The 141,587-nt window shown below is 48.2% G+C and overlaps 4 protein-coding genes and 3 non-coding genes across 7 annotated transcripts in view; 5 read left to right on the forward strand and 2 right to left on the reverse strand.

Annotated features, from left to right (window-relative positions):
- Positions 1-7,099: 7,099 nt before the first annotated feature.
- Positions 7,100-30,044, forward strand: SDR42E2 (short chain dehydrogenase/reductase family 42E, member 2). The gene is made up of 11 exons (XM_049788153.1): positions 7,100-7,783; positions 9,258-9,353; positions 12,236-12,293; positions 13,068-13,186; positions 13,765-13,840; positions 18,723-18,805; positions 19,302-19,439; positions 19,914-19,979; positions 23,140-23,203; positions 25,825-25,898; positions 29,805-30,044. Exons 1-11 carry the CDS (start codon positions 7,100-7,102, stop codon positions 30,042-30,044), a joined length of 1,698 nt encoding a protein of 565 aa, XP_049644110.1.
- A 5,434-nt stretch (positions 30,045-35,478) lies between these two features.
- On the reverse strand, positions 35,479-35,560 carry TRNAL-UAG (transfer RNA leucine (anticodon UAG)). The gene has a single exon. It is a non-coding gene; the product is annotated as a tRNA-Leu (tRNA).
- Positions 35,561-39,954: 4,394 nt separating this feature from the next.
- On the forward strand, positions 39,955-92,922 carry EEF2K (eukaryotic elongation factor 2 kinase). The gene is made up of 18 exons (XM_049789509.1): positions 39,955-40,160; positions 57,590-57,913; positions 72,475-72,575; positions 74,498-74,558; positions 75,692-75,729; positions 76,476-76,647; positions 77,646-77,795; positions 78,089-78,221; positions 78,579-78,706; positions 79,511-79,709; positions 82,212-82,279; positions 84,231-84,308; positions 84,871-84,933; positions 85,100-85,234; positions 85,347-85,535; positions 88,015-88,139; positions 91,111-91,289; positions 92,394-92,922. Exons 2-18 carry the CDS (start codon positions 57,668-57,670, stop codon positions 92,501-92,503), a joined length of 2,175 nt encoding a protein of 724 aa, XP_049645466.1. The 5' UTR covers positions 39,955-40,160; positions 57,590-57,667; the 3' UTR covers positions 92,504-92,922.
- Positions 92,923-105,942: 13,020 nt separating this feature from the next.
- Positions 105,943-106,024, forward strand: TRNAL-AAG (transfer RNA leucine (anticodon AAG)). The gene has a single exon. It is a non-coding gene; the product is annotated as a tRNA-Leu (tRNA).
- Positions 106,025-106,248: 224 nt separating this feature from the next.
- On the forward strand, positions 106,249-129,348 carry POLR3E (RNA polymerase III subunit E). Its single transcript, XM_049789510.1, has 21 exons — positions 106,249-106,361; positions 111,416-111,484; positions 112,906-112,956; positions 114,625-114,702; positions 115,594-115,709; positions 115,944-116,026; positions 116,516-116,623; positions 116,889-116,938; positions 117,716-117,835; positions 118,540-118,625; positions 118,746-118,790; positions 118,898-118,989; positions 119,745-119,865; positions 122,049-122,130; positions 122,384-122,443; positions 122,586-122,743; positions 122,961-123,022; positions 123,338-123,867; positions 124,811-124,888; positions 126,840-126,965; positions 128,554-129,348. Exons 2-21 carry the CDS (start codon positions 111,449-111,451, stop codon positions 128,608-128,610), a joined length of 2,139 nt encoding a protein of 712 aa, XP_049645467.1. The 5' UTR covers positions 106,249-106,361; positions 111,416-111,448; the 3' UTR covers positions 128,611-129,348.
- An 8,138-nt stretch (positions 129,349-137,486) lies between these two features.
- On the forward strand, positions 137,487-137,589 carry LOC126031842 (U6 spliceosomal RNA). The gene has a single exon (XR_007503659.1). It is a non-coding gene; the product is annotated as a U6 spliceosomal RNA (small nuclear RNA).
- Positions 137,590-138,133: 544 nt separating this feature from the next.
- CDR2 (cerebellar degeneration related protein 2) overlaps positions 138,134-141,587 on the reverse strand; it is a 21,127-nt gene continuing 17,673 nt past the window's right edge. Inside the window, exon 5 of the mRNA XM_049789528.1 lies at positions 138,134-139,662. Coding sequence (XP_049645485.1) covers positions 138,804-139,662 — 859 coding nt within the window. The 3' untranslated portion in view covers positions 138,134-138,803. The remainder of the gene's footprint in view (positions 139,663-141,587) is intronic.

Raw genomic sequence — 141,587 nt, forward strand, 5'->3', positions numbered from 1 at the left:
CGGTTCGATCCCCCGGTGCCCCATATTGTCCCCCCAAGCCAAGAGCGATTTCTGAGTGCATAGCCAGGAGTAACCCCTGAGCATCAAACGGGTGTGGCCCAAAAACCAAAAAAAAAAAAAAAAAAAAGAATTGTAATTCTTTGAAACTGAAAGATTCCTACCATGAGCATTGATTGGCCCTAAGGGACAGACATTCTGAACATCTTCAACCCACAGATCAGCCCCAGGATGCATGGGCCCAAGAATATGAGCTCCCTAGAATCCGAGGAAGAAAGAATTCTTTATCCCTAAGCCCCCTTCTCACATCTCTGGCCTGTCCCCCAATGGCCTTCCACTCTAGCCATTTTCTGGGAAGTTCTTCAATAGGCCCTGCCTGGAAGAGTCTTCTCTCTGACTGATGAGTTCTGCTCCTCCATCAGCATACTGCGCAGAGCATCACCTTGGTGAGACAAACCAGGCATCCACCAGCCCCAGTGCCCTCATGTCCCTCCCACACAACCCCCATGGTCAGGTTAGCTCTCAGCAGTCCTGCCATACTTCTGGCTGCCCTTGTCATGTAATGATGATTTATAAGTATCTTCAATTTTATCATTGACTTTTAGCTCTAAAGAGCTAATTTTGCAAGTGGATGGAATGTTTCAACAGATGCCCACCCTGTCTGCACTTAGGGTGAACTTCTCTGTTCCAACCTGAGAAAATGCTGATTTGAGAAAGCTCCCTGTAGCCATATATATATATATGTATGTAGTCTACGTGCATGTAGACATCATGAACTGCATGCAACCCCACATTGCTTGAGCATGAAGCAGAGACATGATGAGTGTGCAGTCATGCCCTATAAAAATAGACCCTGAACTTTGTCTAAGGGTTCTGGTGTGTGTTTAGCATTGACCCACCAGTCTGATGACCTATGTAAATAAAACATCCTTGTTGTTCTGCCATAGACTGTCTCAGTGTTTTTATTAAGCAAAATCCCATCACATCAGTGGAACTCTGATTTCTCCTTGACTGTGAGGTCCTAGACAGAGGCAAGGTTCACGCATCCCGGTGTCCCAGAACCTACTATTTAACCATTCAAAGTGAACCATGAATGTACAGCTTTCTAATGAGTCTGATCTAAAACCAGCCAGTTGGGCCCGGAGAGATAGCACAGCAGTGTTTGCCTTGAAAGCAGCTGATCCAGGACCTAAGGTGGTTGGTTCGAATCCCGGTGTCCCATATGGTCCCCCGTACCTGCCAGGAGCTATTTCTGAGCAGACAGCCAGGAGTAGCCCCTGAGCAACGCCAGGTGTGGCCAAAAACCAAAAATAAAATAAAATAAAAAAATAAAAACAGCCAGATATTCTTGCCAGAGCCAATGGTCCTAGATGAAGAAGCAACCAGTGAACCTGATCACACCATAGCCCTGCAACAACAACAACCCTAGTCTGCCCTGGGGCCCAGTCCAGGGGCACACTCAGCTCCATTTGGAGGGAATAAGGCTGGGTGCCTGGGTCTGCCCCTGGTGCATGTACATATGTGAAATGGACCACAACATCTGGACTCAGGTCCTAAGTAAAGAAAAATTATTTGTATTTAATGAATAGGATCAAAATACTTTGTAAATGGAAGTGATTATTGGATGTTTGTTGTGTGTATGTAAATTTTTGGTGAGATAAAACTATTAAAATACTTAGAAGATCAGAACAATAACAGCAGGTAGGGTGTTTGCCTTATAAGCAGCCTCCCAGGTTTAATACCCAGCATCAGATATGGTTCCTTGAGACTGCCAGGAGTAACACCTGAACACCACTGGGTGTAGTCCAAAAACAAATAAATAAAAAGACTTGGAGTGGGGAATGGGGGAACAGGGAGAAAACTCTATGGTCAGAGGAAAGTCACTTGCATGCATGTTGATGTATGGCAGTTGAACTTGGACACGCTCCTAAAATAACACCACTGAATGGAAGTTGAACCTAGATATGCCCCTGTCATGCCAGGTATAAAAAAAAATTTGGACAATTGGGCCAGAGCAGTGCCTGCTGGCCCACAGAGGAGCCAAAGATAAAGCATCAGAGAGATGCTACCTGCTTTGTATCTATTGTCCTTTCTTTCTTCTTTAAACTGGGACCCTCCTTGGCCACCTCTGGCCAGTGAACTTACATCAAAGTATACTTGGTTTTAGTTTCTCTCCTCTCTCTGTCTCAGGTAGATGTGCGGTAGCTACATGTTGGTGTCCCTGGGTTGGCACGAGGCCTTACCTGGCAACAGGGCCCCATGGACCCCTGTGAGCCTTGCAGAACTGGGCCCTGGCAGCCTGGGGCCTCTGCAGTATGCAGACCTGCAGCCTGGCAGCCTTTGTACATACACAGGACTTAACCCCAACACCATAGGGACCTAAACTCAATACCATAGGAATTTAACCCCAACACCAGGCATGTTAGGGTGGCTCAAGTGGCTCTGGCAGCTCAAAGCATCATTTGGAGATCTTACTATCCCTCAGCATAGTGTGAGCAGTGCTGCACCCCTGGGCCTGAGCATGAACTGTTCAGTACAGTTGCCTGACTATTGCCAAAAGTGGCCTCTGAGGCCTCTGAACACTGCCTGGGAGGCCCAAAACAAACATTAAAAACAAAACCAAAAATGGGGCCAGAAAGATAGTACAGTGAGTAGGGCATTTACCTTGCATGCAGCCAATCTGAGATCAATCCGCAGCATTTTATATGCTCCAAGTGTCACCAGGAATGATTCCTTAGTGCAGAGCCAGGACTAATCCTTGAACATTGCCAGTTGTGGTCCAAAAATAAACAAAATAAAGTTAAATTTAAAAGCCCATATCCGGGGGTCAGACCTGGTATGAGGCTGCAGGAGCCCGAGCCTGGTTTGAATTCCCATACACATACACAACATACACAACATCCCCTGCCAGTACTGCCTGGTACTACCTAAAACAGCCTGAGCCAAAATAAATAAACCCAAAATAAATAAAAATAACCCATCTAAAGGAGGCCAGAGAGGTAGAATAGTGGGTAGAGTGTCAAGCTCAATGACCTGTACCATATATAGTTTTGTTTATTTTCATCTCTTTTGTTCTTTATTTCTTGGGGGGGGCACATCCAGTAGTCCTCGGGAGCCACTCTTGAACTTGTGCTCAAGGCTCACTCCTAGCAGTGCTCTAGAGACCATAGGTGATGCTAGGGACCAAACTGAATTTGGCTTCTTGCAAGCAAAGAGCCTTAAGCCCTGTACTTCCTACCTCTCACTTCTTAGAAATGCCTTCACCATGGCATACAGCATCGCTATTGGTTTTTGGGCCACACCCCATGACACTCAGGGGTTGCTTTTGACTCTGTGCTCTGAAATTGCTCCTGGCAGGTTCAGAGGACCATATGGGATGCTGAGGATAGAACTCGGATATGTAGGCAAAGCCCTACTCACTGTGCCCTACCTATTGTGCATCACTCTGACCCCCATTCCCCTTTTAATCAGATGTCTTCATTTAGCTGCGGTCCCCTCTGGTATGACCCTAGGCTAAAACACTTCACAAAGACGTTCTGAGGTCCTGTGGTGTGGGTGGGAGGCCACAATTTAATCTGTAAGAGCTGTTACTCTGCTCTAGCCAGACAGGTCAGCCTCTAGTCCTGGGGGAGAGGAATAGGCTGGTCTAGGGGGCAGAAAGGGATGGACCAGAGCCAGGATGTGTGAGGGATAAAGCTCAGGATCTCAGCTGGAATCCCAGCCACTGTTCTGCAGCCACTGTTCTTTTTTTTTTTTTTAAATATATGTTTTATTTAAGTAACATGATCATAGTTGGGTTACAGTCATAACCAGAACACCCCCCTTCACCAGTGTAACATTACCCCCAATCCCCTTCCCATCCTCTGCCTGTATTTGAGACAGGTATTCTACTACAGTTATTTGTTTTTAAGTTCAGTAAGTTGTATTTTTTTCCTTAAAGGGTAAGAGTAAAAAAATATAGTAAAGATGTGTTAGTGGCAATAGCCATTGTTTGCATTGGTCCAGAATAACGGAGAAAATGGAAAAAAATCCTTGGCTTGATTACAAAAAGGCCTCACCCCAGAAGTTTATTGGCATAAGACCGACTCTGGGTTCCAGGCATACCAGTCCATCAAACCTGAGTCATTCTCCGTGGTCCCAGTGAAACTTTCTGTCGATGAGAATGACACAGGGGCAGTGACGGTGGGTGTCTGCTCACCCATACTTGCACGCTTCTTCGGTATTTTCATCTTGAAAACACTGAGTAATTAGTAGTAATGTAGGGGGGGAGGTACTTGCACACAGCTGACCCAGGTTGGATCTCTTATCACCAGGAGTGTAATTTCTGAGTACAGAGTCAAGAGTAACCCCTGAGCACTGCCGGGAATGATACCAAAACAAAAACAAACCGAAAAAAGAAAAGAAAACATTGAGTAATGAAGATGCTCAGAGTTAGAAATAGAAACTTAATGGAAACTATAAGGGAAAAAAAATTCCTAGCCATGGAGGAATTTAGTATGTTTTGTGGAGCGTTTCAAGAAAAACTGGCCTTTGTGATCTTATGAAAGTGTAAGAGGTTTCCTGTTTATTTCCCAGAAAAGTCCTCTGTGTTACAAAAATCAGATAAACAGGGGTCGGAGTAAGAGCACAGCAGGTAGGGCACTTGCCTTGCATGTGGTCATCCCGGATTCAAACTCCGGCATCCCACATGGTCCCCAGAGCACCGCCAGGAGTAACTCCTGAGCATCCAAGGGGAATGAGAACAAAATAGAAAACAGATTAAGGAAAGAAGAAAGGGCAGGAAGGAGAAGGAGGGAAGTGGGGGAGGGAAGTGGAGGGAGAGAAAGAGGAAAAATGGAAGGAAGGAGAGAAATGTGCATGTCGGTGAATGGAGAAACACTGTTTTCTGGATTCTGGGACAACTGTTGCAGACTAGAAAGGCAGGGCCAGGCCCATAGGACCTTGCTAACTTTTTCCGCCACCTCCCCACGACGCACCCCACTTCACCCTATCTCTGCTCCACCGGCCTCGGTTTCCCTCTGCGGGAGGCGGTGGCTGGGGCGGGCGCGGGGCGGGCCCTGGAGTCCAGCCGGCCCCGGGAGGCGGGAGGTTGCGCCCGCCCGGTCCAGATGAGATCCCGACCGGAGCTCGCAGCCTGCGGGAGCCCTGGCCAGGTGAGTGGGGCGCAGGGATGCGGCGCGGGAAGCCGCTGCTGGGCTGATCCCGGGAACATTCGCTCCAGTCCGCCTCCGGCAGGACCCCGTAATCCTAGGGGGTCCCTAGTGCCTTTCAGCGCGTCCTTTCAGCACACGCCGTTTCGGAGTCCACAGCCGCGGTTATTGAGACTGCGGCGAAGTTGAAGAAGGGTTCTGGGCCCCAGTTTCCATTTGCAGGAGACGGTGGCGTTTGGAGACCCCCGCCCCGACAGCCCCAGGAGTTGGTCCTCTTGAGCAGATCGTCCCTTCTCCAGCCACTTCCAATGCCCCGCGCGCCCGCCAGCTCCAGTCCAGCGCCTTCCCTACTTTGCCAAAAGCTTTGGCACCTGGGGGTGGGGTTACAAGGGGGCGCTGGGTCCATTGACAGCCTCAAAGAGAGGTTGGAGGAACTTGCCCAGGGGTCACCCAAGAAGCAGGCAGGGGCAGAGACCCTGACAGGCTGCCAAGGGTTCCAGTCTGGACTGCGCCCTCTCCCCGCTTCCTTGCCTCTGTGATGGCTCTGGTCTGGGGTGTCCCCATATCTAGTTCATGGCTCAACCCCTTCAAATAATTCGAGCCAGTACTTGTGCCAGACCGTCTCTCAGAATTCTGGAGAGGGAGACAATGATGGAGGGGAAGAGAGGGCAGCCCAGGTGGTCAACATCCTTGTCCCCCACTACACCCCCCAAACCGGCCTTGGGCCCTAGCATTCAGGCTTTGTTTTTGTTGATGGTTTTTATTTTTTGTTATTTTTTGGTTCTGTTTTTCATTTTGATTTTGCAGCAGAGGGGCTGACGGGCTGGTCCCAAAGCGTGGAGGCCAGTGGCAGGCAGGAAGGGGGGCCTGATCCTGACCTTGCTGGCCTGTGGCTTCAAAAGAGCAGAGGAGGGAGATAGTCCCACAGGAGGGGCTGACAGTATTGGGCAGAACATAGAGCACCAGCCACCTGCACTTCCGGAGTGGGGGGCTACTGGGAGAATCAGAGGCTGTGGAAGTCAGGATTTTGAGGGGGAACCACACAGGGAATGGTGAAATGTGAGCCTCTGAGGGTACAGAGCTCTGCTGGACAAGCCCCCTGTGCATTCCCCTTCATATTCCTCTCCTTACTCATGCTCCTCCTCTGCCTCCAGGAAGCCCTCCTACCTCCCCAAACCTTAACTCCCCAACCTTAACTCCCTAAACCTCAACTCCCCAGCTGTTTCTGGTGGGGAGGGGCTGCATAGAAATTGGTCAAGAAGTTGGGAATGTTTGTTGCAAATCTCAGCCAGACACTGTGATTTTGAGCCTTGGGTTCTTTCCCTAACTATAAAATTCAGGGCTCAGCTGTCTGGGGTCCAGATTTCCTTTTAATTCTTGAATTTTGGAGAAGGGAAGATTTTCTGGGAATTCAGTCCTAGAGTTCTAATCAGTCCTGAAAGGAAGTGGTCCCATTCGATTCTTTACATTCCATATGATCCCATTCAGGAGCGATCCCAGAAAACAAAGTCAGGAGTAAGTGCTGAGCACAGATGAGTGCAGCACCGTGCTTCCACCAAAATAACAGCAGTAATAGGGCCGGAGATATAGCACAACAGTAGGGAGTTTGCCAATAGAGCCAAGTTCAATTCTCAGCATCCCACATGGTCCCCCAGGCCTGCCAGGAGCGATTTCTGAGCACAGAGCCTGGAGTAACCCTTGAGCACCACCGAGTGTGGCCCCCAAAAAACAAACAAACAAAAAACCCCAATGATAGTAATAAACAAACCGAATTCAAAATCAGCTGCATTTGGGATCTGGATATATTTCTGGCAAGTTTCTGGCAGTGCTCTCATGGGGTTCCGTGTCTCGGGCAAAAAGGTGAGTAGAAAGAGTATTGAGGTGCTGCTGTGGATTCTCCTGTCCTCTCCTTTCCCACAGGTGGACGGACGGTCCGCATGGCTCCATAGAGGATGAAGCCATCTCCAGCTGGCCCCTCGGCGGAGGCCTGCAAAGCTGCAGGGCAGGACGAGAAGAGCTGTCCCATGTGTCAGGCCTGTGGAGACAGTGCGGGCCCGGGCCCCAAGCCAGCACCTGGGCCAGGGTCTGGGTTAGCTTCAGGTTCTGGATCAGGACCTGGGGCGGTGTCTGGTCCCAGGCCTGATTCTGGTGCTATGTCTGCACCTGGGCCAAAGCCTAGCACAGTTCCAGGGCCTGGGCCGAAGCAAGGTATTCTGGGACCCGAAGTCCGCTCTAGCACCGTGACTGGGTCTAGCCCCGTGACTGGGTCTAGCCCTGGGCCTGCTGCTATGTCTCCAAAACCTGCACCCAGTCAGGGACCTGCATCAGGAGCTGGGTCCACACCTGAGCCAAAAACTGCGCCAGTACCTGGGCCAGGGGTAGGGAGTGGACCTAGCCGGGACTCTGGGACTGGGCCCAAAACCAGCGAACCAACAGCAGCCTCAACACCAGCACCACAGCAGAAGGCTCAGACAGCGCCTACAAAAGCCCCTCGGCAAAAGGTTCTGGTGACTGGAGGAGGAGGCTACCTGGGCTTTAGCCTGGGCTCCACCCTGGCCAGGAGTGGCATTTATGTCATCCTGCTTGACCTCCGAAGACCCCAGTGGGAGCTGTGTCCAGGGACTGAGTTCATCCAGGTGATGTGAAAGGGTCTTCTATTCATCTAGGCTAGTGAAAGAGGCGGGAGGAAGTGTCTGGGGTTAACCAAGTTGCACAGTATTGAAGAATCAGATAGTTTTAAGTCCTCCTCTGGGCCTGTTGCCTCTGTCTGGGCATCTAAGACTTCCCTCTCTAAACCTTATCCATAGTGAGGGGACACTAGTAGCATGGACCCCACAATGGTCTCCGAGAGGGGTCAATGAGACCAGCCACAGAAAACCATGAATAGGGGCTGGAGAGATAGCACAGCGATAGGGCATTTACCTTGAATGCAGCCAATCCAGGATGGATGGTGGTTTGAATCCCGGCATCCCAAATGGTCCCCGAGCCTGCCAGGAGTGATTTCTGAGCACAGAGCCAGGAGTAACCCCTGAGCGCCATCAGGTGCGACCTCCCCACCCCCCAAAGAAAGAAAACCATGAACAGAGCCCTGACTTAGTCCTAGACAGGAGGCCAGGGATGATAATGATGATGACATTGGTGATGGTCATGGGAGGGATAAGTGAAGTGATGATGTTGGAAATAAAATGGTTATGATGGTGATGACATTCTATAGGTTATATACAGTTATTAGGTTAGGTTTAGAGAAATGTATTGATAGGCAGTTTTTGTGTGTGTAATCAATCATCATAAAGTATAATCATACAAACCACCTGTACTCTTTCACCCAGATTACTGGGAATACAGTCAACTATGCAGTCCAGGGGCCAGAGAGATAGCATGGAGGTAGGGCGTTTGCCTTGCATGTAGAAGGGTAGTGGTTCAAATCCCAGCATCCCATATGGTCCCCTAAACCTGCCAGGAGCAATTTCTGAGCGTAGAGTCAGGAATAACCCCTGAGCACTGCTGGGTGTGATCAAGAAAAAAAAAAAAAAAAAAAAAAAAAAAAACCTCTGCAGTTATCTGTGTTAACAGTCATGATTGGAGCTGGAGCAAAAGCACAGAGGGTAGGGCATTTGCCTTGGACACAGCTGACCTAAGTTCAATTCCTGACATTCCATATGGTCCCCCAAAAACTGTCAGGAGTAATTCCTTAGTGCAGAGCCAGGAATAAGCTCTGACTATCACTGGGTGTGGCCAAGAGAGAAATGAGAGAGGGAGAGAGGAAAAAGAAAGAGAATAATAGAGTCATGATGGAGCCGGAGAGACAGCATGGAGGTAAGGCATTTGCCTTGCATGCAGAAGGACGGAGGTTCGAATCCCAGCATCCCATATGGTACCCCAAGCCTGCCGGGGGCGATTTCTGAGTGTAGAGCCAGGAATAGCCCTGACCTCCCCCCCCAAAAAAAGAGAGAGTCATGAATTCAGTCAGTTCTACCCCATAACTTCTCTTCACTCTATGATGCTTCATGCATGTAGATCAGGAGCCAGTTTAGGGACCTAGCAAGGTACAGGCTTTTATCTCTGTCTGCAGAGGACTCTGACCTCATGAGCTGCCTCTGCCTGTTTCAGGCTGATGTGCGGGATGAAGCAGCCCTGTACCGTGTCCTGGAAGGGGTGGATTGTGTCTTTCATGTGGCGTCCTATGGCATGTCCGGTGCTGAGAAGGTAAGGCTTTTGATATAAGATCTGAGTCTATACTCCCCTGGGGTAAGGAGAGAGAGTGTCAGCTCCTGGCTCTGCCAACTACAGCACACCTTTATAAGTGCTTTTCATTGACTCCAGGAAGGAAAAGGTTTGTGTTTGTTCCACAAGCTCCTCAGAGAGGAAGTGGCAGGATCCCGCATATACCTAACTGGACTCAGAAGTCACACCTCTTTGTGTATTTACAGTAGTGTTTTAAATGGCAAAATCTCAAAAATAAGTGATTCCCTTCAAAATCAGGACTAAATAAATTATGATGAAGGTGCACAGAAAACTTAAAATGAATGAGCAATTACGGGATAATTTTTCTGGTGCAAGAGAAGTGTTTGGTATCCTGGGTTGTTATTGTCACTGTTGATTAATGGTAGGGCAGGACCCAGGAGTTAGACTGGGTATGTGACTAGATGTCCTGAGCTCAATCTCTGACACCAACCAGCCCTTCTTAGTACTGCTGGGTTGGGACCCTATTAAGGAAAAAAACAGTAGAAAGGAGCAGGGAGATAAAATAGTGGCTTAGTGTGTGCTCAACCAAGGTTCAGTCCTGGCACAACAGGGTCCCCTAAGCATCACTGTGCACAGCACTGGAGTCCCCAGTACCCCAGAGATGGCCAAAATGTCCTCAGCACTTCAGGCCCTTGCACTGAACCAGTGGCCCAGCTGACCAAGGATCAAAAGAATCACCCCAGACCTCCAGAGCACTGCTTGAGAAGGCTCCCTTTTTTAAAATAAGTGGAAATGGTACCAATATTTTCATGTACACATATGTGCTGACATAGATTACCTTAAAAAATATGTGAAATTGGTCATGAGTAGGGGTAAGGGGGACTAGGAAGACTTTGGATCAGGACCATTTGCTCTATTTCTCTTTTGGAATTGCTTTTAATTGACTCTAAACCTATTAGCACATTGCCAACAGGGACCAGAGAAATAGACAAGTGAGTAAAGCATTTTTTTTAGCAGTTTGGCATTTCAGATGGGTCCCCAAGCCCTGCTAGGAGCGACCCTTGAACACAGAGCCAGGAAGAAGCTCTGAGCACTGCCAGGTTTAGCCCAAAGATAATCCACATTGAACCAAGCACTACAATTTGACTTGAGTAAATCATATTCAAATGTGGGCCAGGAGTAATATACACCAGTATCAAAGTGTTAAAGACAAATGTGGGGCTAGAGCAATAGTACAGTAGGTACTGTCCTATTAGCCTTCCACATGGCTAACCCAGATTTAATCCCCAGCATCACACATGGGACCCAAACTCTCACTAGGAGTGATCCCTGAGCATAGAGCCAGGAAAAAGCCCTGAGCAGCACCAGTGTGCCCCCCCCCCAAAATAAGACAAAAAATAAAAATAAGGGGCTGGAGCGGTGGTGCAAGCTAGCCTAGAACAGACCGTGGTTTGATCCCCGGCATCCTATAAGGTCCCCCCAGCCAAGAGCCATTTCTGAGAGTATAGTCAGGAGTAACCCCTGAGCGTCACTGGGTGTGGCCCCCAAAACCATAAACTAACAAACAAACAAACAAACAAAGATAAATGCAATAAGAAAAAGTACAGTCGATCCAGGACCAAAGGTGGTTGGTTCAAATCCTGGTGTCCCATATGGTCCCCCGTGCCTACCAGGAGCTATTTCTGAGCAGACAGCCAGGAGTAACCCCTGAGCACCGCCAGGTGTGGCCCAAAAACCAAAACAAGAAAAAAAAAAAAGAAAAAGTACAGTCGGGGGCAGAGAGATAGTACAGGGTTTGGGACACTTACTTGCATGTAGCCAATCCTGGTTTGATCCCAACATCACAATGGTCCCTCAAGAGTCAGCAGCTGTAGCCTGAAGACCCCTGCACTTCTGAGATGACCCAGATAAACCTTGCCATTACCTAGCCTGAGCAGTACCACATCCCTGGACCCAGCTCTGAACTAGTCCCTAGCTGCTGAGAAACACCAGAAAAGGCCCACAGGGCTCCATTGCAATGCTTGGAATTCTTCCAAAAAATAGATAATAGAATAAATTACCTCAATAAATAGAATTGAAAATTCAGCATATAACCCTGAGGCTAGCCTGGATTCAATCCCATATGGTCTCTAAGCACTGCCAGGAGTGATTCTTCAGTGCAGAGCCTAGATAAGCCCTGAGCAATGCCAGGTGTAGTTCAGAAACAAAAACAATGAAATTACTTCAAGGGGAATATTCTGGGGCTGGGACCACTAGAAGCTACTAAGTTTATCTTTACCAGCTATATCAGCAACAAACAGGCCTAAATTACTATGGTTATTGTTACTGAGCCACTTTCTGTTTGGTGTTTGGTGAGAGACTGATTGAATCCAGGACTGATACCTGTTAAGTTTGCATCCAACTTGATGCTGTCAAGTGTGATAACTTGTTAATTAAAAAAACAAACAAACAAACAAACAAACAGCATCAAGGCTTAAAAGAGTTTTTTTTAAATAAACTAAATTGCCTGCTATGTGTGATACAAAGGTCACCTAGTTCCTGGCACTCTGTCTCTTTCCCTGTGGCTGTATTCATTTTCCACACCTCAATCTGCTTGTTAGGGGAATTGTTGGGTCCTGCCCTCAAATGAGGGCATTAGGCACTGTGCCATGGCCTCTAAGTGGGGGGGTCTCACTTCATCCAGCCAACCATCTGCAGGTTCTGCCCTCCATTTACAGACCAGGGAGCTAAATCAGTCAGATAGCTGTGGGGTTTCCCTGTTAGTGGCAGAGTTGGCACTGGTGTTTCAGGACCTGTGAACTAGCCATTCAGCACGCCCACCTCAAACTCAGCCTCAGCAACATGTATGAGGTGGTGCTGTGACCTTTGAACTGTGACCCCACCACCTTGCTCTTGTCTTCTAGTTGCAGAAAGAAAAGATTGAGTCTATAAATGTTGGTGGCACCAAACTAGTGATTGATGGTAGGGGCTCCAAGCCGGGTGTGACCTGCTGTGTGTTTCTGGTTTTCCCCCTTCTGCCACAGGCTGGACTGAATTGGGGAGACTGGGAGGGGATGTGTGGGTGAAAGCCCTGGATAGTGTCTCCTGTCTAGCCCCTGCATGGAGTGGCTCAGCGTGTCTGGGGACTCTTGAGAGCAGTGAGCATAGAGGTGGGGAATCTGAACAACTGTTGAAGACCCCAAGTGCCTTCTGAACACATCTTGGACCCTGTGTTTCTTGGATTCTGAGTGAGCATTGCTGGCAAACATTGAACAGCTGCTGAGAAGAATAATGAACCTTGTAACCACAGGAGATCCTTTTACCCATAGGGAACTGCGCTGCTTAGGGGTTCCGTGGTCAGATTGGGATGGAAGACTTAGTCAAGATCAGAGGATTCAGGGCAGAACAAGAGCACAGCGAGTAGAATGCTTGCTTTGCACACAGCCGAGTCAGGATTGTTTCCCAGAATCTCATGGTCCCCAAGCCTACTAGGAATGATTATTCCTGAGCACAGAGCCAGGAGTAACACCCCTTAGCAGCACCCAAACAAAACAAAACAAAACAAAACAAAAACAAGCAAACAAACAAGATCAGGGGATTCACCTGAACAGGCCGCAGCCAGCAGTCTGCTCACGGTGGTCCCATTAGTGTGTGTGCACATGTTCTCGTTTGTGGCGTGTTGTGTTGACATGTTGTATGTGCCTTGCATGACCTTGCATGCTATGTGGATGTGCAGATGTGTGCACTATCTTGCAGTGTGTGTCCGCCGCCAGGTTCCAAGGCTCGTATACACCAGCACAGTCAATGTGGCATTCGGCGGGAAGCCCATCGAGCAGGGCAATGAAGACTCGGTGCCATACTTCCCACTGGAGCAGGTAGTGGTGCCAGGAGAGGGACAGGGTGGACGCCCCAAGGACAACTCAGGAAGCTCCCGGGGCTTCCCCAGGACCAAAGGGCTGGAGCCTCTGCTGTTTTGAGGCAGCAACACTTTGCTTTGTTTGGTTTTGGGCCACACCTGGTATTGCCCAGGAGGTACTCCTAGCTCTGTACTCAGGGATCACTCCTGGTGGGGCTAAGGGGATCATATGGGTTACCAAGTCCCAAATCCAGGCTAGTCATGCAAAGCAAGCACACTCTATACTGTACTATCACTTGGACCCAGCAGGGCATTTTTTCACCCAGCCGGCTTCATCATCATGACCTGCCCACCATTCTGTGGGTGCAGTGGGCAGGAGAGGAAATGAATGTGGGCGCTGAAAGGCATTGTGCACCCCTGAGTCCTGGACTCCTGGGTGCTGCCTTTGCTCTTTTGCTCTGCCTAGAGGAATGGAGGCGATTGGGTGGAGGAGGCCTGCAGTCATGTAGTCCCTAGAATTCTGAAGCAAAGGGGCAGAGTGTGCGGGCAGGAGGACTCAAGCCCCTGATCCTGAGCAGACCCTCTCCCCAACCGCAGCACATGGACCACTACTCCCGCACCAAAGCCATCGCTGACCAATTAATCCTCATGGCCAACGGAACACCGCTTCCAGGTGAGTTGGCACACATGCATACCCTATGACATCCTGAAGTGTCAATCTCCCCATTAGCAGCAGGGCTGCCTTCAGAGGACACTTCCTGGCCACCCTCAAATTCTGGCCAATAGCCACAGGTCTTCACCCCTCTAGGGGCCTGGTCCAGGAGGGTGAGAGGCCTGGCCTGCCTTGCTCAAAGAGGGGAGGAAAAGAGGGTCTTCGAGTCTGCTCTTAGGTCTCTTTGTTGGGGGGCTCCATTTGCAGTGCCTAGGGTGTCCTCTTAACTTCATGCAGGGGTTGTTCCTGAATGTTCTCAAGACTATGCAGTGTTGGGGATGAACTGACACTTGCCACAGAAAGAAGCTACATCAAGGCTGGAGTGATAGCAAAGCGGGTAGAGAGTTTGCCTTGCATGCAACCGACTTGAATCTGATCCCTGGCATCCCATAGGGTCTGCTGAGCGCCACCAGGAGTGATTTCTGAGCCCAGAGCCAGGAGTAACCCCTGAGCACCACAATGTGTAATCCAAAAACAAAACAAAACCAAAAAAGTAAAAAACAAAAACAAAAACAAAAACCCTGCACTGAGCCTAGTGGACAACCCCTCCAGCCTCCACTCTTGCCCTTGGAGTGACTCTGGGGGTGCTTTTTCTTTTCTTTTCTTTTCTTTTTTTTTTTTTAATAAATTCTTTAATTGAACCACTGTGAGCTACACTGTTACAAAGCTGTTTATGATCTAGCTGTTTTCATGGAAGAACATGTAGAATCAGGAAAAATTAGAAAGGGCCAATCAGGGGAGAGACCCAAAAGCTTCCCTGCTAATAACTATCAGAAAAAGCAGTCTTGCTTGGGCCCCAGCAATAGCACAGTGAAGAGTGCATTTGTCTTGCATGCAGCCGACCTGAGTTCGATCCCCAGCATCCCATATGATTCTTTCAGCACTGTCAGAAGTGTCTGAGCACCACTAGGCGTGGCCCCAAAACAAACAAACAAACAAACAAAAAGTAGCTGTACTGTCTGGTTTGAAAGAAAATCCAACTATGTTCTAACCCTGTGAAATCTCAGAACTAAGTCCATGTGCAGGTGTCAGGGTGAACTGAGTTCCAATTCCAGCTCCATTTCAACCTACTCTTGAATGGGTCTTTTGGTTGTTTTTGGTTCATTTTGTACCACACTGGGTGGTACTCAGGTCGATCACAGACTCAATGCTCAAAGGTTATTTCCGGCAATGCTTGAGGATGATCCATGCTCCAGAGAGCAAACTAGAGCTCTGGCATGCAATTCATATGCTTAGCCCCGTGAACTGTCTCCATGACCCTTTTACCTGTGATCTGGAGTTATATCCTCTCACCTGCCCATCTTAGGTTTTTTTGTTTGTTTGTTTGGTTTTTTGTAAAGGCTTAGATTTTTTTAAATTTTTATTGTGGCCAAAGTGAGTTACAAATCTTTCACAGTAATATTTACTTAGCTTTTTTTCTTTCTTTTTATAAAGCTGGAGAAGATGTTGAACTCTATCCCAAAATTTGTATGGGAATTAAAAACGCCCTGTTGTGGGGGGCGCTGGAGCGATACTATATAGAGCATTTGCTTTACATACTGTCAACCGGGGTTTCATCATTCGTATTTTATATCATTCCCAGAGCACTGCTAGAAGTAAACCCTGAGCACTGCCAGGTGTGGCACTCTTCCCCAAATGCCCATTGTCTTCTAAAAGTGGGCAACTCGCTAGTATCAGCTATATGCCACCTATTATCTATCTGAAAGTCCCAGTGATTTAATAGCTTCCACAGGAAGCAAGAACTTTAGGTCTATCCTTCCTTCCAAATATAGAAGCTAACAAGTACCTAGAGAAATTCCATGCTATCTTGATTATCACCTTCTGCTTACTAAAATTCAGAAACTAGCCCCTCAAAACTTCAACATTTAGTTCCCCTCACTGTCTAAACTCAGAAGCCATGTGGATTTGGAGCAAGGTCTGCTGAAAATTCTAGACCCTTGGAGGTGGTCTAGGAATGTCCTTTGGGCAACAGAGCTTGTGTCCTGCATGCATAAAACCCTGGATTCTCTCCCTAGCACTGTGCTCCCTTCTACAATCCACAGTTCCCACCATAATGCTATCAATGACAATAATTACGAGGAAGAAATCACGGGGGCCAGGGTATATACAGGGTCCAGAACACAAACCTAGCATGCACCCAAACCATTTTCAGGTCCAGCCACCACATGGTCTCCTAGTATTGCCAGGTGCATCTCTGCAAAATCTGAACAACAGCACATCCCCGGGCTCTTGCATCAAATCCTCATCCCAGTTGGCCAAGAATGCCCAGAATTGCCCTCATACCTCCTGAGTGCCACCAGGAGTTAACTCCCCCAGGCTCTGAAAAATCCCCTTTCTAGAAAATAGACGAGACTGAAGGATTGGCTGCCTTGGCTCATGGCTATTATATGGCTTACTTGAACCTTGGGGACCTGAATGCCAGATCCTGGGCAACCTGGCCAGCCATGCGATAGACACAACTTAGGTTGCTGGGCCTGGCTCCCTCCTGCTTCATCTCTGGGGATTGTCAGGGCTCCACGCCTGATGTTAGTGGGACCCCAGGTGGTTAACCCCATGCAGTTGGACTCTTCTCTAGCTGGGCCTCACTCTGCTGGAGCAGCCACCTGCAGCCCAGACACCCAATCCTCTGGCCGAGGATTATTTATACAAGAACCCCCAGCTCACCATGCTCAACAGAGTCATGGATACCCCGGTCTGGCCCCTCCATGACGTAGCTGCCCAGTGCCCTGCCAGCTGCAACCTGAACCCCGCCCCCTGCACCATGCTCTGGTGACCCAGGTTTAAAATGACCTGTGGGCTGTTTACCTGATACTTGCCTTCCAAGAGTCCAGCTAGGGTGATTCTGCCCCTGCATGCAGAGCAGTTCTTGAGGTTCTGTCTGTAACAAGCAGGAAGTGGTTAGAGTCTGGGGTCCCCTTTCTTGCAGACCCAAGGGCAGTGTGCCCACCGCTGTAACCTCTTGGCTAGGGGTTGGAGGGTGGGATGAGTCACTCCCAGTTCAACTTAGGGCTTATTCCTGACTCTGTGCTCAGGAATCACTCATGGTAGAGATCTCTGGGGGCCTTATGCCATGTGTGGGTCTGAGTCTGGGTTGGCAGCATGAGATGCAAGTGCCCTGCTCACTGTGTTCACTCTCCTGCCTTTCGTGACTTTAATACTAAAGGCATATGCTTGTGGCTGCCCTTCAGCCTGGAACCACAAAAGCACCCAAACAGATCTGCTCACCTTTCTTACCAGTGGAGGCTCCTTTGCAGAGAATTTGGGAAGTCCTAAACCAGCTTTGCTATGATTACAAGGACACTTCTAGCACAGAGCAGTGAGAGTTTGGGGATCATCCCTGGCTCTTTACCCACAGTTTTCTCCTTCTTTCCCTTGCTGGCTTGAAAGTGTATCTGCTCCCATCACTTCCTGTTACCCAAATGCAGGCTTGTTTGACTGTCACAACAACATGTGCTCTGGGAAAAATCACATCTCTGGGGACTTCTAGCCATAAACAGGGGTGGAGCTGGAAAGATAGTGAAGCGCTTGCCTAAAATGTGTCCAACCCAGGTTCTATCCTCAGTATCAGGAAGGGTTCTCAGAGTCTCACCAAGAGTGATCCTAAAGTACGGAGCCAGGAATACGCCTCATGTACTTCTGAGTGTGGCTCCAAACCAAAACAAACAGGGAAGATCCAAGCCCCCATCTCCGAGGGTCATCTTGAATGGAAATGCAGGCTGAGGGGCCAGAGAGATAGTCCGGGGATTAGCTAGTCATGCCTGCTTCTGACCCTGGTTTAGATCCTGGCACATCACAGAGTTCTTCTGGAACCACTAGGAGTCGTCCCTGAGCACAGAGCCAGGAGTAAACCCTGAGCATCACTCACTGTGGCCCAACCTGCTCTCATAAAAGAAAAGAAAATGCAGCTTTCTAGAGCATTAGACACAGAAGGCCCTTGATGAGATCTCTTACTCCTTATCAACTAATCATGAGGGAAAGGAGAAGATAGGGGTTTGCCTATAAAATGGGCATGGCAGGCCTCTGGGGTGCAGGAGGAGGTCACATGAGCCTGGTCACTGTGGAAATGGGTTTATTCCTGGGTGTGTGAGTTCCTGAGTTTTATGGAAGATGTGTGCACATTGGAGAGATAGTGAACTGGAGAGAAGTACAGTGTTTGCCTTTCACAGAACCAGCCTGGATTTGATCCCTTACATCCCAAATGGTCCTCCAAGGCCAATAGTGTGCCTCACCCCAAAAAAGTGTTTGTATAACAACTCAGATGCTTAGAAAGTGAGTTCACTATACTCTTGTGCAAGAGGGTGATTTGAGACTTTTCCCAGTTGTTACTTGCTGCTTCTGACCCTTAGCTGCCAGCTCCCATGGAGTGAATATCAGCTTGGCCTGTCTCTTCACAGGCCCCGTTCAGTGTGCACTGGATGGGTCTAATAAATGATGCTCTTTTCCTGTGTGTGCCTGTGAGGGGGCAGAGAGGGACTGTGGCTGGGGGCTGACTCCATGGCAGCCCCATCAATGGCCTCCACTCCACTCGAATGAACCGCATGCCAACCAAATCCTCATGGCCCACATGGACCTGCTGTATTCCGGGGCCTTTTTACTAGGCTGTGAGCACCCCAAGGGCAGGACCCTTCTTGGGCAGCTTCCTTGGATTCTTCTTAGCCTCCTTTGCTGGGCCCAAAGGGGAAGTGGATAGTGGGGAGGACTCTGTCTTGTGTTTGTTGAATGAATAAAGGAGTCATTGAGAATAATGACCCAAATGAAGAAAGCCCAAAGCTCCTATGGAGCTGAGCATGTTGGGCCCAAAAGATGTGCGCCAGGCCCCTACCCATGTTCTCCTGTGTCCTAGGAGGAGGCATTCTGCGCACGTGTGTACTCCGACCCCCCGGAATTTACGGCCCTGAAGAGCAGAGACACCTGCCCCGGGTGGCGGTAAGCTCTCCAGACGTGGGCCCTTGTGACCATCTAGCCATGGTCACTGCTGTCTGGAGAAGTGACCTGAGCCTAGGGCCCTTTGTCTGGAACACCACTGCTGCCCCCACCTTGCCCACCCACAACAGATGTGAGTGGGCGCTGGGCTGGTGGTGAGAATTCGGGGAGCATAACCCCAGATCTGGATCTCTGACCCAAGCAAGCAAAAAGGCTCTTAAGCCCCTCATATAAGGCCTCGTGGGCGGGAAGAAGGAGCTGCAGATAAGTTCTCTCCAGGGGGCAGAGGAGAGAGTACAGCAGGTAGGGTGTTTGCCTTGCTGGGATCCCCAGCATCCCATATGGCTTCCCAAGCTCCACCAGGAGTGAATCCTGAGCCCAGAGCCAGTAGTAAGATATGCACACTGCCAGATGTGGCCCAGCAACCAAAAAATAAATAAAGCTGGGAGTTAAGGTCCCTGCAGGCTCAGCTCTGTATTCACACACCTGCCTCCCCCAGGGCCACATCAAGAAACGGCTGTTCCTGTTCCGATTTGGGGGGCACAAGACACGCATGAACTGGGTCCATGTACACAACCTGGTACAGGCACATGTACTGGCAGCTGAGGCGCTCACCGCCGCCAAGGCCTACGTGGCTGTAAGTCCCTGTGTGGTCCGCTGACTCCCTCTCTTGGAGCTGGGTAGGAAGGGAGGGGTTTTCTCACAATGACTCTATGGGGTTTGGGGGTCTGTCCCCTCCAGCATAGTCACCTAGTATTCAGGACTTTCCATGGGCCATGGTCTTGTTCTATTCTATACAAATACAGTCCAAGAGGGAAGGTCCTTTGCCCATAAGAAAACTGTGAAGTTATGTGTGCCCATCAGGGTCATACAACTAGCCATATAGTGGTTCTGGAAATGAAGGGATTGCCCAGGATGGAGACTCCCAGAGGTACAAGGGATTGCCCAGAGTGGTGACCCCGGAAGTAGAAGGGATTGCCCAGGGGACCTACTGGTGACTCCTCAGTGACTGCTCTGAAAAAATAAAGGGTTGAGCAGCTGCATAGGGCCATGAAAAAGGGGAGTCCCCCTCCTTGTTTGACTGCTTCCTTCCTTATTTTTCCCCCTCAAGAGTGGGCAAGCATACTACATCAATGATGGTGAAAGTGTCAACCTCTTCGAGTGGATGGCCCCGCTGGTAAGTGCCCAGATGCCTTCCCCACCCTGAATGAAAAATTTTCTACCTTTCATTCTTTCCTATTCCAGAAACCCACATGAAAAAGCAGCTCTGCAGGACCCAAGAGAGTAGGGTGTTTGCCTTGCATGTAACCTGCCTATTCAATCCCAAGCACCCCAGAAGGTCCCCCAGATCCTGCCAGAAGTGATCCCTGTACACAGAGCCAGGAGATTGCCCTTGGCACAGTCAAGTGTGATCCCAAAATAAAAATCAGCTTTAGGAGCAGGGTTATATGGTTATATGGATGCAGCCAACTCGGACTGGATTCTTAGGATCATATGATCCTGAACATCAACATATGGATCCTGGAGACTCCCTAAAGCACTGCCTTGGTGATCCCTGGTACCTCATGGGCCAAATACCACTGCCTTCTCAAGACTCAGACCTTCTTTTGTTTTGATTTGGTTTTGGGGCCACACCCAGTGTTACTCAGGGTTTACTCCTGCTTTGCACTCAGAAATCGCTCCTGGAAGGCTCAGGGAACCATATGGGATGCCAGGAATTTAACCTAGGTCTGTCCCAGGTCGACCGCGTGCAAGGCAAATGCCCTACGGCTGTGCTATCCCATGGTCCCCAAGACTCAGACCTTCTGAACACCACTGGGGAGTTTCCCGAAAAGTCATCTTTGGAGGCCAGGGAGATAGGGTCAAAGGGCTGGAGCGCATACTTTGCATGCAGGAGAACCAAGTCTGATCCTTAGTGCCGCATGGCTCCTTGAACACTGCCAGAAGAACCCTGAGTACCACTGGAGTGGCTCTATAAGCAAAACAGAACTTTAAAGAGTTTTTCCGAATAACAGAGAACACATTCTATGGTTTTTAGTATTGGGCTTGCATCCTCATAATAAATCAGAGAATATCTTATGCCTTAAAAACAAAAGAGCCCTCAGGGGGCTGGAGCTATAATAGCACAGCTGTAGGGCATTTGCCTTGCATTCAGCCAACCCAGGACTAATCCAGATTAGATTCCCAACATCCCATATGATCCCCTGATCCTGCCAGGAGCGATTCCTGAGTGCAGAGCCAGGAGGAACCCCTAAGTGCTGCTGAATATGCCCCCCAACAAAGAGCCCTCAAATAATAGTCTTACTTTGTCATCCACAAAAAGAGTACCCCCCCAAAAATACTGTTCACTTTAGAAACTATTGCTCTTAATCTCTACCTACTCTTTCTTTGAGCAACCACTTTTTCCATAGATTTGCCTCCTCTTGACATTCTCTATAAATGAAATTACATAATATGTCACATTTTATGACCAACATCTCCCATATGATATGGTTTCCAGCTTGACCTATTTTGTGATGTGTACCCTACCCTACCCTACACTGCATTTTTCATGGCCAAAAAATTACTCCACTCAATGCATATGTCACATTTTCTTTATTTTCTCAGTAGTGATAGAAATTGGGGGATTTCTACTTTAAGTCTCTTCCCAGCTGTGTTCTATCTGTGTAAGCCTTTGCATTAACATAGGCCTCCATTTCTCCTGGGCACATAGTAGGAGCAGAATTGCTAGCCCACCTGTGTCTTGTTTGCTGAATCTTTAAGGATCAGCCAAACTTTTCCAGAGCAGCTGCATCATTTGACTTTCCTACCAGCAGCTTAAGCAAACCCCAAGAACCCCCAGGTCTTTGAGCTAGGTATCTGCCTTTTGGACATGGAGAATTTCACACAAATGTCAATCTTAGTTTAACCTGTGCCATTCTTCATGCATTTTCACCTTCATAGGCAGGCTGTTGCTTTCACCCACTTTGTTGTTGTTGGTTTTGTTTTTGAAGGGCTGCATTTGGCAGGACTCAGAGCCTACTCCTGGCATAGTGGCTGGGTAACTGCTCTCAGTGAGTCCCGGGGGACCATGTAGTGTCAGGGATCGAAACCAGGCCTCTGGGCATGGAGTTTATGTGCTCAGTTGAATTATCTCTGTCTCTGTCTGTGTCTCTGTCTTCTCTCCTTTCTCTCTCTGTCTCCCTCCCTCCCTCTCCTCCAACCCCTCTCATCTCACTGTTGTTCTTTCTTTCCTTTTCTTACTTTCCCTTCCTGGATTCTTGGCCATTAGGGCTATTGGCATGCAGGTGTCACTAGAAATGAAGCCCAGGATCTCATGCTTGCCTTGAATTCTCCCTAAGCCACTGACTATCTGCTATCAGGTGATGTTTAGGACCCTTTTTTTTTTTCCTTTAAAAGTATAGAAATCCAGGGCCGGAGAGATAGCACAGTAATGTTTGCCTTGCAAGCAGCCAATCCAGGTCTTAAGGTGGTTGGTTCGAATGCCGGTGTCCTACATGGTCGAATCCTGGTGTCCTACATGGTTCCCAGTGCCTGCCAGGAGCTATTTCTGAGCAGGAAGCCAGGAGTAAGCCCTGAAAAAGAAAAAAAAGTAGAAAAAGTATAGAAATCCAGGGCTGGAGTGGTGGCGCAGCGGTAGGGCGTTTGCCTTGCATATGGCTGGCCTAGGACAGCAGCTATTACAGGTATTAGGATGCATGCTTTGCATGTGCCTGACCCAGGGTTCGATTCCTAGCACCTCATGGGTCATGGGTCCCTTAAACCTTATTACATGCAACCCTGGAGACCCTGAGCACTAGGTTCAGAAGCCCAGTGGTCCCCAGCAGTACAGAGCCCAAACAGCACAGCATCCCTGAGCCTTACCATTTAGCCATTAACCCAGTTTTGCTAAATATTATCTGGGCCTCTGAGCACTGCTTGGGAGGCCCCCAAAGAAACCACATGTAGAAAAGACAATTCTAGGGGCCGGCGTGATAGCACAGTGGTAGAGCATTTGCCTTGCATTCTGCCGACCTGGAACGGACCTGGGTTTGATCCCCGGTATCCCTGAGCCTGCCAGAAGCAATTTCTGAGCACAGACCCAGGAGTAACCCATGAGTGTTGCTGGGTGTATCCCCAAGACAAACAAATAAACAGACAATTCTAGAATCCAATTCTCCTCTTTGGGGTGTCTTTGGGTGGCAGCTGGGGTATGTGGATATGCCTCTGAGCACTCAGACCTGCAACTTCTGCCACAATTTTCTAGATCCAGCCTCTTTATGTTCACAAAGGTAGCAGATAGCAAGCCCAGGTCCATGAGGCAGGAGCTGTTCTCATCTCAGGCTATTTTCTTGCAGTTTGAGAAGTTGGGGTACAGCCAACCCTGGCTGCAGGTGCCTACTTCCTTGGTCTACCTGACAGGTAAGGAAAGGGGTATGTCTGTGAAACACCTGGGCAGGGAGACATTTTAGAGAACTAGAGCAGGGGCAGCCAGGAACTCCCAGGAGAAGCAGAGGCTCCCTAGCATTTGAGGGAGAGAGACCTCAAATACAAATTGGAGTCCACGCACTACACCATTTTACACCCGGGTCAGGAGGCTAAGGTGAGGATGTTGAGGTTTTCCTCACTCTCTAAGGATCTGACTGTTCCAAGCCCAGCCCTAAAGCAAGTTCACCCTCTCTCTCTCTCTCAAAATCATACCACCCCCATTTGAACCTCACCCCACTGGTTAGATGGCTTGAGAGTCCCATTTAAAGACAGGACCACTGGCCAGAGCGATAGGAAATTGGGTGCTGCTTTGCATGTTTGCATCCTACATGGTTCCCTGGGCCTTCCAGAAGTGATCACTTAGCCAGGAATCAGCCCCAACTACTGCCAGGTGTGGCTCAAAACAATTTTTTTTAAATGAGGCTATAGAGCCCTGAGGTTGTGGCCTGCAAGATGCCACTGTGAGAAGTGGAAAAAACAGAAATCATGCATGTGTGAGTTTAGCTGATTCCAGGGCCCATCCCAGCCCTTGGGGCCTGATCTGGAAGGCATCATGACATAGAGGATGCCAGGGAGGAGAGAGGGGCCTTTGGATACTTAGCACTGACTTCCAGATTCACAAAGATTTCTCTCCTGGATCTAATGTCCACTCCAGTTCCCCACCAGGAACCCTCCACTTCCAGCCCACAGTAAGTGGGCTTCTCTCAGTAGGAATACACACAGATGTGTGTGTCCAGGAGTCCTCAAGTTACAAATCACTGTGATAACCTGTCCTAGGCTTAAAGTGGTCGAATCTCCAACTTACTCGTCCCTAAATTAATGGCCTGGTTCAAACCCTCTGAAAGGTCACCAAATTACAGCAAGATGAAGCTTGCAGATTCTAGCCACTTAGCCACTTTTTTTTTTTTTTTTTTTGGCTTTTTGGGCCATACTCAGTGGCGCTAAGAGGTTACTCCTGACTCTGCATTCAGAAATCGCTCCTGGCAGGCTTGGGGGAATCATATGGGATGCCAGGAATCGAACCTAGGTCCCTCCCAGGTTGTCCACATGCAAGGCAATCGCCCTACTACTGTGCTATCTCTCCAGCCCTCTAGGCCACTTTAGACTAATGGTCCCAAGAAGAACTAAATGTACTGGGTATACGGTCCCCTATGGTGAAATGCCTCACATCTGAGATCCCAAGTCTTAAGACTCCTCAGAGTCCCTAGTACCTGGCCAGATCACTGACATATGAAACTCCAAACCCAGGAAATGTCTAAAATAATATGATCCCAAAAGGATCATAAGGAGTTTCTTCCCTCCCTCCTGCAAGCTCTGCTGCTGAGATTTCCTTTGACGAAATCCAATGTGCTCAGTCAGCCCTGTCCTTTCCAGATCTATCCATGTAGCACATTGCATGGTTTTATTTCTCCTTCAAGCCTCTGCCTCCACAAATCTTAACCCTGACATGATTTTTTGTTATTTTGGTCTTCGGGTCACACCTGGCAGTGCTCAGGGGTTATTTCTGGCTCTGCACTCAGAAATCACTCCTGGCAGGCTCGGGACCCTATGGGATGCCGGAGGTCGAACCTGGGTTGGCCCCAGTTGGCAGCATGCAAGGCAAATGCGCTACCATTGTGCTATCACCCTGGCCCCACTGACAAGATTTTTTTTAAGTATACAAAAGTTGGGGCAAAGGAGATAGCTCAGGGGTTGATTGGGGCCAGAGCATTAGTACAGCAGGGAGGGTGCTTGCCTTATATACGGATGACTTGGCTTCAATCCTCAGCCTCCCATGTAGTCCCCAGAGCACTTCCAGAAGTGACTTCTTCTTGTTTAGTTTGTTCTGTTTCTTGGGGGGCAGTGGTGGGCACATCTGGTAGCACTCAGGGGTTACTCTTGACTCTACACTCAGAAATTACTCCTGGCAGTGTCAGGGGATCATACAGGATGCTAGGAATCGAATCCAGATCGTTCGCATGCAAGGCAAACATTCTTTCTGCTCTGCTATTGCTCTGGCTCCACTAGGAATGATTTCTGAGTACAGATCCAGAAGTAACCCCTGAGCATTGCCAGATGCGATCCAGAAAGCAAATAAAGGGAACATGAAGCTAGGGATGGAGCTCAGATTTGCCTGGCATGCGTAAGACACTGGGTTGGATTCCCGGCTTGGATCCCTGGCTTAACCACAAGAAGAGATAGCACTAGAACACGCATGAGCATGGCATGCATCCCCTCAAGCATCAACCGGTTTAGCACTGGTGGTTCCCAGCACCTCGGAGTTTAAACACAGAATTAATAGACCTGAGTAGCCTGTATATCTCCAGAGCTCTGAGCATTGTTAGGGAGCCCCCACACCCCAAAGCAGATACAATATACAGATGCCTCAGCTACTCCCCAGACTAATTCCATAAACTTCCAAAGCAGCAAGGGGCTGGTCAAGTAAAGCACCTTTGCACAGGCTAATACTGCTACTGAAGGACCTGAGGGCCTGCCCCTACCCCATTCATCCCAGACTCCCCTGGCACACTTGCCTGAGCACAGCCCTCCAATCACTGGCCCTCTCTCACTCACAGCCATCATCATGGAGTATCTGCACCTGGCCCTGCGACCCCTCTTCAGCCTCCCTCCACTGCTCACCCGGAGTGAGGTAAGCTGGCTGCTGCTGTGGGCAGCTGTTCTCTGAGACCCCTCCCCTACGTTTCTATACTGCCACTGCCTCATACCCCAGATGCTAATGTGGGGTCTCAGAATCTTTTTCTAGAGGTAGAGCTTTTTCTGTTTGTTTTGGTTTGGGGACCATACTCCGCAGTGCTCAGGGCTTACTCCTGATGGAGTGTAGGGGACCAGATATGGTACCAGAGATTGAACCCCTAGTCAGCCACTTACAAAACAAGTGCCCTACCTCCTGTACTGTCACTCCAGCTTCTGGAGCCAAATCCTTAATAGTCATTCCAACCTCTGAGGCTCTGCTTACACTTCTCAAATGAGGCAGCTTCAAAACCATTCCTCCTGCCTCACAACCATCCTCCTCCTGCAAGATCATCCTCTCCTCTAACACTGTCCCTGCTTCTCTAATTCTGTCCCTTCTCCCTGAAGACTCCTCCCCATCATTTCATTCAAGGCAGCTGATCTTCCCAACTAGAGCTGCTGATTCTCTGGTATTCGTGGTTCTGGAAACCACGTTTCTCCACTGACTCTGCATAGGCTGGAGAAGAAACCCCGCTCCATCCTTCTCGGGCTGGACAAGTAGTCAGTGTTTCATCACATTAGTAGGAAAAAAGGACACACTGAAGTGGGCCAGAGTGATAGTATAGTGGGTAGAGCACTTGCCTTGCATGTGACAACAGGTTTGATTCCCCCAAACTCCCTGGTCCCCTGAGTCCATCTGGAATGATTCCTTAATGTCGAGTAACTCCTGAGCACCCCTGGTGTGACCCAAACCGGTGTGACCCAAACCCCCGCTCCAAAAATTGAATTGAATTGAAGCACATATCTATGTACTTCATGTAGGTGTAGATTCTAAAGCAATTGGGTGTAGATTGTGTGTGTTGAGAGAAATGGCAGGTGGACAGGTCTGGAGATGTGTTGCTTTGGCAGACAGATCATTTGCAGCTGAGGTCCATCCTAGACTACAGTTTTTGTATGGGAAACTTTCCCACTAAACTATAGAGAAGAATAACAGTTGGGCTATTATCTGGAAGGGGGAGTAGCTTTATGAGGGAGAAGCACACTCAGTTGGATTCTGGGGCAATTTCTGGTACAGAGCCGAGGGATTGCTCCTGGAGGTGTGGGACATGGAATCTGGGGCTCCTGCAGGCAAAATGTGGAATCCAACACTGTGGTCTCCACCCTTCTGGGCCATCTCTGGCCTCACAGAATCCAGATTCTTTTTTTCTTTTGTGGTTTTTGGGTCACACCCGGCAGTGCTTGGGTTACTCCTGGCTCCATGCTCAGAAATTGCTCCTGGCAGGCACGGGGGACCATATGGGATGCCGGGATTTGAATCGATGACCTTCTGCATGAAAGGCAAATGCCTTACCTCCATGCTATCTCTCCGGCCCCCAGAATCCAGATTCTTATCAGATATTTTGTCCATTGAAGAAAGTTATGTATAAGTCAAGGTAGATATCTAATTGCAGAGATCTTGTCTGCACCATCTGAGCTACCTTCCTGAAGGCCCAGAATGCCTAACCCATTTACACACACATACACACACACACATACACACACACACACACACACACACACACACACAATGTACATTTAAAGGAGAGGCTCATGATGCAGACTCTGTGCAGGAAAGCAACAGGTGGTGGCAAGGTATTTGCAGACTCCTCCTCCACTCTCTACTATGCTCCTAATGTGTGCTCAGTGGGGAAAAGCAAAATGACTAGACCAGGGGTCTCAAACTCAATTTACCTAGGGGCCGCAGGAAGCAAAGTCGGGGTGATCCTTGAGTCAAAGTCAGTAGTAAGCCTTGAACATTGGGGGGTGTGACCCAAACAACTAAAACAAAACAAAACAAAAAAAGTTTCCTCTAGGGCAGGGCCACAAAATGTTGCACGGAGGGCCGTTTGCGGCCTCGAGTTTGAGACCCCTGGACTAGACTCTTATTTTAAGATGAGAAACAGACGAGTTAGTGACTCGAGGCCACATGAGTCAAGGCTTGACTTCACATTTCAGGTTCAGTGCTCTCTAACTGGGGGGTGAAGTAGAGAGCAGTCACAGAGAGTGGCTGTGTCCTCTGCTTTTTCCTTCAAGTCATCGAGGCAGCCAAGGACTGAGAATGATGCAAGAGTGAGCATCTATTTAGTGGGGATCTGATGCCAGGCTCTGTGCATTCTTTCACTTCTCTTCCCTAAACATTGCCCCCATCCCATCATCTCCATTTACAGAGAAGTCACTCGAGTGAAACTTTAACCTGCCCCTAATCAGTCACTAAAGTAGCAGAGATATAACTGGAACCTAAACCAGGTAGAAATGATTTCAAGCCTACCCCCTAGCCTGTGAAATGCATCAGGAATCGCACCCATGTAAAATGACTTTCAGGGTGCTGCTGAATCATTATGATGCACCCCACATCTGTGTCCCTCTCCTTTCACGGAAGATTCTAGCTCCCCGACACCTACCCCCATCAGCAAAAGACTCCCTTGTTAGCTAGGGAAGTTTCTGGGTGCGATGTGCTCTGGCTCCTTCTGCTGGCCAGTCTGAGACATGCCAACCAGCTCTCTACTAAGACTGATGAAGACTTCGGTTTAGCAATTTGGAATTGTTCTTGTAACAAATGCCTATTCTGAGCCAGGCACTAAGCTGAGAAACACAGGCAGGACATAGGACATAGTCCTTACCCCCAGAGACGCTCACAATACGAAGAGGGAGACAATTCATAAAACCTCTACTCAACACATAAGCCAGTGCTGAGGAAGTTAGACTTGTCAGAGAAGGTGGCAACTAAGCCTGAAATCTGAAAGACAGTGCACCTGCTTACCCAATTTACAGCTGAATCCTCTGAAAGGGACCAGAACTGGCCTCCTTTTTTTCCATAAGCATACAAAACCAGAACTTCTATGGACCCCAGGATCTTCCTTGGTGCCCTGGGGTAGCGTCCCCCTGGCTAATCCAGCTAGTCCAGCTGAAAAGCTAGGTAGGGAAAAATAAGTCCAACACAGGGAGAGCAGTTCTGCTGTGTGACTCGGGGCAGTTCACATCTTTCTGATCTTCCAAACAACTAAAAAGAGATGGTGATAGCAGCAGTTCAGAGGATCTTGGAGGCTTAGACCTAGGAAAGATTAAGCCAAGCCAGTTTTTTTGTTTTTTTTTTTTTGTTTTTGGTTTTGGACCACACCCATTTGACGCTCAGGGGTTACTCCTGGCTATGCGCTCAGAAATCGGCCCTGGCTTGGGGGGACCATATGGGACGCCGGGGGATCGAACCGCGGTCCGTCCTACACTAGCACTTGCAAGGCAGACACCTTACCTCTAGCGCCACCTTCCCGGCCCCGCCAAGCCAGTTTTGGTGAGTCTGGAAAAGCATGTGCGCTCCGGGTCACCTCGGGCAACTTTGCAGAGCTATTAATTACTTCTGCAGAATCAATGGTTCTAATTACCAGCATGGGCTCAGCTCCACGCCCTGCGGTTTGCCTGGCCTGGCTGTATCTCAAGCTGCTTTTGAAAGCCTCGAGAGCTTTCTAAAGCCTTCTCCCATCTCAGAGTCGCACGAAGCATCTCAGGGCACGAAGCAGCTACCCAAAACTGCCTCACCCAAGTTGCACCCAAGTTCCAGCTGGGTGCTAGGCTCAGAAAGGGGACTGCAGAGGTGGGAACTGAGAGTTCGATAGGGGCTGCAGATGCAGGGAAGGGATCCTGGGGGAGAGCCCAGACAGAAATTGAAAAAGGGAGAAAGGTGGGCCAGTCGTTGGTGACAAGAGATGACAGGAGCAAGCTCAGCACCCGGGTTCTGGAAATTCTGGGTTCTGAGCTAGCGGGGAAAGAAAGGCCTGCGCAATCCTCCTGGGTGGGCCCCCATCCCTGGCTGCCCCGCGTCTCCCCGCAGGTGTGCAGCGTGGCCGTGACACACACCTTCCAGATCGCCAAGGCCCGGACGCAGCTGGGCTACGCGCCCGAAAAGTTCAGCTTCGCAGACGTGGTGGAGCACTATGTGCAGTCCACGCGCCGGCAGCATCGCAGCTCCACGGTGCGGACGCTCCTGCTGCCGTTGCTCTGGCTGCTGTTGCTCCTGGGCCTGCTCGCTCTGGCCCTCCACTTCCTCGACCTGCAGCCGTCAGTCTTCTGACCATCACCCCCGACCCCACTCCCACTCTCCAGGCTGATCCCTGAACCCACACCTCTCCTCCTAATTCGGACCCGCCCGGCCAGCATCCCTGGGTTAGACCCTGGCCCTGCCCGTCCTTGTTGGCCTTTGACAATGAGGGTCGTCGCCTCCCGAGCCTTCCCCCGACCCACCATTCCTCTTTGGTGGTGCCCTGGTAACCCCATTACCCCACTTCTGCAGCCCCATCTCCCCCCTTTCTCCCCCATCTTCTTCTTTCGGAACTGACCTAGTTCCTCCCTCTGATCTGGCCCTGACCCTCCCGGTTGGCTCCTCTCCCTCTACTCACTGGTCAGAGCTGTCACCAGTGTGGCCTGCTAGGGACTTGGCAGACTTGACTTGGACTGGTCTGGAGATGCTTTGAGACCTTGGCTTGGAGTAACTCATTTGCGAGTGGAGTAGTTCATCTCCCAGTGCATTGGTGCTTCAGTCAAGGTTGAGACTCAGCCTGGCTCTTTTCGGTTTCAGGTTTATGAGTCTTAGTATGACACAGCATAAGTAATCACAGTAGTAATCACAGGCCAGTACCAGTAAGTATATATTTTAAAAAAAAAAAAGATAAAGAATAATTTAATTTATTTTAAATAGCTTGTTTGTTATTTTGTTTGTTTTTGGTTTGGGGGCCAACATCTGGTGATGTTCAGGGCTTACTCCTGACTGTATTCAGGAATCACTCAGGGGACTAGGGATCTAGGGATCAAACACAAATCAGCCTTACCAGTTGTACTCTAATCCCAAAATAGTTGTTACTGAAATAAATTTACTCAGAAAGAGGTAAGGAGAGAAAGGAAAATGCACTCAAGGGAAAACATTGGCTTGAAAGAACAAGTCGGGCCCGGAGAGATAGCACAGCGGCGTTTGCCTTGCAAGCAGCCGATCCAGGACCAAAGGTGGTTGGTTCGAATCCCAGTGTCCCATATGGTCCCCCGTGCCTGCCAGGAGCTATTTCTGAGCAGACAGCCAGGAGTAACCTCTGAGCACCGCCGGGTGTGGCCCAAAAACCAAAAAAAAAAAAAAAAAAAAAAGAACAAGTCAAAAAAAGAAAAACGTTTATGGGCCCGGAGAGATAGCACAGCGTGTTTGCCTTGCAAACGGCCGATCCAGGACCAAAGGTGGTTGGTTCGAATCCCGGTGTCCCATATGGTCCCCCGTGCCTGCCAGGAGCTATTTCTGAGCAGACAGCAGGAGTAACCCCTGAGCAATGCCGGGTGTGACCCAAAAACCAAAAAAAAAAAGAAAAAAAAACATTTATAGGAATTGGACATTTTGAAAATGCATTGATATAATTATAACGGGGGAAAGATAAAACTTAGTTATCATAGAATAAACATACTTAAGACTTTGTAATGTTTCTCTATGTAATGAGGGAGAAGTAATCTCCCTAATCTTCCATGTTTAAATCCATAGACTTTCCTTACTCCAGCCCTGCTTGCCACACAAACATCACCTCCTTGTCATCTTGGATGTGGGTATACCATGATTTGTGTAAATGCATTCATGTATAGACATAATATGTACATGCAATCAAACTACAGATCCTAGCTGAGAAGTGGGAGGAAGCCGGTGGTGAAAGGAAAAGTGTTAGTTAACCAGAGCTAAAAGGGCCATTAATTCCCCCCTCCACCCTACTCTACCACTGTATCTAGTGACTAAATAAAAGGGAGCCTTTTATTGAAAACAGCTGAAAAGTATATTCCTCTGTACATGTATATAATTTTGTAAGGTAAATGATAATCCTTTGTGTCTGCTTAATGCTTGATAGTTTGAAAGTGTTATTTTTGCAGGTGTTGCTAGTGCTATGTGTTCTTATTTGATCCTTACAGCCATTGTTCTATTAGGGTTTTTTATTCTCAGTTTTTAAAGAGGAAACTGGGCTTGTGTCTACATCAAAGATTGGAAGAGAGTTGGGACTACTGCCTAATTAGGAGGCGCTGGTTAAGGCTTATGGCCAGAGCAGAACAGGGTTAGACCCTAGCCATGCAGGGCTGGTGAGAACAGCGGAGAGAATCTCCTGCTTCTCAGCCCTTGCTCCGAAATCCTGGGCCACTCAGGGCTGGCTGTCGGGCTGCCTTTCTTCCCAGTAACACCATATTTAAACTCACCTCTTTTTACATTCCTATCTCTGCCACACTTGAAAAATGTCTTCTGAGGACAGGAAAAACAGGTTCTTCTGTACATATTACCTCTTAGATAGTCTGCCTGCTGCCAAACCTCAACTTTTGAAATGCAAGAGTCATTAATTTGATTTCTAGATTTCTTTCATGCATTTCTCCCTAGAGTCACTGAAAGCAGAGTAGTTAAACCCTGTGCACAGGTCACTATGCCAGGAAACTCTCAGGTATATTCACCTAGTGAAAAAGGAGGTGGCAATTTTGCCAAAAGAAAATTTGAGTTCCCTGGAAAGTTATAAAGACCTACCAAGGGCCAATGAGATCATTTAATGGGCTACAGTCATGCCTTATATGAAGAAAGCCTGAGTTTGATTCTGGGCACCTCATGGTTCCCCCAAGCACTTATCAGGTGTGGTAGACATTGACTATTGTGGAATGTGACCCAAAAATCGAAAATAAGTAAGTAAATAATATGAAGGCTACTCAGATAACCAGACTTTCATGAAGTTCTGAGAAACAAATAGAAATTCTTGCTGAACTGGAGACACTAAGCAGAAACAACAGAAATGCATGAAACAGGCTTGGAAAAGTAGTAAAAGGTTAAGGCACTTGTCTAGCATGCAGCTGTGGCTGTTTTGGTTGGAATCCCAGGTTCAAATTCCAGCACGAATTCAAGCATTGCAAGGCTGGTCCCTGAGTGCAAAGTGACCTGTAACCCAGAATATTAACAAACAAATGAAAAAAGCACAAAATGGTGTGACTGTGGTCAGCCCAAGGCGACATAAACAACCAGATGGACATAAGATAAATTAGAAGATTTTCATAGCTGATCATAGCTGACTCTCAAGCAAATTCCATGATGAGTTTTCACATTTCCAATTCACCTTTGGAAATGGCTTTAATCAAGGTCAACACTACCTTATCCATAAACCAAAAATCCCACCACATGGATATTGAATGCTTTTTTATGTTTTAATGTTTATTTGGGGGGGGGTAGTCACACTTGGTGTGGTCCCAATGATTCAAACCAAGGTTGGTTACTGACCAAAGGCAAGCACTTTAGCTCCAGTACTAGCCCTATGCTTTAACTTTGCCACACTTCTTAGAAATATTTATTTATTTATTTATTGCTTTTTGGGCCACACCCAGTGATGCTCAGGATTACTCCTGGCTATGTGCTCAGAAACTGCTCCTGGCTTTGGGAACCATATGGGGATTAAACCAAGGCCTGCCCTATCATTTGCACCACTGCTCCGGCCCCTCTTAGAAATGTTTAAACAGCAGACTGCCACTTCCTTGAAATACTCTTCTTGGTCCCTGGGACATACCACACCTATTTGCACCATATACCTGGACAGTTCTTCCTTCTCCTTTCCTCTTTCTCTTCTACTGTCCTCCCTATAAGATGCAGTTCCTTAGGATTCAGTCTTGGTGAGGGTGGAACGAACAATTATATAGCAAGTTGGGCACTTTGCTTTCACACAGCTGATCTGGATTATATCCCTGACATTCCAGATGGTCTCCAAGGTTGCCAGGAATAATTCCTGAGCATGGCTGAGTGTGGCTCAGAAATCTAAAGTAATAATGATAATTATAGAATTTGTCTTGGCTTTTCTACGCCCTTGCATTCTTCCTAGATGACTTTCTCCCTCCGTTCCCAGGGTCTTAGTCTCCAAATCCCACCAAATTGCCTTTGTTCAAAGTGCTCTTTCTCTGGACTTCCAGACTTCTAGGTCAAACTTTACAGGCAGTTCAAACTCAGCCTGAATCCAATCATCTTCCCTCTCACTTTCCCTTTGCTCACAGGGATCGCACACGTGGCCATGGTATCCGTGCCCTTCACAAGAGGTCCCAGATGATGGAAAAACAGGAAGGAGGTGGGGGGAGTGTCACACTTAGCATGGCATGTGGTTCCAATCTCTTGGGCACGTAGTTCCAATCTTTCAGCCTCTTGCCTTCCAGAGGGCACTCAAGGCAGGCTCTGTTTTACTGAGCTCTCCCAGACCATGATCATCACTGACATCTTTGCCCTCTGTGTCTCTTCACCAATGAATTCTGTTCCATCCATCCCCAAATGCCTCCCTTCACCCATCCTTTCTGTCCTGTGCACTTGCCCGAGCTATGGAGCACCATGACACTTTCTTTTTGGCCACACTTAGCTAGCTCAGAAGCACTCAGGAATTACTCCCAGTGGTGCTCAGGGGACTTTTAGGGATGACAGGGTGGCAGAACCCTGATGAACCTCATGCAAGGCAAACCACCTACCCGCTGTACCCTCACACCCACTCCATCGTGGGGAACTTTAAACAAAACTTGCCAACACTGTGGATAGAGAGGAATTTTCTAAAAGCAATGTTGTAACATGTCACCCTTCAAATTAAAACAGCGCCCTCCATGGCTTTCAATTGTCCCCAGGATCAAGTTCAGAGGCTCAATTTGGCATTCCCAATCCTCCTGGCCTAACTCTTATCTTGCTCTTCGGTCCGCATCCTCGGTCCATCCAACTTTCCCTAATTGCCTTTCACAGCTTCCCGGATGCCCCCCACGCTTTTCTTTGACCTCTAGGATGCTCCGTGCTTCAGTCTTGCCTCTTTCTAGAATATCCTTGCCCTACTCTGGAGGGATCACTCCATGTCACACCCCAGCTAAATGCACTTTCAATTGCACCTGAGCTGCATCAGATCAGATGCGCTCAGGAAAGTTCCTCGCAGATGTAATAATAAAGGATTGAACAGAGTTTAAATATGAGCGTGAAGACAATCCGTCCCCACTGCAAGCACTTCATCAAGTTGCTTCATAAGCAAATAAATGAGCCCCAGCCCTTAAACAAATCTGGATTCCTGCTAACAAGTGGATCAATGGAAGCCGGGGGCTTACCGCTTCCCTGCAGTGGGTGACCCCACCGAGGTGTCAAGAAAAGGGAAGAATTAGTCAAAAGTCTCCGCAGGGCCCACCCAAAATCGGGATGGGATTAAAAACTACCCTTTAAAGACGCCTCCAAGATCCAAGCAAACGAAAGGAGCCGGTTCTTAAAAAAAAAAAAAGAAAAGAAAAGAAAGAAAAAAAAAGTCTATTTATACCTTTTCTAAGCAACTGGGGAAATGAGAGGTTTGGCAGTGGGACGGTTAAGTTTGCGTACTGGGGTTAGGAATGAGAGCGCTGCAGCTTCCTTCTGTCCCGGTTCCTCCTGGTTTCTTTTTTTTTTCTCCAAGAGTCGTCAGGGGAAAAAAGGGGGGGATCCCCGAAATGCAAGAGTTTACTTTAAAAAACAAGACCATACAACGGTGTGGCAGCGGTGGGATTCGAACCCACGCCATCGAAATGACTGGAGCCTAAATCCAGCGCCTTAGACCACTCGGCCACGCTACCTCCCGTCCACGACAGCTCTCACTTCCTCTCTATTAGTGTCATGACGCGACGGTGACGCGTGGAAGCCAAGCCCTGCCTACCAGGGTTTGCGCATGTCCCACGGCCCGGCCTTTCCCTGGCTTCCAACAGTTTCATAATTCTGTAACTCCCTCTGGAGTTCGGACTCCAGTGCTCCTAGGTGGAACAGAGCACCCGAAAGGAAAGGATTCCGAATTATTAAGTAGTGGAAGTGGGCATTTGATTTGCCAAGAGCCTGGTCTATACTGCATCCAGCCACATGGTGTCGCACTGCCTCTTCCTCGCCACCCGGCTCCGAGAAAGTCGGAATTTGGACAGGACTTGGCTGTGCGGGGTACCAGGTAGGCACATGGCAAAGGCCATTGCAGATCATTTGCGTGCATGGCGTCCACACTCAGAGTTACTGTGCATTTTTTTTTTACATACAGGGTGAAATATGCTCAGAGAAGCTAAGTCATTTCTCTCAGCTGCCCCAAGCAGAAACACAAGCCCCAACTACCCTAGATTACATATAAGATTACTTCCGGGGTGGGCTTTTATTTTTCTAAGCCCCCCTTTAATGCATCAAAACCAGAGCAAATATCTCGCATACAGAGAAAAGCCTCCATTTCCCCACCACACACAAATTACATTCTTTGTGCGTTTTCATAGAAACTCCAATGAATGTTATTGAGAGATTCACTTCTTTGATGTCCCCTCATTGTCTTTCCCGTCCTTCTGCAGAAGTTTTTGGTCCCATCCAAGTCCACATTCCCCCCTCCCCATTTAAATACATATAAAAATTCCCAGCTGAGCCTCTGTCAATCGCCTATAACCAAAGGCCTTTTGACAATGTGCTTAAGGAGAAAATTTTGAGATAGAAATCTAGTGTCTTGGATTATCCAGTTGGTGCCTAGAAGAAAGAGGCGGGTGTGGAAGGAGATGTAAGGAGGGGAACCAGGTCCAGAGATGCAGCCACAAGGCAAGAAATCAGCAGGCGTGGGCCACGGTAATAGCACAGCAGGTTGGGGGCATTTGCCTTGCACATGGCCATCCTGGGTTCCATCCCTGGTTTCCTATATGGTTCTCGAGCCAGCCCACCAGGAATGATTTATGAGTGCAGTCAGGAATAACCCCTGAACACTACTGGGTGTGACCCAAACTGGTCACTGTGTCACACCACTGGGTGTGACTCCCTACCTCCCAAAAAACAAAGAAACCTGCAGGCAACCCCTAGCATCTGAGAAGTTAAGAAAATTTTCCCAGAGCTTCTAAAACAGAACATGAAGTGCCTGATACCTTCATTTTCTTTATTCTATTTCTTAAATTTGGGGGCCACACCTGGCAATATTCAGCGGTGACTCCTGGCTATGCATTCAGTCACAGTTCAGTCACAGTTCGGGGGGGGGGGGGGGAGCATGAAAGGTGTCAGGGACTGAGTCTATGTCAGTAACATAGTAACATGCAAGGCAAACACGTTACCCACTGTACTATCTTTCCAACCCCAACAAACACATTCCTTTTAGAACTTCTAACCTCCACTGCTGTGAGGCCAATGTGTTGTTTTGAGTCCCTAAACTCTGGGTGATTTGCAACAGCAATGAAAGTAAACAAATTTCCGGGGCCTGTGGATCATGCAGCCTTAACATTTAGAAGCTGAGCCCTTAGTAAAGCTGTATCTCTGTGGGCCTGGCCACCCCTGGGACAGGCTGTGAAGAGCTGCATCTCCCAGGATGGGACAGGTGCTCTCCAATTGTCCTGAAAATCATTCTTCAACACTTGGAAAAATGCTCTGTGCTGTTCTGAGCACATGGCTATATCCCAGAACAAAACCAAAATGGAAAGAGAATGTGTGCTGTCCCATAAACAAATCTCTGCACACAGTTGGCTCACCCTGGAGTTCTCACATGGGCACCGATGCCTAGTACCAGAAACATGAGCCAGCCTCAAGGAGGTATTTCTAATGCTTTTCCAGGCTGATCCTGAACAACTTGGGCAACAGTTCATGGGCAGCCCTGCTTCCCACCTATAGAGCCGTGACCTTGGTTTTAACTAATACACTTTTTTTTGGGGGGGGGGGGTTGGGCCACACCCGGTAACGCTCAGGGGTTACTCCTGGCTATGCGCTCAGAAGTTGCTCCTGGCTTGGGTAGCGCAGGCAAGGCAGGCACCTTACCTCTAGCGCCACCGCCCGGCCCCATACACTTTTAATACACTTTCCCTGCCATATGCAAGGCCTTAACTCCTATACTGTCTCTCCAGCCCAAGGGCATACAATTTTTTTTACTGAATATAGCACAGGAAGCACAATTGAGAATTCTTATGGGGGGGTTGGGGTGCCACATCTGGTGATGCTCAGGGCTTGCTGAGTCCTGGCAGGCTTAAGGGACTTTTGGGGTACCAGGGATCGAACCTCAGTCAGTTAGTTGCATGCAAAGCGAATACCTTACCAGATGTCCTATCTCCCCAGTCCCCCAAACAGAAACTTTCTTAGGCAGTCCTGCCACAAGAACATTGTGCACCAGGCATTGGATTACTTGGTAGGAGCAATTCTTCACTTATCCATTTTGGTCCTTCGGTTTTGATTCCTACTGAGACAACTGAGGCTTTACAGCTCCACATTAACATTCCTTTCCAGGGTCCACCCTTAGACTGCTAAACTTTCGGGTGCCTTAGAAATCACACTAAGAGTTCGGTCTTTTTCTCAGAAGGAGCTCCAAGGTTCTCACAGTTTAGAGTGAGCTCACCTCACCAGGAAAAGGAAAGATAGGGGCTTTATGATGCAAATAAGTGATAAGAAAGCAGAAGGGAAGGGCTGAAAAGATAGTACAGCTGCTGGCTGGGCAGCAAAAAAATAAAGCAGTAGGGTGCTGTGGATCCTAGACTGTATGTGGCAAGTGGGGTTTCCAACTTCTTTTAGCCTGTGGAGGGGCACACCTGCCCCCTGACGCTGAGCAATCATGTTCCCGTGACTGAGCTGGTGTTTGTAGGAAATGGAGCTGATGACTATCTGGGCCACCTCTGGCGCTGCCACTGCCACACCCTGAAGCTGTGTGGGCTGGAACACCCCCCCCCCCAATTTGTGCATTTTCATTGCAATATCTTTCCCAGAGCTTACACCACACCTTTTTCAAGTATATCTTTCAGGATTTTGTGGGGAGGAGGGTAGGAGGGAGGGAAAGAGACAGACAGACAGACAGACAGACAGACAGACAGACAGACAGAAACAGAGAGAGTGAGAGAGAGAGAGAGACAGAGAGAGAGACAGAGAGAGAGAGAGAGAGAGAGAGAGAGAGAGAGAGCTTGCCTTGTATGCAGCTGACACTACTTCATTCCAGTACAGCTGGTGTGTTCCCCAAATTAAATGCCAGTTAAAAGAAAGCACAGGGGGCCTGGAGCTGTAACACAGCAGGTAAGGTGTTTGCCTTGCATGTGGCCAACCCAGGTTCACTCCCTGGCATCCTATATGGTCCCCGGAGCCTGCCAGGAGTGATTTCTGAGCACAGAGCCAGGAGTAACCTCTGAGCCCTGCCGGGTGTGGCCCAAAAAATAAAACAAAAAAGGAAGCATAGGACTCGGTGCTTTCTAAATAAGCTCAGTTACAGGAACATCACCACCGCCGAACCTGCACTTAATCTTTTCCCTTCTCCAAAAAACCACTTTCCAGCCACAGGCATCCAAAAACTTCTTCCTATGGATTTCATTCTTCTGGATCCTATATAAATGAATATGTAATATATGAAGGGTTTTTTTTTGGGGGGGGGTAGTATTCCTTTTACTTACCATAATTATTTTGGGATGGTAGTTCCCTGGCACTTATTAGGAAATTGAGGGGATCAGTCCCCAAGATACTAGAGACCTGGAGAAGCAAGGCGTAGTCACCAGTGCTAGAGGTGGCATTTGGGACGCAACTGGTTCTGGGCTAGAGTTGGGTCCACGACACTCTCTAGGGGGTATTATTAGTCCAGTTCATACCTCTCTGCAACCGTCGTAATTGCTTCTGCTTTTAGAAAGAAAGCAGAAATGAAGACTTCCTCCTAAAATGATCTCAAAGTTTTGGAGAGAGACTCACACTAGCTGGGAGATGGGGTGATTTGGGAAAGCATGAAATGCAGGCTCTAGGCAGCCCCAGATGGGAAGTAGGCGGGCAGGGGGAAAGGAGGGCCCGGGCCTTGTTTTCTCCTTCCAAGTGGGTCTCTGCCCGGTCTCTGCCCAACGGGGCCCCGTCCCGGGGCCGGTTAACGTCAGCGCGGACGTGGGGAGGAAGCTGCGGGGGACGTGACTGCAGGAGCGAGGGCGGCCAGCAGGGGGCGGTCACGGGAGCGCCACGCCGCGCGCCCGCCCCTGCCCGCGGGGACCCCACGCCCGGCCGAGCGTCCCACCACCCCGCGCCCCTCCGCGTGTCTTACGGCCACTCCCGGCGCCCCACGATCGAGCCATCGTCCGCCAGCAGCCTCCCGCGAGCACCGGCGCGTGCACTTCCCGCTCCCCTGCACGATCGGGCAGCCGCCCCTGCTGCAACACCCTGGGGCCCCGCGCCCCGAGCCTCTGCCGGCTTCTCCCGACGCTCCGCTCGCCTGTCCGTCCGCCCCGGGGAGGTTAGGTAGGTGTGGGCCGCGGGGTGCAGCGCCTGGGAAGTGGGGGGCCCGAGGCCACGCGGAGAAAAGTGTGCGTGGAGGGAGGCGGGCGCCCCTAACTCCTCCTGGCTGTGTGGTGTTTTGCTTCAGTGCAACGGAGGGACGGACGGACGGACAGACAGACAGACAGACAGACAGACAGACAGACAGACAGACAGACAGACAGACACACACACACACACATCGTGCAAAAAATCCACTGACACATGGTGCATGGTGCCCAGGATAGGTGTCCCGTGGCTTCCCTGAAGCCCTGCAAGGCTACCCCCCAGCCCCCTTGACAGCAGCAGAGTTAGGGTGTTTGCAGGCCTGTACCCACAGGGGTGGGGTGCAAGGGTAAGTCCCGGCCTAGATCAGCTTGCTAGCACCCTCGCTCGCTGAGGTCTGGGGAATTGCAGGGAATGAACCCACTGCGCCCACTGTAGGTGTGAGAGGGACACGAGCTGTGTGTCCCTTGCAAAGTCTGGCCTCAGGCCCTGGGCACTGCCCATCTGAGAGCCAGTGAACTAGGCCTTGGAGAAACACAAGCCACGCCTCTGGTTTTTACCAGAAGAGGTAACTGAGGCCTAATGTAGTCTCACAGTTAATGAGAAAGATGAGACATGAGAAAGTGTGGGTCCCTGAGCAAGTGGAAAGGAATTGTTAATGCACCCCTGTGGGGGACAGTGGGAGAAAGAGAGGGCTTGGGAAGGCTTCCTGGAGGCGATGGTATTTGAACAGAGCTGGGATCCCAGCCAGGATGCTTGCTGGTCAGTTTTAGACCTGCAGGCATGCAGTGGCCCTCGGGGTTCCAATATACCCGACAAGCTGTCTGGATTCGTGCTTGAACAGCATAGAGTCAACCCGCTTGGTAACTTGGTGTGAGGTGGTTGGAGTTCTCACCCCTCCTTCTCTGGCCCATGCTCAGAGGTGGGGCCTGGGCTAGCACCCCAAGTTCTTCTGCAGAAGGTGTTGGCAGGAAGTCCAGGCCCAGGGAACACTTGAAATAGTTTCCTTCATTTTGGGGGGGATGGGGAACTACACCCAACAATACTCATGGGTTACTCCTGGCTCTATACTCAGGAATCACTCCTGGTGCCTTACCCCTGCTGTACTATCTCTTCACCCCTGGTTTTCTATAGTTTACATATTCTTTTCTTTTTCTTTTTTTTTTTATAATTTTTTTTATTTTGAATTATGAGAACAAAAGATGCAAAGAAAGAGGACAAGGTAAAGTTACAGTGGAAGGACAATCACCCATAACATAATTCTCAGAAGAAGTCCCCTTGCTGATATCTTAACTTTGAACTTTCAGCCAAAGAACTTTAAGATAAAATAAAACAGAATCCATGTGCGATTATTTTGTCCCTCGAGTCCCTAGATTGTAGCACATTATATTTCTTAACAGCACACAAGGCAATCTAAAGCCATCAAACTTACGTAACTCCTTTAACATTAGAGGCATAGTATATTTTACATTTCCATGTACATGAATATTAGCTTAAGTTAACCTCAAATTTTAAGTGGGTGCGTTTTAAGGATTAGAGTCAAAGGAACACAGTAAAAACGTTGTTAGAGTGGCAATTGTTGTTTGCATAGGCCCACCAAAATATGAGAGGCATGGAAAGGAATAACCTTGGCCTAAATACAAAGAGATCCTACCCCTGAAGTTTCCTGGCATAAGACCAGCTCTAGGCTTCAGGCAAGTTATCGTCCAATCCAAGACATTGTCCGTAGTGCCAACACACTTTTCACACAGTCTCTGTTGTTGGTATCATGTTTCTGTATTAAAGATTCTGGAATCTGCATGTCCTACATTGAAGTCATAATGTGGAGTGTCTTCTCGTTTCACCTCACCATGAAAGGGCTCTGTTCTTTCTGTCATGTACAGTTTTTTTCTTTTCCTGTCTTTTTTTTTTTTCAAGCAATTAAAATAGGAGCCAGAGAGATAATATAGTGATGAGGTGCTTGCCTGGCATGCAGTAGACCTGGGTTCAAACCCTGGCATCCCACAGGTCCACCAAGCCCACCAAGGAGTAATTTTCTAAGTGCAGAGCCAGAAGTAAGCTCTGAGCATGGCCAAGTGTGACCCCAAAGCAAGATAAGTAAAATAAAATAAAACCACATGATTTCTTTTAAAAACTAAAAATAACTTTTGTGAGGCTTTAGTTTTGTTTTGGTTTGATCCATGCCTGGTAGTGCTCTGGGGTTAATCCTTTTTTTGGGGGGTGGGGAGGAACCTCGGTGGTGCTCAGAGGTTACTTCTGGCTCTGTGCTCAGAGATCGCTCCTGGAAAGGTTGGGAGACCATATGGGCTCCGGGACCTTATGGGAGCGAGTCTGTCATGGGTAGGCTGCATGCAAGGCAAATGCCCTACCGCTGTTCTATCACTCAGGCCCTGGGTTTAATCTTGGCTCTGCACTCAAGCATCACTCCTGACTGTGCAACTGGGAATAGAACCTGGGTCAGCCATGTGCAAGGTCACCTTACCCAGTGTACTATTGCTCTGGTCCTTATTTTTTGTTTGGTTTTTCTTTTCCTTGTGCATACTTTGTGTCTGATGAGGGTCATTGCCACTGATTTGATGGTACCCGTATGTGACAACTTTCTCAGAAACAGCGGGTGCCCTGCTCTCACACCCTCTTCTTCCTAGACGATCATCTGAACCAGTTTTCCCAGGCTTGTGGGCAATGTGGCTCAGACAGCTGAGTTTGACTCATGAAAGATGTACGTCCCTCAAATGTGACTCTGAAAAACCTCCCCTTCACTTTCCATTTATTAGTGCAGTAGAGAAGACCCCAAGTTGGGTAGAGCCCTGAGCCCTAAGAGCCCAAGATTGGGGGTCTGTTTACCAGAACCCTCTGTGTCTGCCCAACTCCTACTAGACCTGGGGCAAGGGTGTGCTGTGAAGGGGCTGCCTGTAGTGACCTCCATATGTGATCATATGTGATCTCCAGCATCACATATAGTCCCCCGGGTACTGCCAAAAATGATTTCTGATCAGGAGCACTGTTGGGTGAGGGAAAGTCCATTTCTGTCCACATCTTCCTTATGGAAGCTAGTCAGGACTAGATGGTCTGGGCTGTGGGGTAGGTGCTCACCTCTGCATGGGCAGGTGGGCACCACGGGATGGCGCTGTAACCATTACTAAGACCATTCCCAGGAAATGGTGTTGACCAGGGCATAGTAAAGTGAAAGCCAGGTGGGCCAGGTGAAGTGACCAGGCTGGGTAGCAATAAGGCCTCATGCTCAAGAGTGAAAGACCCAACCTGCTGATGATAAAGGAGAAAGTGACTAGTTCAGAGGCCAGAGGTACAGCTTAGGAGAATCTTTACCTTAGTTTGATTTATGTTTTTGTTTTTTAATTTGCATGTTTTATTTCAAGCGGGCATCTAGGGAGGGGGCACCAAGTCTTGAGCCTTCTTCCAGCAAGGGGGTGTTGCCATGGCATGCCGGGTTCTTGGGTCTGCCCCATTAGCAAATTGGTTTGCAGGCAGACTCTCCTGGGCACCAGGGCACACAATTCATGGTTCAATACTTAGATCACCTGTGACCCCAGAGCTTCGGGAGGAAAAGAACAGAAAAGAAAAGAAATTAAGGTGGGCAGGAAGATGAAAAAGGGAGCTGGGAGAATAATAGTTACTCATCTACAGCTTAGACTCAACAACACTGAAAACATTAGCTGTAAGCTGAAACCAGGGAACTTTATGTGCCTGCTAAGGTGGCAGGTGGAGTGGGAGCTGGCCTAGTATGGGAGCACTGGTGGTGGGAGTTGACACTGTGGTAGGATTGGTGTTACATATTATATGCCTAAAAAAAACAGAAAGAACATCAGCCTTATATGTGAAGCCCTGGGTTCAGTCCTAGAAACACACACACACACACACACACACACACACACACACACACACTGTGGTAGGATTGGTGTTACATATTATATGCCTAAAAAAACCCAGAAAGAACATCAGCCTTATATGTGAAGCCCTGTGTTCAGTCCTAGAAACACACACACACACAGTCCTAGAAACACACACACACACACAGTCCTAGAAACACACACACACACACACTCACTGTGGTAGGATTGGTGTTACATATTATATGCCTAAAAAAAACCAGAAAGAACATCAGCCTTATATGTGAAGCCCTGTGTTCAGTCCTAGAAACACACACACACACACACAGAAACACACACACACACACACACACACCACTGGTGGTGGGAGTTGACACTGTGGTAGGATTGGTGTTACATATTATATACCTAAAAAAAAAAACAGAAAGAACATCAGCCTTATATGTGAAGCCCTGGGTTCAGTCCTAGAAACACACACACACACACACACACACACACACACACACACACACGAAGAACGAGAAGACAGTGACAGGGCTGGAGTTACTGTACAGCAGGTGGGATGTTTGCCTTGCACACAGTCGACTCTGGTTGCTCCCCAACATCCCATGTGGTCCCCCTGAGCACCGCATGAGTAATTCCTGAGTATAGAGCCACGAGCAAGCCCTGTGCATTGCCAGGTATGACCCTAAAACACAGCAACAATAAAAGGAAAGACAAGCCTGCACCCCACCCCTGTCTTCAAAGTCCTAGGGCAGCACATGCAGGGCTGCACATGTTTCTCTGTACATGCAGAGAAGCAGAGAAACTTCACTAGAACATTCTTCAGCAGTGACACTTACAGATCTAGCCAAGACCTCACAGGAGCGCTGAAAACTGGTGACGCAACGACAGCACACATGGGAATGACCTAGAAAGCTTGTCTGAACACAGATCCTGGGCGTAGACCCCCACCTCCCATCCCATTCGCTGTGCTAAGTTAGCAGGACTGGAGCAGGGCCTGGGAACTTTCCCCTCTAACTGTTTGGAGATGAAGCCACTACCACTGCAGGCCCTGGGGCTTGCTGTTAGGACCAGTTTCAGAAGTGGTGTCTTAGCAAGAGCCCCAGCTTCCTACCCAGCCTCCCACTTTTTAGCCACAGGGACTTGGATGAGTTGCTTAACTTCTCCATTTCTCCTGTAATTCAGGTGAGGCTTTCTGGAGGAGTTGTCATTTTAGTTTTGGCTGCGGACTGAGTAGAGGCCAGAGTAGGGGGGTGACAAGTGGAGCTGTGTGGGGAGCTGGGGTAGGGAAGCCCGTTTGCTGGACACTGAGAGATGTTACTGAGCAAGATTTATGAAAGATACTAAAAGAGGGATAGGAGAGAGAGCACAGCTGGGAGGGATTTTGCCTTGCATGTGGTTGACCTGGGTTCAATCCCTGGCATCCCATATGGTCCCCCAAGCCTGCTAGGAGTGATTTCTGAGTATAGAGCTAGGAGTTAGTAACTCCTGAAAGCTGCCTGGTGTGAACCAAAAAAGAAACAAACAAAATGCTACAAGATATTATGAGGGGGCTCAGCAGACAGGGACATATATATGTCTGGCATGTGCAAGCACCAAGATTGATACACTACTCTGTGGCCTCCAGCACTACTGGGCACGACAGCCCCATATTGGGGCCTTGGCATTGACCAGGAGTGGCCTCTAGGCCTCTTGAGCATGGCTTGGGGGCCCTCCAGCCCCAGGTCATGAACCAACAAAACTAAATGTTCTGCCTCTGTCTGGTCTCCTGGCAGGCTGACTAGGCCATGGGGGATGACTGCCAGGATGGGCTCAGAGCTGAGGCCCACCCTTCTGCCCACATTTCTCCCTTGACTGCTGCCCCAGGGCCCAGTTAAGTACAGAAAGTGCTGGAAATGCAGTGCCTGGCAGGGCTGGAACACAAGCCCTTGGCAGAGAATTTACTGTGGCCTGTGGCTGTCTTTCATCTCTTCTGCACTTTGCTTATTCTATTCTGCTCTGTTGGAAGAAGGAAAGTTGTGGATGATGAAGTTATGAAGTTGTAGTTCAGAGGGGTTAAGCAATTTGCTGGTTACTCAGCAATTACTCAGCAACTAGTGGCTGAACCAAAACTTTTCACCTTTGAGAGCCTTGTTGGGGCAGATCCTGGTCTTGGGGGCCTTGTGAAGGTCTCCCCATAGATTTTCCCACTTGGGATATCAGCTGAGTCCTTGGCTTGTTTTAAGTGGGAGAGTCACCCAGTGGGGCTCAGGGCTTTTTCCTGGCTCTGAGCTCAGGGATTACTCTTAGCAGAGCCCATACAACCCTATGTGGTGCCAGGAATCAAACCTAGGTTGGCTGCATGCAAGGTAAGTGCTCTACCTACTGTACTATCTCTTTTTCTCCTTCACTAAAGTATAACTCAGTGGCTCTACTGCTTCTCATGCCTATTGTGCTCTGTGCAAAAAAGAAAAATCCCATCTTTCCTCCAGTTACTCTTCCTTGGTTCACCACATTCATGCAGTAGCTAGTGTGTGCCAGGCATTGTGCTCTGAGACAGAGCCCCTTTTGTTTCAGATACTCATGTATCCTGCCCCCCCCCACTCCTCCCCCAGAGACCATATAAACAGAGTCCCTGGGGAAAGGACACGTGCTGTTGCCCTGGTGAGACCCGCTAGTGGTACAGAGTGTCCTGGGTACATGAGAAGGTTGCTGGGCAAAGTATTCAAAAGGATTTTGAAATTGAAGCCCTTTTTACCATGTTGTCCCCCCAGAACTGCAGTTCTAGTATTTTGGGGTTTGCACTCTACAATGTACTTGACCCCCTTGTCTTTGAAATCATGAAACAGCCTTTTCCTTTTAACCGTTTCCTCAGGATTAAGCACAGATAGCTTGAGACATTGTTCGGAATGAGCTTGTGAGGACCAGAGAGTGACTTATCTCCCTGGGTGCATCTATGGTTACAGCTCCTGGCAGTAAGCAGACTAATTTCTCTTTTTTTTTTGTGGTATCATGGAGATTTGGTTTTTATAGTTGTTTATTTGTTCATTTATTTTTTGTGGTAGAGCAAAGTAAGTCCTGTAGCAGGGCAGGTGTTCACCACTGAGCCATATCCTTGGTCTTGAGGCTTTGTTGTTGTTGTTCTGTAGCCACACTTGGTAGATTCAGAGTTAACTGTGTTCAGGGGTCATTCCTGGCAGTGTTCAAGGAACCTTATATGGGATACTGGGGATGGAACCTAGGCCAGTTAGTTGCATGCCAGGCCAACACCCTACCTGCTGCTCTATCTCTCCAGCCCATAATCACATTTCCTTTATCCATTTGTGGTTATGGACACGCAGGTTGTTTCTATATCTTTTCTGCTATGACCAATGCTCCAGTGAGTGTGGGGGCCGATGTCTTTGTTGCTGCTCCCTGCTTTCCAGCTACAGCACCAGACAGGCTCAGAGGATTCAGGGATTCAGGGCTGCAAATGATGCCTGCAACCTCACTCCAGCAGCCTCTCCCTCTTCCACCTCTTCTCCCCCATTTCATCTCTCTCTCTCTCTCTCTCTCTCTCTCTATCTATCTCTCTCTCTCTCTCTCTATCTATCTATCTATCTATCTATCTATCTATCTATCTATCTATCTATCTATCTATCTATCTATCTATCTATCTATCTATCTCTGTTCCCTCCCTCATCTCTCCCTCTGCTTCTCTCTCCTCTCCTCCCTCTCTCTCTCCCTCACCTCTGCTGCTTTTCCCTGCACATCTGTGGCTTCACATTTTGTTCACAATCATATTTTGCAGGAAAGACTTGATGGTCTCTCCCAAGGCTCCCAAAGACACCCACCCAGAATTGGGGTCTTCTCCCTCATATCCCTAGGCAGAGACTTCATGTGATTAGGTGGTACATTTTTTTTCTCATTTGGGGGGTTTACTTAAAGGGGATCAGAGCCAGCAGTGCTCAGGGCTTTACACAAAGGAATTTTTTTCTTATTTGTTTGGTTTGGGGAGGGCACATCTGGCAGTACCCAGTCCTTCCTCCTGTCCTTACCCTTGGCTGGCTGGGCAATATGGGGTGCCGTGAATCAAATCCAGGTCAGTCACTGTAAGGATTCACCCTCTGTAATCCAACCCCAAGAGAACCAATATAGAGCAGGGTTGCTGCAGAAAACAATAAACCAGACACTCATATGATAGAAAGCATGAAGACAAGATGGCTTCACCCTTGTGCTCTTCTGCCCTGCCAAACCAATCTCCCTCTTTATTAAGCACCTCAGTTCACAGCTGGACAAGGAAAAGGTAAGAGAGTAACAGGCCAATAACCTATCTGAGCTATTCCAATCTAAGTAGGCCTTTTACAAGTAAAAGGGGGTGGGTAGCTGTGTTATGGGCTAAATAAGTTCCCTATTTTGGTATATGCAGGATGGAATCTAACAAGCCCTGACTAAGGCAAACGCCCTACCCCTCTACTATTTCTTAGGCTCCAGCGATCACTTCTGGCAGCGCTCAGGAGACCATCTGAAGTGCCAGCGATTTAACCTGTCCATCCACATGCGAGGCAAACACCTTATCTGAGGTACTATCTCTGGCCATGTCCTCTATATGCTTTTCCTATATATGAAGAAAGTGGATTTCAGGGTGCAGGGATTTGAGCACCATACTTATTACACTTGGGCTAGATTTAGTTTAATTTGTGTCCACCCTGAAGCCAATCACAGTAGTCAGGCATGCTAGCCCCTGTGATTGATTAGACCTGGGTCATGTGACATTCCTACTGGTGGGCAATGCCCAACCCTAACTTCTAGTCTTGAGAGTGTGGAGGGAGCTGAGACCTTATTGTTGGGTCCCTGCCCTGGATTATAGGAGTGGATGGTTTTGCCGTGTGGGAAAACAGTGGGATGTGCCTGGTTAGTGATGCTAGCTCCTGAGAATGGAGAATAGGAGATCCCCTTCACTTCCTTTTGTTTTTATTGTGGGGAGAGAAAGAAGGGTTGGAGTCCCCATTCACTAATGCTGGCCCAGTATCAGAGATTGAATCCTGGTCAGCCCATGCACAGCAAGTGCCCTATCTCTGCACTGTCTCTCCATCTCCAAATCCAATCCTCTTCTGGCAGGAGAGTCCCAAGGAAGCCCAGATTCATGTCTTAGCCCACAGGCCCTGCAGCCAGTGTTTCTCATTCTCAGCGTGCCAGAGCACCATCAGGGAGAGCAGTGGTTCTGAGGTTAGGCCTGAAAGTCAGTTCCCCTGGGGAGGCTGCAGAGCTTAACTTGTCTGCAAGCCCAAGAGGTCCAGGCCAGTCGCCTGTCTGGGACCCTAGGCGCAACCCTGTGTGTTTATTTTTAAAATGACGATGATAAATGTAGCTGTTCTGTTCCTGGCCTGGCTTGATGCTAACACACTCATGTTGCCGGCGTGTGCAACTTTGCTTCCCAGATGAGAGCGAGGAAGCAAGCTGAGGCCCCAGGGTGAGTCACACGAGGCTAGTCAGGGGCAGAGGGAGGACTCAAACTTGGTTCACTTCACCCAGGACCCTACTCGGCAGCCTCTGTCTAGAAATATTTGCATCTGTTATTTCTGGAACCCCCATAGGAAGCTGTGGGTGCCTGAGAGAAGGCAGAGAAAACTTCTAGAGAAGGCGAAGACTCTCTCAGGAGCTGGATCTTGTCCCACCTGTCCCAGGAGCAGAAAGATGCTGAGGTTATCCTGGATTCCTGGGATAGGGGGCTAGGGTGCCTTCCTGGTTTGTTTTTGTTTTTGTTTTTGTTTTTGGGTCACACCCAGTGACGCTCAGGGGTTACTCCTGGCTATGCTCTCAGAAGTCACTCCTGGCTTGGGGGACCATATGGGACGCCAGGGGATCGAACCGCGGTCCTTCCTAGGCTAGCGCTTACAAGGCAGACACCTTACCTCTAGCGCCACCTCCCCGGCCCAACCTTCCTGGTTTAAAGACATGTCTGTCAGCTGACTTAGGAGCCCCTTAACCCCCTGTGAGAACCCAGACCCTTCCGGTACCCAGGCATCATGGACTAATGGGGAAGCAATGACCAAGTTCCATGGTGTCCACGCTGCTCAGGCATCAGTGGGCCACAGATATGATATGACTCTGTGATGTGGCAAGAAAGAGCTCCTAGACCAGAGAGAAGCAAATGATCAAGAAAAATAATAATAACAGTCAATTAGATGTTTAGTTAGGAAAGCCTGAAGACAGTAAGTACAGAACTACTATGTTGCCCAGTGAAGTTACATTATACTGCCCTGGGCCTCTCTCTGTCTCCTGATTGTGCACATGGCTTTTACTTCATGGTTCAGCAGAGCTGATTGACTTCTGGCCTTTACACCTACATTGTAGCCAACTAAAAGGAGTACAGAAGGACTCCATTCCTTAAAGAGTTCTTCCCTGAAAGCCATAGCAATAGAGTGGGGAGGGTGCTTGCTTGCCTTGCACATAGCTGACCTAGGTTCAATCTTTGGCACCCCATTTGGTCTTCTGAGTCCCACCAGGGTGAGTCCTGAGCACAAAAGCAGGAGTAACCTGAGATTGCTAAGTGTAGCCCAAACTCCACCTTCCCCCAAAAAATCCTCCCCTAAGTGCCAAAGCAATAGTACAGCAGGAAGGGCAGTAGGGCAGTATTTGTCTTGCACTCACCCTACCCAGGTTCAATCCTGTCATATGCCCTTCATCTCATATGCACCCCCTCCCCGTCAGCCCTCTGGAAGTAATTTCAGACCTCACAAGTAAACCCTCAGTGCTGCTGCTCACCCCCAAAAAAGAACAAAAAAAAATCCCCCTGGGTGGGATTTACTATAAGATTTGATCACAGGCACCATATGGCCTCCTAAGCATTGTTGCTTATTGCCCTGAAGGTCCATAAGCACTGCCAGGAGATGGCCCTAGTGGACCCTAGTACCACAGGGTTTATACAGAGCAAAACTCCTCATGAGCTACCAACTGAGTATTATCAAAAGTGGCCCCTAAACCCCAGTACTGCTTGAGAGTCAGAGATAAAACAATCCTTCCCTAAAGTTGTGCACACCTCCTCTGCTTATGTCCCATTGGCCAGAACTTTACCATGTGATCATTCTCACTGTGGAAGACTTTGGAAAGTGTAGCCCTTGTTCTGGGAGCCTTAGCTAGAACTAAGTGGTTCAATGATTGAAGAGCAGCAGTCAGGACCGTCACCAAGCCTAGCCACCACCTTAAGAGCAGACACAGGATCTGAAAGCCATGAACCAGATCCCTCACTCTCACTCTGGACACATGTCAAGTTCTCACCATGTAGGAGGCACTGTGCCAGTCAGGATCCCAGCTCTCCAGCTCCTTTCATTTCTCAGGGCCAAGGAGAAATGTGGGTCTGTGGTGGGCCATGGTCTTTATTCCCTGTGAACTACCTCCGGATCTGTTTAGGCCACTTCTCTCAGCTCCCCTCACTGTCACAAGGGGAACTGAATGTCAAGGTCACCAGTAGCATAGCCAGGATTTGTGCATTTGGCAACCTAGCTTTAGAGGCCAGGTTCTTAACTACCCAGTCACACTGCCTGGAAGCTTGCAGACTTCGGCTTTTGGCCTGGCCCTTTCCTGGCACCATCCTGGCACTTGGGGGTCAACAACCTATCAGAATTTGCTGGTAGCATGGGTCACTATTCCAGGCCCCCAGATGAGCAGGGATACTGGCCCAATGGTCCACATAAATGGGAGGGCTATGGGCTTGGGAACTGCTGATAGCCATGAGATGTGGGCCCTGGACCTGGGAATTTGGTCTAATGTCACTGGGCCCAGGCCAGCAACTGTGTCCAGGTTAGAGGACAAACAATTCATTCAGCAGTTGGTCCTTCAACTGGAATTTCCAAACTGAGGTGGAAAATCAGGTAGATAGAAGAAAGAGAAAGAAAGGAAGGAAGGAAGGAAGGAAGGAAGGAAGGAAGGAAGGAAGGAAGGAAGGAAGGAAGGAAGGAAGGAAGGAAGGAAGGAAGGAAGGAAGGAAGGAAGGAGGGAGGGAGGGAGGGAGGGAGGGAGGGAGGGAGGAAGGGAGGAAGGAGAGAAGGAGGGAAGGAGAGAAAAGAAAGAAGAAAGAAAGAAAGAAAGAAAGAAAGAAAGAAAGAAAGAAAGAAAGAAAGAAAGAAAGAAAGAAAGAAAGAAAGAGAAAAAGAGAAAAAGAGAGAAAGAGAAAGAGAGAGCGAAGGAAGGAAGGAAGGAGGAAGAGAGAGGGGGAGGGAGGAACAAAAGAAAATAGCAAAGCTCATTGTATAAAGAAAGGCTGAGTTTTCTGAAGTGGTTTATTTTGGGGGGGGGGAGAGTGTGTGCCCAGGTCAGCAGAGCTCAGAATTTTTTTTGTTTGTTTGTTTTTTTGGGCCACACCCAGTGGTGCTCAGGGGTTACTCTTGGCTGTCTGCTCAGAAATAGCTCCTGGCAGGCACGGGGGACCACATGGGACACCGGGATTCGAACCAACCACCTTTGGTCCTGGATCGGCTGCTTGCAAGGCAAACGCTGCTGTGCTATCTCTCCGGGCTCAGAATTTAATGTTGGCTCTGCATCAGGAAACACTCCCGGTGGGCCACTGTGTGAGGCAAGTGCCCTATTCACTATAATATGTCTCTGGCCCCCATTTCTTCCTTCCTTCCTTCCTTCCTTCCTTCCTTCCTTCCTTCCTTCCTTCCTTCCTTCCTTCCTTCCTTCCTTCCTTCCTTCCTTCCTTCCTTCCTTCCTTCCTCCTTCCCTCCCTCCCTCCCTTCCTTCCTTCCTCCTTCCTTCCTTCCTTCCTTCCTTCCTTCCTTCCTTCCTTCCTTCCTTCCTTCCTTCCTTCCTTCCTTCCTTCCTTCCACTCCTCCCCCTCCACCTCCCTTTCCCCCTCCCATCCTCTTCCTTTCCCCTTCTCCTCCTCCTCCTCCTCCTCCTCCTTCTTCTTCTTCTTCTTTTCAGGGCCACACCCAGTGGTGCTCAGGGGTTACTACTGGCTCTGTGCTCAGAAATCACTCCTGACAGACTCAGGGGACCATATGGGATGCCAGGAATTGAAATCGGTTCTGTCCCTGTCAAGGCAAATGCCTTACCACTATTCTATCACTCTGGCCCCTGTGGCCCCCCCCCTTTTTCTTTTGACAATATACCTGGTAGTGCTTGGGGAAGTCCATGCAGTGCTGCAGATCAAAGGGCTGCCTGTAAGTAAAGCATCTGCTCGCATATTTGAGTGGTGTAACCAAGCCCCTCCTTTTGTGAATTTGACTGAAATAGCCTTCCCAAGTCTTCCAGTCTGCCCACCATGGAAAGTATATAGTTCAGAAACTCTTTCCACAAAGATGCATCTAAAAGCAGAGCAAGAGGGGCCAGAAGATAGCACAGGGTAAGGCATTTGCCTTGCCCTGGACAGACCCAAGTTTGATTCCCAGCATCCCATATGGTCTCCTGAGCCTACCAGGAGCAATTTCTGAGTGCAAAGCCAGGAGTAACCCCTGAGCACCTCCAGGTGTGACCCAAAAAGCCAAAAATAAAAAGAAAAAAGAAAAGAAAAGAAAAGAAAAATGAAACAAAAATAAATAAGAGGGGCCAGAGAGATATCATGGAGGTAGGGCATTTGCCTTGCATGCAGAAGGATGGTTCGAATCCCGGCATCCCATATGGTCCCCCAATCCTGCCAAGAGTGATTTCTTTTTTTTTTTTTTTTTTTGGTTTTTGGGTCACTCCCGGCGGTGCTCAGGGGTTACTCCTGGCTGTCTGCTCAGAAATAGCTCCTGGCAGGCACGGGGGACCATGTGGGACACCGGGATTCGAACCAATCACCTTTGGTCCTGTATCGGCTGCTTGCAAGGCAAACGCCGCTGTGCTATCTCTCCGGGCCACCAAGAGTGATTTCTAAGCGTAGATCCAGGATTAACCTCTGAGTGATGCCGGGTGTGACCCATAAAAAACAAAAATAAATAAAAGCAGAGCAAGAAGCCCCTGCCAAAGCTTGTATGTGTGTATGCTGTGGGAGTGAGGTGGGAGTTGGGCCACACCAGGCCATGGTCAGGGACTGTTCTGGCTGTGCTCAGAGAAGCCCTGTTCATCCTCAGGGACCAAATGTATGTGGTGCTGGGATTTGACTAGGATCAGCTGTGCCTTAACACCGGTTTTATCTCTCCAGATCCCAAAGGCAAAGCTTTAAAGGTGAAGAAAGCAGGGCTTAAAACACACACACACACACACACACACACACACACACACCTGGGGCCAGAATGATTGTACTGTAGGTAGGGCATTTGCCTTGCATACTGCTGTCCCAGGTTTGATCCCCAGCATCCCATATAGTCCCCTGAGACTGCCAGGAGTGGTTACTGAACACAAAACCTAGCCCTGAGAACTGCTGGGTATGCCTCACCCCCCCAAAAAATAAACAAAATAAGATACACATTCGTGCACATATGCATGCATGCATGCAAATACACATATGCAGTGAGCACACACAGGTATCACACACATGCACAAGGCACAGCTCTGAAGGCAGCCTAAGCACGCCCTTGTAAGGCACTCCCAGGAGGAACACTCGAGGCCATGACGCCATCAGCTGTTCTTCCTTGGTCGGAAGTCGTTGTGAAGACAGAACAAAGGAATGTCATGGGAATGTCCAGGCTGGCAAGCACCAGGTCACACAGGCCAGGAAGGGCTCTGTGACTTAGCCAGGCTGGGGTCAAGGTGCTGGGACCTGGAGGAGAGAAGGAGGCATGAGCTGGTCCTTCCACTCACTAGGGGATGGGGGGGTGTTGCCAACTAATCTGGGAATATCTAAACTGAGTCCTGCGGTATGATTCACAATGAATTGCTTTCATCATAAATGAAAAAACATCAAGTTCAGTTGTCTGTGGGACTAGAAGTCGCCTTGCCATAATTTTCATTTATGGGGGATTTTTTTTTTTATTTGGTTTCGGTGCCACACTGGACTGGATTCAGGGCAGTGGTCAGGCCACATGCCAGGTAAGCACCCTGCCCCTGCCTGCTGTGCTATATCCTCCAACCTGAGTTTTGGTATTGACTTTGTTCTATTGCAGTTCAAACATCCTGCGTCCAATAAACTATTTTGAGAGACCCCCACTGATTTTAGTACAGTATACCTTATTCTCCTATCTTATTATTATTGTTGTCCACCTCTTCTGCTAACCTTGCTTAGAAATCACATTTTTGTTTGGACCACACTGGACAGGAGTTAGCCCTGAGCATTACTGGCTGTGGCCCAACCACTCCCCCAAACAGAAAAATCATTGCCTGTCAGTAAACAGTTCCTGTTTCTGCTGGCTCTTTCCACCTTTCTAGACACCCACAAATAAACTCTACACAGAGAGCAGACACAGTCTCTGTCCATTTCATAGTAATAGAATGATGTGGTCCTTAGTGACGGTCTTTATTCTCATCTCAGGGGATGCTCTCAAGTAGTGCTCAGAGGGCCTGGCCAACAAGGTAGAACAGTTCAGTGCACGAGCATGGTTCAAGCCCAGGGAGACCAACAGGGCTACCCTTGGAAGTGCCTAGCTACCTCAAAGGCTATAGCTGGTATGTACCCCCTCAGCCTTGAGCTATCTGCCCAACCCTTAGCTTAATTTTTTCAGCAGTGTTCAGAGACAACTTCCAGCTCTGTGCTTGGGGATCACTCCTGATGATGCTCAGAGGACCACACAGTGTGGGGCTCAAACCTGGCTCTCCCACATATAAAGCTTGCTTTCCAGATTCTTGAGCCCAACATAATATTTTTATCCTGTATCAGTAGTTCTTTTTCTTTATTTTTTTCTTTTTGATTTTTGGGATGCATCTAGCTGTATTCAGTACTTAGTCCTAACTCTGTGTTCAGGAATCAATCCTGGCAGTGCTCAGGAAACTCTGGTGCATGGCATTGAACTGGGATTGGCTACATGCAAGGCAAGCATTATAACCTCTGTACTATTCTCCTGCGCAGGGGTTTGGACTTTTGTAAGAATGTGGCGAGGAGGGCAAGAATTATAGCACAGTGGGGAGCACATTTGCCTTGCATGTGACAGATCCAGGTTCAATCCCTGGCATCTGATATAGTCCCTCTTAAGCCCCATTAGGAGTAATTCCTGGTGCAGAGTCAGGAGTAAGCTATGAGCATTGCTAGATGTATAGATGTAACAAAAAAAAATTGTGGAGAGGATCTCAAATAGGGGAATGACTTGATTTCATTTATGTCCTAAAAAAGATCATTCTATGATCCCATTCATTTTGGGGACATAAGAGGACAAAAATAGTATGATAATAATATCAAAGACAACAGAGATAAGGATCAGGAAGACCAGTTTATGGCATAAAGCTTCCCACAATAGTGGGAGAGAACAATTAGGACAGAGAAAGGACTACTATGACAATGGCAGTTGGAAATGGTCACTCTGGACAAGAACTGGTGCTGAAAGGAGATAAAGTGATAGGCACGATACCCCTCCTAACAGTATTGCAAACTACAATGTTTAAAAGGGTGGGAGAGGGGCCCGGAGAGATAGCTCAGCGGCGTTTGCCTTGCAAGCAGCTGATCTAGGACCAAAGGTGGTTGGTTCAAATCCCGGTGTCCCATATGGTCCCCTGTGCCTGCCAGGAGCTATTTCTGAGCAGACAGCCAGGAGTAACCCCTGAGCACCGCCGGGTGTGGCCCAAAAACCAAAAAAAAATAAAAAATAAATAAATAAATAAAAGGGTGGGAGAAACATGGGGAAGAAAACTGTGTAGGCACGAGGGGGGAGCACAGGAGGGAAACTGGGGACATTGGTGATGAGATGTGTACTGGTGAAGGACATTGCATGACTGAAACTCAATCATGAACAACAATAATTTCATTATTCTGAAATCACCTGTATCACAATTATAATGTATTTTTCCTCTGCATAAATAGACAAAATGTAAAAAGAAAGATCATTCTAGTAGCTCCAGAAGTGCTTTTTTTTTGGGGGGGGGTCTGCACCCAGTGTCGCTCAGGGGTTATCCTGGCTCTATGCTCAGAAATCACACCTGGAAAATTCAAGAGACTATATGGGATGCCGGTGATCAAACCTGGGTTGGGGGCCGGCGAGGTGGTGCTAATGCAAGCGCTAGCCAAGGAAGGACCGAGGTTCGATCCCCTGGCATCCCATGTGGTTCCCCCCAAGTCAGGGGCAATTCCTGAGTGCTTAGCCAGGAGTAACCCCTGAGCATCAAACGGTTGTGGCCGGAAAAAAAAAAAAAAAAACAACCTGGGTTGGCAGCATGCAAGGCAAATGCTTTAACCTTTAACCCCTGTGCTATCACTGGGCCCCAGAATTGATTTTTGTTTTGTTTGTTTATTTTGTTTATTTGTTTATTTTGTTTTTGGCTGCCTATTGCAAGTGCTGAGTTGGTTCATCTGCTGTAGCTTAGCAAATCACTGCCTTGAATGGAGTCCAATCCCTGCTAATGCAGAAATAACAAGTAAATAAATGATAGGTAAACTATTTCTAGGGGCAGTTTACTGAGTGCTTCCCCAAAAGATAGCTGTAGTTTTCTCTCGGAGACTTGCCGGCTCTTGTGTCTGCACCTTTGGGGTGAATTGCCCAGTGATCTCTCACTTCTGAGCTCAGCACCCTTCTCTTATCTCCCCTACAGGCCTCCCTCACTACTCCATTTGCCCAATTACACTGGCTGGACCTCACTTCCCTTGGATAACACGGGTGCCCTGGGACCATGGCAGACGAAGACCTTATCTTCCGCCTGGAGGGCGTCGATAGCAGCCAGACCTCCCGGCCTAGCCATACTGGTGACTCAGAGGAAGACAGTGAGGACGAGGAAGGTTTCTTTATCTGCCCCATCACCGAGGACCCAAGAGGGCACCAGAATGCCAATGCCAAGGTGAATTACTACTGCAGCAACCTCATGAAACAGGAGGCCTATGGCTCCAGCGGTTCCCCTGGAAGCTCCTTCCACTTTAAGGTTAGTGGCCACCTACCCCTTCCAATTATTTATTGATCCCAGCGTTGTGGAGTTAAGGATTATGGAGGGTGATGTTCCCTGTGTTTCTTGTCAGTATAAGAAATTCTGGTGGTTGGCTTATTAGGGTTTGGGGGTCATACCTGCCGGTACTCAAGGACTCTTGCTGGCAGTACACAGGAAAACATGCCGTGCCAGGGGTTGAGCCTAGGCTTTCTGCATGTGGAGGCTGAGATCTAGACAATCGAGTTCTTTCTCTAGCTTGGGCTCATTTCTGATTTCCAAGCCTATTAACTGAGGGTGTGTTTTGTTTGTTTGTTTGTTTGTTTGTTTGTTTAAAACAAGTTGCAGGGGCTGGAGCAATAGAACTATTTGCCTTGCACACTGCTGACCCAGGTTCGATTCTCAGATCCCATATAGTTCCCTGAGCCTGCTGGGAGTGATTTCAGGAGTCATACCTGAGCGCCACTGGGTGTGGCCCCCAAACAAAAGAACAACAACAAAAACAAGTTCCAGGGGCTAGAGCAGTGGTACAGTAGGTAATGTGCCTTGCACGCAGCCAATCTGGATTCAATCTCTGCATTCCATTTGATACTCTGTGACACCAGAGTACACCAGGAGTTACCCCTGAGCATCACTAGGGCCCCTTTATTCCCCCCAAATAAAGTTCTGTTCTGTTTTGTTTTTCTTTTAAGCCTGGCTTAGGGTTACTCTGGGTCCTGTACTCAGGGAGCACTCCTGGAGGAGGGCCTTAGGGGAACCACATGTGATGGATTGAATTCACGTTAGCCATGCAAGGCACTTGCCCTACTTGCTGTGCTACTGCTCTGACCATGCAAGTTTAAGTTCCAGACTTTAGAATAGTGAATTTTACTTAAATCCTGTGAGGGATCCTGTTGGGTGAAAAAAGCTGTGAGTGCTTTATTTGTTTTGGGAACACACTCAGTGGTGCTGGGAACTATACCTGGTCGTGTGCTCAGGGATAGCTCCTGGCAATGCTTGGGATCCAACCCTGGCTTCCTGCATGCAAAGCTTATGCCCTAGCTCCTTGAGCCACCTCTCCAGCCCTACCATTGTGGATATTTAAATAAATGGAACTTAGAGCTGGAGTAATAGCATAGTGCGTAGAGCGTTTGCCATGCATGTGGCCAACCCGGGTTTGATCTCTGATATCCCATATTGTCCCCTGAGCCTACCAGGAGCAATTTCTGAGCTGAGAGCCAGAAAATAAGCTGCCATGTGTACCCTCCCTCCCCCCCAAAAAAAGAAAGAAATGGAACAGGAGAGCAGGAAACGTTTGAGAGTTACTTTTTTCTGTATGCTTTTATTTTTATTTATTTAAATAAAATGCATCACATATTTGACATAGTCGATTATAATACATTTATTCATAATAAGTAAAAATAAAAAAATAAAATGGAAGAGAAGAAAAAATATTAAAAAATGAAAAATTACAAAAGCAAGCACATTTGTGAAAATTATTGTATCTCCAATGAAGTCATTAATACAATGGCAGAAAGTTTAGTAAGCTCTTGTTAGCTGTCTATTACGTTAAATTGGTGTGTTTCTTTTCTTTTTTCTTTTCCTTTTTTTTTTTTTTGGTATTTTTTTGGTCACACCAGTTTGATGCTCAGGGGTTACTCCTGGCTAAGCGCTCAGAAATTGCCCCTGGCTTGGGGGGACCATATGGGACACCAGGGGATCGAACCGCGGTCCTTCCTTGGCTAGCGCTTGCAAGGCAGACACCTTACCTCTAGAGCCACCTCTCTGGCCCCAAATTGGTGTGTTTCTATAGGGATGACAGCAACAAACAAATGTTGTCCAGAAATTTAAATTATTATCACTGATACAATGACTTTTAGGGGCATATACTCAACTGCCAGGCCTAATGGAAGAAGGAAGATATGGCAGGGGAGGGTGCCTAAAACGTCCTGGTGATATGAGTCCAAATATTGGCATACCTGAAGTTTGGTTAGATCAGTGTCCCTGAAAGGAATCAGAGGGGTGGTGAGACAGGGCCATCAGGGAAATGGTGATTCTGGATGATGGAGGTAGAGGCATGGCTTCAGCAAGGCAGAAGCTTGGACTGCCCTCTCTTCTCCTCCCCATTAAGATGACCAGCTTTCTGCTGTGCGGCTTGTGTCACCATGATCTTTCAAGGCACAATTTACATGTCATTTGAGAAAAATGAGTCTATGAAGCTAACCTGGTTTAAACATGGTGACTGTGTTTGTGGGTGTGGCTACTGAGAGTGCTGAGAATTATTTGATTAGCACATACTGATGTTGATACACATCTGGGGGACTCTATGATAGGTGGTGACCAGCCTCTCCTGATGGGCCAGTTATTATATGTTTTTATTTCTTCCCCAGTATGGGTACACATAGGCCCTGGGTATGCTGTGAAGTGTCCTTTGTGTGGATTGAGTATACTTCCTCTGGATTGAAAGAAAGGCTCCTTATTTTGTTAGGGATGTGCGTTTTGTAGTTTTGGCAAAGCTGGTACACAGGAACGAGGAAAATGGTGAATGTTAAGTAACTGTGGAGTAGATGCCTCTTGCCCTGTGGGTTTTGAAGCTCATTCTTCTTGAGCTCCAGAATTCGTGTGTGTTGAGGGGAAGCTCTGGTCCTGGTTCTGGGCCCTTAGATAGAGTTATAGCTTACACCACTGCAGTTCTCAGAGTAGCACTGTCGCCCCTTACCTTTCCCTGTCTTGAGACGAAGATACCCCTGGCTTTACGGATTGTGCACTTTAGGTCAAGATGCTGGCCCAAGGCCCCTGTACCACATAGGAGGGGATCTGGGTGTCAGAGCAGGTTGGAGGGGTCAGAAACTAGCTCACATGGATGCAAGGGAAGTGGAGACTCAGTAACAATTGGGACTTTCACTTGAAGCCATGCCTGGTTTTCTAAGACAAAACCCAAGAGCTATCAGGACAAAGACCAGGAACCGAGACCTTTAGCTCCCATTAGTCCCACTGGTGACCTTTGTCAGCTCAGCAGTGCCCAGGGCTCCATCATAAGTTTCTTACAATAGAGCATTTGCAGAGAGAATCCACTGGTCCAGCTTGGGTCCTATCTCCTCCATCTTTAGCTCACAGTGGCTTGGGGGAGTGGGGGCTGTCCCAGAAGACTGAGCCTAGGACTTATAGACCTCCTACACTGCCAGACAATGAGTGCCCACAGAGTAATGTGGGGCGAATACTTTTATCCTTTTTGCTTGTTTGTTTTTGTTTTGTTTTTGGGTCACACCCGGCAGTGCTCAGGGGTTACTCCTGGCTCTATGCTCAGAAATCACCCCTGGCAGGCTCAGAGGACCATATGGGATGCTGGGATTCGAACCATCGCCCTTCTGCCTGAAAGGCAAACACCTTACCTCCATGCTATCTCTCTGGCCCCAAGGGGTGAATACTTTTAAACAAGCACAGATAGGGCCAAAGCAATAAATAGCCTTGCATATGGCTGACCCAGTTCGATCCCAGACATCCCAAATAGTCCCCCAAGCACACCAGGAGTAATGCCTAAGTGCAGAACCAGGAGTTAAGCCCTAAACATCACTGGGTGTGGCCCCCAAATCATAATTAAATTAAATTAAATTAAATTAAATTAAAAGACCAGAGAGAGTGTGCAGTAGTTAAGACACTTGCCTTACCAGATTTGATTCTTGGAACCCTGAGCCACACCCAGGGTGATCCCTGAGCACAGGGCTCTGTGCTCAAGAGCAATCCTGGCAGTGTTCAGAAGCCCATCTGTGGTACCAAGAATTAAACCAGTGTCATCACATGCTAGACAAGTCCCTTAATCCTTGTACTATTTTTCCTACCCCACTGGCTTCCTATTTGTGGGGGCGGGGTGGGGGGGGAGAGGGGAACATACCCAGCAGTACTCAAAGCTTACTTCTGTTTCTGTGATTCTGTGATCAGTGATCACTCTTGGCCAGCTCAGGAGGACCATATGAGGTGACAGGATCAAACCCAGGTTGACAATGTGCAAGGAAAGCTCCTTCCCCAGTATTCAGTCTCTCTAGCTCCTAATTTCCTGTATTTTATTTTATTTTAATTTTTTGTTGAGTCACCATGAATTACAAAGTTAGTCACAGTTGCATTTTCAGGCAGTCCCTTCACCACTATCCACTGGCTTCCTAATTTATGTGCTGTTTTGTATTTGCATACTATCAAGTAAGAAAAATTCTGAGATGACTTCCAATGTATATTTTATTTAAGAATATGCACATTGGATAGTTTTTGCACTGCAAGTTCTAGCCAAGAAATTTGTACCCAGTCGCTAATAGTTAAATCTTCCCTCTTCCTCATGGTGATGCAATTAAAAAATTAAAAAAAAAATCAACTCCTCTGAAGGAGAGCGTGTCACAAGGGGACTTTGATGATCTCCATGATAGGTCTTATAAACATTTTGAGCTTTTTGTTTGTGTTTTTCGTTTTGGGGCCACACAGAGGTGTTCAGGAGTTACTTCTGGATCTGCATTCAGGAATCAGGCTCAGGGGACCATATGAAGTGCTGGGGATTAAACACAGGTTGGCCTCATGCGAGGCAAACACCCTCCCCTCTGAAATATCTCTTAGGTACCTATTTTGTTTTTGGGCCACACCCAGCAGTGTTTAGGAGTTAAGGAACAAATTCAGATTAGCTGCATTCGAGGCAAGTGCTCTACCTACTGTGTCCACATTTAGAACTTCTGAAACTACATCTGTGGTTGGTTTGTGTATAGAAAGAGATGCTTTTAGAAGAATAAAACAAGGTTTCTGAGCCAATTCACTACAGTCCTTCCTTAAAATTCTCTCTTTACTAAGGTGGAGGTAAGGGGTATGTGTGTGTGTGTGTGTGTGTGTGTGTGTGTGTGTGTGTGTGTGTGTGTGTTAAGGTATGGGTATGGATCCCCCATTAATCCCCAGCACCAGGCCAGGAGTGACTCCAAAACAAAAATTTAAAATTTCCTTCCGGTCGCCGGGATTTGAAAAATAAATAAATAAATAAATAAATAAATAAAAATCTGGGGCTGGAGAGGTGGCGCTAGAGGTAAGGTGTCTGCCTTGCAAGTGCTAGCCAAGGACCGTGGTTCGATCCCCCAGCGTACCATATGGTCCCCCCAAGCCAGGGGCAATTTCTGAGCGTTTAGCCAGGAGTAATCCCTGAGCATCAAATGAGTGTGGCCCAAAAAAAATAAATAAAAATAAAAATAAATAAAAATCTTGGGGCCAGAGCAGTGTCGCAAGCTGTAAGGCATCTTGCGTGCGCTAGCCTAGGTCAGACCGGGGTTTGACACCCCCCCCCCTGCATCCCATATGGTCCCCCAAGCTATTTCTGAGTGCATAGCTAGGAGTAACCCCTGAGCATCACCAGGTGTGGCCAAAAACAAAGCAAAACAAAAATAAATAAATAAAAATAAAAATCTTCCCTGGGGTGGGGCATATAGGTGTAGCTTCTAGGTGACCCCAGGGTCTGACACCTCTCCCAAATTAGGTGTTGTTCTCACTTCTGACTAAACCTCTTCGTGCTGATGTGGTCTGTGAAAATGCTGATCTGATTCCTTCAGGACAGAAACTGCCTCTGAGACCCCTTCAGTGACTGTCTCTGTATCCTCTGAGACATCCCCAGGGGCTGTGAATCAGCAACTGGCCCTGTGTCCCAGCACTGTCCATGTTTGTGGTTAAGAATGCAGCCACTTAGGACAGTGGGACGCTTGGTTGTCTGCTAAGCCCTATATTTCCAGAGGACTCAGCTACTCAGTTTTCAAACCTCTGAGGCACTCCACGAACCTTAAGTATTGGGTGTATTCTTGTTTATGTTTCTATTTATATATTATTGCTAGCATGACAACAGGGTAGCCTAACTAAAATGTCCATTTAGCGTTCCACAAAGTGGCATTCCTCGTAGGTTCTGGATGTGTGTTGGTTTCTTGTGTTTTGGTTTAGGGCCCACACTCAGCGATGCTCAGGGGTTTCTCCTGGCTCTGCGCTCAGGAGTCATTCCTCATGGTGCTCAGGGGACCACAGGGGATGTCAGGGATCAAACCTAGGTCAGCCATATTCAAGACTAGTGCCTTACCCACTGCACTATCTCTTCAGCTCCTACTTGACATGTGTTGGAAATGTGGAATCCATCACTGTGAAGGCCAGTTTACCAGAGATGATTGATAGAGTCAGTTGGACCACCAATAACAATTTTCATAAATTTTCTGCTACTGAAATGTTTTCCCAATAATGTCACTAGTAATTGCAACAAGCAATATATAATAAATCATTTTGTGCCTGTCAAGGGCCACATTTGTGAGATGGGGTGGGGTGGGGGGATGGGAAACTGGGACAGTGGTAGAGGGAATGTTATACCGGTGGTGGGATTGATGTTGAAACATTGTATGCCAGAAACTACAGTATATGGAATTACAGTGTTAAAGTGATTTTAAAAAAATAATATCTTGCCATCTGGGGCCAGAGTCATTGCACAGAGGGTTTGACTTGCAACTGACCAGGGCTTCATTCCCAGCATCCCATATGATCCTCTGAGCCCTACCAGGAGTGATCCCTGAGCAGAGAGGCAGGACCTCCAGGTATGGCCCAAAAAGCAAGAAAAGAAAAGAAAAAAAAAGGAGGAACTATTACAGCACCAATAAGAGGTTATTTATAGTTTATTACAAAGTGGGAAAGTACTTCTGCCTAGTTGGATTTAAATAGCACAGTATAGAGAACACACGTACCCCACGCCTGAAGAAAACACATCAGCATGCCGCTGGGACTATCCTGTGCAGAATAAGCTGAGATTGCATTCCTTTGCTCCCTCTGCCCTTTCTATATATTCTTCAAGAAAGTGTATAGCATATCTTTATGTTACCTTTTGGAGAATGTTTTTAGGTCTTATTCCTCAGTGCCAGGGACCATTTGTGGTGCTAGGGATCAACCTGGGTTGGCCAAGCACAATGTAAGCTCCTTCCACCCCCTACTAAATGTTCGGTCTGTGTGTTACTTTTTGTTGTTGTTGTTCCCTTTGGTTTGGGGGCCACCTTTGGTGGTGCTCAGGATTATACCTGGCTCTGTGTTTCAGAAATGAGTCCTGATTGTGCTTGGGGGACCATATGGGATGCCTAAGATCAAACTGGACAAATGCCCTCCCTGCTGTGCTATTGGTCCAGCCCTGTGAATTTCTTTTAATCATACATTTGAAAATATAAATATTTGGGGCAAGAGAGAGAATACAGCAATAGGATGTTCTCCTTGTCTATGGACAATTCAGGTTTGATTCCTGGTACCCCATAGGATCCCCCAAACCCCATCAGGAGTGATCCCTGAGCACCGCCAGGAGTGGCCTAAAAAAGACAAACAAAAACGTACAATTTTCTTATCTTCCTAAAATCATTTCTCCTGGGATTGTAGCCAGCAAAGCCCCTGCCTGACAGCAGTGAGCTGGACCCCTGCCCCCAACAGCTGCCCTTACTGCCATTGCAGTCCTGGTGGCAGGGTTGACAGGATCCAGCCAGTGCGCATGCCAGGTTTCTGACATGCTGTGACCCAGTGTATGACCCCTTGTCATCACAAAAGCAACCAGAATGTGGGCAGAGTGAAAAATACAGCCATATTCCTCCAATCCATTCCCTTCCCCGTCTTTTTCAGCCCTCATCCCCAGTATCTTCATCCCTCCTGGAATCCTAGATTTCAGTCTGTGCCTTTGTCATTTTGGGGAAGTTCCTGTAAAAAGGACTCATTAATGTGCTGGCTTTTTCTAGCCTCTCAGCATGATGCTTCAAGCTCAATGATGGTGTTGCATGCTTTTGCCCCCACATTTCTTCTGACTATCCAAAGCACAGGGTAGCATGGGGCACAGGATTGCACTTTTGGGTTTTTTCTGCACTCAATTCACAGCTGCCTCACACCAGCAGGCAGCGACCCATGATGAGTCATGCCTGAGCCCTAGGTCAGGGCCTTTACTTTGGCAACATGTGCTTGAGTTTTCTTTTCGCTTGGGGAGTTTCTTGGCTGGATCTGTGATGGCATCTGGTCCTGCTCCCCCTTCTCTGTGGAAGCACACAGAAAACAGGCTTGGGATGGAGCCCAGCGTCCTGCCTTTGCGTGGTCATTGCAGGTCTGTGGACAAGTCAAGTGTCATTCTGTGGACCTGGGGTTGCTCATGAGTGGCCTGAGGGAGCTTCCTGTCTGCTTGTCAGCAGCAACAGGATTTCTGGAAAGTGTGTCAAGTCCCCAATATGGTCTGTAGAAGCACCTGCTCTGATGTTTTTCATTTTCAACCTCTCCTCCTATCCTCTTGGGCCTCTTCAGCTGGCCCTGGGATTGACAAAGAGATTTCTTTAGGATTTCTAGTTTGTTTTCTTTAAATAGTTGGTTTTAATGATCATAGATATAACCCATGCTCTTTGCAGAAAGATCAGCAGATCTCATTGTGCTGTCCATTCATGTGTTTCCAACTTCCCTGTATTTCACTGTCAGTCTAAATCCAAATAAACTGTGGACCTTTTACTTTATTGCTTTTGGGCCACACCCATGGGATGTTGGGCCACATGCAAGGCAAACACCTTACCTGTTATACTATTGCTGAGGCCCTGACTTTATTATTTTTATTATTATTACCATTGTTATTATTATAACATAATCATGCTCTCTAGCTCTGCATCAACCCATTCCCCTTGGCAAACAGAGCCCACTTCTCTTTCACAAGAGTAAATATAGATCAAATTACTGTGCATTGGGACCGGAGAGATAGCATGGAGGTAAGGTGTTTGCCTTGCACGCAGAAGGATGGTAGTTCGAATCCCAGGATCCCATATGGTTCCCTGAGCCTGCCAGGAGTGATTTCTGAGCAGAGCCAGGAGTATCCCCTGAGTGCTGCCAAAACAAACAAACAAACAAAAAAAAAATACTGTGCATTAAGTTACTCATGCACCTATTGAGAGACAATGCCGTTTCTTTTTGTTTTGGTTTGGTTTGATTTTTGGGTCATACCTGGTGGTGCTCAGGGGTTTCTTCTGGCTCTTCATTCAGAAAATGAACCTGGCAGGCTCAAGGGACCATATGGGATCTCGGGAATCGAACCTGATTCGTTCTAGGTCGGCCACTTGCTATCTCTCCAGCCCCACATTGCAGTTTCCAGAAGCATTTCCTCTTATGGGTAACATTTATCTTATTTTATTTATATTCTGGGGAGGCTACACCTAGTGATGCTTAGTGGTCACTCCTGGATCATATAGGATGTGAGGAATCAAGCCCAAGTCAGCCATGTACAAGGGCAATACCCTTGTGCTACCCTCTGTGCTACCATTCTGGCCCCAATTTCCTTTGATGAGACTATCCAGACTCTTTCATATAAAATGAACTAGTCCACTAGTTTCATATAAAATGAACACAGCAACTAAGTTTTAGGATCTTAGAATTGGAGCATCTCAAAACTGGCAGAGCCTTAAACATCATCACGCTGGGGACCAGAGCAATAGTACAGTAGGTAGGGCACTTGTCTTGCACGTGGCCGACCCCGGTTTGCTCCTGACATCCCATATGGTTCCCTGAGCCTGCCAAAAGTGATTTCTGAGTGCAGAGCCAGGAGTAACCCTGTACCACCAGGTATGGCATAAAAACAAACAAACAAAAAATCAAACCTATTGATCTTTGCTTATTACATCTGATTTATACATTTCGTTTCTGAAGACATTCTCCTCATAAAATAATTCAGGCAATGTTGATAACACTGAAGTCTCCTTTACCAACCTTTTACCCTGTTACCTAAATCGTTTTATATGACCATTATTTGTCTTTGATACAAATCACTTTTTAGGTCTTTTGAAATGCAGCAATATGTAAGTGTGTATTTATGGGTATACTTCCAGATCTACACATCTTTGAGCACACATAGGTGTTATTTGAGAGTTTTTTTCATCAATAAAGATGTCAGACTGTTTGCTTTATATAGCAGCTTGTTTTCACTCCTAAACAGTAATTCTTAGAGAGAGCCTTTGTCTCTAACTTGACGTTTTAAGGGTCAAGGGCTCCCCACGAGAGCTGAGGAAACCAATCCTAGCTGGATGGGTCAGTGATCGAGACTGGCAGTGCAGTTCTGCTCAGGTCCAGCGGTGCTTGGGGATTACCAGGGCTATGCTGCATAGTACTTGAGGGTGGAGTAGTAGCATGTAATAGCAGGAATCGAACTTGGTCCTTGCACAGACAAGACATCCATCCCCGACCCCTGAGTTGTTGCCTCAGTATCAGCATCTTGATCTTTTATTTTTTTATCTTTTAAAAACTTTATTTATTTATTAGTTGGTTGATGGGCCACACCCAGCGGTGCTCAGGGGTTACTCCTGGCTTTGCACTCAGAAATTGCCCTTGGCAGGCTAGGGGATCATATGGGATGCCAGAAATTGAACTGGGTCTCTCCCCAGTTGGCCGCATGCAAGGCAAAAGCCCTGCCGTTGTGCTATCTCTCTGGCCCTCATTTTTAATTTTTCAGATTTTTGGCACCACTGATGTGGTGCCTGGAGGCCACTCAGGGCTTGTTCCTGATGGTGCTTGGGGGAGCAAGCAGTGCTGAGGTTTACAATGGGATCAGCTGCATGCAAAGCAATCATCTTAACTCTTGTATTAACTCCCACATCTTGAGCTTTTTATCTGCTACAGATAAGTATCTCGAGTATATACAAATACCCCGTGTGTCTGTCTGGGTAAGATTGTTTGCAGTGACAGGCCATTTGGTGCCGTTACAAGCACAGGCCATCTTTGGGTCAGCTTGCCTGAACATCCCTAGAAACAGAAGCAGAATTGCGGGAGCACAAACCAGAGAAGAAGACTCCCAGGCCCTGCTATATAGCTCACAAAGTCTTGCTTCCTGATGTTTGACATGTCAACTCCCAGCCCTCCTTAAACACCTGGTTTTCTAACCCCTGTGGGTAAAATAATACCCAACCCAGCCTGAGACTTTTCATTGTAGCTTTTTCTTTTTCTTTAAATTATGGGTTTGGGACCATACCCAGTGATACTCGGGTGTTATTCCTTGCTCTGCACCAGAAATCACTATTGGACTCAGTGACCATATGACATGCTGGAGATTGAACGCAGGTCGACCATGTGCAGGGCAAGCACTGTACTCTTGTTCCAACACCACTTCTTTGCTTTTTGACAGGAGGAGGTTAAAAAGTCACCCCTCTATCACAGCAGCTGGGATAGAAGTGGGGACGGGGCTACGTTTTTAAAGTTCATATATTCAGGGGCTTGAACAATAGCACATCAGGTAGGGTATTTGCCTTGCACACAGCCAACCTAGATTCAATCTCGGGCATTTCATATGGTTTCCCAAGCCTGAGAGGAGTGATTTCTGAGCACAGAGCCAGGAGTAACCCCTGAGCTCTGCCAGGTGTGACCCAAAAACAAACAAACAAACAAACAAATTCATAAGTTTAGAATCTGCTTTTATTGTGACCACAACTCACTGCAGAGTTATTTAGAGCAGGAAAATTAAGTGATAGCCCTTGTAGTGGGAAGCCTAGGTAAAGGTGAAATTGATGGTGGGGTCCCAGACAGTGGATTGGCGGTAGCTATCCCAGCAAACTTGTAGCCTTATAATGAAGTATTCATGATAAATTGTCTTAGTGATTTGTTGGCTGCCTCTTGGAGTATAACAGGAGAATCTATTATTGGGGGCTCCCCAGAGTGTTCAAGGGTCTGGGGGTCACTTCTGGTAACACTCAATACTTGGCCAACCTGAAGGACTAAGGATGCAGGGTTTCCTGAGAGGTTTGGGGAGACAATGTGAGGCCAGGATTACAAATAAGGGCCGGACATATTCAGTGTCCCTACTTCTTTCCCCATCCCAAATTCAGGAGAAGCCTTTGGGAGAAGAACTCCAGATTTCTAACTTGGAAATTTAAAAACATGAGCCAGCAAATACCCTTCCAAGAAATATGGTCTCCGTAGGTCTCACATGATGCATAAAGCATTAGACATGAAGGTGTTCACAGCGGCACTTTGTAATAGGAAATATTGGGGCCACTCTCAAGATCCATCAGCTGATGTTTGGAAAAGGTCTTAAAGCAAATGCATGACATACAATTATGTTTTCTATAGCCAGGCAAGGGAAGTGAGAGCCACTCAGCCTATCTTTACATACCACAGTAAAAGACTCTCAAGATCTTGTGTTAGTGGAGAAAAGCAAAAATGTTAGCACCTCCTCATTGCTGAGACATTCTAGAGTACTCAGAGAAAACTTGCCCAGTCTTTTCCTCAGTAGCCAGCTGTGACTTTCAGATTCTCGGGTAGATTAAGAGAAAACTTCCCCTTTCTAAGCCTCTCTGCTTGCCCCAGCTTTTTGCAGCTCTTTACATTTAGCAGGTCAGACATCTGTCGTGGGAAACTGCTTCAGTATCATGTGGTCAAGTATCCATTTCCTTAGACCCACTCTCCAAAGGGGCCTCCATGCCCTTGACATTCATTCACAGAGCTCAGAGGTTTGACTGACACAGACCAGCTGTGTTCATGTACTCACTGTGAAAGTGGAGGGAAGTCATAAAATGGAAATTAAATTAATGAAATGCTAGAAGACTGAAATTCTAGACCTAACTGGGCCCAACATTGATCCCCTTTTATAAATATTTTATATAGTATGGATAGCACCCATCTTACTGTCCTAAATAAAAATCCACAAATCTTTAACACGAACTGGGAGCAGGATTTTAGTATACTAGATAAGATGCTTGTCTTATATGTGACCAACCCAGGTTCAGTTCCTGGCAATGAAATCCCTGGAATATGGTCCCCCAAGCCCCACGGGAGTAGTTCCTAGGTACAGAGCCAGGAGTAATCCTGAATACTGTTGGATGTGGCCCCAAACAAACAACACCAGCAACAAAAATATGAAAAAAAATGGAACTGCCCCAAAATCATTTCCCTTACTTGATGCAGTACTCAGCTTTGGCTCACTTAATACCTGCATGTGTGTCAGAGTCCTTCGGGAAGCAGCAAAATCTCATTGTCCATCATCCTCAGCATCTTGTGCCACCACACTTTATGCCTGTAGTGCTCCCCACCCCCATCTTTGTAAATCCTCTGAGAAACAAGGCTTATGCAGAGATTAAGGGTTTGGGGGACAAGGGCTTATCATAGAGAGGAGAGAGTGTACTTTGCAGCCTGTCATGATACAAACCTACCTTTTGCTTTTGTTTATTTTGTCTTGAGACTTCCAGTTTTAAAAATAGTGAGGTTGGGCCAGAACCAAAGCACAGCGGTAGAGCGTTTGCCTTGTACTCAGCCAACCCGGGACAAACCCGGATTTGATCCCCAGCATCCCATATTGTCCCCCAAACCTGCCAAGAGTGATTTCTGAGCACAGAACCAGGAGTAACCCCTGAGTGCTGCTTGGTGTGGCCAAATTAAACAATAAATTCATAATAAATAAAAATAAAAATAGTGAGGTTATGGGACCGGAGCAACAGCACAGTGGTAACGTGTTTGCCTTGCACGTGACCAACACAGGACAGCCAGTAGTCTGAAACCTGGCATCCTATGGGTCCCCCAAGCCTGCCAGGAGTTATTTCTGAGTGCAGAGTCAGGAGTAACCCCTGAGCACTGCTGGGTGTAACCCAAAACCAAAAAAAAAAAAAAATCGGTTAAAAAATAAATGAGAGGCTGGAGTGATAGCACAGTGCATAGGGCATTTGCCTTGCACACAGCTGACCCAGGTTTGATCCCCAGCATTCCATAAGTTTCCCCCAAGTCCTCTAGGAGTGATTTCTTTTTCTTTTTTCTTTTTTTTTTTTTTTTTTTTTTTTTGGTTTTTGGTTTTTGGGTCACACCCAGTAGAGCTCAGGGGTACTCCTGGCTCTATGTTCAGAAACTGCTCCTGGCAGGCTCAGGGGACCATATGGGATGCCAGAATTCGAACCAACAACCTTCAGCATGCAAGGCAAACGTCTTACCTCCATGCTATCTCTTCGGCCCCTCAGGAGTGATTTCTAAGTGCAGAGTCTGGAGTAACCCCTGAGTACCACTGGGTGTGATCCCCATATAAAAACAACTAACCAAAACAAACAATTCTACCTCAGTCTTTTCATTACAAGGGAAGCGGACCGTTAACGTTCACTGATATTATTTTTTCTTTCTTTCTTTTTTTTTTTTTGGTTTTGGTTTTGGTGCCAGACCCAGTGGCACTCTTTTGTAAAGCCAAAAAGGGGGGAACATCAAGGAAACTAAATACTTCAGCACTCAGGGTTTACTCCTGGCTCTGTGTTCCGAAATCACTTCTGGTAGGCTCGGGAGACTATATGGGATGCCAGGGATCAAACTTGGGTCAGCTGTGTGCAAGGCAAACACCCTATCTGCTGTGCTATTGCTCCGGCCCAACTGATAATATTTCTTTGGTTTGTAATGGAGACTTCTGTCCCCCAAGCCCTCATAAAAGACATGGTGAGAAAACAGGCTCTTTAGCAAGTACAACTAGGGAGCTCAGAACTTTCCATGTGTCTCTTACTTGCTCTGCCTCCCCCAGACTGTGGGGTGGCAGGGCACTAGGGGACCAGGCTGCCTGATCCAGGAGACCCCCATCCTTTCATCCTCTGCAGGAAACCTGGAAGCACGCGATTGAGAAGGCCAAGCACATGCCTGACCCCTGGGCCGAGTTTCATTTGGAGGACATTGCCACAGAGCGTGCCATGCGCCACAGGTTAGCAGATTGTTTGGGGTTGCTGCATGAGCCCCAAGGCTCCATGAGTCTTCAAGGCATGGGGTCCTGCATCTGCTCATAATCATGAGATTTAAGAAAATGGGACGGGTGGTCAAGGAGAAGTAGCCATCATCATCATCATCATCATCATCATCATCATCACTGTATCATCTAGTACTCACCCCAGTGTGCTGTGGGGGTGGTAATCTCCTTACAGTGAGCCAGGGGCAACCTACCAAAGACACCCCAGAACCCTGGAGCCTCAAAGAAGGATTTCTCACTCTTAGGAAGTTGCTAGAGTTCAGATGGCCATGCCCAGCTCTAGGCTTCTGCCCTCTGGAGCTCCCATCCTATCAATATGTGACCCAACAATGGAAAAGACATAATCTGGAGACATCACCCCAACTTTTCAAGGCTATAGATTAGGAAGCAACACCATAGTCACACATTGTGGGTTTTTTTTTTTTTTGAGAGAGCACACCAGTACACCCAGCACACTCAGGGCTTACTCCTGTCTCTGCACTCAGGTATCTCTCCTGGCAGTGCTTGGGGGACCATATGGGCTGCCAAAGATTGAACCCAAGTTGGATGTGTGCAAGGCAAGCACCTTACTCTCTGTACTATGGTTCTAGTTCCCAGATTTTTTTTTTAAAAGAAGAGGGAAGAGGGGCCGGAGCAGTGGCGCAAGGGGTAAGGCATTTGCCTTGCCTGGTCTAGCCTAGGACGGACCGTGATTCAATCTCCTGGCATCCAGTATGGTCCCCTAAGTCAGGAGTGACTTCTGAGTGCATAGCCAGGAGTAACCCCTAAGTATCACCGGTTGTGACCCAAAAACCAAAAAAATAAAATATAAAAAAGAGGGAAGAAACAGTGTTTCCAGGAAAAAAGAATGAAAAGCATCATAAACACTGACTGTGGATGACTTCATGCGTGCCTAGCATATGTGAGGTCCTGAGTGTAATTCCTGGCACCATTTAGGAAAAAAAGGCAAAATCCAAAAAACATCATTATTATAATGCTATTTCTAGCCCTTACTGATTGAATCTCTTATGTGCGTGGTATTTTTTTAAGGATTCTCTGGTTACTCATTATAAAAGTCCGGAAAAAGCTATTTACCTCTCTCAAACTCAGTTTCCCTCACTGGGAAGTGGGCACAGCCATTGTACTCATATCTCATGGCTGCTCCTGAGGTGAACTGAAGAGCAGGATGCCAGCATAGGAAGCTCTCAAAGATATGGTTGGTTTGGTTCCATATCAGTGTCAAGCCAATAGAGTGCTAGGGTGAATGTCAAAGTAAGTGGATGATCTTTGCACTTCCCCAAAGTCTATACATACTAGGCCCTGCAAGGAATAACAGAAGATGAGGATTGTGTAGGCTGGGGCATGGGGGGCTGCCTCTATGGGGCTGCCACATGCAGCAAGAGAGCCCAAAAGAAATAAGCCCCCCATAGCTCAACCATAAGTTGGAGGACACATAGAGTGGGGATAGGGCAGGTTCTATGCCAATTTGTTTTCCTGGCCAAAATATTGGGGTCTCAATAGGGCACTTGCTTTGTACATAGGCCAACCTGGATTCAATTCATAATACCACATATGATCCTCTGAGCACAGAGCCAGAAGTATGCCCTTAGCACCAAAAACAAATTTAAAAAAGTGGGGTGCAACCACAATGTGAAATTGTTTTTTAAGTGCTGTACTTATTGGGCAAAAAAGGGTGTTATAATTAAGCAGTGTAACCTAGTGGCTGTGATGAAGAAGAGGAGGATGGAGAAAAGATTCCAGAAGCCATTGCCATGAATGACTCAGGTGGCCCAGTGATAGAAGGGTAGAAATCCTAGGTTAGGAGAGAATTGAGAACCTTCAGCAGGTGAGTGACATGGGTTGTTATGAACATTGCCACCTGGTGCTTCTATCCTTTGCAGGTATAATGCGGTGACTGGAGAATGGCTGCAGGATGAAGTTCTGATCAAGATGGCGGCTCAGGTGAGCAGGGCTTCAGTCCAGGCCACATGGTGAGGAATGTCTCTCCTGTGTTCTCCTCTCCACATCCACTCATTTCTTTCAGCTCTAGAGAAGTCTTCTACTGTGTGTGTGTGTCTTCTACTGTGTGTGTGTGTGTGTGTGTATGTGTGTTGTTTTCAATAACAGCTGTACTGAAATAGTCTCACAGCCCCAGCCTGAAAGTTGAGTGATTTTCAGTAGAGTCATGGGTTTTGCAACCATGTCTGAATATTTCACTGGCTCCCAAGGGATAGTCTGACCTCAGTTTCCTCTCTCCCCATGTCCCTGGGCAACCACACTTATCCCAACTATCTGTATAGATTGACCTAATCTGGACAGACTATTAATTGCCTACACTTTAAGAAATAAAAATGTTTATTCTTAGTGCTCTAGTCAAAAAAACAGCTGACAGTAGGGACTGGAGCTATAATACAACAGGTAAGCACTTGCCTTACCTGTAGTTTGTCCAGTTTGACCCCTGGCACCCCATGTAGTCCCCTGAGCACCAGAAGTGATCTTTGAGCACAGAGCCAGAATAAACTGAGCAATACCAGGATTGACCCCAAATATAAACAAACAAAAAAATCAGTTGACTGTAAATCTGTATTTTTGTCTTCAAAATCCCCAGGGACTACTGAGTCCATAAATGAGTAAGCACCAACTCAGTCAATCCTAGATTCTTATCTCATTTGTCTAAGCAGAACTGTAGCATACATATTCTTCTGAGTCCAAGGCTCCTTTTGCTCATGAGGCCAATACATATTTTCTGCTTAGAATTGTCCTTTGCTCACTTTCTTGCTGTTTTATATAGTATCACATCAAAGTACCTGATGCAGTGGATTCAACTATTGGGTGTTTCTGCTTTTCTGGATCACAGGCCACAAAAACATCCCTGGACATGATCTCTCCCTGCCCCTTGACAGTGTCCCCAGAACATCTTTGCTGTCTGGGGTTCTGCTCAGCTGGGTGGGATTATGAGGGTGGTCTTGTCATCCCATAGCCTCCTGGCTAGAAGTTCCATCATTGTGTGCTAGGGGAGCAGGGCTTTTAGGACTAGATGATTAAGCTCAGGGTCACTGCTGGGTAATGCTAACCTGTTGGCCGCTGTCTTTCAGCCCTTCGGCCGTGGTGCCATGCGGGAGTGTTACCGGACGTGAGTGATTCAGCCCAGCTCTGGGGTCCTGCCCACCCTCCCTTTGGCTCCTGAGAGAGGGGCATGGTAACATTTTGGCCAGCGGCTTATGCCTCTGGTGGTCCAAGCTCACAACCATCCTTGAACAACACTCTAGATCTTGCCTGTGGGGATGACCAGGGTTGAAGGGAATTGGATTGTCCTCACACACTTCTGCTCTGGGGTTTGAAGTCCATGGGATATTGGACAGTTTCACTCTATCCCTAAGCGTTTGTCCAAAATTCTTGAAGCTGGCCGGGTCAAGCAGAGTGTTCATGTCCCAAGGACCCAGCACTGAATCCTGAAAGGGCCCAGTTGGGCCAGAGAGATAGCACAGTGGGTAGGGTGTTTGCCTTGCATGTGGCCAACCCAGGTTTGATCTTTGGTATCCCCTGGGGTCCCCAAGCTTGCAGGAGTAATTTCTGTTTTTTTGTTTTGTTTTGTTTTGTTTGTTTTTTTGGGCCACACCCGTTTGATGCTCAGGGGTTACTCCTGTCTAAGTACTCAGAAATTGCCCCTGGCTTGGGGGGACCATATGGGATGCCAGGGGATAGAACAGTGGTCCTTCCTTGGCTAGCGCTTGCAAGGCAGACACCTTACCTCTAGCGCCACCTCGCCGGCCCCAGCAGAGTCAGGAGAAACCCCTGAGTGCCATTGGGTGTGGCCCGAAAACAAAACAAAGAAATCAATCAAAGGGACCCAATTGCCCAGGCGGGTTCCTCCTATAGGAAGAAGCTCTCCAATTTCCTGCATACCCAGCAGTGGAAAGGGGCATCCAACTATGTGGCCAAACGCTATATTGAGTCTGTGGACAGAGACGTGTACTTTGAGGATGTACGTCTTCAGATGGAGGCCAAACTCTGGGGAGAGGAATACAACCGGCACAAGCCTCCTAAACAGGTATGGCACCCCTCCTGGTCCCTCCTTCCACAGGTAGTGTCTGCAGATGCCTGTGGGAGTATGAGTAAATTATGTACTTGGCATGTAAACCAATCTGACCTTGGTAAAAATGAATATGTGTACAGCACTCGCCTTGCATGCGGCCAACCTGAGTTTGATCCCCAGAGTCCCCATATGGTCCCCCAATCACTTCCAAGAGTGTTCCCTAGGCACAGAGCTAGAAGTAATCCTTGAACACCAAACACCACCAGCACTGCACAGGGCACCTCTGGCCCAACTGGGCTCCTTCGGATTCAGTGCCCTTCAGGGCACCTCCCAACTAGGCCAGAAGTAATCTGTGAGCATAGAGGCAAGTGTGGTCCACACCCTTGTCCCCCAAAGAGCACAGGTGAACAGTGGTGCCTGGTAAGGAGAGATGTGGCCCCACAGGAAACGCCCCATCATTTCTCATGCTTGTGCCCTGCCTCTGGGCCATAGAGTGGTCCTGCTGTGGCTTTTTGGCAAAGGATGACTCTAGAACCCTCACTCTGCTCCTTCCCACCAGGCTGCTTCTTGAGCTGAGGCCCTGGTATTGGGGAGAGATCCCTGCTGGGATCTCTCAGGCAATCGGGTCCCTTTGATTTATTTCTTTGTTTGGTTTTTGGGCCACACCCAGTAACACTTAGGGGTTACTCCTGACTCTGCATTCAGAAATTACTCCTGTAGGCTTGGGGACCCTACAGGACACCCGGGATCAAACCTGGGTTGGCCGCATGCAAGGCAAAAACCGTACCCACTGTGCTATCCCTCTGGACCATCTGGGCTCCTTTAGGATTCAGTGCTGGGTCCTTGAGAGAGAGTGTCCCAGCCTGGTGTATTAGGGGCAGTCTCAGTTTTTGCCCCCAGAGGGTCCAAGAGGTGGAGCCCATGTTGCATGGGAGGCTGGCTCCTCTTAGCCCCTATGCCCACAGGAGGAGGTGCAGTAGGGACCTGCCCTATGCTTACCCTCTGGCCCGCAGGTGGACATCATGCAGATGTGCGTGATAGAGCTACAGTATCGGCCGGGCAGGCCCCTTTTCCACCTGGAACACTACATCGAGGGCAAATATATCAAGTACAACTCCAATTCAGGCTTTGTCCGTGATGACAATGTGCGCCTGACACCACAGGTGAGGCCCCTGGAGAAGAGGGTCCCCTGGGGACAGGGGTCTCAGTCCCCAGCACCCTCACTGTCCCCATGTTTGCCTCTAAATTCTGACCTCCACTTTCTGCTGAGTTAATCCTTCCTTCCTGTCTTCCTTGATTCTGTCCAGTTTCTCCAGGTGGAGAATCACTTCAGCAAGGGGTAAACTGGAATGTGGCAGCCCCCCAGAACCCAGGACAAAGGCTGGTGGGGGTTTACCCGGCACCCCATCAGGTCTCCTAGGCTCAGCATTTCCTTCCTGCCTCTCTCCCTACCCAGGCATTCAGCCACTTCACATTTGAGCGCTCCGGCCATCAGCTGATCGTGGTGGACATCCAGGGCGTCGGGGACCTCTACACGGACCCCCAGATCCACACTGAAATGGGCACTGACTTTGGAGACGGCAACCTGGGTGGGTGGGGAAGCAGCTTGTTTGGTTTTGGGGCCATACCCGGCAATGCTTCAGGGTTACTCATGACTCTGCACTCAGGAATTGACCCTGACAGTGCTCAGGGGATCATGTGAGGTGCTGGGGTCAGCTAGCCACAAGGCAAGGCAGTGTCTTCCCCACTGTACTGTCACTCTGGACCCATCATAGCCATGGCTTTTTTTACACAAGCAATGGTATAGGGTGCCAGCAGCCATAAGACACTCCTCCCCCTCCCCCACCCCCACCCACCCCCGTGATTGCATGTGATGCCTGCCCGTGCCCCTGCTTCATGTGCATCCTGGCTACACCCGCCACCAAGCCTGGCCTCTGTGTCCATAGGTGTCCGTGGCATGGCACTCTTTTTCCACTCTCACGCCTGCAACCGCATCTGCCAGAGTATGGGCCTGGCGCCCTTTGACCTCTCTCCTAGAGAACGGGATGCAGTGAACCAGACCACTGAACTGCTGGTAGGTGCCACGTGAGCTCAGACTGGCAGGGACTTTACTGCCAGAGCTCAGTCTTATCTGGACCCTCCTGGGTGTCTCTATAAGGAAGAAAAAAGGCCTTTGGTAGCTTTGGGCCATTGGTGACCAGAGTTAGAGAGCAGTTATGCAGAGACTGCCTGAGGCATGTATAGGGCTTATATGTGTTGGGGTGCATGAGGTGGTGATGGCAGGTCGAGAACTGGCCTGACTTTCAGTACCTCACAGTGTCTAGAGAATATGGTCCCAACTTGACACCTTTCACTTGGATCACATTGATGGACAAAAGACCAACTTGTGGTTCTGGATACTCTGGACATATTTCCCAGCATGGGACTGTCAAGTGGAGTGCTTTGAGTGAATTCTGACTGGCAGGCTCTTGGACCCCTCATTCTAGATGATTCTTCTTTTTTTGGGGGGGTGGTGGTGGTGGTGGAGAGCTGCTCATGCCCTGCTGGGCAGGGGCCTCCAGGGCCACCAGAAGATGCTCATAGAACTCCCAGGGTTATATGGGATGATGCTCTGGAAACCTTGCAGTGCCAGGAATTCAACCCTGTTGGCTTCAAGCCTGCCTTAAGCCTGCCCCCTTGTCTTGTCTCTTCGGGATGCCCCTTCATACAGATTAATCTCCCTTGATTATTCTTAGTCTTTCTGCCAGGCCTGGGTGTCCAAGCCTTCACTCAAAGGACATTAGGACTTGGGGAGGGGGAATAACAGACAAGAGGAAACACCCCTCCTTCCCCCATAGCATGCCTGTATGACAAACAATGTCCCTGTGACTGTCCTCAGCAGTCTGCTAAGACCATCTTGAGGGGATCAGAGGAGAAGTGTGGGAGCCCCCGCATCAGGACGCTGTCCGGGAGCCGGCCCCCATTGCTCGGGCGCCTTTCTGAGAACTCTGGAGATGAGAACTGGAGTGACATGACCTTTGACTCCCTGCCTTCCTCCCCGGTGGCCACACCACACAGCCAGAAGCTGGAGCAACTCCGTGAGTGATGGGGCCTCCCTGCCCCTGGGATCAGAGTTGATGGGTACCTGGGAGAACTGAGGAAAATTGCTTTCTCCATTATAAATAGTTCAGACAGGGGCCGGAGAGATAGCATGGAGGTAAGGCATTTGCCTTGCATGCAGAACGTCGGTTCGAATCCCGGCATCCCATATGGTCCCCTGTGCCTGCCAGGGGTGACTTCTGAGCATAGAGCCAAAAGTAACCCCTGAGTGCTGCCGGTATGACCCAAAAACCAAAAAAAAAAAAAAAAAAAAAAAAGTTCAGACAATGGTGCCAGAGCAGTGGCTCAAGTGGTAGTGCGTTTGCCTTGCATGTGCTAACCTAAGATGGACTGCAGTTCAATCCCCCGGTGTCCCATATGGTCCCCAAGCCAGGAAAGATTTCAGAGTACATAGCCAGGAGTAACCCCTGAGTGTCACCGGGTGTGGCTTAAAAACCAAAAATAAATAAATAATAGTTCAGACAAGCTATCCAGAAAGGTGGGGCTGGAGAGCTAGTACAGTGTTTGCCTTGCATGAAGTCAACCAGGGTTTGATCCTGGCAACTAGATGGTCTTCTGAGCACTGCCAGTAGTGGAGCCAGGAGTTAAGCCCTGAGCACAGCCAGGTGTGATCCCTAAATCAAAAACTCAGAAAGGCTCATGACCCAGATGGTTCCACAGATGAGTCCTTGAAATAAACTTCCCAGAAGTGGATAAATTCTCTGCTATAAAATGATCCTTGGGTGGGGATGGGATTTCAGAGTGATAGTACAGTAGGAAAGGTGTTTGCTTTGTAGTAACCAACCCAGGTTCTATCCTCAACATCTCATGATCCTCCGAGCACTGCCAGGAATGATTCCTGAGTGCAGAGCCAGTATAACCCCTGAGTGTTGGATTACAACTTGTTTCTGACGTTGCCAGGTGTGACCCAAAAACAAACCAAAAAAGGATCCCTATTGTAAGAAAGAAAATAATCTCAGTGTTTTTTCTGAAACTAGAAAAACCTAAGAACCCCTATGTGGTCACCCCCCAAGCATGGCAGTAGTAATTCCTGAGTTCAGAGCCAGGAATAATTCTGAGTATAGCTGGGTGTGGCCCAAACACACCCCCGCCCCTGAAAAAAAAATAGTTGCTCCTTCTTGGGAAATTGATGAACTAATTGAAAGAAAAACCCAGTTATGGCCTCTGAGTTGGAAATGGCAGCCTCTGCTGAGAGGCAGATTAGGGTCTGCAAGGAAAGCAAGAGCAAAGTGAACCCCCAGACTTTGTTCTGCAGAGCTGGAAGGATAGTGACTATGGATTCAGCAGGGGGAGGAAAGAGGGTTTTACCATCTCTTGAAGTTTTGGAGTTCTCTGCCAAGGAGTGAGTCAGTTTTCCAGGCCGTGTCTGGCTGTGCTGTGGGATGGGTGGGTGATGGTGCTGTTCCAGTGGTGCCTGGGGATCCAAGCTGCTGGAGGGCACTGGGGTTCTGGATGAAAAGCCTGGACTTAGTCCTTGTATTACCTCCTTGGCCCAGTAACCCTTTTTTGTTCTTTGAGCCACATTCAGCAGTGCTCAGAAGTTACTCCTGACTCTGTATTTAGGAATTACTCCTGTCAGTGCCTAGGGAACCATAGGGAATTCCGGGGATGCCATCACGCAAGAAAAACACCTTCCTCTCTGTACTATCACCCCCTAGTAACCTTTTTAAAGGGCCAGACAATATTTTTGGCTTTGGAAATCTATAGACCTGTCTGTGCCATGGCAGCATGAATGCAGGCACAGGTAATACTTAAATAAGATGTATTCCAGTAGAGCTTTATGATGGACACTTAGTATTAAACTTTATAAACTTTTCCCATATTAGAAATATGGGAAAATAAAGATAGCACAGAAGCAGTACATTTGCCTTGCATGCAGCCAATCCAGGAAGGACAGTGGTTCAAATCTCAGCATCCCATTTGGTCCCCTGTGCTTGCCAGGAGCGATTTCTGAGTGCAGAGCCAGAAGTAACCCCTGAATGCCAGGTGTGACCTCCCAAAAAATGTTATTCTTCTAATTTTCCCAGTTGTATTTTTTTAATGTAAAAACATTTTTTAAATCACATGATGGGACCAGAGAGATGGTTCAGTGGATAAGGCTTGCACATGGCAAACTTGGGTTCAACCCCCAGCACTGCATAAGCCCCCAAACCTCACTAGGAGTGATCCTTGAGCACAAAACCAGTAGTGATCCCTTAGCATAGAACCAAGAGTAATATCTGAGAATAGAACCTGGAAGTAAGCCCTGAGCACTGATGAGTGTTGTCCCCAAACAAACAAACGAAAAAAGCATCTCTTCATTTAGCCTTGCAAGCTGGCCAGGGACAGATGACAGACTTAGTTCTGGGAAAAGGACAACTTTCTTCCACCAGTTTTGCATATTCCTTTGATTGACAATGGACAGAAGCTTGGTGGCAGGTGCAGTCATTTCTCACCCTCATGGGTTGTCCTTGTGAACTGTTCTCTTTCTCCCTGCTCAGACTGGCCTGCCTTCATCGAACTGGATAATGTGGCACACCAAGACCAGGAGCACCTGGACAACCTCCGGGTGAGTGGAGGATGAGGAATAAGTTATCTTAAGGGAGCCGAGGGTGGGTCACCAGGCAGAAGGGTAGCCTGGGTCAGCTGTGGGCCCAGGAGGGCCCAGGTATGCAGACAAAGTGTAGCCTCCTGGGTAAGGCTGAGCCTTCCTCTGGGGAAAGCTGGATCCCTCTAACCAGAGTCTTGTCAAAGAAGAGGGAATCCAGATGCTCCACTGCATGCTTCTAGTCAGAGCCAACACTAGGGGTTGGTTCTAGGCATGGTCACAGATGCTACACAGGGCTGTGTAGGCCACAGTCAGCCATAACCGTAACCATAGAAGATTAGAGAGTGGGCAGGCTTTCTGCAGTCTCTGGGGAACTCAGCATGGAACACAGAGGACCTCAGGTCTGTGTCCAGGCAGACCTGTCACTGCCCCAGATGAAGAGATCTACAGGAACTTTTTTGTCAGGGTTTGCAACAAGTTTCAGTGGGTCAGACCAGAAAGGGACTTTGAGATTGAAGTTGAACTTCATGTGTGTGTGAGATGCCGTGATACCAGGAATCAAACCTATGACCTTACATGAGCAAGGCAAACCCTCTACCAATGGGTATGTCTCCAACCCTCAAATTGTCTCTGGACCTCATCTTAGAGATTTTACATGGAACTCTGTGTGTGTGAGTGTGAGTGTGTGCAAAGCTGGTAGCGTCATCACTATGACAAACACTATTTTGGAGGAGAGGTGATTGCATCCATGAAGCAACAATGCTCAAAGGCTATTCCCAGATCTGTGTTCTAATGTCACTCCCAGTACTGGAGGCTACGTGCAGTGCAGGGGATGAACTGGGATCAGTCACATGCAAGGCAAGCACCTTCACACCCTGTACTTTCTGTCCATCCTTGTAAACACTATTTTATTGTTCTTTAATTTAATTTTTTGAGGGGGGATATATATTGTAGTGCTCAGAGCTCATTCCTGGCCCTGTGCTCAGAGATCACACCTAGCAGGCTTTGAGAACCATATGGGCTTCCGGGAATCAAACCTGGGTCAAGAAGCCGGAGTAATAGCACAGTGGTAGGGCATTTGCCTTGCATGCGGCCAACCCGGGATGGACCCAGGTTTGATTCCAGGCATCCCATATGGTCCCCCAAGCCTGCCAGGAGTGATCTGTAAGTATAGATCCAGGAGTAATCACTGAGTACTGCCAGGTGTGGCCCATAAAACAAACAAACAAGCAAGCAAACAAAAAACCTGGGTCAACCATATACAAAGCAAGCTCTCAACCTGCTGTACTATCTGCCTGGCTCACTCTCTCCTCATCCCAGGAACAGCTGCTCACCCCCAGAATTCATTATTCATAACTCTTTTTGGGTGCGGCTTCTGTTTATTTTGGTGTGCTCAGGTATCACTCCTGACAGGCTTATAGGGGCTATATGGGGTGTCAGGAATCAAATTTGGGTCAGCCATAGACAAGGCAAGTGCACTCCTCACTTTACAATCACTTTGGCCCCAATTTTAAGCTTTTTAAGGAAACCTAAGTTCACAGTTAAATGATGGCTCAAGGCCATAGTTGGCAAGTCACAGACTGGCACTTGAGTCCAGGCAGTGTGACTTTAGCATCATCTCTTTACCTTTATTCTTTACTGTGTCCTTTTCTCTCCACCAGTAAGTGCAGGAGGAAGAGAATGTCAAATTAGGTGACAGGGGCGCAGAAAGATTGTACAGTGAGTAGGGCATTTATTTTGCTTGTGACTGGTCTGGGTCTGATTCCCAAAAACTTATCTGGCTCCCTGAGTCCACCAGGAGTGAGTCCTGGGAGAAGAGCCAGGAATAAGCTCTGAGCACTGCTGGGTGTGGCCACCCCCTAAATAAAGATCAGGTGATATGACTAAGGAGAGAAAGCGAATGCTGGACTGTCCACACACCGTGATTATCCATCTGAGTGCCTGTAACCCTAGAACCATCTTTTCTCCATAGGACTCTGAGAACAGTGGGGACAGTGGATACCCCAGTGAGAAGCGGGGTGAGCTTGATGACCCAGAGCTCCGAGAACACGTAAGGAATCCCCCCCAAATGAGAATGAAGCCTCTGTCCTCTCACTGTCAAAGGTGGGTGGAAGTGGGTCATGAGAGTTGAAGAAGTAACTTAGTAAATAGAATCATTTCAAGCCAAGATAAATGCAGGACACAAGACACCACAGAACAGTAACTGGTGACGCTTGCTCAGGTGTGAGAATAAGACACAGGGCTCAAAGTGGTGGACGTGATTGAGAGTGAAGCTGGGATGTCTGGTTGCTAAGCAACCAACTTAGAGCATGCTGGATAATTGGCCCATATGCAAGTGGAAGAGCCCAGCTCATGGGTGTGGGTCCCACAGTCCTGGGGTAAGGGTTCTGGATTGGGTTGGGGGATGACAGAATCCTAGGCATCCTCCTGTCAGGATCCCAGCGAGGGGACCCTGGAAGGCTTACCTAAACCAGGTATCTCCTTACCTGCATCCTCTCTGCTCCTGTTGAGCTGGCTCCAGAGGGTCTCCTGGGGGACTAGGGCTGGGCTGATTCCCAGGCAAAGCTCCTGGGAAGACCAGTACTCAGGGACTTGCTCTCTGCCTCCCTCAGGGACCCTCAAATGGCCACCGGAGATCCGAGTCAGATGAAGACAGCCTGGGCAGCTCAGGGCGGGTAAGGACCTCTGGGAATGGGCCGTGCTAGAGCAATTGTGTTGCTGTCCTAAGGGTCATCCTCCCTCCCGCTGCCCCTGACTGATTAGCCAGGCTTGTCTCCTGGAGACAGCAAGATGGCCTTTCTGGTCTATGAACTTGACCACAGGCCACTTGCCTCTTCTCAGGTCTGCGTGGAGAAGTGGCATCTCCTCAATTCCTCCCGCCTGCACCAGCCAAGGCCTTCAGCTGTTTTCCTGGAGCTGCAAAGGCTGAATGCTCTTGCCCTGGAGAAGAAAATCGGCAAGTCCATTCTGGGGAAGGTAAGAGGGGTACTCAATTATGGTGCAACACCCACTGTGCACAACCCAGAGTTCTTCCCTCATGTTTTCCCATGGCCACGGATGCCATTGGGCCTGGTTGTGTGCATGTCAGGTCCACCTTGCCTTGGTGCGCTACCATGAGGCTGGGCGTTTCTGCCAGAAGGACGAGGAGTGGGACCGTGAGGCAGCCATATTTCACCTGCAGCAGGCAGCTGACCTGGGTGAGCTGGAGGCCATTGTGGGCCTGGGCCTCATGTGTGCGCAGCTGCCCCACCACCTCCTGGCTGATGTCTCTCTGCAGGTGAGTCCTCTGGGACTGGGGTGGGCAGTGGGACCTCAGACAGCCTGTTAATCCTCCCAGTCATCCTGAAATGTGTCCTAGCCTAACTTAGATCCTTTCAAATTAGGGGCAAAGGGGGAGACATGTCCTCTGTGAGACATGTCAACCCTGGGTTATTACTCAGTTCAGCTGGTATGATGGGAGCAGAGAAGGAGCATCATGATACTGGTGAAGACTAGTGGGGGGATGCCTTATAGGCTCCACAATGTCCCCAGAGGCAGGGCCAGAGTCCTGCACAACTGAAAATGCTCCAGGTTCCATCCAACAAAGCCATCATCAGGTTCATGCTCGGAGGGAAGTTCTGGCAGAGGGACCCACAGCATGTATGCTGGGAGGAGGTCCTGTTTCCACCCTGCCTGGCTGCATGGACACAGTGGAAAGGGCTTAGCAAGGCTGACACAGATCATGGTTGCCATGTTTCTTCAGAGAAGAGAAAGGCCCTGGGTGTGCATGTGGCCCCAGCGAACTGTTTCCAGTTTCCCAGTGAAATGGGACAGGGCTGTGGATGAACAGGTGACCAGGTGAAGCTAAGCCTGACCACCATAAGCCTGGTTGTGTGCTGGGCATGGAAGCTATCTCAGATGCAACAAAAAAAAAAAATCTTTGCTTACCACACAGTTTTTATTTGTATTTTGTTTATTTGTTTGTTTGGGGGCCACACCTGGGTGTGCTTGGGGTTTACTCCTGCCTCTGCACTTGGATCACTAGAGGGCTTAGGAAACCATATGGAATGAAGGGGATCAAACCCAGGTTGGTCATGTGCAAAGCAAGTGTACTACCCACTGTACTAATACTCTGGCCCCACCTTGTTTTTATGTATTCAGTTCTTTTTTTTTGTTGTTTGTTTTTGTTTTGGGGCCACACCTGGCGGTGCTCAGGGGTTACTCCTGGCTGTCTGCTCAGAAATAGCTCCTGGCAGGCACGGGGGACCATATGGGACACCGGGATTCGAACAAACCACCTTTGATCCTGGATCGGCTGCTTGCAAGGCAAACGCCGCTGTGCTATCTCTCCGGGCCCTATGTATTCAATTCTTTGCAGTTCTGGGGATCAAACTCAGGGCCTTTCCTTACTCAGTTGAGTCCTGTGCTCTACCATGGAGCCACATTTCTGGCTAATGTTTTTTTATTGTTGTTTGGATGGGGGTGCAGTGGGTGTCCCAAACAAGACTCAAGAGCTCTGGGGGCTACTCCCAGTGATGCTTGCTGGGCTGGCAGATCTGATAGTTCAGCAATGAGGCCCAGGGATGTGGTACCACCTGAAACCAGAAGTGCTGGCAGCACCCAGGACCACATCTGATGGTGCACTGGGGTCCTATATAGTGCCCAGGATGGAGTCCAAGGTCAGACATTGACTAGGCATGGGCTCCAATCATTCAGGCAGTATTGCCAGTTCCACCTGTATCTGATGTGAGGATTAGAAGGTTGAGATGGGCCTCAGGGAAAATGACAAGCTTTTTGGGTCTGCCTCCAAATGAGTCTGGATGCTCTGGAGCAGCTTTGACTGAAGTGTGTGGCCCAGTTTGATCTGTGAAAGTATCTCCCTGCTACTGCTGCAGCTGCTGCTGCTGCGGGGTGGATCTTGAGGGGAGCAGAACAAAAAGGGGTGAGAACAGCAATCCCCTTGTGCATCTGCTGTGGAAAATAACATGACAATGCCTCAAAAGAATTTGTGTAGTCCAGTAATTCCACGTGTAGGTGCCAATCCTGAGGAGACAACCCACATGCAAGGACTTAGACAAGTGCTCGCAGCTGTGCGCTTCAGAACTGCCCCACAGTTGAAGGCAGATGCCCTGCTGGTGTGGGCTTCATATACTGCAATATGTTCATGCAGTGGAAGAATGTTTGGCCATAAAAGGAGTGAAATTCTGATTCGTGCTCCTACATGGAATATCCTTGAAAACTTTAGACTGAGTGAAAAAAAGACAGCCCCAGAAATCTCATATTCTAGGATGGCATCTGTTTAAAAATGGCCAGAATAAGACCAGGGAGTTAGGACAGTGGGGAGGGTGCTTACCTGACCCAAGCACCACATGCGGTCCAGGAATGATGCATGAAGAAAAGACCAGGAGTAAGTCCATGACCTCAAATAAAAAGCAAAGCAAACGGGGCCGGAGAGATAGCATGGAGGTAAGGCGTTTGCCTTTCATGCAGGAGGTCATCGGTTCGAATCCCGGCGCCCCATATGGTCCCCTGTGCCTGCCAGGAGCAATTTCTGAGCCTGGAGCCAGGAATAACCCCTGAGCACTGCCAGGTGTGACCCAAAAACCAAAAAAAAAAAAAAAAAAAAAAAAAAAAAAGCAAAGCAAACAAATAAAATATGGTTCTGAAAAGAGGGAGAAGGGAGGGAATTTTGTGGCAGTCCTCCAGCGCTGGCCTTATTTTTTCCCTCTCTGTTTTTTTGACTTGATTTGTTTCTTTTTTTGACTTTGTGTTGACAGGAAACAGATGAGAATAAAACCAAAGGATTCAATTATTTACTGAAGTCAGCTGAAGCTGGCGACCGGCAGTCCATGATCCTGGTGGCACGAGCTTTCGACACGGGTCAAAACCTGGGCCCAGACAGGTACTGACTGCAGCTGAGTGTACCTGAGCTGGCAGGGACCCAGCTGCAGGTGGAGCTTCCTCTCAAATGACAGGGTAGACTGAGGTCCAGGCACAGTGCCCTATACCCTTACCCATCCAATGATCTTCTGCAATATATTCTGGCCCACCTCTCTCTCTCTGTTTCTTTGTTGTGTGAAAGGGTAGAATTCTGGGCCTGAGGGAACACAGAGTAGGGGGCTTTGCATTATATGCAACAGACCCAGGTTTAATCCCTGATACTGCATGGGGTCCCCTGAGCTCTGCCAGAAGCTAGAGTAGGCTCTGAGCACTGCGGGGTGTGACCCCAGAACAATAATAAATGCAAAAAAGGAGTGAATTCTCATCTGTTGAAGAGTTGAAGGAGATGTCAGATCACAATTCATCAGGCCCTGGCAATGTAAAACACAAAATAAAACAAAATAGGACCAGAATGATAGTACAGTGAGGAGGGCACTTGCCTTGCATGCAACAGACCTGATTTGGATCCTCAGCATCCCATAAGCACTTTCAGTCCCCTAAGCACTTTCAGGAGTTATCTCTGAGCACAGAGCCAGGGGTAAGCCCTAAGCATAGCTAGGTGTGGCTCCAAAGCAAAACAAACTAAAAAGAGATATGCCTGAGAAAACATCTCAGAAGCAGTGAGCATCAGTTCCAGAGTGGTCTCTCATGGTTATTAGGATTTGGGGGTGACTGGATGTTCTCTCCCACCTCTCATTTTCACTAACCGGAAGGAGGGTCAGGAGGAAAATGAGCTGCAGGGTGAGTTCAGGCCTAGCAGGAATGTTCTAGAATGACTCTGAAGGTGCAACATTGTAGATTCTAGCACATTCTCTGTCATCCTTCACACTGAGATGCCAGGACTGATTTATAGAATCTGAGGGGGAAGAGAAAGGGCAGCTGCTGGTAAACAGAATGCAAGGCTCCCACTAGGACCCAGTGCTTAGCACAGAGGAACCATGGGCCATCATGTTCCCTCCTGCTGTCCAGCTGTTGAAGCCTCTCCCAGCCTTCTAGAAGGGAGCAGATGGCACAGTCATAGTCCAAAACCCCAGGCTTGGGGTCCAGAGTGATAGCACAGCCATAGAATGTATGCCTTACACCAGGCCGATCCAGGACAGACCTGGGTTTGATCCCTGGCATCCCAAATGGTCCCCCAAGCCTGCCAGGAACCGCTTCTGAGTGCAGAGCCAGAGTAACCCCTGAGCACTGCTGGGTGTGGCCCAAAAAACAAACAAAAAATAGATAAATAAACTGAACCCCCAGGCTTGGGACATCTTGGCACTGCCTTGTTCTTGGGGCTCAGAAGAAAGAAAGGTGGAGCCATAATTCTCAATATGTGACCTCTGCTCGAATTCCCTTCCCAAAACCTTGGAGGGTGGTCACACACACACACACACACACACACACACACACACACACACACACACACACACACACACACACACCCCACTCAGAGCTGCCAGGAGGGAGGTCATTTTCATACCAGGTCTCCTGCACTCATAATTTTCATACCAGGTCTCCTGCGCTCATAATCCCAATGCTTGGCCCAGGACCTAGCTTCATGATTGTTGGAAGGAATAAACAGGGCAAGTATTAAGGATCTCATTTTATGGATGAGTGAATTGTGATTCAGAGAAGGGCTTCCTTGTGTTTGAATAGCTGATAAGAGTCAAATTCAAAATATAGATCTTTGGGCTAGAGTAATAACACAGTGGGTAAGGTATTTGCTTTGCATGCAGCTAACTTGGGTTTGATCCCCTGTATCCTGTATGGTCCCCCAAGCCTGCCAGGAGTGATTCCTGAGCAAAGAGCCAGGAGTCTCCCCTGAACACCAATGGGTATGATCCAAAAAAATAAACTAAAACACAAAAGTAGATCTTCTTAGGTGATTCCCAAGCACTCACTGCAGGGTGGAACAAAGAAAAAAGTACCAAAAAGTAAGGTTCTCCCCTTATCAGGGCCAGCCTGGCATTGCCTGGATTCAACTCGAGGCCTTGTGCATGTTCAACATGTGGTCCACCCCTCCCGTTTGCACCACCTCCAAGCTCTCTGGCTTCTTAGTGGACTCGGAATAATGCTAATAGCGAGCAGGAAAGTAACACCTGCCCTATATTGGGGAGAGCCCCAGCTGGCCAGCACAGGCCAAATAGAGAAGGGCCCCCTGATACTACTCTGGAGACCCCAGTCAAGGATCCCAACCAGTTTATTCCCTTACCCAAGTCATAACCATATGATTGGCTGGGCCGCCAGCTACTGACAATGAGACCCCATACAGTGATTTTCTACAAACCAGAAAAATGTCTCTCTTCCTCAAGAAATGCTATTTGGGGTTACAAGAAAGATAGTATATCACTTGTCCTTTTGTGTTTTTTTTTTATTTGTTTGAGGGTCACATCCAGCGCCAATCAGGGGTTACTCCTTACTTTGCTCTCAGAAGCTCAGAAATTATTTTTGGCAGGCTCAAGGGACCATCTGGGATGCTGGGCATCAAACCCGGGTCGGCTGTGTGCAAGGCAAATGCCCTCCCCTCTATGCTATCACTCTAGTCCCAGGGCACTTGTCTTGTAAGCAGCTGACCTGTTCAGTCCCTGGCTTCCCATATAAATCCCCAAGCCCTGCCAGGAGTGATCCCAGGGCACAGAGCCTGGAAGGAGTAAGCCCTAGCTCCACCAGGTGCTACTTCAAAATAAAAATAAATAAGTCAATAAAGATATGCTGTTTTCATCTACTAGAAGCAAAACTCATTGTATGATACTGATTTGTAAGGGGGAAGCTCCTTGGCTGCTTTCTCATCATGCTAAGAAGGCATATGAATGATGCTTTTTAGATGGGGTGCACTGGGCATTATAGCGGTTCTGTGGGGACCCCTGGCCGGCTCCTTTTGCCCCTGGCCCTCCCTCTGCCTGAATTGTTGCATGGTAACCCCTTTTCTCCCGTTGCATCCTGGCAAGGTCCCAGGACTGGCGGGAGTCCCTACACTGGTACCACACAGCGCTGGAGACCACTGACTGTGACGAAGGCGGCCATTATGATGGGATGCAAGACGAGCCCCGGTACACCCTGCTGGCCAGGGAGGCTGAGATGCTGTTTACTGGTGGCTTCGGGCTGGAGAAAGATCCCCAGAAATCGGGTAAGGCCTGGCAGGCCTTCCCTCTGCCAGGGCAAGGGTCAAGGAGGGACATCATTCCCGTGCATAGGGAACTGTGACAGATTGCAGATTGAATGGGCCAGAGTACAATGGAGAGGGCACTTGCCTTGCAACATGGTCCACCTGTCATCTATCTGATCCATGATGGTCCCCAGAGTACCTCCAAGAGTGAGTGATTCCACAGTGTAGAATCAGTCAGGAGGAACTCCCAAGTATAGCTGGGTGTGGCCAAAAAAAAAAATCAAACAAACCAGTAATGTAAATGAATCATCCCCTACCTGAAATTTCTATACCCACAAATCTCTAAAAACTAAGTATTTTGTACAAATTCATTTGTCCTGAACTAAAGTCTGTTTATAGTCTTTCATTTAATCTGTTCTGATTTCAAATATCCCTCAACTAGCCCTACGGAAGTTTGATTGTCATTGTCTCAAATGAAATATCCCATGCACCCTAAATCAATCACTGGGCTCATTATGCTCATTGAGAAGGCTTGTTCTGTTTGGCTAGCCTTATGATTTGAATAAGTCTCTGTGTAAATTGGGAGAGGACCCTGATTGGCCAAGCTTAAGTCACTTACCCATCCAGATTAAGTAAAATGAGGGGGATAGAAGTTTGGAATCTGGGCCCGGAGAGATAGCACAGCGGTGTTTGCCTTGCAAGCAGCCAATCCAGGACCAAAGGTGGTTGGTTCGAATCCCGGTGTCCCATATGGTCCCCCATGCCTACCAGGAGCTATTTCTGAGCAGACAGCCAGGAGTAACCCCTGAGCACCGCCAGGTGTGGCCCAAAGACCAAAAAAAAAAAAAAAAAAGTTTGGAATCTTTGTTTGTATTTTGGACCACACAGAGCAGTCCAAAAATCAAATCAGAATTACTCCTAGTGGGGCTGTGAACCCTAAAGGATGCCAGGGATCAAAACCTTTTGGTCTGCAAGCAATACATGCATCCTTCTTTCTGTGTTATTTCTCTGGCCCTGGAGTTTCAGAGTCTTAAGGGAACCTTAGGGTGCTGTTCTCAATGGCCACCCTAGGCTGACCAGAACAGGTGCTTCCCTTCTCTCAGCTCCTCTTTGCTTTTTTTCCAGGTGATTTGTATACCCAGGCAGCAGAGGCTGCCATGGAAGCCATGAAAGGCCGGCTGGCCAACCAGTACTACCAGAAGGCAGAAGAGGCGTGGGCCCAGATGGAGGAATAGCTCACCACGAAAACCACTGCTAGAGCTGAGCCCAAGCCACAAGGCCTGGAGGAGGAAGAAAAAAAAAAAATCAAAGACTCGTTTATTTTCGATTGTGGGGGAGGGGAAAACTTTTTTAAGTGTATTGTAAATTGACTTTTGTATTCTTTCTTTTACTTTTTCCTGTTTTTATTCTTGAAAAGTCTTTACTACCAGTAGCATATTTGGGGAGAAGAGAATTGAAAACACAGGCGAGGGAAAAACATGTTTATCTGAGCTTTTGTTCTCATGAGATGCAAAAAAAAATGTGCTTTTCTACCTTGGATGGATGAGATTAGACGTTTTGCTCTCCAATTTTTCTGCCTGGATTTACCAAATCTCATCAGGTTCACAGAATTCTGTTTCTTGAGTTGGGGGAATACACCCAGGTCTCTGTGTAATCCCTTTCCTCTCTGTGTACTGTCCTGTCTGGGTACAAAGCCTGTTTCCTAGAGCCCTGGGTAGGATGCTTGGAGTTTTTCTCCATGGACTGGAGACCAGATAGTACCCCAGGGGTGTAGCCACACACAGAATGTTTCCTAACCTCCCAGAGGTTATGCTTGTGTTTCTGGAGTGCAGCAAACTGCAGTTTGCAATGGGAAAGCAGAGTCCTCAGCCGGACTGGATTTCCATATGCACATGCACATATCACCTACCTCGACTCCTCTGGCTGCCTTTGCACCTCCGATTCCCACTCCAGGCAGAATTGCTATCTGGGAACTGTGACCTGGTCTATAAGACACCTCAGGTCTCACTGAGACTGAAGCAAGATTTGTTTCTCCACTTCTGATGTTCTCAATGAACACCTTGTTCCGAGCCCTCAGCTTAGCCGCTCTTGGTCCTGTGAAAGCGGGACGCTGGGGGCTGCTGTCTTGGGAGGTTTAGCTAAACTGTTGTGGAAGGAGAGGGCAAGACCTATCTACAGTGATTAATTTCAAGAATGTCCCTAGGACTGTGGCTTTTCGTCTTTAATGAGCTTTCCTTTCAGAGATATTTAGATCGGATGTGATTCAGTATGATTTTACGTGGTGTTTCAGATCACAGCAAAAAACAGTCAGCATTGATCAACGTCATGCTCTTTTTATTGTTTGGTTTGGTTTTTGGACCACACCTGGCAATGCTCAAGGATTACCCCTGACTCTGCACTTAGGAATCACTCCTAGCAGTGCTCAGTTTCCATATGGGATGCTGAGGATTGAACCTAAGTCAGTCATATGCTAGATAAATACCCTATCCACTGTACTATCATATTCTTAAGCAGCCTCTCCTTTTAAATAATCAAAACATTTTTTTTTTTTTTTTTTTTTTGTGGTTTTTGGGTCACACCCGGCAGTGCTCAGGGTTACTCCTGGCTCCATGCTCAGAAATTGCTCCTGGCAGGCACGGGGGACCATATGGGACGCTGGGATTCGAACCGATGACCTCTTGCATGAAAGGCAAACGCCTTACCTCCATGCTATCTCTCCAGCCCCATCAAAACATTTTTTAAAAAAATGTTCTTATCTGATTCTCCCATGGTAAGCCTGTGGAGCTATGAACCTGTATAAACATTAGGTTTCAAAGTTCAGTATGTGCCTTGAAAGGAAAACCAAGCAGACTCAAAATGACCCTTGAAAAATTCTTAGGTCACTCAAATTGCAAATGTTTTTTATGAGTGTATTATGGTTATTTTTCTTTAGAGGCTAAAACCAAGAGTGACCGATCATGAGACAAGAGACACCAAATTTGCATGGACTTTGTTGGCATGGCATTTCCTAAGGGTTTAAAGGTTTTAAATTTTGAGTAGCTAAGTTGCATCAAAGATCTCTAGTCACTATCCTTTTGAAGAAACAAAGCTGAAAACACATGGATTTGTGGTGGCTCTTCAGCCAGCCTCCTCTCTCTCTCTCTCTCTCTCTCTCTCTCTCTCTCTCTCTCTCTCTCTCTCTCTCTCTCTCTCTCTCTTTCTCTCTCTCTCTCTCTATCTATCTCTCTCTCTCTCTCTCTCTCTCTCTCTCTCTGAGACTTTTATTATACAAGTAATTTGCTACTTGATCATCATGTTTCTTTGTTGTATGACACTGCTGTTCTCTCACACTAGGATGAGACCAGATAGTAAATGTTTTAGGTTTTGGGGACCCTATGGTCTCTGCTGAAACTGATTTAGATATAGCAGTGCAGAACCAGTGAGTTTCTTTCTGGAAAGAAATGTGGCAGGTGATTCAACAAGGTTTTGTTTACAACAGCTGCTCAGGCTGAAGAGATTGTACTTGCCTTATATGTGTGGCTGACCCTGGTTGCTCCAGGCATCCCATATGGTTCCCTGAGCCAGGAGTTAGCCCTGAATGTTAGCCCTGAATGAATGTGACTCAAATCTGAAAATAAGAAAACTTAAGAAAAAAGACAAATGTTTTACTTTGGCTCACTTGGGCCAATCCCTTCTCTAATTCTTTAGTGAAAACCACTACATATAATTCTGGGGCCAAGAGTGATACCTAATTGTTGATCTCTGGGCTCAAAAACATACTGCCTGGGCCCAGGATGGCCTAAGTCAGCTTGTAAATAAATGTGGCTCAATGTCTTCCAACCAACAAAGTTGGCTTGAACCATCATCCCTATGATTCCACTCACCCACCCACAGGGCCTTAATGCCAGCAGAAGACTGAAGCCTATACAGATCTAAGCAAATGCTTCTTTTTGTTTGTTTGTTTTTGGGTCATAACCCAGTGACGCTCAGGTATTACTCCTGGCTACAAGCTCAGAAATTGCTCCTGGCTTGGGGGACCATTGGGACGCTGGGGATTGAACTGTGGTCCATCCTGCGTAGCCACGTGCAAGGCAAATGCCCTACCGCTGCACTATCACTCCAGCTTCTTGCAAATGTTTCTTAAGGACCCCTGCAAGACAAAGGAACATGGAATGTCGAGATCCTTCTCAATGAGTAGAACTAATTCTGTTATTAAACTCAAGTGTGTGCCTTCTGAAGCTGGGCAGGCATCTTATCTGATAAATGCCAGTCACACCAAACAAAAACTACTCCAGAACATTCCACCCAACTGGGAGTATTGTATTCAGGAAGAAGCAGGTTAAGGACCAGGATGCAAAGATGAGGGTTTCTATCAGAGAGGGGAACACCAGGGTTTTGAAGGCAGATATTTCCCATTCCTCAGGGACAATGCCAGTGAGTAGACAGTCTGAAACCCTATTTTAAGATTCTGGGACAATAATTTAAAGTTAAACTGGGGGATTATTGTTCTTTCAGTTTTGCCTTAGGCTATAATTATAAGGCAGTTTTTTTCCAGATAGAAGGAGAAAAAAAATCATACCCTATATCAGTGTTTCTCAACACATGGTCCCTTGCCCACCTTGTTTCCTTCCTGTCACTTCCCTTTCCTACTAGTTGGCTCCCAACTTGTATGCTCTGCCCTCTCCCACCACATTTACGTAATCTTCACCTGTGGAACTATCCTGGGAGCCCACAGAGGACCATGGGTTTCCTTGTTAAGAAATACTGCCCTGCGTTTGCCTTGCAAGCAGCCGATTCAGGACCAAAGGTGGTTGGTTCGAATCCCGGTGTCCCATATGGTCCCCTGTGCCTGCCAGGAGCTATTTCTGAGCAGACAGCCAGGAGTAACCCCTGAGCACCGCCGGGGTGTGACCCAAAAACACCAAAAAAAAAAAAAAAAAAGAAATACTGCCCTAATGGCTAGAGTGATGTACAGTCAGTAAGATTATTCAACAAACCTGTTGTGATCAACCAGGGCTTAATCTCCAGCATCCCATATTGATCTCCAAGCACCACCAGAAATAACTCCTGAGTACAGCGCTGGAATAACTCTTGAGCATGGCTGTGTGTGGCCCAAAAATCACACACAAATGAAACACTATCCTAAACCTCAGGCTTCTGAATATACCTTCACCCCACTTACCTCAGGTTCCCCCAGGAACTTATCAAATGCAGCCTTGAGCCAAACTAGCTTAAACTCTCCCAGTTGTATTTTAGTAACTGCTTTTTTCTTTTTATCCTGGCACTTTCTTTAGTCTACAGTTTTACATATCAATAAATGTTTACAGGATTTAATGCAGCTCAAGAAAGGAAGAGGAGAACAAGTATACACATTCTCATGTGGATTTGTATCTGTTTCTACCCTTACAAGAAGTTGTTTAACTCAGACAAGTCAGACACTGGTCAGACCCCAGTGCAGCTCCCTACCAGTTTGCCTTACAGATTTATTTTTCATATGTAGAAATTCCATTTGTCCTCCAAATAAAGTGGTTTCTTTCTTTTTGGTCTCAAATGGAAAATGTTGTTGAGAAAAAAAAAACAAAAAAAACCAAGGGACATTGTTGCTGCAGGTCAAGATGAATGAAGGGTGGACCCTGGAATTCTCACTTCTGATTTTCAAGAACTGCTGGCAATTTGATTTTTTTAATGCAAAGTCTCCTGAGTTTTAATATATTTAATTAATAATTTTTAGAAAGCCTTCTAGAAATGATTCATAGCCATTCATTTGCTTTGGTTAAAGTATGAACCTCTTGCTGTGGGAGACTTTGGTCCCTACTTGGCAATGTTCAAGGACTACTCCTGGTGGTGCTGTGGGACCAGATGAGATGCCTGAATCGAACTTGTGTTGGCCATGTGCAAGGCAAGGTAAAGTTTCTATAAAGCAGAAAGAATCTTTACTATTAAAGCTGTCATCTACTTCAAATGAGATTTCAAGTTAAGATAATGCTTTGGGGTTGTACAATCCCTCCAGACACCCTATGTCTCAAATGCAACTCTGGTTTAGTCCCATATACCACATACAGCCCCCTGAGCACCTCAGGATGTAACCCAAAACAAAAATAAGTATGGGATTAGAGAAATATTACAGTTGCTAGACACTTGCCTACAATGTAGTCAACTCAGGTTTAATTCCCAGCATCCCATAGGATCCCCCCAAGCACCACCAGGAGTAATCCTTGAGTGTGGAGACATGAATCCCTAAGCATAAATGGAAAACCAACCAACCAAACATGCTTTGTGGGCCAGAGCCATAGGTCAAGGAAGGTACTTGACCTGGATTCTATCCTTGGCATCATATATGGGTGCCCAAGTCCCACCAGGAGTGAATCCTGAGTGCAGAACCAGGAGTAAACCCTGAACACTTCTGGGTATAGCCCTCAAAAACCAAAATAACAAATGAATATGCTTTGTAATTCAAAGCTTAAGAAAATCCTAGGGGCTGAAGCGATAGCATAGTGGGTAGGGAGTTTGCCTTGCATTCAGCCAAACCAGGTTCAATCCCCCACATCTCATATGGTCTCTGGAGCCTGCCAGGAGCAATTTCTGAGTGCAGAGAGAGCCAGGAATAACTCCTGAGTGCCACCGGGTGTGAGCAAGTGCCACAACCAAGGATGTGAGTGAGCTCTGGTCAGTAAGAACAGCAAAGAGAAAGGAGTGTTGGAGGTGTTGAAATATCTTGCCTACTGGTATAATAATTTCTTTTCGGAGTGGTATGTGTGTGTGTGTATGTGGGTGTGTGCTTGTGGAGAGTATATGTGTAGTGTTAGGAATCAAACTCATGTCACAGGGTACATATGAAACATGCATTCTATCATTAAGCCACATTCCTAGCCTTCACTTTATTTTTTTACTTTTTGTTTGTTTTGGAGCCACACACGGCACTGCTCAGGGCTAATTCCTGGCTCTGCACTTAGGAATCACTCCTGTGGGTTCAGGGGAACATCTGTGGTGCCAGGTATCGAACCTGGGTCAGCTGATTGCAAAGCAAACACCCTACCAGCTATACTGTCGATCTAGCCAAATCTAGCCTTCACTTTAAAATGTTAAGAAATTTGAACATTCAGTGATCTGGTCAGGTCCATTCAGGAAATCACAACAGTTCAAGGTCCCTTGAGAATGACTGGAAGTAGCTCAATTAAAATATATTAATAAAGAATTAAGATAAAAGGACTGCAGATTTGAAGTGGTAGCACAGTTGGTGGACTCTTAACTTGCAGAGCCCGGAGTAACCCCAGAATGCCAGTGGGTGTGGCCCCCAAACAAGACAAAACAAAAAAGAACTGCACATATTAAAGAGCTCTTGCAAATGGAACATGCTCTTATGAAAAATTGAAGCCTTTAGAAAAAAACAAATACAAAAAAATTAAAAAAGAAAAAACAAATACAACTAAAACAAAACCACAGACGGTAAATAGAGAAAATTCTAGGAGCCAGAGGAGCAGTAAACACGGGCCGCACAAGTGTTCCATAGTAGGAAGGTCATCATTTATTTATTTATTTAAGTTTTTGGGTGATGTTCAGGGATTACTCCTGTGGCTATGCACTCAGAAATCGCTCCTGGCAGGCTCTGGGGACCATATGAGATATTGGGAATCGAACCCGGGTCCATCCCAGATCAGCCTCAAGCAAGGCAAATGCCCTACTACTGTGCTATCTATCCGGCCCCCAACAGTCATCATTTTTGCTTTATGGAGACATTAGCTAATAACAGTCTATAATTAAATATATGTGCAGCCTTAAGTGATCTTTCCTTGTTCTTTCAAAACTTGGGACCAGAATTTTAATACATATAGACTCATATATAATATATTTTATATGTGTATATACATATACACATACATACTACATATGTATATATGTATACATATACATGCATACATATGTACATATAAACACACATACATAAGCTTTGGGACCATACCCAGGGATACTTAAATAGAACTTACTGCTGAGGAATCACTTATGGCAGTGCTCAGGGGCCAAATGCAGAGTTTAGGACAAAATTGGGTCTCCCCGATCCAAGCAAATGCCTTCAGCCCAGTACTATCTCTCTGGCCCCTGGGACCAGAATTTTTTTTTAATTAATATCTTTGGTAGGGCATCTGCCTTGCACGCACTAACCTAGGACGGATCACTGTTCCATCCCACAGCGTCCCATATGGTCCACCAAGCAAGGAGTTATTTCTGAGTGCATGGCCAGGAGTAACCCCTGAGCAACACAGGGTGTGGTCCAAAAACAAGCAAACAAATTTGAATGTACTAGGTTAATTCACACTAGTAGCTAATTGTATTGAGCATCTATTGTGTTTTATTCAAAGATGACAGCTCTCTGTCTCTGTCTCTCTCTCTGTCTCTCTCTGTCTCTCTCTCTGTCTCTCTCTGTCTCTGTCTCTCTCTCTCTCTCTCTCTCTCTTTTGGTTTTGGGATTATACCCAGCAATGGCACTAAGGGGATCATATAGGATGTGGGGGATGGAAATTGGATTAGAATGATGTCAGAATTGAACTCAGATCTGTCCCAAGCAAGGCAAGCATGCTATCTGGTATACTATCATTCAGGCACCTTGCTGTTTAATTTTAGAGATATTAAAACATGAGAAAATGGGCCCGGAGAGATAGCACAGCGGTGTTTGCCTTGCAAGCAGCCGATCCAGGACCAAAGGTGGTTGGTTCGAATCCCGGTGTCCCATATGGTCCCCCGTGCCTGCCAGGAGCTATTTCTGAGCAGACAGCCAGGAGTAACCCCTGAGCACCGCCGGGTATGGCCCAAAAACAAAAACAAACAAAAACAAAAACAAAAAAAAAAAACCATGAGAAAATGTGTGTCTTTAAAACAGTAATATATAGGTATGTCAGGCTCTGAACTGGGTGGATGTGATTATTTTTAATTCTGCCACAAAACTGAGAATCATCATGGCTATTTTATTAATGAGAAAATGAGGCTTACAGGGACCCCCCTTCTCATTTCAGTAGCATTTACTATGGATGTTTTTATTAATCAAGTGGGCAAATAGCAGTTCAGCAAGCAGATGCCAATATAGGCCGACCTAAATAATGCCACCAAATTTGGGGGTGGGTGGAACTTGGAGGAGTCTATTCCAGGACACACAGTGCAAAGCAGAAATGACAGGAATTGACAGAAGAGACCACTGAAGATGGCTTGTGTGCAAAATGTGCTTCAATAAGAAATCCTGGCTGGCAGGATGCAGACACGAACACAGCCAGGAGCAGAACCGTATGACTGGCTGTGAGTGTTTAACAGAAGCAGATTGCAGATGTTCAGCTCCAATCTGTTCTCTTAGGGGGAACTTTGAACAGTCACGGTGGAACTTGTCTGCAGGTAGCCAGGGAGAGAGGCCTAGGTCATGGTCATCTTCCAGGTCACCTTCCAATTAAACATTTGTTCCAGACCTAGGTGCCAAGAGTGACTCCTTCTGGGGATCCAACTTCCTGTGGGCACAGTGTGGGGCACAGGTAGGAGACCAGGGAGGTCTCTTGATTGCAGGTCATCAATACAGGCCTATTTCAACACAAAAGCCATCATTGAGGGAATGTAATAATTTTTTTTACCTAGAAGGTCAAATGCAAAGAACCTGATCTCAGAAATGGGAGTTCAATTATAAGTGTAGCAATGTAGAAGCAGAAGTTTACCACAAACTGGAATTTCCCCTTGTAGGTCTTGCAGTTTACTGAACTAAATCTTTCTTTTGGCCTCCTGAACCAGATATTTGGGTCTCGTGTCAGCTCCTTATACTTTGATGGGTAGCCTGACAGTTCCTCCCAAGACCACCTACAGTGAGAGAAGTGTTTTCTCAAAAGAAAATCAGCCTAGGAAACAGATGTCTTCTCTGAGAGAAAATATTTCCTTTGGGGTCAAGAGGGAAAGGGCCCTGAAAATTACAGCAAAGAGTGTTAAAGAAAACTATTCTAGGGGCCGGGCGGTGGCGCTAGAGGTAAGGTGCCTGCCTTGCCTGCGCTAGCCTAGGACGGACCGCGGTTTGATCCCCCGGCATCCCATATGGTCCCCCAAGCCAGGAGCGACTTCTGAGCACATAGCCAGGAGTAACCCCTGAGCATCACCGGGTGTGTGGCCCAAAAACCAAAAACAAACAAACAAACAAACAAAACTATTCTAGATGGTTTTTTTTTTTTTTTTTTTTGCAGCCTATGATAAAATTGCACTCATGTATAAACTCTTTGGGAGGCAAATTCAATACTTGATGGAAACTTTTTTTTCATGAGTGTTACTCATACAAACTAAATTGCATTGTTAGTGCATTTTAGGTGGATGTTAGGACATTGCCAACACCCCAGAAAATTCCCTTTATCCCTCTCCTGGGAATATACCCCCATTTTCACCCCAATTTGAGAATTTCTTTGTTTGTTTGCTTTGTTTTGGGACCACAACTGGCAATAGTCAGGGGTTATTCCAAGCTCTGTGCTCAGAGATCACTCCTGGAAGGCTCAGGGGACCATAAAGAATGCCTAGGATTGAACCTGGGACATCTGCATGCAAGGAAATACCCTCGCAGCTGTATTATTGCTCCAGCCCTCAAATCACATTTCTGACTTTCATTCTTCATAGAGACATTTTAACTTAAGTTTTGAGAATCAACAAAGGTCTTATGTTTATTTTAATTTGATGGGGAAAAAAGGAGCTAGGTTACAACCAAATAGTGCTCAGGGGATATTTGTGCCTCCAGCAGGACCATATGTGGTACTGGGAACTCGAATCTGTGTATAATGCAAGAGAAGGGCCTTAACACCGGTATTACCTCTTCCACCCAGTAGAAACATTTCAAAAGATAAAACCATGGCTAAATTATAATTGTGGCAAGAGGTAGAAGAGAATTTGTACACTCTTTTGTTTGGGGGCCACACCCTGCAATTTTTAGGGGTTTTGCACTTAAGAATTATTCCTGGCAGTGCTCAGGGGACCATATGGAATGCCAAGGATTGAACCCAGGTAGGCCACCTGTAAGGCGAGTACCCTACTTTGATGTACTAGCATTCTGTCTCAAAATTCATTCACTTTTAATAAAGTAAAAGACAAGTGGGTGTGTTAGGAACTAGTTTCTCAGAGTCAAATATCATTGCTATTACATTTCAAAAGAAAAATACTTTATTTTTTCAAAAGAAAAATACTTTAGTACTTGATGAGGAATGGTCATGCAGAGGGGCTGGATAGTAGAGCGGAAGCACCTGTCTGACATGAGACCGATCAAGGTTTGATTCCCAGCATCCTATATAGTGTCCCATTAGGTCACACCTTATTTTATTCCCATACTAACACTTCTGCCTTTGCTCCCTCTGCCCTTCACCCAGAACTTTTGAAATGTAAGCCCTCCTCCAGATTGCATTAGATTTATATATGTACTTCATCTCTTACTGGATCCTCCCCTGGCTTAGGAGTTACTGTAGGGGAATAAAAGTTGTTATTCTTTTTCCCTAGAGCTGAGGCTTAGGATAGGCACTATCCCTGGAAGTGAGGAGCAAGAAGGGTGTTTAATCTCTGGTGCTTGCCTTAACCCGTCCATCCGCCTCACCAGAAACCGATCTTCCAAAAGAGCAGTGAATCTAAGTAGGAAAACTACTTCAGTCTTTCATTCCCTTCCACTACATCAAGCTGCTTGGAGCTGGTGGGTCCATACATTCTGATATAACATCTGCTTCTCCTGCTTATTGGTGTCACATCTGATCATAATAAAGTAGTTGCATGTTTCAGAACTGGAAGAAAAGTCCCTACCGAGGCCCTTCCATGAAGGCCTGCAATCCTGGGTGCTCCCTCTTGTGTATTGTTTCGTTTGTCAGTAGAACAGATGTGGATTTTTTTTCCCCAAAAAAATGTCCCAGCAGAAATCTCTCTAGCTTAATTTGAGACCTCAACATGTAAACTTTGGTAATTGCAGTTGATGGCTATCAGCAGTGGAAGGTTTAGCAGGAAAAGGAAATGTATTACTATGATCATGATCCTAGATATCTCAGAGTGGGGTTCACTGCCCCTAGGTGGGGTTTGGGGGCCAGGATACCATCTGGACTTCTCCATAATTCTCTGTTCTTTTTTTTAATTTTTATGTTTTTACCAGCTTTCTTCTATTTCTTTAATGCAGAACATGGACACCCCAAATCTTTCCTTCTCTATTTCTAGTCAGTGTCAGAGACTTAACTCAACACTTTAAAACTTATCAGAACAAATCAGCAACTCACTGTGTCTTGGATCTCAGTTTAAATGCTCAAGAGCAACTTGAGTGGTCAAACCAGAATCTTATGTCCCATGGATAGCAAAGTCTGATAGATAGATAGAGAGGTAGGTAGGTAGGTAGGTAGGTAGGTAGGTAGGTAGGTAGGTAGGTAGGTAGGTAGGTAGGTAGATAGAGAGATAGAGATGACATACAGAGAAACAGAGACAGCGACCAAGATAGAGAATGGAGAGAAGAGAGAGAAAGTGGGGAGAAAGATTAGGTAGAAATTCCAGCAATTATCCTTTTCCAGCAAACTCACAAAGTCCTTCACGCTCTTAGGACAACAAGGTTAGATCAATACCAGAATACTTCCTACCATAACAACATATTCAGAAATAATTCAAGCTTTGCACAGTATTTTATTAGTCAGTGAAGTTTATTTGAAGCAGAACTTATTGCTAATTGAAAACTGTATCCATAAAATATTTAAATGTCGATATTCATAGGAGGTAATGAATTAGATCTATGTATGTATCACAATGGACCTCAAAAATCTGATGTTGCGGGTCCGGGCGGTGGCGCTAAAGGTAAGGTGCCTGCCTTGCCTGCGCTAGCCTTGGACGGACCGCGGTTTGATCCCCCAGCGTCCTATATGGTCCCCCAAGCCAGGAGCAACTTCTGAGCACATAGCCAGGAGTAACCCCTGTGCATTACCGGGTGTGGCCCAAAAACCAAAAAAAAAAAAAATCTGATGTTGCAGTGAAAGGAACAATATGTAACGTGATATTGATACAATTCAGTAACACTTATAAAATATACATATACCATAGTACATGTTGTTTGGATATGTATATTCATATATAACATGTAAGATCATCTAAGAAATGTGTAAGAAGGATATACACCAAATTCACGATAAAAGTTATAGTCAGGGGGCCCGGAGAGATAGCACGGCGGCATTTGCCTTGCAAGCAGTCAATCCAGGACCAAATGTGGTTCGAATCCCAGTGTCCCATATGGTGTCCGTGTCCCCCCCCCCCCCCCCCCGTGCCTGCCAGGAGCTATTTCTGAGCAGATAGCCAGGAGAAACCCCTGAGCACCGCTGGGTGTGGCCCAAACCCCCCCCCAAAAAAAAAGTTATAGTCAGGCTGTAGTAAAATTTCCCAAGTGCAATATTTTAATTATAATGCATAAAGCAATAACAATTTATTGTGTTAGCTTTTTTTTTTCCCCAGACTGAAAAAATGTTTGAAAAATTGTAAGGAAAGTATTTCATGCATTCTTACCTTCTACCAAAGACCATCTAATGATAATTTTTTTAATTAAAAAAAATAGAGGCAGGGAATGATGTTTGAGAAAAGACTTTTCATTATTTGTAATGGTCCAATACATTTGATTTATTTTATTTTTAATTTGGGGGGTGGGCGGGTTCTTTTACACTAGGCAGTTTTCAGGGCTGACTCCTGGCTGAGTGCAGGCATCATTCTTAGTGGGACTTAGAGGAACATATAGGACGCCTGTGATTAAACCCTGCATTGCAAGACAAGAGCCCTACCAACTGTGCTACTGCTCCATTCCTAATTAAAACCAAACAAAACATTGAAAAATAATTTTTATAAGGACAGCATATCCGTAAAAGTACTGCGTAATTTTACATAAATAATGCATAGAAAAAGAACTGGAAACAAAATGCCACAATATTAGGTAATGAAATACTTTATTTCCTTCGTCCATTTTAAGTTTTTGTCTGGCTAGATATTTAAAATATATACTTGGAAGGGGAAATATAATGTGTCAGGTAGCCAGTAACATTCCGCATAAACCCAGACACAATTTAACAAACTTTTTCTTTGATACATTTCTCCACAGACGAGGAAGACAAGGAAGGAAGCAGATATACTAAATTAACATTGGTTACTTCATTGAAGGAGAATTGGGTGGAATCCATTACAAAAGATCGTTTGCACTTTATGTGCTGTTTTAATATTTTGTTTTAATTTGTTAGATAAGTCAAGCTCAAAACTTTTTTTTCTTTCATTAAAATTGCCCCCAAAAAATTATTCCCCGGGTTGGGCTAATTAAACTCAGTTAGTTTGTGCTTATTGTTCTGGTCTAACATTTCTCTCTCCAAGTTTCAGGATCCAGGTCTCATGGGCTAACCCGAAATCTTTGGGGGTGTTTAAAAAAAACTGATTAAAAAAAAAAATCCATAGTCTAAAAAACATTTATTTGCTCTAAAACCCATTCGTAAGAAATCTGAGTCTGAATCTTGGTCCATTTGAAACAAATCTCGACAGGTACTTACTGCTTAAAAAAAAAAAAAAAGACATGGCGTATTTAAAAATTAGAAACAAGAGAAGAAGAAGAACCTAAGGTGAAACAAAACAGAAACATTTAAAAAAGAAAAAGAAACAAGATTACTGCAATCAGCCACAAAGATTTTAAGTAGCTGTCTAGCCAGGGCTTGGGCACGGAGGTAGCGTGGCCGAGCGGTCTAAGGCGCTGGATTAAGGCTCCAGTCTCTTCGGGGGCGTGGGTTCGAATCCCACCGCTGCCAGATAAGCCTTTTGTCCCGGCGCCGCCTAGTCTGGAACCTGGACGTTCGCTTTGCTTTTGGCCGGTGCCGTAGCGCCTCCTGCTGCCAGACGCTGCGCAATGCAACGGCGGCGGGAGGCGGGGCGGGCCCGGGGCCCCCCTACCCGGAGCCCGGGGCGGAGCATTGTGGGTAAGAGGAAGCGCCAGGCCCCGCCCCGCTCCCCCCACGTGTCGTCCCGAGTTTCTCCGCCACCAACATGGCGCCTGCCTGATAGCAGCTTCGGCCGCCGCCGCCTCTGCAGCCCGCGGGACCTGGTCGGGCCGTTGTCGCCGCCGCCGCGTGCGGCTCCTGCGGGGAGGTGAGTGTGCTGCGGTGGCCGCGTCCCGCCGTGTCGGAGCCGGGCCTCGCTCGCTCACTCACTCACTCACACCCTGGGCCTCGCTGGGCCTGGGCCGGGGCTGGGCTCTGCCACTTAGGCCGGAGGGCTCCCCCGCACCGTGCCCAGGGGCTGGGGGTTCGGGGACTTTGGGGCGCCCAGGACGGGAGGACCCCAGCACACCCAGACTGGTGCAGCAGCGCCCCGGCCTAGGCCCGGCTGGGGTGGAGCAGAGGTTGCCAGAGGGGCTGCGGACGGTGGGTGGGTGGGTGACTCAGGGGACCCGCCCTGATGGGCAGCAGGGAGAGGGGACCCCCAAGCTGCCTTGGCTCCCTACTTTCTTCCCCTAGGAACCCGGTCCCTGGTCCTCCATTCATTGGCCCACACTGGCAGTCAGGGATCATGGCCCTGAGCCTGCAGCAGGGTGGCTCTGAGCACTCGGTCCTACCTAGGAGGTGTCAGCAGGGAACCTAGCAAATGAATAAGGTCGACACGCTGGAGAAAAAAAGCCTCTGGGTTTTGGGGAGACCGAGAGATCCTGATTCCTGGCACGTTTAGACGGGGTGCGAGAGAGGCCTAAAATATCTCAGGGGCACTATGCAGACAGGCCCCCAGTATGTTGCACTCTTGGCTTGGCTCAGTTGGAAAACATGTGGTCCCGCGCATCAGTTATTACGTTTGTTGCTTTATTTATAAATTTTCCTTACTGCGGTGCAGTGGATGAAAATAGTGAAGGATCCCGACAAGGTCTTCTTCCCTTCCTCCCAGCTGCGGGTGGATCCTTGAGCAAGGAAGTAGCAGCGGTGGGACTTGAACCTGCGCAGTTGTGCGTCAGAGTCCAGGCACTTGCCCACTAGACCACCCTTTCTTTTATCAGGGTTGAGCCGCATAGCAGCTAAGAGCTAAGCTCTCCGCCCTCATCAGCCAGAGCCAGAGTTTCTTCAGTGTTCTGGTTCTGCCATTCTCCAACGCTGTGTGACCTTGGGCAAATTACGCTTCCAACTTCACTTTCCTTCTTCCTTGATTGAGGCTAACAGAGCATAACTTATTGGGCTCTTGAGACAGCCGAGTGAAAAAATATACGTGGATACCCAAGGGCGGATATTTTTTCTTTCCCATAAGGCCATCTTTTGCTTTAAAAGAGTGGAGGGCTGCAGGTGACCCAGAGAAAGGAAATACTCTCTCACAGGGTTCACAGACGGAACCAGGGTGGAGACTGTTTGCCTTAACTGCCCTTAACTCCTGTTGCCATTTTGCCATCTCCCTCTAGGAGCTGGGATTATGTGGAACTTTTCCAGGCTCTGTTTAGGGTGTGGCTTGTACCATGGGTACCCTCTCTTACCTGCTTTGCTGTGTAGACCCTCCTTAGCCTTGGTTACTTATCCTCATTGTGCTGGGAGGGAGGATCTAGTGTCTTGGGTCAAGCCAGATGCACCACAGTGGAAGAAGGGCCTCTGTACTCCCAGGGAAGCTTGGATCTGGGTGCTTGGCCACCCTTCTTCCTGGGTCCCAGGGCCCAGCTCCTGAGCTCTACAGCCTCTGAGGAAAGGATCTCTGACCCTTACTCAGTGCTGTCTCCATTGCCTGCTTTATTTCAGGTTTGGTTCTAGGTAGACTGAGTTAAGGTGTACAAAGGTGTACGACCAGAGATATATAATATGGGGAGTAAAAGCACTTGCTTTGCAGTGCTCTGATGTGTGTAGGTTGTGTTTTCATTATTTCTGTATTTTATTTTTTGAGCCGCACCCAGTGATGTTCAGGGATTACTTCTGGCTCTGCACTCAGGGATCACATCTAGAGAAGCTTAGAGAACTTTATGGGGGTGCTGGAGGTCAAAACTTGCCTGGATCAGCTGCATACAAGGAAAGCACTTTAACTTCTGTACTATATTTTTGACCCCGTATTTAAAAAATATTTTTTTGAGCGTAGAGCCAGGTAAAGCACTTGCCTTGCATCCAGAAGATCGGTGGTTCAAATCCCAGTATCCCATATGGTCCCTGAGCCTGCCATGGGCGATATCTGAGCATAGAGTCAGGAGTAACCCCTGAGCGCTGCTGGGTGTGACCCCCCCCCCCAAAAAAAAAACAAAACAAAATTTAATTGATTGAGTCTATGGTTTATAATATATCTGGGTGATCCCCTGGAACCACATGGTCTCTTGAGCACAGAACCAGGATTAAATCCTAACCACCCTGCAGGTGTGGCCCAGACTCAAAGGTCATAGTTTCCAGGTCCACATGATAAAGCCAGTCAGTATGTGGTGGAGTATAAAGAGCACTGAGCACTGGAGCACTCACTGGCGCTTGTATTTCTGGTGTAGGCAGCAGCCACCCTGTGGCCAGTAGAATAGTTAGAGAAGGTGAATAGAACTTCAAAGGCCATAAAACAGGGAGAAGTAAGAGAGTGATAAGGTATTTTCCTAGCACATGACCAACCAGGTTGGATTTCTTGCATCCCATATGATTCCCCAAGCACTTCCAAGAGTGGTTTCTAAGTGCAGAGCCAGGAATACCCCCTGAGTTTTGCCAGGTGTGGCCTCCTCAAAGCCCCAAGAACAACAACAACCCCTAGAACCCCGACTCTAACAGCCTCCCGCATCACAACCCTCCTGGCCCTGACCCTCTGTAACTGCAACGTCCCTCCCACAGCCTAGTGCAGGGGTGGTGAACAAGTTCGACACAAAGAGCCAAAATTTTAAACTGTGAGAGTCAGAAAGCCACACCACGCAGTGACCTGCCAAAACAGACAAACACTCACACAAAAGCATGTAATTATAACAATAATCTATTAAACACATATTGCATTTTGCCATTTTGAGTGAGGGTCAAAATCCTGCAGTGATGGTGAGGATGTGCTGCGTCCTCCACACTAAGAAATAACGGGAAGATGTGACACACGGCACCTCCCCCACCCCTGCTGGCCCGTGCAGTTGTTTCCGAGGGATTGGAAGCCGGGATGACACAGCCTGGGGTCGGGACTCTGCGCTCATCCTCAGAGGTCCCTCCTCAGAAGCAGCAGAACAAAATCCAAACTTGGCAAAGAGCCACAGTGTACAAAATGATAAGAGGCAAAGAGCCGCATTCATTTTGGCCTGGAGCCACATGTTTGCTACCCTGGCCTAGTGGCTTTTTGCTTCACCTTTTGGGATGTTGATTAAATGCCACCTTGCCACTGAGGTCTCACCTGACCACTTGCCCAGAGCTGGGCCGCCCTGATCTGCTTGAGTTCACTCCATCACCCAGAGTTGCAGGCACTCTGTTCCTGTCCTCACCTGGGACTCAAGACCTGAGTCTGTCTGGCCCCTTGCTGCACCATGTGGCTAACATACAGCAGTCACTCAATAACTGCAGTTAAAATGTAACAGGGGGCTGACAAAGGAGGACAATGGGGGAAGCAGGCCACCCCAAGGTAGGAGATGGGAGCCAGGATGGGGTGGCCTAAATGCGCAGCTGCCTACACTGGCTACCCAGGATGCCACAGACTGTACAAAACAGACCATGACAACTAAGCTCCACTCTTCCGGAGCAGGGCGTGGATCCTGTGCACCAAGAGGGCGTGGCCTGGGAGGGCCCTGACAGTCAGTGAGACAAGCTTTGCCACTGGTGTTGGGCAGTAGGAGCTGAGGAATGCAAGGTGCCAGCAAACTGAACTTCAGGTTTTGGGTAGGGGAGCAGATGGGAGGGGCTTGGGACTACAAGGGAAGTTACTCCTGCCTCTGCAGTCATGAATCACTCCTGGTGGTCTGGGGGAACCATACGGGGTGCTGAGGATTGAATTCCAGTTAGCCGCTTGCAAGGCCAGCGCCCTCCCTCACCTGTCACTTAGGCCCCCAGGCTTCTCCTAGACAGGGTGTCCTACTGGACTGACAGGCCACTAGCCCACTCTGGCCTCTCACTTAGTGGCTTCCAAGATGCTGGACAGAGACTCACATTAAGAAACCTATTTCAGGGGCTGGAGAGATAACACAGCGGCAAGGCATTGCCTTGCACATAGCCAACCAGGGTTTAGTTCCCAGCATCCCATATGGGCCCCTGAGCCTGCTGATAGCGATTTTTGAACACAGAGCCAGGAGTAACCCCTATTTCAGAGGCTGGAGTGATAGTAACATACAGCAGGCACTGGAGTCCCTCCCCATTCACTTCGATCCCATTCCTCCATCTCCCAGATCCTTCTGTCTTTTGGGGCACAGACTAAAGGTCCCTCCCTAGTCTTTGGCCCCTTCTACTCACAGTTTTTAACCACAGACTATGTCTTTGGTAGCGGAGGGCCCACACTCACTGATGCTCAGGGCTTATGTCTGGCCCTGCACGCAGGGATCACACCTGGTAGTGTTCAGAGAGGGGACCATATAAGGTGCCAGTAATTGAACCTGGGTCTGGTGCATGCAAGGCAAATGCTCTAACACTGTGCCATCTCTCCAGCTCCCAGTTTGTCTTCTTGCGTGCTTAGGTTAAGGCATGTAATATGGCTCTAAGTATTCCTAAGAAACACTGGCAGGCTGTGTTGGTGCTGGTGAGAACTCTCTGGAAAGGGACACACCAACTCAGGAAGAATCCATTGCTCTCTGGAAAGGGACACACCAACTCAGGAAGAATCCATTGCTCCGAGCTGACTTAAGTCAGCTTGGACTTTGGGCCTCAGAGAGCACTGCCCAGGCAGGCCTAAGACTGTCGACTCTTGGCCAGATCCCCACAGCCCCATTAGTCTGAGGGTTTCTGTTACTGCAGGGGGCAGCTTCAGGAGCCTTTCCTTTTCTTTTTTTTTTTTTTTCCTTCGGGGGTTGGGTCACACCCTGCACCGCTCTGGCCCTTCAGGAGCCTTTTCAGCTCAGCATCTCTTTCTTCCCCAGCTACGGTCAGCACAGGCTCCATGGGTCCACCCGATCACCCCCACTGTTGTGCAGGTCTCTCTTAGAAGGGCTCTTGAACATTGGTGGGCTAGCCACGGCCTTGGTCCAGCTTACACAGTAGTTTCCAAAGCAGCTCTGGGGTCTCAGCATCTAGAGCTGACTCCTGGACACCCCCTCTCCCTTGCAGAAAGAGTCCGAAGACTGTGCGGCTCCCCCTAGTATGGCCAATGAAGAAGATGACCCAGTTGTCCAGGAGGTGAGCACAGCTTTGCCTTGCCCTTGTCAGGCTTTCCTCTCCTCCTTTCCTCCCACCCCCTCCCTTCCCCTGCACCCATGGCTGTGTTTTCTGCATCTCCCTCCTGCAGATCAGACACTCAGTGTGGGCTGCACTTTTCCTTCCTTCCGCTGCTAGGCCTATAAAGTCTGAACTGGCCTGACCAACAAGCACTTGTGACCTCATGGCCTATGTGTGTGGGTCTGACAGTTCTGCTTTATCCTAAGTTCCCCAAGATGCCATCTCTTAGCAGTGTTCACTGGGCCTTTGGAGTGCTGGGGATGAAGGGTATATCCCACCCCCAGGGAGCTGGGGGGGGTTTCCCTGAAGCCAGACCAAGTGTTTCCCATTTCAAGGTGGGGCCAGAGGAAGAAGGCAGAGGCTCAGGCACATGCCTAGTGTGGAGCAGAGTCAGGAGTGGCCCTGAGCATCTCCAGTTGTGACCCAGAAGCCAAAAAACTCAAAAAACAAACACCAAAGTTCTAGTACCCAGCCCATCAGGATTTTCCGGAGCACTGTCCCTACCATCCTGGTGCCCCCTACACTGGCTCCTGTGCCTGCTGACCCTTGGCTCACCCTCAAGCCCAGATAGGACAGAATTTGGGCCAAAGAAGCTTCAGGAAGCAGGAAGATGCTGCGGGGGGTGGGGGGGGGGAAGCGGGGTGTATGCAGAAGGAGGGCTGGGTCCATCTGCTGTATTTTCTGGCGTATAAGACGACCCCCTAATTTTAGTTAAAACATAGGCTTAGGCCTATATTCGCTGTATAAGACAGAACATTCCTGTGCTGCAACTGTATGTACAGTGAGCCAATCACAAAGGTTCAAAAGTTATACTGTAATAGACGTCCTCTCTGACTCTGGCCAATCTGAGCAGGCTTTTTACAGTGTAGATTCGGGTAAAGAACATTGTATAATATGCATGCATAAAAAGCCTCTTGGATTGGCTGAGTTAGAGAGGCAGTCCAAACAGTCTTGCAGTGATTGGCGCAGAATTGAGTTGGAAAATTCGTTTCGTGGCAATATCCAGACGATTTTCGTTTAGCGGCATATTGAAACATTTTTCGGGATATACTTGGCATATAAGATGATCCCTGATTTTCAGTTGACTTTCTCATTTCAAAAGTCATCGTATATGCTGGAAAATATGGTACTTTTGGAAGGAGAGACAGGTCTGTCTGTGCACTGGGCCATGGCTAGGCTTGGCCCTGACTCAGCTCACCAGAAAAGTAGCTCAGCGAAGATGCCATCTTCTTAGGTTCTGATGAGCCCTGGTAGTGCGGTCCCCTACCTCGTCCTACTTGGAGCCCCTCTCAAATGGCCTGGGCTGGAGGACCATTCACATGAGGGTTGGACTGGGCCCTGGCCTCTTATCTCCTGACTAAAGCTTCTTCCCTTCTTTCCAGATTGACGTGTACTTGGCCAAAAGTCTGGCGGAGAAGCTCTATTTGTTTCAGGTAATCACAGAGCTGGCAGGTAAAGAGCTCTGTAAAGAAGGGGGCAGTAGGCAGAGTGCCAGAGCTGCGCCCCCCCCCCCCACTGTGACCACTCAGTTTTCCACTTTAGGAGCAGATCCAGAGCCTGTTCAAGTAGGGGAGCAGTGGGTAACTAGATGGTTCAGGGGTGGGAGCTGTGCCCCTGGGGACACAGTGGTCTCAGAAAGGCCCAAATCCATGGAAACTCAGGTCTGTTCTGTGGTTCTGTGCCTCAATTTTCTCACTGAAATCGGGATAGTAGTAAACACCTGTGAGGCTTGGAGGAGCCCTTCTAGAAGTGCTTAGAACATTGGGCACAGCCACAGTGTGGAGACCCAGGGAAGGTCCCTGCCTCCTCCCATCCTCGAGGCCATTCAGACTCACCTGGCTCTCAAGTTCAGGGAGGCTGATGTGCGTCTCTTTCCAATGACTCCATGCTGCCTCTTGTCCTTGGGAGCAGCTTTATTGCGATGTAAGTCACGCCCCTTCATCTCGAATCACTCACTGAGGTTCAGGCCACACAGGTTTTGGGGCCGGGACTTGTTTTGCTCCTCTTTTACTTTTTTAAGTCAGGCATCTCCTCCCCCAGCTGCTCTAGGCAGCCATTAACCTATTTTCTGTCTTTGGATTTGCCTCTCCTGGATGCTTCTTGCCAGTGGATTCATGAAGTTGTGCCCTTTGTGGAGTCTGGTTTCTTTTACTTGGTACCCTGTTTTTGGGATCCACTCTGCTTATGATATGGATTTAAGCAGTCTTTATGGGGGACTCATACTCTGTACAGGACTTTATTCACCCCAAATTATTTACCCAGATCTAGTGGTTGAGCCCTTAGGCTATTCTGGAGAGTTCTGTGGGCAGCAGCATGGCCAAGATTTGGGGGCCATTTACTTATTTTGAGCCTATACTAGGAGTGGCTGAATAATAGCAAGTGTTGTTAACGTCTTAAGGAACTGACATTGTTTGCACCCACTTCTCAGCAAGGTTATTTGTTTTTGGGGGCACACCAAAAATACACCCAACAGTGTTCAGGGCTTAATCCTATCTCTCTACTTAGGGATCATTCCTCCAGGGGCTCAGGGGACCATATATGGTGCTGGGGATTGAACCTTGGCCAGTCACATGCAAGGCAAGCACCATGCCCACCGTGCCACTATACAGGGGCACAGAGCAGTCCAGGAGGATTTGGAGGATCATGGCCAATGATGATGGGTGTGATCCGAACAGTTGACTAAAGTTCAAATGAAGATATAGAAAGATTCTTAGGGTGCTTGGTGGGGACCAGTGCTCCCTCACTTCAACTTTCTGTTTTGGGCAAGCCCACACTGGCAGAGTTCCAGGTGCCCAGCCCCTCAGTGCCCATTCTCTGTCCATCATGTGTCCTGGCACCTCACCCAATCCCTTTAGATATCCTCTCCTTGAATGTCTGGTGGACCTACCCAACAGGGCCCTGAACTGTTGGTCCCAGGCCAATCTCTGTGGCTCTCTGAAGCCTTTGGACATGTTGGTCATGCTTCTTTGGATTCCCAGGGTATCTGGAAAGTGCCCTTAGGAAGCAGCTGGCTAGAGCCCTGCATGCAGGAGCTTCTGGTTTCACCTGTGATTCTCCTTGAATAGCTGAGGGCTCTTGGCTGACTCTCCCTTTCCTTCCAGTACCCTGTGCGGCCAGCCTCGATGACCTATGATGACATTCCGCACCTCTCAGCCAGGATCAAGCCCAAGCAGCAGAAGGTGGGTTGCCCTCTAGAGGAAAGGGGGTGTGGGGGAGGCAGGCTGATACCAGATGTCACTCATGGGGTAGGGGGTAGTATGAGGAGATGGGTCTTAATGGAGGCCAGAAGTTCAGAGAAGGAAAAAGCCAGGACAAAATGCATCCTCAGCTGGAGTAGAGAAGAGAATCAGGATGAACACATGTTCTCAGGATAAGATGGAGAATGAGGGCCCGGAGAGATAGCACAGCGGCGTTTGCCTTGCAAGCAGCCAATCCTGGACCAAAGGTTGTTGGTTCGAATCCCGGTGTCCCTTATGGTCCCCCGTGCTTGCCAGGAGCTATTTCTGAGCAGATAGCCAGGTGTGGCCTGAGCACTGCCGGTGTGGCCCAAAAAAAAACAAAAAAAAAGATGGAGAATGAGAGGGGCCATAGGGGGCCTAGAACCTTAGACCAGTTTGTCTGTGGAACACCTGCAGCATTAGCTCTATCACCTTCTAGAGGCACAGCACACACATTCTCCTCTCTCTCTTCCTCCCCCTCCTTTTCTTCTTCTCCCTCTCCCTCTCACTCCCTCCTTTCTTCCCTCCCTCCCTTCCTACTGCTCAGGGAACCATATGCTGTCTTTGGTTAGCAGGGGTCATCTGGGGTCAGCCATGTGCAAGAGAAGTTGGAAAATTTTCTGAATCTATTGATTTTTTTCAGTATTGGCACCTAAAACAAACTATATGATATTCCCTAGCCCCCTTCTTCCCCAAGAAAGCAGGCCTCTAGACTTTTCGATTTTTTTGTGTAGAATGAAGTGAGGTGCTGCTGCATTTCACTCTGACCAGGGCCAGGACAGGCAGGTGGGGTTAGGTAGGAACCAACCACATCTTGGGGTCCTCATTGCTTGGAGTGCATGGTCCCTCCAGGTAGAGCTTGAGATGGCCATCGACACCCTGAACCCCAACTATTGCCGCAGCAAAGGGGAACAGATCGCGCTGAATGTGGACGGCACCTGTGCTGATGAGACCAGCACGTACTCCTCGTGAGTGCCAGGTTTCATACTGTCCCCTTCCTCCCTCTCCTCCAAAACTTCATGAGCATCTTGATGTATCCACCTTGATGTACCTGGGTCTGTTACGGGCCTTTCCCCAGGGGAAATGCTTTCCTTTCATGGTGCCCCAGGAAGGAGTGGGAGCATCCCCTGGAACCTGTTTTGGCAAGGGTGGCAGTGACTGTAGCTGCCTTTTTTCCCCTCTGTGCTCTTCTGCTGCTCTAGGAAGCTAATGGACAAGCAGACATTCTGTTCCTCTCAGACCACCAGTAACACCTCCCGGTATGCCGCTGCACTCTACAGGCAAGGTACCCCTCGGGCAGCCAGGGATTGGGGGCTCCGGGTGGTTGGGCCGGTGAGAGGGAAGTAGGTTGGAGGCCGGGTCTGAGACTGCCCTAGGCTGACTCAAACTCTTCCCCCCAATGAGTGGCGGGCACACTTAGGGACACTGGCATTTTATTGGGGGACCAGTGGAGGCTACCTCTAGGAACTTTTTAGGTTTGGCTGCAGCCAGTGGGAATGAGGCTGCAGCATTGTTCTTCTAGGATACACACCACTCACTCTCTTTTGAGATGGGATAGACTTTTGTTGTAAGTTCAAGGTACTTGTTCTGACTCAGCAGCTTCATTTCTAGACCTTAGAACACCCCGAAGCTCATAGGCAGGTTGAAACATTGGCTCCTGCCTGAACATAGACACCCCTTCCTCCCTCCCACTGACATGCTGCTCTCACTAGGATGGTGGGTAGGTGACTCCAGTCCCGAGGGCCAGGTCCAAGGTTTTTCCTTCCTCTGCTAGGTGAGCTCCACTTGACTCCTTTACATGGCATCCTGCAGCTGCGTCCCAGCTTCTCCTACCTGGACAAGGCTGACTCCAAGCACCGTGAGAGGGAGGCAGCCAATGAAGGTAAGTCTAGTTCTTACCCAAGTGGTGTCAGGTGCAGCAGGCCCCAGACAAGGTGTCCCAGAGCTAAGGGGCAGTCTCTGTGAATGTGACCAAGTGTTACCCATGGGTGCCAGTTCTCTGGATGGAAATTGCCCACCTGAGAACCACTGGCTTCGGGCAGCTTGTAGGTCTTCACCAGGGTCCCACCCCTACCCCATCCCCCTTATGAGTCTGGAGATAGGGGATTTGGGGCCCCTGGGGCTGCATGCAGGTTCGTGTCTTACAGCTGGAGACTCTTCCCAGGATGAGGCAGAGGATGACGTGAAGCAAATTACGGTGAGCTTTGCCCAGAGACAGAAGAAGCGGGGGGTTGAGGGTTGGTGGTAGTGTCTGCAGACCCTGTTGGGATAGAAAGCCAGTGGCTCCCAGGAACCCCCATGAGGCCCTCGGCTAACAGCTGAGCTGGGCAATTCTGTCCTTGCAGTGGGTGTGGATACAACTTCTATCAGCTCTGGCTGCAGCTGGTGACTCTCCACTTACTGTTCATTAGGTTTCCCCAAATACAGCACCTTTTGGCCCACATGCACAGGTCAAGGCAGCGCCCCAGAGTGGCCTGATGCTATGTGGTGGCTGTGGCCTTGGAGAGGGGGCTCCTTGTTCTCTCTGCTGCTGTGGAATGTAGTTTCTTCCATAACGGGCTCTCCGTCTCCTTGTTGTCTGTCCTTAGAGGTCCAGGGTGATAGGTATGTGTGTTTCGGGGGGGCTTGGCGGGGGGAGGTTCCCCAGCTTCCCGGAGGCAGAGAAACTGCTGTCTCCTCACTCTGACCAGTGGGCTTGCCCAACCCAGGCCTGATGATTTAGTGCTCAGAGGGATGTGATCTGAGTTATGTGCCCACTTCTGTGGGTATGAGGCCAGGGAGGGAGCACTAGCTCTTTCTCCAAGGGAAAAGGGGTTGCCACTCCCTGGGAATAAAGATGCTGACCGGCCATTGCCAAGGACTGCTGTTCCATGGTCACAAAAGGGCCTGGTGGAACTGATATTCCGAGACTAGAGTGTGGGTGGGGTGAGCACATGGGATGTGCCCCCAGGTCTGAGCCAGCCTATCGCCCCAGGTTCGTTTCTCCAGGCCTGAGTCAGAGCAGGCCCGGCAGCGGCGAGTGCAGTCGTACGAGTTCTTGCAGAAGAAGCACGCAGAGGAGCCCTGGACGCACCTGCACTATTACGGCCTGAAGGTGAGCCTGTGGGCAGTTTTCCTCATCCCAGGCACTTTGTGTGTGTGTGTGTGTGTGTGTGTGTGTGTGTGTGTGTGTGTGTTGTGTTCGTGTGTGTGCAGTTTTGTGTGTGTCTGTCTGTCTGTCTGTCTGTCTGTCTGTCTGTCTGTCTGTCTGTCTGTACGGCTTGTGGAGCAGCAGGTCTGTCAGTCCAGATGTCTGGGGAGTTTCTCAGGAGAGCAGTGCAGTGCTGAGATCTCAGAGCTCAGTGTATGCTATGGCACCAGCTTCACCCCTGCGCTCAGCTGCCTCTGGACCCCTCCTCGCTACTACTCTGCAAGGGGCCATGGGGGCAGGGCAGGGGCAAGCCCTAGTGTCCTTCGTAAGGAATTTGTATTGGCAGAGCTAGTCTGACCTCAAGTCAGACTTGCCTCTGTCCCTAGTATCTTCCCATGGGAGAGGAGAAGATTAATAATTAGAAGGATAATAACAGAAGAGGGGTGAAGCAGGAAGAGAAGGTGCAGGATTAGAGGAGGGGTGAGGGAGAGAGGGGCCAGGACTAGGAGGGGTGAGAGGGAGGGACAGAGCTGGGGTGGAGCTGAGCCTTCTGGTTACTGGCCCAGCTCCTGTGCACTTGTTCCCATGTGGTGGCAATCCTGTGGGCAGCAGGTGGGCCGGGGATGCTGTGGAGCTGGCACTGGCTGAGGTGCCCCCTTTGCCCCTAGGACAGCCGCTCTGAGCACGAACGTCAGTATCTGCTGTGCCAGGGCTCTGGCGGAGCCGAGAACACGGAGCTCGTCAAGTCGCCCAGGTGGGCTCTGTGGGAACATCGCTGGGATGTGCCCCCCTCGGTGTGGGAGTGGGGTGTGGGCAGGAGTGATGGGGCCTCCCCTCCAACCCTCTGCCTCTGCCCCCCATGCTCTTCTCACAGTGAGTACCTTATGATGCTGATGCCACCCAGCCCGGAGGAGGAGAAGTGAGTAGAGGGTGGTTGGGTGTCCTGTTCGCTGCACACGCACACACACACATACCCACCCCCACCCCCGCCAATCTCCTGCCACTCATCACCCTTATTTTCAACAGAGACAAACCGGTGGCCCCTAGCAACGTCCTCTCTATGGCCCAGCTGCGAACCCTGCCCCTGGCGGACCAGATCAGGATCCTGATGAAGAATGGTGGGTGCCCAGCTTGCTGCCTTCCTGCCCCCAGCCTGCCCCGGTCCCCTGTGGCTGCTTTTCTGTCTTGTCCACACAGGGACAAGAGCCAGGGCACCAGGTTCCAACTGTCCAGCCACTGCCTTAGCTCATGGGGGGATGCTTCAAGTTTAGTGGTTAGTTGCAGGCAGGCTGGGTTCACGCCTGGCTTGGTGACTTTACACTCCAGTGACATGAGTTTTGAGACCAGAAACACCTTCCTTGTCATCCTCTCCAGTGGCTGCTCCCCTAAGATTGGGGGAGGGGTGGGCCGGAGAGATAACATGGAAGTAAGGCATTTGCCTTGCATGCAGAAGAATGGTGGTTCGAATCCCGGCATCCCATATGGTTCCCCGAACCTGCCAGGAGCGATTTCTGAGTGTAGAGCCAGGAGGAACCCCTGAGCACTGCCGGGTGTGACCCAAAAAAAAGAAAACCAAAAAGGGCCCAGAAAGATAACACAGCGGCGTTTGCCTTGCAAGCAGCCGATCCAGGACCTAAGGTGGTTGGTTTGAATCCCGGTGTCCCATATGGTCCCCTGTGCCTGCCAGGAGCTGTTTCTGAGCAGACAGCCAGGAGTAACTCCTGAGCACCACCGGGTGGGGTGTGGCCCAAAAACCAAAAAAAAAAAAAGAAAAGAAAAGATTGGGGGGGGTACTGTGACTGGTGGGAGGGTCTCACATGGGACTGGGCATGAGCTTGGCAGTTCTTAGCTCATGTCTCGTGTGTCCTCTCAGTGAAAGTCATGCCTTTTGCCAACTTGATGAGCCTCCTGGGCCCCTCCATCGACTCTGTGGCTGTTCTGCGTGGCATCCAGAAGGTGGCGATGTTGGTCCAAGGAAACTGGGTGGTTAAGAGGTGAGTTTATTGCTGGTGTTTGGGTTTGAGTCTTCTCCGATGCTTTCTCTTTGTCTTGTCTTGTCTGCTCACATTACACTTCAGTTCATTCTTACCTTCTACCTGACTCTTTGACTATTACTTAATTTCTCTCTTGGATTCAGCACTTTTCCTTATTAATTACCAGTTTTTAGTCTCCTGTCAGAGTCCTTGGGGGATTTTCTTTTTCTCTCCTCCCAATTCATACAGGGGCATGTTAAAACCACACAGTCCACACTCCTAGAGCTACACACATCTTGGTCTTTCCCTTCTGTCCCTCTTTCCTTTCTGAGCTCTCTGAGATGGCTTTCTTCTATGGGAAGGGCTGGTACCTCCTTTATCATCTCTGTAGAACTGGACCCCCCTGGGTTGTATTTTGGACTACATGGATTCTCCCTTGCAAAGTTCATTCTTCCTTGGGAAGAAAGGTCTTTATTTCTCTCTGATCAGCTCCAAAGGTTTTTTCTTAGTTTGCTTTCCCACGGTTCCATTAAGGAACATCTAAAGTGCGAATTTCTTATGTGACTTTTCGAGATTTAAGGGCTTAGAGTTTGTGCTTTGATAACTTTTCAGTGAGCCCTGGGCTAGACCCGAAGTTTCTTACCCATACCATATCTTTGTACTGCATCTTTCAAATCATGTCTTTGTCCACCCATCTGTTTTTGGGCACTTGAGTTGTTTCCATGTTTTGGCCATTATAAATTGCACTGTGGTGGACATATGTTTATTTGAATCAGAGTTTTGTGTTTGGCTGTCTGCGTAGGAATGAAGTTGTTGAATGGTGTGGTAGATTTGTTTTTAACTCTTTTAGACAGCCCCAGTTCGTTTTCCGTGAAGGCTGGACCGGTTCACATCCCTACCAGTGAACGCAGGCTCCTCTCTCATCAGCACTGGGCGTTTCTGGCCTTTTCATACAAGTCATTGTCACAGCCTGAGGTGATGTCTCCTTGCTTTGATTGGCATTGTCTAATGCTGGGGGGTTGGAGATGAGAGAGAGAGAGATTTGTGTGTGTACTCATTACCATCTCTTTGTTCCTTGGTGAAGTTTTTTCAGGCCCCCGTTTCCCCCATTTGTCCTCATATGGCCCATTTCCAGCAGTGCTCAATCTGGTGTGTGTGGGCCTGATGTTCAAGTGCTGAGTAACATACCTGACCACATGCACACGGACAGCTGCATGGGGTGGACTAAGGCCTTGCCCCTTCCTTCCCCATCCTAGCTTCCTTCCCTCATCTTTTCCTGGGCTGGTTTTTATTGTTGAGTTTTATTAGTTATTGACATAGCTTTGTCTGTTAGCCAGCTACTTTGTCAGGTGTATGTTCTATGAGAGGATTTTTCCCATTTAGTACCATGTCTTCATATTAATAATAGTTTCTCTCACTGTGCAGAAGCTTTTTCATTTGATGTAATCCCATTTCTTTGGTTTATTTATTCTTCGTTTTGTTTCGGGGCCACACCTGATGGTACTCAGGGCTTACTCCTGGCTCTGCTCACAGATCACTCCTGGCAGGTTCAGGGGACCATGTGTGACACTCGAACCCTTGTCGAGCATGTGCAAGGATAAGCACCTGGCCTGTTGTACTTAATGCATCTCTGGGATTGTTGCCTGCCTTCTTCAGGATATTTTGTGGTCTCACCCATTTGACATGTAGGGTGAGAGCAGACCAGTCTTCATTCGTGGCCTGTGGCCATCCAGTGTTTCCAGCTCCACTCAATGGACATACTGAGGAGGCAAAGGGTGGAGTTGGATGGTGGGAAGGAGGCCACGAGGCCTAGGGCACAGGCAGATCGCAAATGCTGTCGACTCAGCACTGGGGCCTTCGAAAGCTCAGCTCTTACACTCTCTCACCCTCACTTCTAGCCTCTCCTCTCTAGGATCAAGGCCTGTCTGCCCAACTCCTCTGCCTACCACTTTCTGTGGGCTCAGCACCCACCTGCCCCTCCTCGGCTCTATCTGCCTTCCTTAGTCCTGGGCCTGACCAGCCTGCCTGGGCCTCAGTTTTCTCCCACATGCTGTGGGCCTCAGCACTGGGCTAGGTAGAACTTTTAGGGGGGAGCAAGCTCATGTCTCATAGTGTGGGGTTTCATGGAGCTGTGGGACACAAGCTGGGTGGATGCTGTAGTGGATGGGATGAGGCTCATCTGCCCTTTCTATTCTCGCCGACAGCGACATTCTGTACCCCAAGGACTCCTCCAGTCCGCACAGTGGGGTGCCTGCCGAGGTTCTCTGCCGAGGTCGAGACTTCGTTGTAAGTATTCATATTTGAGCTGGGGGTGAAGTGGAGAGTGGTGTGCAGTGGAGAGTGATGTGATGGGGGTCTCAGGGCATTCAGGGCCTGGGCAGATGGGGGCACGGAAGCATTTGGAACTGAGTGGGGGATTATGGGATACCATGAGGTTTTAGGGAGCAGAGCAGGCCTCAGGCAGCTCATTGCTGGGAGGTACAGCCTCTGTGTTCAGCCCAGGGTTTAAGGGACTGTCTTGGTATCATCTGTCCCCCAGATGTGGAAGTTTACGCAGAGCCGGTGGGTGGTGCGCAAGGAGGTGGCGGCTGTGACAAAAGTAAGTGATATTCTAGGCCCAAGGCATAGGATTCCTTTGCCAGAGGGAACCGGGGACCCCTAGACCACCCTCACCTGCCACCTCCTCTGCCAGAGGGGACTGGGGGCTCCTAGACCACCCTCACCTGCCTCCTGTGTCCTAGCTCTGCACAGAGGACGTGAAAGACTTCCTAGAGCATATGGCCCTGGTGAGGATCAACAAAGGCTGGGAATTCATCCTGCCGTATGATGGCGAGTTCATCAAGAAGCATCCAGATGTGGTCCAGCGGCAGCACATGCTGTGGACAGGCATCCAGGCCAAGTAAGGGGGTCTGCCTGGTCATGCCTACAGTCGTGACAGGGTGTCCTGGGGAAAGACCTGGGGTGATACAGAGAAAGCATCCAGGAGTAGAGTTTGACCAGGGCACATGGATGGGCAAAGGTCTGATCCCGTGCGTGAGTGAGATCTGGGCTGCACCTTTGGGACCTACCTGCCCTGGCTGGGGTCCGCTGTTTATTTAAGGGCTTTCTCTTTGCAGGCTAGAAAAAGTATACAACCTCGTGAAGGAAGCTGTGCCAAGAAAACCGGATACACAGTCAGGTGTGTGGGGGGCCCAGGGGTCCCCTGACCTGACTGGCCTCACCTTGGGTCCTGAATAGCCACTGTTCTCATCCCTGGAGAGGGGCTTCTAGCACTTGGGAGCTGTGCCCTGGTGCTGCTCTGTGCCCTTCTGTCTTCCTGGCTCGACAGAGGCGGCTGAAGCACAGGAAAGCTTGTGGGAACTGGCTCTTTCAGAGCCCCACCAAGACTGGTTGCTTGCTGCACCCTTGCATAAGCCCCTGGGGACAGTAGGATTGTTCTGCAGGCCTTTGTCCTCAGTGCTTCTCTGAGCAGTGTTGTGTCCCTATTCCCTAGGACCCACCGGACTGCTCTCTGGGGACCAATGTGTCCAGCTGGCCAAGGGCAAGGCCCAGCAGAATCATGCTCTGCTGGAGCGGGAGCTGCAGCGGCGGAAGGAGCAGGCACGGGCAACTGCCCTCCTGCCTGGGGTGCGTGTCAAGGAGGAGCCTATGAGTGAAGATGGAGAGGATGACGAGGAACAGGAGGCGGATGGCTCCGTGGAGGCCATGGACACAACCCCCAGCGGTGCTGGCTTTCACCAGAGACTGGCCAACGGGCTGCCTGCTGGGCGGACAGCCAGTGGGGACAGCTTCAATGGGCATGTGCCCCCCAACTTCGCCGGCACCCCCGTGGCCCAGGAGCTGCGGGCCTTTGTTCAGGCCACTTTCCAGAGGCAGATCGTACTGACGCTCAGCGAGCTTAAGCGCCTCTTCAACCTGCACCTGGCCAGCCTGCCCCCAGGCCACATGCTATTCAGCGGCATCTCAGACCGTGTGCTGCAGGACACGGTGCTGTCGGCTGGCTGCAGGCAGATCCTGGTGCCTGTGAGTAGTGCTGCGGACGGGTGTGTGGGTGGGTGTGGGTGTAGCATGGGGGTGCTTGCAAGACTTGAGCACTGGCCGTGGAATGTGCATTGCAGGACAAGCTGGCAGCTGGCTCCATTCACAGTGCATGGCAATAGCCTTAGTGTACATCGCAGTTTCCCAGCTGGTCTGGAGATCGAGGCCCAGGAACCTCACTGAGGCCTGTGGGTGAAAAGTGGCATTTGCCCTCCCCAAAGCTCTTGCCCTATCATTAGCAAGGGCATCTGTGAGGGGGCCGAGCTAGGATTAAGACCTTTTCCCTCAGCTGGGGCCAGAATGCTAAGGTATGCCTGAGAATGGGGAGTCTAGGGGGCATCTTCTGACCTCCCAGACTCTGCTCATTTCTGGTAGAAATGGGGCAAGAGATTGGGTGGATCAGAAGCATCTGTAGCCTTGGGATGAAGAGCCGGAGCAGGATGAGGGACTCTAGGTCTCAGGCTAGTTGGGTTGGCCCAAAGTGTCTTCCGGTAAATTTTCTCAGGCCTCGTCAGTTCTGCCCCCAGCTGACCCAGCACCAGATGCTCCTCTTTCTTTGAGCTGTGCTCTGGAAACCAGGAGGTAGATAGTCAGACAGGAAACCTGGCTCGATGGGGGTGCAGGCATGAGAGGTGTCCTCTTTAGAAGGCCGGTCTGGGGCACTCATACGTCTCTGGAGCTGTTTTCTACGCTTTGCTGCTTTGGGGCCCCTCTGGTCAGGGTGAGCTTAGGGGAAAGCAAAGGCACAAGTGAGGGCTGGGACCCTGAGTCCTTCAGGCAGTCTCACGTGCCCCCCGCAGTGAAGCTGGAGACACAGGTTTGTGGTGTTGGCATCAGGAGTTGGCACAGGAAGGAGTTCTATCTGCAGAGCTGGACTGAGACTGGAGGGGTGTTGGCAGCCCCCCCTCACGTCCAGGCCTTGTGGCAGTTTCCCCCACAGACTGCTGCTTCCCCCGACGAGCAGAAGGTGTTCGCCCTCTGGGAGTCTGGAGACATGAGTGACCAGGTGAGGCACATTTGCTGTTGCTTCCCCACAGGTGGGGAGACCAGAGAGCAAAGAGGGGTGCTGAGCCAGAGTCAGTGGATCCAAATGTCACATTCTTTATATATTTTTTGGAAGAGGGTGCATGCTCCTAAGCAGTGCTCAGGAGGTTCAGAGCCCCCTTCTATGGGACTGTTGGTTTAGCACAGGGGCCTGAGGATGTGGCACTGCTGTGGGCCCCTGGGGCTGCCCCCAGCAACGCTCAGGGAACCCATATGGCACCATGCTCCACACCTGCTCGGCCTTTTGTGCAGTGTATGCTTGAGCTCTGGTTTGAACCTGTTGCACAAGGCCACATTCACCTGAATCCTAGTTGGGTAGAAAACACAGAAGTCACTTGTGTGTTCATGTCTTAAATGGGTGGGTTTTTTTCTCTCCAAGTAGTATTAGTGCTGGTACTGGATGTGTTCAGGGGAAAATATCCTTTTCCCTTTAATCCAAAACTTATTTTGCTTTAATTTTTTTTTAACTTTTTTGGGGGGGGGCTTTGGGTTTTGGGTCACACCCGGCAGTGCTTGGGGTCACTCCTGGCTCTATGCTCAGAAATCGCTCCTGGGAACCATATGGGATGCCAGGATTCAAACCACTGTCCTTCTGCATGCAAGGCAAACGCCCTACCTCCATGCTATCTCTCCGGACCCTAAATTTTTGGTTTTTAAGGTTAGTCTGGCAGTGCTCAGGGGTTTATTCCTGGCTCTGCACTCAGGAATCACTCCTGGCTGATCATGTGGGATGCCTGGGATCAAATATGGATTGGCTACATGCAAAGCAAATGCCTTACCTGCTGTGTTCTCAGTCCAGCCCCACTTTATCCCAGATTTGGGATTTTTTTTTCCCTTGGGCTATATGCAGTGTCCCACTGTGGCTATTCATTACAACTTCTGTAGTAATTCAGAGATGGACATTAGACCAGCTATATTAGACCCGGCCTTGTCTCCTGTGAGTGGCTTCAGCTGTTCCTCATCCTTTAATATGCACTCATGTGCAAATTATGTGGCCACAGAGTCATGTTTGTGAGTGAAGACTCAACACAAACAACTACTTCTGATCCCTTTCAACAGAGTTCCTCAAACAACGGTCTACGGGCCACATGCAGCCCACTAAGGACATTTATTCAGCCTGTTGGGTATTTTTGCTGCCTGTCCTGCTTAGCAGCCAACTTGTCCTGGGCCTGTAGTGTGCATATGTGGGATGTGCCGCACTCCGACTCTCCTCCTTCTCTTTGTCTTTCCATTCCTCCTCTCAGTCTTGGGCAGGGGTCCTCATGCCCTGTGTGCCACTATTGTTTATAGGTTTTTGTTTGTTTTTTTTAACTATAGTTTAGTCCTCCAATAGTCCAAGGGACAGTGAATTGGCCTCCTGTTTAAAAGTTTAGGACTCCTGGGGCCAGAGAGATAGCACAGCGGTAGGGCGTTTGCCTTGCATGCTGCCGATCCAGGACAGAAAGTGTTCAAATCCCAACATCCCATATGGTCCCCTGTGCCTGCCAGAAGTAACCCCTGAGTGCTGCTGGATGTGACCCAAAAACCAAAAAAAAAATAATAATAATAATAAAAATAATAAGTTTAGGACTCCTGCCTTTTGGGCTCTGTTCAGATGGGCAGTCATTTCTCCTGCCTTTCTCTGCAGAAGTGTGGCCATTGAGACTTTGCTTGGCCTTTGCAGCCTCATTCAAAAAGGGGGGGGGGGGGGGACACAAATACTTTTTCCTTCTTTTAATTATTTTTTAATTTTATTGTTTTAAATCGTCATTTTATTGCATTCAAGAGAGATGTGTTTATCTCACCCTGAAGCCCTGGGCAAGACTTTTATCAACGACTTACACCTGGAGCCAGGCTGGGGTGGGGGTTCTTGTTTGGGGTGTTCCCATTCTAGGCGATGGTTTCCCGATAATAACATGGTTTTACTGCTAAAGCATCGACAGGTCTTGCTTGAAATTTTCTCCAAAAATTACCGGGTGCGCCGGAACATGATCCAGTCTCGACTGACTCAGGAGTGTGGAGAAGATCTAAGTAAACAGGAGGTGGATAAAGTGTTAAAGGTATGTTTCATGCAGCAGCCTGGGACTGGGCCTCTGCTGGGGCCAGGCATGGGGGTGGGGTGGGGTGGGGGGGTGGGGATTGGACGGACACATGACTACACGACCTCAGTTAGCCCTTGCCCATTTTGGCCACTGGCTGTGGAAAAGAGGCCTCCTCCTGGTCTTTTGCCTGCCTGTTAATTTAGGGTTTGCCTAAGGAACAGGCGGGGTGTGCCCACCCCCAAGCTGACATAGGCCACATCACAATGTGGTTCCATGCCTCTGGACTCATTCTTGAGAGTGACAGGTCCTGTGCTAGTACCCTGACTCCTGTCTTTATGGCCATAGCCACATGCTAACTCCGGTGCTCTTGGCTTTCAGTATGATCCATATACTCACATATATTCACTCTGGGGAAGTGGGGAGTTTGGGCCATAACCCAGTGGCAGTTGGGTTACTCCTGGCTCTGTGTTCAGGAATCACTTCTGGCAGGCTTGGGATCATGGGATGCCAGGGATTAAACTTGGGTTGTCTTTGTGCAAGGCAAACGCTCTCCCTCTAAGTTCATCTTTAAGAAGGCTGTATGGACACTTAGTAGAACAGCATATGCCTAGCATGTTTTGAGACCCTGAGTTTGATCCCCAGCAACCTGCTTCTGTACCCCCAATGTAGCCCTGGAGACCCCCAAGGATCAGCCAGTGGGGCTGATGTCAGCAGGAGGGGCCATCTACACACACCCCATTGCTGTGGCAGCACATGTGAAGAAACTAGAATATGTGCCAGGTCTTGTGTGTAAACAGGACTTGTAGTGCGTCTCCGAACCGACCGGGCTACAGATGTCTTATTTGGGGAAACGCAGATACTCAGAAGGCTCACATTTTGTTTACACTCTAATTGGCACCCATTCCACACAAAATTTTGTTTTATTTATTTATTTTTGTTTTTTTGAGCCACAGCCAGTGACACTTGGGTTACTCCTGGTTCTGTGCTCAGAAATCACTCCTGGCAGGCTTAGGAGACCATATAGTGTGTCGGGGATCGAACCCTCATCCGTCTTGGGTCAGCTATGCTATGCAAGGCAAACGCCCTTCCACTGTGCTACCACTCTGGCCCCCAACTTTATTTTTAATTTTTGTATTGTTACTGATAATAGTGTTGATAGTTAATAGTTATTGATAATAATTGACTGTTTTCATCACCCACCACTGGAGCTACACTTCCTCCCTTTTCACCCTGTCCCCAGGTGTCTTCTCACACCCCATCTCCCTTATGTTTGGTGCATTCAACATCCAGGGCCATATCTTGGGACACTGTAGCACTTTGCTGTGTTTAGAATAGTGACTTTACAGCATATTCACTCACCTCCAAATGCTGGGCGAGGAGCATACACTGAGGACACCCAAACAGTTGCCCAATTTTGTGCACAGGCAGATGTTTTTTTTTTTTTGGTTTGGATTTTTGAGGGGGCTTCACCCTGCCCTGCTAAGGGCTGAAGCCTGGATGACACCCTGTACTCTCCTGCTGGGCTCCTTTCACATGCCAGTCAAGTGGCATGTCCATGGCCCGCAGAGACAGCCACCACTCTGAAACCGCTCCTCTCCCTTCCCAGGATTGCTGCGTCAGCTATGGCGGCATGTGGTATCTTAAGGGCACGGTTCAGTCTTGACAACGGTTGCAAACTACCAACCTGATAAATCCAAGGCCAGGAAGGACCCCGCAGAACCAGCTGGGGCGGAAGTGGCATCTTGACAACTTTGGCAGATGCAAAGAAGGAGGGACGGTGGGTCTCGGGCCTGTGGCGTCTCACTGCCCGGCGGACAAGGGGCCATACGCGCTGTCAGAGGCAGCCACCCGCGTCAGCTGCTCCCAGGAGAAACCAGCTGGCACCTTCTTTCCAGTACGATTTGAAATTTCTGATGTATTTTGCTTACTCTTTGGTTTCATTCTCATAATAAAGAGAGTGTATACTGACTTGGGCAGGATAACGGAAATCATGGTTTAAGATTCACTTTTCAAACTTTAATGCCAATGTGGTCTAAGTTATGTTTACAAGATGAAGAAAACCTTAAGGGGTTTTTATTAATATTTAAAATGCCTAGAAGCCAATATATATATAGTCTTTGATTATATCTGCCAATTAAACAAACCAAATTGTTTTACGGTTGGATTTCTGTGGCCACTTCACTTTTGAAAACAACCTACTTTATGTAACAGTCTAAACTGTTTACATGAGCCATAGCAAAAAAAAAAAATCAGAATACAATCTATCCCGTTCTTCCTTTTTGCATAAGGATGCAAATAAATACCAGGTAAGTATGGAACAATGTATAAGTGAGGTCATCACACATGGATGTAAAATTTTTATATTTTGTGTATTTTTAAAATAAACGCTAACACTAACCTAGCATCGAACTGTTGCTGTCTTCCAGTGGGTGCAGAAGGGTGAGGTGGTGGGTTACTCCCAATGCAGGGTCCATAACTGAGATGGAACAGCAGAGACGGAGAAGTTTCTGCTTTGCACTGCTTAATAGAACTGCAGTGGTAGATAGAATTTAAAGGATCCTAGTGACAAGGTTAAATGTTTGACGTATATCAAAATTTCAGAATCTCTTACCTTACACATATGACACTTGCTTTGCTAAGATGCCACATATGTAAGTGAGGGTCTCCAGATTATGTTTCTTTTTCTTTTTTCTTTTTGGTTTCTGGGCCACACCCAGTGATGCTCAGGGGTTACTCCTGGCTATGCACTCAGAAATCGCTCCTGGCTTGGGGGACCATATGGGATGCCGGGGTATCAAACTGCAGTTCGTCCTAGATTACTACATGCAAGGCAATCGCCCTACAGCTTGTGCCACAGCTCTGGCCTCTTCATTTTTTTTTTCCATATCTAAAGTCTTATATAATCTGGGTTGGGCAAAATGTGATTTTTTTTTTTTTAGTGATGCAAAATGGAGTTTTATTTTTGGGTTTGGTTTGGGTTGGGGGTCATTGGGTTGTGGTGTTCAGGGTTTATTCCTGACTCTGCACTTAGGGATCACTTTTGGCAGGCTTCAGAGGCCATATGAGGATCAAACCCAGGTCTGCAGTATAAGGCAAGTATCCTACCACAAAATAATTTTATTAAGAGAAGGTTATACATGATTTATTTCAAATTGTCTTGGCCTGGAGGTCTCTGTGTACATTAAAATTAATCTGGGAGACTGGAATAATAGCACTGGAGTACTATTAGTACAAATTAGTACTATTACTGGAGTAATAGTGGGTAGTGCATTTGCCATATGCATTTGCATATGGCTGATGTGCATCCCATATGGTCCCCCAAACACCTCCAGGGTAATTCCTGAGCTCAAAACCAGTAGTAATCTCTGAGTACTGCTGGGTGTTGCCTCCAAACAAAATTAATCTGGAATCGATTACATTCCTGACTCTCAACATGTGAAGATGAACCAGATTGTTAGCTAGAGAAATAGAACGGCAGGTAAGGCACTTGACCACCCTCCACACACACACACACACACACACACACACACACACGCCCTTGTATTGGTCTTGACCACCCTCCACACACACACACACACACACACACACACACGCCCTTGTATTGGTCCCCTAAACACTGCCAGAAGTGATCCTTGAGTGCAGAGACAGGAGTAAACTTGAGTATAAGAGGATGTGGCCTCCCCCAATAAAACAGGTTTGGAGAGAGAATATGGCAGATTAAGCACTTTCCTCACTTGCAGCTGACCTGAGTTTGTTACATAGTGTCCCCAAAACCCTCTGAGCACAGAAACCAGAGGAAGCCTCAGTACACCTGAGTAGCACATAAACAAAATATTACCCTGTCAGGGATCATGCTGCACAACTCATTTTTGATAAACATTCTTAGAATTGGAGTAGAGTCACCATTAGTATGAGTAATAGAGAGCCCACACCAAGCTAAATCAGAGAACACACATTTCCCTGAGGGTTGAGACAAATATGTTTACTTGCTATGATTAATATTCTGGGCATACTAATTAGAGCAGTTAGACAAGGAACAAAGCACAAAAATTAAGGAGTCAGTATTTTTCTCATGTCAACATTAACTAAAAGCTCTTAATGAAAATTCATCAAAATGGCTGAAGTCAACAGCTTTTCTAATGCAGCTAATTAAAACAACAAAATGAAATAAAAGTAGGCACTGAAGTTTAAAAATACGCAACTAGGGGCTGGAGCACTTTACAGATGGGTAAGGTGGTTGCCCGAGTTTGATCCCTGACAACCCATATGGTCCCCAAGCACCATCAGAAGTGATTCCTGAATGCAGAGCCAGAGTCCTGAGCACTGCTGGATGTGCTAAAAAAAAAAAAAAAGAAAAAGAAAATATGCAACTAGTTAGAAAATATAAAGTAAACCTAGGAAGTAAAGCTTGAAAAATATGCAGAACCTAAAATGATAAACATTTGAAAATTAAGTGACAAAACACCATGGGACAAATAAGATGGTATAAACATGCTTGTGCATCAAAGTTTCTGTCAAAGCCAGTTCTTAATACAAGTTCTATTTCCACAATAATAACACAAGCTCATTTTAATGTTCATATGAAGAAAAACAAAAATTTAAGATTCTGAAGTTGCAGTGAGGTTAATTTTCATTTACGTTTTAGAGAAACATCAACTATCTATTGATTATAATGTAAGTGCCACTGAAATCCTAGAATATGAGTGGGCCGATAGCACATCAGGTAGGGTGTTTGCCTTGACTGTGGCTGACCCAGGTACCATAGCCAGGAGTAAACCCTGAATACCGCCAAGAGTGGGCCCGAAAACCAAAAAAAAAAAAAAAAAAAAAAAAAAGCAAAAAACAAAAAACCAACAAAAGTCCTTGAATAGAAATGGGTTCAAATTCGTGTAGAATTTAGTATTGATTTGGGTAGCATTGGTGCAAGGTCTGCCTTGCCCGCACTAGCCTTGGACAGACCACGGTTCGATGATACCCCGGTGTCCCATAAAGTCCTCCAAGCCAGGAGCAATTTCTGAGCGCATAGCCAGGAGTGGTCCCTGAGTGTCATGGGGTGTGCCCCCCCCCCCAAAAAAAAAAGAAGAAAAAAGATTTAAAAGGTTTGGGATATTTTGCGAAGTCAGGAATGAGATAGGATTATTTTCCTTTTAGACAGTACTTGCACAATCAGAACACCTTGTTTTGGAATTCCAGAGTCTAAAGCCAAAAACTCCAGGGACTTTTGCAGCAGAAAGGGCTGCTCACACTGCCCAGTAGCGATCCACATTGCTCAGCCCTAACTGGGGACAGGCAGCTGCACACATGTCCAGGAACAGCTCACACACCAACGGGAAGAGCTGGAGAAATGTATTGCACTCAGAGACAGCTCTGGATAGCAGAGGTATGACGGCTGAAGTGACAGCTCCGTTGTTTACAGAGGGGTGTGCTGCAGCCAGAGCCATAGTCCAGGGGTAGGGCACTTGCCTTGCATTTGATCCCTGTCTCCCCATATGGCCTCCTGAGCCCCACTAGAAATGATCCATGAGCACAGAACCAGGAGTAAACTGGCCCAGTCAAGTGTGGTCCACAAACCAAATAAAAAGTGAGAAGACACTAAAATATTCCCAGATGGGAAAAATAAAGGGATGGTGGAGATCACTCAGTGGAAGAACACCTGCATTGTAAGCGTGAGACTGATAAAGTCACAAAAAGATGTCCAGTGAATGATCTCCCCAATTCCCAGCTTTTCTTTCGTTGGTACCATGATTTTCAATTTAATTTTCAATTAAAATGCATTAATCCCCAATTTAATGCAAACAAGCCTGTGCAGCCCCACAACCAAGTGTGTGCCCTCTGGTGGCCACTGCAACTAGACATGCATGGGTATCAGAAGTAGTTAGCCCTTAAGTGTGTGGCTTCTAGGTCAATGAGGACAGAACAAAAGGAAGAGGATGTGGAAAAAGATTCCTAGTTACAAAAAAATCTGACCGTGGCTGGAGCGATAGCACAATGGGTAGGGTGTTTGCTTTGCATGCAGCCAGCCCAGATTCAGTACCCGGCATCACATATGGTCTCCCAAGCACTGCCAGGAATAATTTCTGAGCACAGAGCCAGGAGTAACCCCCTGAGCACCACCTGGTGTGACGCAAAACTGACAAAGAAAAAAAACTCTGAGTGATGCTATGGCAACTAGACCTGCCCTGAAAGAAATGCTTGAGTCTTGACAGGTGAATGAAAGGAACAGCTCTGGGCAGTGAAATAAAGCCACGAGGAGAACAAAGACATCAGTCAAGATTCATGGACAGATGCTATCACAGGGTTAGGGAGGTGGCTCAGTGGCTCAGTGACAGTGCATGCTTGGCACGAGACCTGATTTAATCCCCAGCACACACACAAAGAAACTACACTATGATGATGATTATTTTTGTTTTGTTTGGGGCCACACCCAATGATGCTCAGGGCTTACTCAATCTGCGCTCAGGAATTGTGCTTAGCAATATTGGCTCAGAGAACTGTATGGGATCAAACCAGGGATGGCTGCATGTAAGGAAAATGCCCTGGCTGATATACTATTGCTCTGAATCTATAATAATGAGGTTGGGACTTTTTTTGGCGGTGATGGTGGGGAATATGGAATCATATAGGATTTTAGGTATTAAATCTGGATTGCCTGCTGCAAGGTCAGTGGCCTACCTGCTGCCAAGTAGTGCTCAGGGATCCTGGGGACCAACCCCAGCAATATTCAGCCACCAGAGCTGAAGTTCAATGCTCAGGGCACAGATATGGCATTGCTCAGCCCTGAGTGGTGCCAGAGTCCATCAGGCCACTTCAGCAGTGCTCAGGGTCACATTTGGCAGGTCATGCGGTGCCAAGTATGGACCAACACTTCACCCCCCATCCCCCAGAAGAACTGAAGGCAAGATCTTCAGAGGAGAGCATCATAATCCTAGAAAAAAATATGGAGTCTGAATGCCGCAGTGGCAAAATTAACTTCTGAAACATGATACCAAATATGACTCCTGAAGTCATCAGCAACAACAACAACAACAAAAATAAACTGCAGAGATACAGTCTAGATAAAGAATAATGATGGTAGGCTGGAGCGATAGTACAGTGGTAGGGCATTTGCCTTGAACTCGGCCAACCCAGGATGGACTCAGGTTCGATCTTCGGCATCCCACATGGTTCCCCACCAGGAGCGGTTTCTAAGCAGAACCAAGAGTAACCCCTGAGCACCACCAGGTGTGACCCAACCCCCCAAAATCAAAACAAATATAATGTTGATGGGCTATTAGTGTTAACTGCTAGTTTCTATTTTACAAGATGAAAGGGAAGAGGGGAGGGATAGATGACAGAGGCTGCACAAGAACATGAAAGGGCCAGAGTGATAGTATAGCGGGTAGGGCGTTTGCCTTGCACTTGGCTGACCTGGTTCCATAACTGGTATCCCATATGGTTTCCAGAGGCTGCCAGGAACAATTTCTGAGTTCAGAGCCTGGAGTAACCCCTCAGTGCCTTCAGGAAGGAAGGAAGGGAGGGAGGGAGGGAGGAAGGGAGGGAGGGAGGGAAGAAAACATGAAAGTATTTGATATCATTTAACTGTACACTTAAAAATGGCTCAAAGGGGCCAGAGAGAGAGCACAGTAAAGAGGACACTTGCTTTGCACAAGGCCAACATGAGTTCAATCTCTGGAATCCCATGGAGTCTTCTGAGCACTGCTAAAAATGATCCCTGAGGGGCTCGGGGGAAAAAAATATAAAAATGATCCCTGAGTGCAGAGCCAGAAGTAATCCCTGAACACCACCGGGTGTGGCCCAAAACCAAAACCAACCCTAAACTTTAGTTTGGCAGTAACTTAATAAAAAGACCATCAGAATTATAATTTCTAGGGCCGGGTAGGTGGCGCTGGAGGTAAGGTGTCTGCCTTGCAAGCGCTAGCCAAGGAAGGACCGCGGTTCGATCCCCCGGCGTCCCATATGGTCCCCCCAAGCCAGGGGCGATTTCTGAGCACATAGCCAGGAGTAACCCCTGAGTGTCAAACGGGTGTGGCCCAAAAACCAAAAAAAAAAAAAAAAAGAATTATAATTTCTAATTGCAAAAGAAAAATTTCTCAAAGCTAGAGTACTCTGTCTTATAACACTTGACTTTTATTAGTTTGGCAAGGGTCAAATGTTTAACTGGCAGGGGGTGGAGCAGTGGCACAGCAGTAGGGCATTTGTCTTGAAGACGGCTGACCTAAGATGGACTGCAGTTCGATCCCCCAGCATCCCAGAAGGTCCCCCAAGCCAGGAGCGATTTCTGAGTGCGTAGCCAGGAGTAACCCCAAAGTGTCATTAGGTGTGCCCCAAAAACCAGAACCAAAAGTTTTAACTAGCAGAGGTATGGGATAAAAAAAAATAGGCATCTGATATACTGGAGGTGGTGCATGTTTTATTTTATTTTATTTTGGGGGGGGGCACACCCCGTGGTGCTCAGGTGTTACTCCTGGCTATCTGCTCAGAAATAGTTCCTGGCAGGCACGGGGGACCATATGGGACACCGGGATTTGAACCAACCACCTTTGGTCCTGGATCGGCTGCTTGCAAGGCAAACGCCGCTGTGCTATCTCTCCGGGCCCGGTGGTGCATGTTTTTATCTGTGAACTTTTGGAGGATTATTGGGTTAACCAGTTTCCATCCTCTTCAGGGTATCTTGTTAGTCATTGGTCGGAAGCATCTTTGAATGGAAGCATCCTCTGGTCTCTTACCCTATCTGTTCTGCACCCCAGGTTGTATTCTTCCACTTCCCAATAAAGATCTCAGGTCAGGCAAAACTGCTTACAGTTTGGGTTTTCCACCACTGAGCTATCTGCGTTTTAGGAACAGAAGGCTTGCGTGTGAAAGTTCCCACCTGTTTTATCCCCTTAACCATATGTGGATTTTTTCCTGCATCAGCATTTGCTTCCAGACCCACATCCCTCCAATACCTGGAATTGAGGCATGAGGCATCCACTACAAAGAATGACCATAGTAAAATACTCAAGTCTTGCTATTTTTGAACATATTAAATCTTTTTATCTGAGTTCTCCCTCACTGTTGAGCAGAGACTTTATCACACTTGGGTTCATAACTATTGAGTAGGTAGGAATATGCCCTGTTGACCACTGTTCTATACTGGAGGGTTTTTTTGTTTTGTTTTGTTTTGGTGCCACACTCAGCAATAATGTTCAGGGCAAGCTCCGGGGACCATGTAGGGTGCTGAGGATTGAACCCAGGTTGGCTGTGTGCAAGGCAAACATCTCCTCGCTGTGCTATCATTCTGGTCCATAAACTTAAATAAACAGTAGTTGCAGAAGAGGGTGAGTGTTACAGAGTGTATGGTTCTAATTCTCTGACTTTTCCTTACTTCACTCTACTAACATCTTGTATTCTCAGGAATGTCCAATATATAAAATGTCCTTTGGCAACAGTAATACTAGGAATTTAGAAGCCAGAGAAAAAGGGTAGGGCACTTTGCTTACATATGACCAATCCAAGTTCTTTCCAGAATCGTATATTGTCTTCTGGGTCTCACCAAGAATCCTGAACACAGCCATGTGTTGCCCCAAAATAATATATATATATATATATATATATATATATATATATATATATATATTGGTTTTGAGTCACACCTGGAGGTGCTCAGGGGTTACTCCTGGCTGTCTGCTCAGAAATAGCTCCTGGCAGGCACAGGGGACCATGTGGGACACCGGGATTCGAACCAATCACCTTTGGTCCTGGATCGGCTGCTTGCAAGGCAAACGCTGCTGTGCTATCTCTCCAGGCCCCCAAAATAATAATATTAATACAAAAAGACTAGGAATTTACATAGCATGAATTCACATACAAAATTACTGTGTATATATAGGGTTCTGTTCAACTATGTCATTGAGAGGGCCAAAGATAGTAAGAAACACCAAAGAAAAGGCATTTGACTTGCATGCAGCCAACCTGAGTTCAGTTCCTGGCACCATATAGGGTCTCCTAGCACAGCTAGGAGTGATCTCTAAGCATTGAGCTCTACTCCATGTGACCCCAAAAACAAAACCCAACCTACTAATTCATGTTCTAATATATGCATAGAATATTTTAGAATTGAAAATGGGTAACTGATAATGGAGAGGGAGGTATGGGAGGGTCAGGGGAAAATGTGTTCAGCACTATTTGAAAAATGTCTTACCTATTTTTGTTTGGTTGGTTTTTGGATCATACCTGGCAGCGTTCAGGGGTTACTCCAGGCTCTACACTCAGAAATTGCTCCTGGCAGGCTCGGGGGACCATATGAGATGTCAGGATTTGAACCACCATCCTTCTGCATGCAAGGCAAACGCCTACCTCCATGCTCTCTCTCCGGCCCTTACCTATTTGTTTTTAAAATATGTTCTTGGGGCTAGAGTAATAGTACAGCTCACAGGGCACTTGCCTTGTATGTGCCAACCAGGCATCCCATATAGTCCCTCAAGCACTGCCAGGACTAATTTCTGAGTGCGGAGCCAGATATCTTCGCCTACCCTTTTCCAAGTTGTTTAATCCAAAACGGTGCTCACTTTGGCAGCACATATACTAAAATTGGAAGATACAGAGATTAGCATAGCCCCTGCGCAAGGATGACAAATAATTCAAAACCAAAACTGACTCAGATCCAATGTTCATTTTAATGTTTAAATGTTGCAGCAAATTCTTGTCATAACTGAATTTTTTTGATGTTTGGAAAATCAACTACTCAAATGCTATTATTAATTCAAAGCCAAATCTGGGAGACATTTCTAAAATAGTTCAAATGATATAATTTTAACAAACGCTTACCACAAGTCAAGTTTGTGCTATTAAACAATCCTAAGGGTCTGCTTCAGAAGGAAGGTAGCCAAAAAGTGACCATGAGGTGTTCTTAGAGTTACCTGGGAGCAGCCTGTAGTTCTGACAGAGAAAACTGTGGCCCAAAGTTTACAAGAACAAGCAATAGATGAATTCGTTCACTTTCACAGGGAATTTTATTGGAGTTTTAGAAAAAAAATATACAACAAGTGAAACCTCAGTTCTCTTAAATAGTCTTAAATTAAAAAGTAGGCGAGTGAGTTTATTAACACAGTCAGAGCATCAATACTGGTTAGTCAAGGAGCAGAAGGGATGGAGCAGAAATGAGCCTGAGCAGCGTGAGGCTCCGCCAGTGCAGCAGGAGTTGGGCACAGGGCTTCAACTGGCCCCTTCAAGTCTGAGTGAGAAAGGAACAGGAAACGGCCAGTATCCGCCTCCAAATGCCAGAACCCCGAAAGCCGGTCAGAGATAATCCGAGGTACAGACCAACAAGTGCAGCCCTAATTTGGACAGATCAGGGTTACCTGCGTCAGTCGCAATCGAACTGGTAGCAGCAGTAAGACCTACAGGCCGGGAGTCCCTATTAAAGCCATTTATCCTTAATTAGATGCTCACACGCCCTGAGCATTTATTCATTTCTCTGCCGCCTTCACAGCGTTTACATTTCATGGCACGGCAGCTGTGGAGATGCGAAGGTGGTGGGAACCATGACCTGTGGCCATCCACCCCCCGGGAGTGCTCTGAGCCCGCTTCTGAGGAGTAGAGATTCCCTCCAAGAAATAGGGGCATTTCAGGGCATCACAGTCTGACCTGGGTGCCAGCCAGAAGCCAGTGTGCCAGGGCAGTTCTTGAGATGCTTAAGTAGACCCTGTATAGCCATTTTCTCTCCCTGCTGCACCCACTTTCTAAAGGCGCCAAAGCCTGGGGCAATGGGGCAAATGAGCTAGAATCAGATTGGGGGTGTGTGTCTCAAATAATGGGTGAAGGGAGAGGTAGACAAGAGGAGGGAAGGAAGCCACCGGTGGGCGAGCAGGACAGTGATCAAGGGTGCGGGGCAAGAGCCGGGTACTTGGTTCTCTGCTCATCGATCTCCTGCTTGGTTTTACTGATGCAGCTGAAGATCTCCTTGAAGAGCGCCTTGTACTCGGGAGGCGGCGTGGAACTGGGGGAGCCCGGCTGCTCCGGACTGCGGGTGCTGGCGGGCAGCTCGGGCGGGGCCTGGCTGACCAAGGGGTCCCTGGCCGGCGGGCGGGCCGTCTGCACGGCCTTGTGCGCCAGCGAGTCCTGGTCCTGCTGGCACCTGCGCAGCAATTCCTCGTACTTGACTTTGAGGGCACTGTACTGCGAGTCCACCTCGTGCAGCAGGGAGATGCCGCGCTGCTTGACAGCCTCGGCGCGCCGGGCGCAAGTGTCCTCGTGGCCCGGAGTGGCCGCGTCGCCCCGGGCCAGGCTGCTGAGCACCGTCTCGCTGCTGCTGCGTTTCAGGGGCCGCCGAGGGGCGTCGGGCGTCGCGGCCAGGCACAGCTCCTCCAGCAGGCTCTGGCCGGGCTCCCGGAACGGGAGGAAGAGCGAGTCGGGCCCCAGCTTCTCCAGCCCGTTGGCCCCGGGCGGCGGCTCGGCCTGCAGCAGCTGGCGCAGCTCGGCCACCTCGGCCTCCAGCTGCAGGGCGCGGGCCTGGATGTCGGCGGCGGCGCCCAGCTGCTGCTCCAGGTCGCTGTTCTCCCGAAGGACCAGGCCGTATTCCTCTTCCACCGCCTGCCGCCGGCGCCGCTCGCCGCTCAGCTGGGCCTGCAGCATGGCCACGGCGCGCTTCAGGTGCTCGTGCTCCTCCTCCTCGGGGCTCGGCGCGCTCTGCAGGGACGCGATCTTCTCGGCGAAGACGTGGTCGTACACGAAGTGTCTAGAGGAGGGCGGAGGAGGAGATGGTGTTATGGGACGGGGTGCGGGGACGTCTGCAGGTGTAGGGCGTCTCCATCCCTCCCATTAAATCAGTGCTTCTCAAATAGTGGGGCGCGCCGGGGCGCGTTTGACCTGGGCAAACATTGTCATCACAAGCTAAGCCCCGTGTTGACGTCTCTGGATGTCTCTGGAGCTGAGAGTCGCTGTGTCCTGCTTCAAACCCCGCTTCGGAAAGCTATGCATCGCAAAACTGTGCTCATTGTAGCCATTCATCCAGACATCACCTCTGATTAAAAATCAGCCCCAATTATTTGATATATTTTTGTTTTGCAGGTTCAAGTTTTTTTTTAAATAAAGATACTATTTGCAGTCACACGGGGGGGGGGAAGCTAAAAATGTTTTCTTCTTGTGGGGGGGGGCATAATTGAGAAGCACTGCATTAAATAAAGTGGCTGGGACCAGACTTAGTTTTGGCCACTTCTACACCGGAGCAGCAGCTGGGGTCCGCAGACAGCCACAGAGTAAGGATACTTAGAGGTTCGAGCGATAGCACGGTGGGGAAGGCACATGTTTTCATGTGGCCAAACCCAGGTTCAATCCCTCGCATTCTATATATGGTCCCAAGACCACTAGAAGTGATCCCTAAGTGCTGCGTTAAGAAAGCCCTGAATACAACCGTGCATGGCCCCATAACCAAAATAAAAACCCCAACCCCCACAGAAGAGAAAAAAATAAAATTCCCATGGGTAGAATTAAAAGCCTCCAAGCACACAGCTGGCTGGCTCTCACCCAGCTCAGAAATGTGGTTGTTTGGGTGACTTTGGTGCTACCTAGCCTACTAGCCTACATCAGTAGGAGGCGGAAAGCTCTGAGAACTGCACCCCCACCCAGCTCCCCACTCCTGAAACGACAAGTGTTCACTAAACAGGAGCCACTGGAGTACACGGTAGCCACACATTTCTGGGGTCCTCTAGCTCTTTATTATTTTTTTGGTTCTCAGGCCACATCCAGCGGCACTACTCCAGACTCTGTGCTCAGAAATTACTCCTGTGGGCCAAAGGGTAACACAGCAGGTAAGGCTGGGTTTGATTCCTGGCATCCCATATGGTGCTACGAGCCTAACAGGAGCAATTTCTGAACGAGGGGCTAGAAGTAACCCCTGAGCACCACTTGGTATGCCCCTCCCCAAAGAAATCACTTCCAGCAGGCTTGGGGACCATATGGGATGCTTGGGTCGGCAATGTGCAAGGCAATCGTCCTACCCACTGTACTATCACTCTGTCCACCTCCACGTCTTTCTAACCTTGAACCTGAACTTTTTGCTATTTTTGTTTTTTGGCTACTCCCAGTGGCTCTGTGCTTGGAAATTATTCCTGGACAGCTCAGAGGACCATATGGGAAATTGAACACAGTTGGCTGCATGCTAGGCAAATGCCCTATCTGCTGTACTATTGCTCCAGCCCTTGAACATTTTTCTTCTTTTTGGTTTTTAGGGCCATACCCAGTGGTGTTCAGGGGTTACTCCTGACTCTGCACTCAGAAATCTCTCCTGGAAGACTCAGGCATCATATGGGATGCCAGGAATCAAACCTGGGTTAGTCGTGTACAAGGCAATTGCCCTACCCAATGTGCTATTGCTCTGGCCCCTGAACTTTTTTTTTTTCAACCTGTATCCCCTGCATCTGCCCTCTGCCAATTTTATTTAGGCTCCCTCGTGGTACTTAATACTAATTCTGAGAGGGTTTTGTGCAGAAGCCATCAGAGGACTTTGGCTGCATCTTGTTTTAAACTACTTAAATGCATAGATATAAATATTCCCAAGCCTTCAAAAAATGAGTTTTCTGAGTGCCGGAGAGATAGCACGGAGGTAAGGCATTTGCCTTTCATGAAAGAGGTCAATGGTTCGAATCCAAGCATCCTATATGG

Source organism: Suncus etruscus, chromosome 15, assembly GCF_024139225.1.
Source record: "Suncus etruscus isolate mSunEtr1 chromosome 15, mSunEtr1.pri.cur, whole genome shotgun sequence".
In the NCBI taxonomy this organism is placed as follows: Eukaryota; Metazoa; Chordata; class Mammalia; order Eulipotyphla; family Soricidae; genus Suncus; species Suncus etruscus.

Bases quoted from the DNA above. Each gene is read 5' to 3' on its own strand.
- SDR42E2 (XM_049788153.1), top strand. From the start codon at position 7,100: ATGAAGCCATCTCCAGCTGGCCCCTCGGCGGAGGCCTGCAAAGCTGCA. The intron at 19,440-19,913 runs GTAAGTCCCTGT...TTCCCCCTCAAG, and splicing joins CCGCCAAGGCCTACGTGGCT to AGTGGGCAAGCATACTACAT. The intron at 19,980-23,139 runs GTAAGTGCCCAG...ATTTTCTTGCAG, and splicing joins TCGAGTGGATGGCCCCGCTG to TTTGAGAAGTTGGGGTACAG.
- EEF2K (XM_049789509.1), top strand. From the start codon at position 57,668: ATGGCAGACGAAGACCTTATCTTCCGCCTGGAGGGCGTCGATAGCAGC. The intron at 84,309-84,870 runs GTAAGGAATCCC...TGCCTCCCTCAG, and splicing joins ACCCAGAGCTCCGAGAACAC to GGACCCTCAAATGGCCACCG. The intron at 91,290-92,393 runs GTAAGGCCTGGC...CTTTTTTTCCAG, and splicing joins GAAAGATCCCCAGAAATCGG to GTGATTTGTATACCCAGGCA.
- POLR3E (XM_049789510.1), top strand. From the start codon at position 111,449: ATGGCCAATGAAGAAGATGACCCAGTTGTCCAGGAG. The intron at 117,836-118,539 runs GTGAGCCTGTGG...CTTTGCCCCTAG, and splicing joins TGCACTATTACGGCCTGAAG to GACAGCCGCTCTGAGCACGA. The intron at 119,866-122,048 runs GTGAGTTTATTG...TCTCGCCGACAG, and splicing joins GGAAACTGGGTGGTTAAGAG to CGACATTCTGTACCCCAAGG.